Source organism: Ricinus communis, chromosome 5, assembly GCF_019578655.1.
Source record: "Ricinus communis isolate WT05 ecotype wild-type chromosome 5, ASM1957865v1, whole genome shotgun sequence".
NCBI classification, from domain to species: Eukaryota; Viridiplantae; Streptophyta; class Magnoliopsida; order Malpighiales; family Euphorbiaceae; genus Ricinus; species Ricinus communis.
The window spans coordinates 6,925,922-7,070,100 of NC_063260.1; the positions used below are offsets into that span (position 1 = coordinate 6,925,922).

Consider the following 144,179-nt stretch of genomic DNA (forward strand, 5'->3'; position numbering starts at 1 on the left):
TTAATACAATGTATAATAAATGTGGAATTCATCTAAAAACTTGGTTTGGTTGAAAATATTGAAATAATCTTTTCATTTACTTATGAATTCTTATTTCTATGCGTCAAATAATAATATGGAATTCACTTCAAATATAATACATATTATGCTCACAATAAATTACAATGGAAAAAATGCATGTAAGAAATTTGAGGGAAAAAAATTTAAAATGAGTAATTTAGTATTATAAATATATTATCTAACTAATACAGAATTCATTTACGAATTTTTTTTATTATGTTAAGATTTAGTTTAAGTATGATTAATTCAATAAATTTAACTAAGTAGGATTTTATGTATAATATTCTATTTCAAATAAATATATAAATTCTATATTTATAAATAAATTTTATATATGTCACGACCCCACCCGTGGGCCCGTGACCGGCACTAGGGAATGGGTAGGCTTAAGGCCACCGAAACCCGTAGTAAGCCTGACACTCACTGATTTAAACAAATCTCATCTCAAATTAATATTAATAAAGCCACAAATTATCTTAAATGCTACATTTTACATAAATACTTTGGTCTGCCAGAAAAACTAGGCGAGACCCGAAGCTCAGAAATTTTACAACTGATACATTTACTATTACTACTGCGGAGAATCTAAGATTTACCATTTTACATACTAAATCAAATACTTCACCCGATGATGAAGGAGTTCTTGAATAAGAGTCGCGAGAGAACTAACGATCACGAATCCGAAAACAATAAATGGAGACCGCTCGGTCTCGAGAGTGAGTTAAAATCATACATCTAAAACAGTTTCAAATATCTCAATGTCACATTCATTTAATTTTAAAATAATTAATAAATCACGCGAACCATACGTGTCATATTAAAACATATGTGTCATGCCATGCTTAAACAAAATTTATTCCACATGCAACGAGACAGAGTACTTCAGTAGAACTCTAATCCCAACTCTAAAATCTCGATTATTTCAACACTTATGTCTCAACTAACCTCAACTCTATCATCTCAAACCTCTCATTCCAACAGATCGGCGCCCGAGAGCAAAGCTCGACCAGGGACCTTACCTCCGGTCACTTAACTCTCAGCCTTAGCCTTTTGGCTCTCTTATCCAATAAGACTGGCGCCCCGAGAACAAAGCTCGACCAGGGACCTTACCTCCAGTCTGGTCACTTAAATATCCAAATAAGATATCTAGTAGCCATTCGGCTCTCTTAATCCAATAAGACTAGCGCCCCGAGAGCAATGCTCGACCAGGGACCTTACCTCCACCGGTCACTTAAATATCCAAATAAGCCGGCCCCCAGAGCAATGCTCGACCAGGGACCTTTACTCCCAAGCAACCACACTCTACTAAGCCCGAGAGCGATGCTCGACTGCAGGTAGTCCTAATCTTTCTTTCTCAAAATTTTTACCTCTTTACCCTTTTCCTATCTCTCTCATATTATATTGGACACTCATCCAACTCCTATGTTCTACTGCCGTCCCATCCTGAGTCATCATGCAATATTAAAATTGGTAATAAAGGAAAAACATATTTAAATAGTAATTAAAAGCATCATTCAAACGATAATAATAATAATTGAATGAAAATTGAAATTGCAAATAAATATTCACGATGTGAAATCAAATTTTATGCATGACACGTGCGTAAACGATATATGACTTTAACTCACAGGTTTGGCGACCTCCTAGCTCAGCTTAGGTGCCTCGGTAGGAGCGAGTCGAACAGACAGATCATCTAATCACGGAAAACAATTTATCAAAATGATGAAACAATTACAATAGATCCTAGGTCTAGATTCTGGGGACTGTCTAAGAATCTCGACTCGGGAGAATTCTCTGAAAATCCCGTGAACCTCCCTACAACACGAACATTACCCCCCATAAAGACGTGTCCGGGACTGCCGGAAAAACACTCCAAATACTTACAATTAAAACAACGGAGTCGGGTCCCCAAACTTCACTATTTCCCGACTCCGCCACACAGCACAAAACACAAGGCAGGCAACTGACAGACAATTATTTATGACTCACAAAATCATCAAATACTCAATATAACCCAATAGACACAATTAAACTAAGAATTTCTAAAATTAACAGGCCAAAGAAAATTAGCCGATCGCTCGGCCGACCGCTCCACGGGTCCGATCGACGATCCGAACACACCATCGGACTCTGACGGCCGTGACGATCCCGCTCCGATTTTCCGATCTGACACTCGATCGTCCGGAGAGATTTGCGGACGATCTTGACCGCCGATTCGCAAACGAAGTCCGATCGCCACGAAACTAGTGCCATCGCGAAGCTTAAGATGAGGAGAGTCGGGATATATCCTCCGATCATCCCTCCTCACGGGATCTCGCCGGAAAAGCCAAAAACGCCCGACACCATTTTCTCTCTCCACCGTGAATCTCCGATTCGGCCACCTGTCGACACCGCCGGCCAAAACAAAGCCGAGGCCGGAGGAGTCGATCGGCACTAAAATCGGCGACCACCGACGCAAAACGCCCACGGCAGAAGCTTGCCATCTTCCTCCTCGCCAGAGTCGTGCATTGCCTTGGCCATGGCCACCCACCAAGACACTTCCGGCCCCACGACGCACGCATCGCAACTCCTCCTTCTACTTCTCTCTCTCCTCTTCCTTCCCCGACTTCCATTCCTTTCAATATCGACATTAGGCCCCCGAACTTTTCTTTATTACAATTTGGTCCCTCAACTTTCTTAATTACTTACAATTCCATCCTGCAGAATTCCAATTTGACCCCCAAACTTCTTTTTAGCCTTTCAATTAAGCCCTTAACTATTTAATTTGGGCCAAATTAGAATTACTGAAAATACACAATTACAAAAATACCCCTGACCGACATATTTATTTACGAAAATACCAAACTCACAAATTTTCATTAAAACCCCATAAAAATAACATTATACTTTCAATCCTTATTCCAAAATAAATTTCCAATTAAATCCTACACACAATTAAATTAAATAATCAATTTTTCCAAAATTCTTTTATAAACACATCCTTTACAATTCTACCATAATTTTCCAATATATAATTTTACTTATATAAATATGCATTTGGGAAAATTTTGAATAACCAAAATATAATCATTTCAAATTAAATCCAATAATAATGAGGCTAAAATTAACTTAAATAAAAACTCATTATTAAATATATAAAAATAAAAAATTCCGGGTGTTACAATATATTTATTTCAAGCAAATATAAGAATAGAGTTGAGAAAATAATAAAAAGAAATAAATAAGAGAAATGAATAAAAGAAGCTAGAAATAAATGAAGAGGAAATATATATGTCATGGTAAGATAAATAATTTTACTAGTTCATATTTCATTTAATATTTTGTTTAGTTCAAATGTATAAAATATATAAATTTCATTTGCAAATCAAAAGAATATAGATTATGAATGAAATAAAAATTAATTTAAAATTAATTATAATTAAATTAAATTTCAACAGAAAAAGTAAAATAGGTTATGAAGCAATTGGCCCGAGAAGGCCGGTCACCCTGAAGGAGGAGAAAGGGTGGGCTTTATTATGCTGCCTTTGAAGGGGACCGTAAGGTTATCAGTGATATGGTACATGGCTCGAAAATCATTGTTCAGAAAGTTGCAGCCGTTGTGGAGGACATCATATGATAGATGATTTGAGCAAGCTTTTCACTTTTTGTTGTTTTAATTTCATTCCTAGATGTAGCCGACAAAAGATCCCCTAATTGTTTGGTACTTTCAAACCTCTCAGCTAGCCAGGGAGCGTTGGCTGCAAGAGAATTGGCTCTTGTATTATTTGGCTTTATTGAATACCACTGTCTCATAGCTAGTTTACAACTGTAACACCAATTCTAAAGCTAATTGAAGTAAAATCTTATCTGAGTGCTTCTATCCTCGATAAATTGTTTCTTAAAAATCCGAATTCAAGATTTTGAGTTGCTTAGTGTAAGTCATTTTGTGGTGACTAATGACCTAATTGAATCCAATCAGTTCAGTCAGTGTTTCTTTTTTTTCGAGAAATAATTGTATACATAAAAGAACATGGGAATGTTATGCATGTCCGTCCCAAACTAATCCTTGAACCCTCCAAAACGACAGGTAAATATTTCACATAGAAACGACATCTAAACTTTTCCTTAATTCGCTAAACAACAGAGACTTATTTTCCCTATATAAAATATCGAAATCACAATCGCGGCTACGCCGTCGTTCACCGTTACACAATCCCTCACCGCCAAAACAGCCACCACTTCACTTGCATGAATTCTCTAATCTCCAAAACCCTAAAACAACACCTCGCTCGACTCAGTCTTCTGTCACAAAACTCACTCTCCTCCACACTAACCCGAACCATGAGCACCGAGTCAATACGAAAACAAATGTTCCAACTCAAACTCGACCCGCTCACTGGTAAGTCAGAATGGATTATCATTACAGAAAACGAAGAAGAAGAAACCTTTGGAAATCCGAACAGAAATCTCTTAGCTACGACGTCGTATTTAGACATGCTCAATGACTCTGCAAGAAACAGAGCATTTCGTGAGGCAATCGACAAAGTTATAACAAAACCTTGTCACGTGCTGGATATCGGGTATCAATTGACTAATATTGTAATGCAATTATTAACGAATTAACGATATTTTTTATATATAAGTTAAAATGAAATTGCAGTGCTGGAACTGGATTGCTATCGATGATGGCTGCACGTGCAATGCGGTCCGGTGAAGAGTCAAGGGGAACAGTAACAGCATGCGAATCGTACCTTCCAATGGTAAAAATGATGCGAAAAGTGTTGCACGTAAATGGAATGGGAAGGACCATAAATGTGTTCAATAAGCGATCTGACGAGCTTAAAGTCGGTGTGGATATTCCTTCTCGTGCTGATGTTCTGGTGAGTTCGAGCAGTGTTCTATTTGTTTTTTTTTTTCTTTTCTGTTTTGGTTAATTCAAAAGAACTGTTCTAATTGCAGGTTAGTGAGATATTAGACTCAGAGTTATTGGGTGAAGGATTAATACCATCTCTGCAACATGCACATGACATGCTACTTGTGGATAATCCATTAACTGTACCATATCGTGCAACAACTTACGGCCAGGTGTGTATTATACATTTGAAACCTCAACCAGAACTGTCAACTTTTACCAAAATGAGGATTTGTATCAAAAAAATTTCTTTTATCTAATTTGAACATTCAGTGAATTTGTGCTTATGCTATATCTCTCTCTGTGTCTATGTGTATATATATTCTGCATTTGAAACTTGGTTGATGTTAACTATTTATGAGTGAAAGTCAGTGTTTAGCATTTGTGAGTATGAGAAGTTGATTGTGTGCTACCACATAAGGAATTAATAAATTATTCTGGAGCTTTAGTGGAAACTTGAGATCTGGTCAAGTGAAATATAATTGGTAGATACTCTATAAAGAAGGATGTAAAAATTTTAGTCGAACAACTTGAAGTTAATAAGCCTGCATTCCTCCAATTGCTGCTGAGGAGGTTTAGAAAAATCAGCATGCTTCCGATTGGAAATAGACTTCTGAAATTAGATATGCTTCTATTATTCTGGTATAATCTGTCTTTCTAGGTTGGTCACCTACATTTATCTTTCTTGTTGTGGCTTAAAGAAATTTTCTGTTTGCTTTGTTTATCTTTTATTAATCCCTGGAATTATTGTTCAATTGAGTATTCTCTTGGTTGAAAGGGGATTTCTAGTCATTGAAAAGCTCACTGTATTTGCATTATTTTTAATTTTGCAAAATTCTCCTTTTCCCTAGCTGGTTGAAAGTACATTCCTCTGGAAGCTGCATGATTTATATGATAATGAAGCAAAAGCATCGGACAACATTCGTCTTGTTCCCACCGGCTTGGATACTATTTTACGTGTCAAATTGCAGCAGAACCCGATGAATTGTGATGCAATCTCAAAAGAAATAAAACTGGTAATGACAATAATGATTTTTCTATGGAGTTCTTGGAGAATACAAGTGATTTAGTTTCCACTCAATTTAGGATTCATCCAGCTGTCAGAACCCTTCAAAATTTTTGAATTTGACTTCTGGAAACGCCCAGATAGCCATGGGGAAACTGAGGTGCTCATAAAGGCCACAAATGATGGTACAGTTCATGCTGTAATCTCATGGTAAATTTCTTTGAGCTGTTCATATGAGTTTTTTTTTTTGAGTGATGGTGATAATATATTTTGTTCATTCGTGTCCAGGTGGATGCTTCAGCTTGATTGTGAAGGGACAATATTTTATTCCACCGCTCCTAAATGGATAGGTTCACCAACAAACATAGGTGAGTAAAATATGCCATTCATTTTGTCAACATTTCCTCTTTTTCTTTTTCACCCTAATTTCAGTCTCTTGCAACAATGAAGAAGGATTTGAAGGACTGAAAGAAATTGGGTTATCGTGACAAGTTGATGTAGGACAGATTTAGATTTAGATAATCTGTTCTACATTGATATTTGCAGAAGATAAAGGTTCTAAGATTGAATTCCAGGTCTGATTTGTCAGAAATTCAGATCTGAAACAGAGGAATAGGAAAGAAAAGATAAGAAAACTTTTAAGAGTCAACACTCGGAAGGTTTAGGAGTCACACCTAAAGTAAATTGAAAAACACAATTTTAGTGTAGCAATTTGCAGGAAGTCTTTGTTTATTGAATCTGAAAACTGAATAATATTTGCTATAATCCTAGATATTTATAGAAGTAACTAATCTTAAACCTAAAGACTTTTAGAATTCCAATCCTTGAAAGTATTTTCTAAATAAACACTTCATCAAAAATCCAATAAGGAGTTAGAGCAAGACTCAACAATAATTAATAAAATTAAAGACTTCTAAAGACGTTGAGATAACTTATTCCTAACTTATTAAGAAACCGGGACCTCTGCAGCAACCAGAAATCAGATTTCTTAAACCTAATAAAGTTCCTGATCAGTCTTCCATCACCCCCCATGTTTGAGAATTTGAACCATGTTTAGCACATTGTATGTAAACATGTTGCCAGCGTGTCCTGTCACAAGTGCTTTCGTGCACTGTTCCTTTATGTTGCATTCAGATAGGCCTTCAAGAATGTGCCGAAATAATTTTATAATTTAACGAACAGGATAAGTGTTCCACTTAATAAGTACCATATATTGAGTTTCCGTACAATTAACATTGTCAGGACATAATTAAGTAAATATATAGCTTATAACACTTGCATTAGAAGTTGAATATTTATGGTACGGTTAACTTTTTTTTTGCTTTCAATACATGCATATCAGGATCCTACCAAAGAAATTTAATGGAATTGGTGCATGTTAAATAGCAACCATTTTATCGAGTTTCTTTCTGAATTCCTGATTCATTTTTATGCAACTAATGAAGTTGTTATGCTTAACTAGGTACTTCTAATTGGTGTGACCATTGGAAACAGTGCACGTGGTTCCTTCCAGGGAAGGGCATACAAGTAGGCAAGGGTGAGCAGTTGCTTTTGCATGCCACACATACTGATACTAATGTCTTCTATAATATTGAAATCCAAGATACTGAGGTGAGGCAGCATAATTTTACTGCCGGGGATTTTCATCTTATATTACCTCCTGAAAGACTTGCAATTTATGGAGACAGTGAATGGAGGTCATCCATGTTAACAGCGCTAAGAAATGCTGTAAGATCTCTCTTTCTCTCTGTATGTTCACTTTCTGCATCCTTATTTTTAATGAGTTGCATTTTGCAGTTGCAGGAAAAAGTACAGCCACTATGCATTGTTGCAGATGATAGTCTCTTTGCAACACTAGCTCTTGCACATCTTTCAAAAACAGCACATGTTATATCATTGTTCCCTGGGTTGCGGGAGAAGGGTTCCCAATATCTGCAGACAGTCGCTGATGCAAATGATTTCAAAACAGATCGTGTAAACGTATTTCTAAATAACAAATGCTTGACTCTGCAAGATACTAATCAAAAGAAGGTACAGCTTGCATACTAAAAAGACACGCTTTAGAAAGGTTGTAACAGCTCGTAATCTATTCCATGCCTGGGGGGAAGGCAAGTTAAAGCGATAAACATGCTATTATTTTAATTGTTTAAATTGTAATAAAATTTATTCTTTATCGAGCTTCAAAATCAGGTAGCCTTCTTGCCTCTTGAAATCTCTCAAGTGAACTCATAGCTGATTTGTCCTTGTGGAAGTCCGCGACCTTATTCTTGCAGTATTGCAAATATCTTCTTAGTACTTTTTATTATTTTAATTGTTTAAATTGTAATAAAATTTAAACTTTATCGAGCTTCAAAATCAGGTAGCCTTCTTGCCTCTTGAAATCTCTCAAGTGAACTCATAGCTGATTTGTCCTTGTGGGAGTCCGCGACCTTATTCTTGCAGTATTACAAATATCTTTTTAGTACTTCTAAAAGTAAAATACATTACTTCCATCTGTATCGGACAAACAAAATTGATTTAGGGAAGTGTGCTTGCAGGTTGATCTATTGATTGGAGAACCATACTATTACGGGAATGATGGAATGCTTCCTTGGCAGTACCTGCGGTTTTGGTATAAACTAGTGTGCATTGCTCATGGATAGGCTCGATACATGTATTATCTATACATATTGGTTCATTCAGGCATGACAATTCATAAATGTTTTTCTGTTCATGGTTGATTTTTAGGAAGACAAGGACTATGCTGGACTCTATCCTCTCCAATGACATCTTAATAATGCCCTGTAAAGCAAGACTGAAGGCCTGTGCCATGTCTCTACCGGTTAGGGAAAATTGCTTGTTATTTTATTAGTTTGTAGTTATACAGTACTTTGACCAGTACTGGAATTTGTATTTGAAACCCTGTAGGATTTATGGAATAGCCGCTGCTCCTTGAGCAAGATCGAAGGCTTTGATCATTCAGTTGTAAATACCACGATAGGGGCATGTGGTGATGTGTCTCCACCACATGAGGGTCCACTTGTACCTGTTTTTCTCTGGCAAAGTGGGGAGGTTAAAGTAATTAATTGCCTAATAGTTGCTTTTTATTAAAAGATGATATTATGAATGCCACTTATATTCTGTTACTGATACAAATACTTTGGACTTTTAGGAACTTAGTGAGAGGTTCACTGTCATGGAATTCGAATTCTCAAAACTAATAAGTCCGTGTTATGGAAAAATTCAGGTATTAAATTTATACCTTTTTCTGCAGTAATATTGATCTTGAATTAAACTTAATCTAGCAATCAAATGCTTGAGAAATATTCCTGGGTTTTAAATTGATGCTTGGTTTAATGTTACAAATGAAATTGTGTTCTGTACAGAAATCATTCACTTTTATAGTTCTTGTTGTAATGTGGGCTTCAAGTATTTGATGAGAAGCAATGAAGTATGGATGAAGTACCTTTGTCATGCTGTTTTCTTCTTTTTTCTCTTTTCTGTAAAATTTGTTATTATAAATCTTTCTCTGTGAGATTCAAATAGCTGTTGATTGGTATTATCAAACAAAATAGAGTCTAATCTATGCTAGAAAAAGGACGCAGGGGATGCCTATGGTTCAATTATGTTCTTATCATGCTCAATTTATACTAAAAAGAGTTTTCTTATAGGTCAAATTTACTGAACCTGGGATGTGCCATGGATTTGCTCTATGGATTGACTGGGTGATGGATGCAAAACATTCTGTTGTGTTATCTGCTGGGCCAGGTAAGATCTTTTATTCTTTGCAGTAATCAGTCCTGCTGAAGCCTGGTGCATCTCTCATTGCTGCTTTACCTCATTTGCGCACCTTCAATTTTCTGCAACCGTGCTTTGCGGTCCCGACACATTTGTTTGGGGAATGCAACCTTTTGTGAAGAATTCAAACAAAATTTAACTACTCATGGGTATTCTCTAATAACTTCCCCTCTTGTTTTTTTCTCATCAATCATCATGCTGGACTGTCTTCAGATCACAGATACTGGAAGCAAGGAGTGAAACTTCTGGCACATCCAGTGCTGGTTGCAGGCCCCGAATCAACTGGAGGTGACTGTTGTTCCGCAGTAATAGAAGCTTCTTTTGATGCTTCAAATGGCGAGCTGACAATTAACCACGCGTTCTCATAAGAATTGTTACTTCAAAAGGTCCTTAGAGATCAAGGAGCTAGTTTTTGTATTCGCAGAATGTGTGCAATCTCACTTGAATGTCTTGCGTGTCTTTGTTACCAACATGCAGTGCTTGTGCTTTGGAGGCATATAACGGCCTTCCTTTTCTGCCGTTTAATCCTTTTCTACAATTTTATCTCATTCCGGTAGTTGACGAAATTTTCCCACAACCAGTTTTCAGAGTGCAACTTTATGATCCTTAAGATCAAAATGGAAATTAGAATTACTAAAAGTAGATTACTATATTTACCCGAGTTTTATATGGCAATGAGGAAATGATGCCTTATCATTGTTCAATCCCATGCATACTTATCATTGTTCAATCCCATGCATGCTAATGGACGTTCACTTTTACATATTATTCTTTATTAGGTCGCCTGCGGATAGAATCATGATTAGCATGAATAGTCAGTGGAATTTCCCGTCTAAAAGTATATAAAAAAAAATGATTGAATTTCTGGATTTTTATCCAATTGCCCAGTAGAAAGACAGCGACCAACAAAAATTGAAATCAGCAGTGGGAGCAGTAAATCATAAGAAAAAGATTTAATAACTCTCAAATGGAAAAAGTAAAGAAATATAAAATTTTATTAGAAAATGTTACACGAGAAAAATCATATTGGTGCCCTTATTTAGACATGCAAAAGAAGATCATGTAACCAGAATGATGGGAAAAGGAAGTCATTTGCGTTGCAAGTTACCTCAGAAGGTAAAACAAAATTGCAAGAGGTAACCAGCGTCTAAATTATAGCAAGTAGCTGTTTAAAAGAGAAATAAAAATAAAAAATAATTTCAGACTCTATGTGCTTCTTGGGGTATTGACAGCTCTGCATAGTCATCCACTGTGACCTGTCCCAAATTAGCCAAGGAAAACAATTATTTATTAAGAAGGGTTTTAAAGAAGAAGAAGAAGAAGAAGAAGAAGAATTCTAGTACCTCGAATGCTCGGCCACCACAAGTGTACTCAACATATAACTGCTTAGTTTCTCCAGGACAAGGATCACAAAAGCCCATAATGCCCGATTTCTTTACACCCTCGTGAAGCTGCATGCCACATTTTGAAAACCAAACTTAAAAACAATTAACTGTGGACGAATCCTGAGACCATATATTGCAAGGAACCAGAGACATAATATATACAATAGTTCTAGCTAATTCATCGGCCTTATATTGAACAAAGTGAATTAACATAAATTTCTGGAAGAGGCAGGGAAGTTCAAACGCAACCCTGACTGCCAAACAAATTATCTTTCAGGTACTCAATAACTATAAGAACTAGCAATTTTTTGAACATGACAGATACATAAACGCTGTGCCTGCAGGCTTCATGCATTAGATGAGTTCTCAAGCATTTCATACAGCATCAACTGCATGTCTGCATCAATACCCACATTAGTTGCTCAGATGACGCATTAAAAGAGTAAAACCAGCCTTTCACTAGTGTGCCTGCCTTTGCCTTCTAGTAATCAATAACATTAATTAGTCAAATAAGCAATTTCTGTTCTTAAGGTTGAAGCATTACTTGCCACAGTTGCAAAAAAGGATCCATCAGCACCATACATTTCTATAAATACAGCATGAAACCAAGTAGAATTAAGAAAAAGAAAAGTATCTGTTTAGCTGATTCCAACTAAATTCCAATTAAGGTTTAGTTGAGTTGCTGAGCTTTTTCTAGTTCGTTTTTATTTATTTATTTATTCATTTATGAATCGTTCAAACAAGATAAATTGAATACGTATTTGACTGCCACATGCTCAAGGAGGATAAAAAGAAAATATGAATTATTAGAAACATACCTTCAATCGTCCAGAATCATTAACCAGGAAATTAAGAGGTATGGTAACATCAATTACTTCTGAAACTAATTCACCATTTACTTCTGTTGATTCTGCTCTTCTCTTTAGAGCTTTAAGACTTCCATATAATGCTTTCGTAATAATCAGTCCATTTGTCTCTACTTGCTTATTTCTTTTCCTATTGGCAACATTTTGTAACAATTGCTGAGCTTTTTCTGCCCCTGTCCTCGCCTCTTGGACCTATAGGAATTCAGATACATTTTTCACAAGTACTGAACAAGGCTGAGTATAAAAGCATATCAAGGCGCTTCTCAAAATCAGTACAAAGTACATATGACTTAGAGATTCAAATACATTTTTCACTAGTACCGAACAAGACTAAGTAGAAAAGCAAATCAAGGCACTTCTCCAGGCCACCAAAATTAATGGGATACTTGACATGCTCAGACTTTCAGAAGTTTTACTAAATTGGAATCATGCCCAACCAACCATATTAACCAGAACTTTTCTGAAAATACTATTGAGTCCACATTTCCAGCATTACAAGATCTGATTGTAAGATTCTGCTCCTACCATTGGTTCAACATAAATCACTTTCTCATGCATGGCTAATCCATGAAACGTTTGTTCTCAATATGCATGGACATAAAAATAGGGTGGCATACAAGAAAAAACCCATCAATGGAATATCTGATTATTTTGGTAATCAGCACCAAAAGTAGGTCTTGCAACAAAGCAAGCATAAACCAAAACATCTGTGTGCATATGTAATTGATACCTGGGCGGAAGTTTTCACATTATTCTCCAAAGCCTTTTGCTTTTCCCTTCGAAGATAGTAAGGTTTGAAGATCAATTTCTGCAGGCATACACAATGAAAAGGATATAAATCAAAAACTGCAAAAACAGCAATGTATAGTCAAACAATTACAGCAACTTGAAAGACTACTTTAACAAACACTTCCAAATTTAAAGTTTGATTTGTTTGTCGTGCAATGAATAAGAACTGCACCAAAATTAACAGGAGCAAAAAGACCATTGGTGATATGTAAATTTATATCTGACTTTGGCATCCAAGGTTGATATCCCAAATCAGAAGAGAAGTAGGAGAACTTATGGCAGGCTGCAGAGGACCCTATTGTGCAAAGCAAAGCCTATTGGGGATCCAAAAGGAAAGGAAAAAGAGAAGCCCAAGGGTCAACAGGGGATACATCAAAACAATTTCTTTTTAAAAAAAAAGGGGTTCTATCTCAGTTGACATCCTTTCAATAATCCCGGCTTATTCGAAATGGAATTGAAGTTAAACAAGAGTCATATAACCAAGTTGTCTAGTACACAAGGGAACAACATGAGTGAAGCATCTGTATAACCTTGAGTATAAAGTAGAGTGATGTTGGAACTAAGAACGCTCCGGTTGCAAATGCCAGATTTAAATTCCTCGACAGCAATACCTGCAGATGATAATACATCAGCAACAGGGAGAGAGAAAAGGCGTAATACTTAGTAGGAACTAGCCCTATTTTATCTTCTTCCAAATAGCAAAACACCAAAAAAGGTACAAATATAAATATTTAATAACTGTTTTTTTTTTGTGTGGCTTTCCACTACCAGGGGGAGCAGAAACAACCATCAAACTTTCTAATCAACTAATAAAGCATCCCAGTTGCTTCACTTTTTTTGCATTAAGCATATGATTATCAAATTTCCAATTCAGTTACCATTACATTTCTATGTCTAACAGCATAAGCACTTAATAGGTAAAACTTCTACCAGCAAGAACTCCTACCATTCCAATTACACACCATGGACAAAAATGTCAACCAAATATGCCATGTCAAGTTAAAGTAAATGAAATTTACTCACAGGAATAATTAACTTTTGTCCACCACGATGTAATTCAAATTTCCAAAATATACCCTGCAACCAAATGAAGAATATAAAAGTTTACATATATGCAAAAGCAGGATCAACATGGTTGACAAGCCAACAAATCTATGCTGAGTAACTATCAGCTTTTACTCAGAATATCCTTAAGCTGGCCCTTCATTTATTGGAATGCTAGACAGGATTCAACAACAAAAGACTAGGTTTAGGATTTTCAAAAATGCTACAAATTATTTTGTTTTCCTCTTCCTCTTCCTCTTCCGCTTTAAAAGGCTGAATAACTATGCTAAGTGGCCCAAGATATCCTAAGTAGAAGAAAGTGAAAAAAATTGCCTTGCATTGAGGTGTGTCACGGATTTTAAGACCTATTTTTTCATACAATTGATTTTCTCTAATAGACATTGTTAAACCTAAAACTTAAAAGGTAGGGCAATTTTTCCAAAAGTCAACTCTAGCATCTTTTGTGCAAATGGCATTATCAAATTTTGTGCTATAACACCTTCTCACAAAGTATTAATCAGCATAAATATGTTGTTTACTGCCACCTTCTAGTAATATGAGAAAGCATTAATAAGGAAAAGATAAGTGATAACAACCGATACGAGACAGCACATATAAACCTGGATATTAGTTGATATGTCCAGACCTTAATTCAGGTTCCCTAAAGTGGAATAGCAGTTCTTACAGTTTCTCGTAAGAGAACTATCATAAAGGAGAAAAAGCATAGATTACAACTTAAAGAATAAGTTTTCCTCATAAACTAAGCAACACAAAGTAACAAATGATCAATTAAACGTCCTCCTTTTACCATAGTAAATAGTATTTGAAAACACCTCTAAAATACCCAAAAGCGGAAGCACCAAAGTAGCCAAGAAACCCACCTTGTGCCATTGAACACCAAATACCATAACATAATATCAGATTTCATTTCTTTGTTTTCTGATACCTGAATTCCAACTGTATACAGTATTCTGACAGTGCTAAAATCAGATAATTTTCTTCCACCACCAACTTCCATCTCCAGAGCAGTGCTGTATAGAACAATAAATAGATTTACAATAGAGAATTCTAGCATAACTATATCAATTTAATGCAACTGATTTCCCTACAACTGCTTTGAGTAAAATCATCAGCACTCCCAAACTTCTGTAGATTGTTGAATGTAACTATTTATAACAGTTATAGTATATATGATAATCAAGATTCCAAATTGAGAAAAGCATTCGTCAGTTTTTTACATCAATACTTGATGACTGATGCACATGTATTATGCTCAACAAGCTTTATCAACAAAATATTATATTTTACAGCACATGTTATTTGATTTATAACATTTTAAAGTTATCTATTTCCAAGTCATAACCTAAACCATGACAGATAGAACGTCAGAAAGAAAAGAGAGCACAGACACATAATTAATTCAAATACAATAGTATTAATTACCATCACCCTAACATTATCCCTATAGTTTTTTAGCATATACCTGCCAAATCTGCCTGCAATACGACCATGGGACTTTGATGAAAAGCGATGAGTGTAATGAGCTGATGCTCCAAAAGAACTTGTACCGATCTGTGGTCATCAAACAAAAATTAACAGGGGTAGAAGAAAGGGAGAAGGAAACTTAAACCAGTCTCAAATAAAGGTTTAGTCATGAAGAAGCTCAATTATTGGTAATTTGTTTCACTATACCAGCAACCGGGAGGTATACTCAATATAGTAACATTCACAAAAGCAAATTAAGGATTTAGTAAACAAAAACAATTTTGCACTAAGAAACCAGTTAACATGTAAACTTTTAGGGAAATTCCTGCTTTACTTGTCCATTTGTTAATTTAATTTTCTTTGACCAAAATCTCTCCTAAGATTCTGTAGAATATTTAGGAATAAACTCTTTTCTAGCTTAACAGAAAAAATAGATGTACCTTCAACTCTCCAGCAGCAGACATCTTTTCATCCTTCTTTTGCCATCCAACTGATATAGATGATTCTGGACCTAGCAAAAGCTGTATCTGGTGAAATGAAGGAGAAGAACAAACAGCAAAGATATTAAAAGTTAAAGTATTGCTAAATGTTTTTCAAGCCTATATAAAACTTTATATCTTCATAAAATTTATGTTTATCAGATGTCTTTGATATTTAAAGATTTTCCTCTAGAAAAAATTCAATATTGCATTCAATAATAAGGGTGCCATTTTCTTCATCAAACACTACAACTTATGTGCAAGCTAAAAGAAACAGGAGAAAAATATCAACGGGCCAATTAAAATAAAAATAGCAACATACATTTCCATCTGCTGTTTCTGAGAGTTGCCGGGTCCATGTATTTGAAAGATTGATGGAACCATCTTTCAAAGACTTTGCAATGGTAATTGTTGCTGTCGAGTGTAAAGATAGATTACTGGAAAAGAGAGAGAGAACAAATAAATAAACTGATTGGGTGATAGCAAATATGCCAGATAATCAAATGGACTTTGGAAGTCAAATGCCACACCGCGTAGTTTGTACTCCAATTAGTGCTCGTAGACCAGCTGAGGCCATAAATTCTATAGAAGAAACAGAAGAAAGCTGATGCCTAAGCACAGCACTAGCAGCTGCACCACCAGCAGTTTCTTGAACTTCCAAGTTTCCACCAATAGCAATGGTATTACGTTTCGATAATTGTGAATGAACTTCACTAGACATAGCCATTCTGAAAGAGGAATATCAAAAAAAAAAAAAAAAAAGAGAGAGAGTTCCTAAGAAAATGATAACTTCTGCAGACAATGAAACATTAACATGCCAATGCTAAGTTGGATGAAGTAAAATAAATATCATTTGTTAATCCAAGAAATTCAAGATTAAATTGCTGTACCCTCTCATTATGCCATGACCATCAAGAAACTGAGGCAAAGATATGTTGGCCAAAATTGTTCCAGAAGGTCGAAAATGAGCAGCCATCTTTTCTTGCTCTTTCCTCTTTTTTAATCTTTCAAGTTCTTCCTTTAACTCTTCAGGTTTATTAAGCTTTGGACCAAGTTCCAGACCAGACTTTAATCCTTCCATACCATATATATCATATATTTGCCTTTTAACTTCGTCGGATAATATTTCATATGCCTCACATATCCTTTGAAAATTCTGAGTAGCTATTTCCTTCAACTGAATACCAGCATCAGATAAAAGTAGTAAGAAAGAAATACTAATGATGGAGAGTAGAACCAAAATCGAGAATGTGTTTGGCCAGCCTAAAAGGACAAGAATTCAACTTAGTCAATTCTCGTATCCAAAAAGTGCATTGCTGCTAGAATTTAACTCATTCAACATTAAAAAAAAAAAAAAAAGCGTTCTGAGAGAACTATATTCAACTGAACTTTTATACATGATTTCTTCCAAACAAGGTGGCCTAAATAGTGTGTTTGGGAAATCTAAAAATGCAAAAATTCAACTGAATCCAAATCCATTAGTCAGTACATCAGTTGCTAAATACAATTCTATCAACTAAAAAAAACAGATAACCATCGCAAAAACAAACATGATTTTGCAAGAAATTCAATGCAATTGAACGCTGATATGTGATTAATCCCAAACAAGGCATTAAAAATAAAAAAATGCACTTGGAAAGTCTAGAAAAGAAAGAATTCATTTCAATCCCGTGTTTGGAAAGCACAGGTCAAATCTTTCAACTTTTGAAACAATAAATAAAGCGTTTCGAAAGAAAACAAAAAGAGAGAGAATATTTTTGCGAGAGTTCAATTCAATTAAACTGCAGAAAGAGTCTTTATCCCAAGCAATGCCCAAAAAGAAACTTTAAAGGAAAAAAAATCGGAACTACAATCAATTACTTAAAATCACTGAACTTCGAATTAACATGAAATTTGATCATACATGGAAGTCCTGATACTTGTCAGGATGGTAAACTTGAGCCCAATGCCGGTAAGCTTTTCTAATTTCTTCATCAGTAGCCTCCGGTGAGACTTGAAGCACTGCGTAGAGTTCTCTGTTTGGTGCTCCAGTTTCTTCTTCTTCTTTATTCATCTCTTTATTTTGCTTTGTTTCTGCTACACTTATTTTTTTTTTTTTTTGGGTGACTTTGCAAAGTTCGGTTGAGGTTTTAGGGGTTTTTGGTTGGGAAGGAGTTTTGTGCTTTGTGGTGATGCGGTCCGTTAAGTTTTGCTGCCGGTTCTTGAGTGAGGGCAAGCTAAGCGAAGCTAATTTCTTTCACCTGTTAATGATTTGGATTCTCCAGTAATACGAGGACATGTTATTTTGTTGTCCGGAGGTCTGTAAAATTGGGCTTCGTGTTAATCATCTTTAAATTGGGCCCTTAAGGCTAAAACTCCCAAAGCCCATGAAAATTCACTAGGCCTTTTATTGGACCAAAACACTTAATTAAAGGACCATAGTTCAACTACATAGTTTAATATATATACGATTCAAAATTTTGATTTTATTTGGGGAAAATTACAAGTTTGGTGATTTTAACTTTTCTATTTTTTCTATTTTAATGTCTAAATTATTTTTTTATTTAATTAAATATTTAAATCCTCTAAAAATGTTCAATATTATATCTTTAGTTGACTTTACTGGTTAAAATATTAAATTGACTTAAATATCTTTTTTTAAAAATAATATCATATTTATTTTATTTTTTTTATTCTTATCCATTTTCAGTACTCTTTTTTTTTAATTTTATTCATTTCTCAAAAGATTAAAATAAAAAAATAAATTATTTTATTTTTCTTATTCATTCAAACAAAAACTGAAAAAAGAAATATCATTTATTTATTTTTCTATAAAAGAATATATATTCTTATACCTTAAAACAATAAGAAGAGAAACAAGAAGGTATTAATTGTGCTAAAAAATAATTTTAGAAATAAAAAGATGAGTAAATTTAAGAAAAAAAATTAAAATAATTTAATTTGATATTTTTAGTGCTAAAAAAAGATTTGATAGAAAATAGAAAAAATTAAAAATTAAGAAAAAGAAGTAATAAAAAATTAAATAAAATTAAATAAGGATGAATAATGATATTTAAGTCATTTCATGTATAAAATGAGTTACATTATTACTTTAATATGTAAAACTTGTAAGAGACACCACAATATATATAAATTAGCACATTCAGACACTTAATTAAAAAAAAATACTTCAAACACTAAAATAAAAAAATATTGAAAAATTAAGACACTAAATTTATAATTCTCCCTTTTGTTTATATAGTTACGGAGTTGAAAGACTTTATATATACAATTTCTCTTAAAACTATATTATTACATTCTTTTTAGTATTATTTTTCTTGATAAAGTTATGATGATATAATTTTCATCTCTCATCTCTATCTATCTTTTATTATCGTAACATTTAAATGACTATTATAAACATAAAACTGCTATTTTTTTGTCACGCTTGCATTACTTCATCTAGTTTTAATTTTTAAATTTATCTTTATGCATTTTTAGTTGCATTTTGGTATATTGTTAATATAAATTTGATATTCTTTTGAGTAAATAATATCATTTTGATATTGCTTCTTCATTGACAAACATATGATAATATCATTTTTATTTTTCATCCTAATTCAATGCTTAATTATCATCAGAATGTTGGTTGATATAAATACATGCGATGTCATTCTATTATAGAAACCAAATATAAAGAAAAAAAAATAAAATAATAAACCTTAAAATAACAAATTCATCTCGCTTGACTAGTTTGATAATAATATATTATTTAAAAATTAAATGATATTCTTTCAGCATCTTTTTATATACTTTTAGTGTCATTTCATGATGAAGTTTTAAAAAATAAAAAACTGTATAAATAAAAGAAATTATAAACAATTTTAAAAAATTGTATAAACAAAATTTTAAGAAAAAAGGTACAAATAAAATTTTGTAAAAGAAATGATGGACCTTGAATTTTTCTTAGAATATCTTTATAAAAAAAGTTAGTTAATAGCTAAGTTTTTGTATTTCATTAATTGCTTAAGATTATTGTCAAAAATTAGAAAAAAATAAAAAATATATATTAGCACGCATTATTATTATCCTGATATGATAGATGTATTTGTTTTATATTTTTATTTAAATTAGGCTAATTTAATTAAAATAGGAAATGTATAATTGTGTGGATTATAATATTATAATTGGTCATCTAAGTTTTTGAATTCTTATGAAATATTTTTTTAAATCTATTTAATAATAATAATATTTCATCCGTTCTGCTCCAAAAGTGGTTTTCGATAGACTTTTCTTTCTATATGTTAAGAGGAGCAGTTGATTTCAACTTTTTATTCCAATAGCTCACAGGCTCTAATATGAATGCAATAGATAGAAGATCATAATAGGTGAATTACAATACAAATGCTATGATTATACTAACTACTGCTCTGACCTGGCCATTGAAGTCAGTTTTAAGGGTGTCCAAATAAAGCTTTAGAATTTGCTCCAGGTTTTATCTTCCTGCTTTTGCAAATCTAAAGCTGCATTTTAAATAATGAAGAATGCGTAAATTAAGTAATAATAGTCTCTTTTAGCTTAGTTAAAGTTTTGAATTCGAATTTTAAATATGAATATAGTATTTTACTATCCGTAAAAATCTTACTTGACACGCTCTAAATTAACTCTAGATATAATAAAAAATTACACCTAAATTTTGGTGTTACTTGCTTATTTAGAGTTATCTTTAAAGCTTAATATTATTTGTATTTCAAAAGGGTGTATACCAAAATAGGCTCCCTGAGGGGTTATTCCAACCCTAGTGTAGAATTATGAATCTTCCCCCTCCTTTGCAGGATTGAACCCATTTATAGTCTATTTTTACTTTCTATGCAATTTGATTCAGTTAAATTATCCATTCTAAAGCCATAATTTATATTCTATGATTTTTCTATTGATATCTATTTGATTAAATTAAATTACGCTACCAGTGTCTTTTAGCCTTGTTGGGACCTTCATTGATGACATTCCGACAACAGAAGAAACAATATTGGACTCAAATTATTATGTAAATTTGTATAATACCTACCAAGACACATACTTAATCAATACACACTTCGTTTTGTGTTCTTTTAGTTATAAATAAAGTAAAAATTCAAATTGAGTTGCTAATTTATTGGAGAGATTCTTAGTTAAATTTGGTGTATACATCACAACTGATAGAACATCATTTGATATCTAAACATGAATTTTCCTTTAAGATATGTTCAGGCCTAGCACTGGATAATTAAATCATCATATTCCTTTTTCCCTTAAAAGAAAAGCATATGCTTACAAAGTTCTTGTTGCCCTTCAATATGCTTTATATTTCAATGAGCAGAGAATTTCAATAATAATGAGGAGAAAAACCAGCTTATACTTTTTAATACAAGATGATGAAAAAATCCCTTGCTAAAAGACTAAGCAACAAAAGTTATTGCACAAATCACAAACCTCTAGCAAAGAAAACAAAAAAATAAATTGAAGACGATAGCAAAAGAAGAACATGGACATGAAGCAGAAAACTGTTACCAGAAAAATGAGCAGCAGATGAATAATGAGCACAAGAACAAAAGCAGCAGCAACTCAGCACTCAACAGCGGAAGAACACGACAGCAAGCAAGCAGCAAACGACACAGAAAAACCAATTATTTGTATGCAACCATATAAAGACTTTATTTTAAATGAACATTATTGTCATGTCCTCAAATGATGCATAATTCAGTAGAGCAGAGCAGTGCAGGCATAGAATTATTATTGTTCAATCAAAAAGCCAAATTGGGTCAATGTTAATATTAAAATTTGAGTAGCAGATGCAGGATTGTCCTTTTATTTGTCTGCTAATACTAATACTACTGCTGCTTCTCTTTTTTCAACTAGTCATTAAGAGATTTCTCATTTCCCCCCCATGCAATAGCTCTTATATTTTTACTTGTTCCTATTTATGAAAATCAGTCACCACATTTTTATTTTTATTTTACGAAATGGCAACATAGATGTTTCTTTTATGGTCCTCCAATGGCAATGATGATTATAGGGATTTGTATAACCTATGCTACGTTTGCAAATGTAATTGTGTGATGCTTGGAGACAAAAACCACCCACATATGTACGTACCTTGGAAATTTCCTTGCAACTTCCTGCTAGGCCCTACCATATCATTCTTTCTGCTTCTTCTATCAATTTGTCAATTGATCGGTTAAACAAAGATAACAACAATTTGATTCTTTTTTTATTGTTCTTACAAATTCTGTTTCATGTTGTTTACTGGTTTCTTTTTCTCTTTTGGATGACTAATATACCCATTCTACTGACTTTTTTTTTTCCTTTTTTCTCTATAATATATGCAATGTAGAAAATAAAAGAAGCAATTTATAAATAAGAATGGTCTTTTTTTTATGTGATTAAATAGTTTTCCATGATTAGCACTTGGTAATAGAGTTGAGAATGACAACGAAAGGACAGGTTATAACCAAATCGATGTTGTGTTTTGGGCACATATGTCTATGGTTTTAGAAACCATATTGCTTAATCTTGTGATAAATTGTATTGGCATATATATGTTTTTTAAGTGGATTGGTACATTCAGGTACCGTCCAACAGTACTATAACTAAAACCAAATATATTATTTTAGGCTACATAATTAAGAAGAAAAAATTAAAAAATGAAACATTACTTTTTGATTTGATGGTCAGGTATTTAGTATTGAAAGTTGAAGTTTGGAATTTAAGTTTTCTCCTCTTCAATTGTGGTGTGTTAATTTAGTCTACGACACATTAACATACTAATATGCTAATCATATTTATTTTAAAAAAATTAAAATGTATAAAGTATAATATCTTATTGTATACATTATTTTCTAATCTATATATAATGTAAATGTATATGTAATAAAAAATATATAAAACACATACATTTACTTTTAAAAAATTAAAAAGTTCAAACTATAATATATGTGAATATCTGTGAATTGTGAATTATTATATGTTATTTTACAAAATTGTTATATGTTATTTAATAATTTATAATATATATGTATATAATAAAAAGTATTTAACGGTATCAATTAATATGAGGTGGTAGATAATCTACTAAAAAATTTGTCTATGTTTTATCTATTTATAATCCATTCCCGCCAATCTAATTAGGCAATTCTCAATTGCCTAGCAAATTATAAATTTTAGAAGGAGGGCAGAACTGTAATTCAAGCTAACACTACAGGGATAAATCATGAAATCAAAATTCTTAAAAACAAGAATAATTTACAAATAGACAACTTAAAACTGTTGCATTTGAAAAAGAAAAACATTGTGGATCCTCCTCCTCCTCCTCCTTCTTCTTCTTGATCCTCTCAAATCTCAAGTACCTCCACGTCTGTTCCTTTAGCTACCAAACAACTATAACCCCAAAAGCGAATCTTCTCCTCCACTTTCCTTTTACACACTCATGGGGTTACCTGTGGTGGCGCTATGTGCCAAATTCAAATTCTTATCGTTATCTTCTCACAATGTTGTTGTGTCGCCATTACTTGCTTCTTTTCTTTGCCCTTTTTTGGTAAAACTAGCCTGCAGTCTGAGGCTAGTTCGTCGTGCTAGCTCTGATGTGATCTATGCATCACGGCTATTCACTTTTCAACTGGGTCGAATCGCGTTTGATGTTAGTGGCGGTACTGGTAACAATCAACAAGAAGCTGTTCTTGGTCTTGGCAATAGATGGGGAAGAGCTGTAAGGCTGATTTGCCAAAGAATAACTCTTGCAATAAGGTCACCTGCTACTACTCATGATGATGATAGCTTTCATGCTCTCTCTATGTTTTCTCTTTAAGGCCAGAAAGTGAGATTTGCAATGCTAATTATTGCCTCCCCCTTTTTTTGTTTCTCTTAATTTACTGTTGATTTTTTAAAAGTATTTCCATTGGTTGCACTTAAACAGTGCATATGGATCCGTCTGAAAATATCTAAACAGAAAAAAGGAAAAAAAGGGATTAATCGTGTCCTATGATCCTACCATATGGGTGTTTTGAATTTTCTTGTTTTACATGTTTGCACATTCGTACAGTTGAATATTAATTGCTATATATGAAATAGCTTTCGCTGCCATGCTTGGTAATGATCTTCCAAAAGCATTTTTTTATGGGGAGGCTAATTGCATTGAGGTTTATATTTCAACAACTCGTAATGCTATCATTTAATGCTGGGGAAACCAATCAAGAAAAAAAAAACAAAAAAACAGTTTCAAAACATGTATTTCTCTTGATTATTTTTTCTTTCTTTTTTGCCAATTTAACAATTGTAATGTGAATTTTAGTAATGATACTACCTCTTGCACCTTTGTTAAATCAAAACTGACTTTAATTTGTCATTCTACAATATATATGCATATTTGCTTAGTTTATTGAACTCGTGTTAAGAAAGTAGATGCTTTTGAGGGTTTTCTTTTCTCTTTATCCTTTTGGTAAATTATAATATCTTATCCCTGCTTCCCATGTTTGAGATAACAACTTGATTAATATGAATGTTGTTCTACTGGTACTTGGATGGCCTCTAAAGCTGTGAAATTAGGGTTTCAAAAAAAAAAAAGTTAACCATTAATTCTGTTGTAATCACAAATCTAAAGTTTTTGCTTTGATATATTGTTAATTCGTGTTTGATATAGGATGTTAACAAATTTTGCAAAAGAAATTACGAGTGATCTGAAATGCTCAAGCTGGTAAGCTAGCTAGAATTATTCCAGCCAAATTCCCATAAGAAATAACTCCCAATTGTTAAGAATCCAACTTTGTTCAATAATACAAAATATACTTAAAACCTTACAACTCCACCCAATTCTTGTAGGCATTTATTCTCTTATATTCTATGTGGTGTCCTTTTCTATTTAAATCATTGCTTCTTTCTTGTGGGTGTGTGTATATATATACTTCTGATCTTTCAAGGAGTAAACTAATGAAGAAAATGGAGTGGTAGATCCCCACATGGTTATTAATTTGTCAATAATTAGAGCTCAGGTTCATGCAATTCTGAAATGTCTGCCCATTTGCTATTTGCTGTGTATAACTTGTGATGAGCTGAGTGATTGGAAGAATTGAGTCTGGGTTGTGGAAGGAGAGGGAAGTAGGTTTTGTATACGTATTACTGCTGGGTGGTTGGTTTAATTATTTCTTAAAGAACTCTCCACTGATGAATAAAAATATTAAAATTGTATGTCTAAATATATGATAAGTTCCACGAGAACGAGAAAAAAGAAAAAGAAAGTGGCTACCTGTTTCTTCCATTAGCTTTATGTTGGTACGAGATGCCTCCAAGCATATGACTCATTTGAGTATAAATAAAAGATAATGACTACTCACACATCAGTTACAAGAAGTGGAGAATGCTAAAGATATACATAAAGCAAAGTAATCACATTGAAATATTACATTCTTAACACCAGTGGAATTCAAATTCATAAAAGCAACAACAAAATAAGTGAATATAATTATGTACCATCTTGTATTAGTATTTAAAAAAAGATTTATAAAGAATCATGCGTTAAAATTCTTAAATATATAACTGTGATTTTCTTTTTAATATAATATTTTAGCAGCTGTAAAGTCATTTTCGGCACGGTTTAGATTATCCTTACATTTAGATTACCTCTACATGTGTCCCAAAAAAAGATTTACGAAGTTGATGAACTGCAATGAGTTATAGGCTGTGTGGGCCAAGTTTGGAGGAAGTCAATTGAATTACATGGGTTTTCTCATCCCTTTTTGCCCATTGAGAGTCGGGCTCAATTTACGTGCATGTGTTCTAAATTATCTGAGCAATGGCCCTGTTCATTACATGAACTAAGTTTGGACGTAATGAGGCTTGCCCATGCCAGGTTAGGCTCAGTCCCACTATAAATAAATTTGAAAATTTTTACAAGAATGCCTAAAAAATAGAGTTTCCAAACTTTTATATCACAGAATATGAAAATTTATAAAAATACGTTGATGGCCAAAAAAAAATCACTTCTGTACAACATAAACAAAAACATGCATGCACAGCTGAAAAACAATAAATCAAAATATCCAAAAAATCGCAGCAGCTCAATCTAACAAGATTACAATATAAAATCTCTAGAAATTTCGACAATAATTTGCAATAAACAATAGAACGAGAGAATAGAAAGTTTCTTCAACAAATATTCATTAAATTCAATCTAAAAATAGATAATCTAATCTCATCTATCTATCTTTTTTATTTTTTATGATTTTAAAAAAATGCATTAGGATCTTTTAAAACATGTATATTATTTACTTAACTACTTACATGTAGAATAAAATGATTAAAGAATTTAAGTTCTCAGATCTAAAGATAAATAAGTAACTAAAAATTGTCTGCAGAGAACACAAAAAAATTATATATAATGAGTATACGGAGGTATACTATAAGTATATTTTTTGAAATTTTACAAAAATAGATTCAAATTCATGTGTTATCGATATATATCATATAAAGTACTTGTATTGACTATTATATTGATATAAATAAAAAAATAAAGAATAAATCTATAATATATTATAAAAAGTAGTTTAAAATAAAATATAAAATAAGTTTTAAAAGTTATAGTAAAAAGTATATAATGAGTATACAATAAATATATATTAGGAGAAAAAAGTATACAGTAAAAAATATACCATGAGTATATAGAGGCAGATATAAGTATCTATTATGAAATTGTAAAAAAATTAATATTTAAATAATTTTTTATTCATATATATATTGTACAAAATTCATATATTGAGAACTAATGAGTATATACAGGTATACAAAATGTATATAATTACAATAAGCATATAAAACAGATTTAAAAGTAAACAGTAAAAGGTATATAATGAGTATATAACTAGCATATTTCAAGTATATTATACTGTGACTGTTACCGACTATGAAATAATTTTCATATTTTTTCTCATGTACAAACATTGCAACAGTGCTTATTTCTTTTTACCACAATGGATATTGGAAAGAAAATATCACATACATAAATTTTGATGTAAAGGGTATTCTATTACCCAAAGACAATTTTAAAAGTATACAGTAAATAGTATATACTAAGTATATAACGACTTTCTTTCAGCTATATGATATTTTGATCCTCATTGAGTTTTCTCTATTCAGATTTTGGTTTTATTAAGTATATATTGAATTTCTTTTTAGATATTGATGAGCTTTCTTTTTTATTTGATCCCATCAATATTATCTTGTCATATTCTTGATTATGTGAGAATGGAAGAAATGAGACATAAAATAAGAGACAATAATATTATTAGTTATTATTTCTTGAGTGAACTTTGCTATAAAGATGGAAATTAATTAGCTCAAGCATTTTATATATCATTTCTATTCAAGAAAAGTATTAAACGAATTAGAAAATTAAAAATAAATAAATATTTATATTTTTTTATTCATGAGTCATACGCTACCTCTTATAGTGTAATATCGATTTGAAACTTTAAGATATACAGTAAATAATATACATTAAGTATACGAGTATATTTCAGATATATGATAGTGGATTCTTATTGAATTTTTCTCATTATATCTCATGAACTCAGAATTATGAAAATGTAACTATTTTGTTGAATCGAATATTGCAATTTAAATGTTTGACAAAATGCATGTGCAAAAATAACTAAATAATTTTTTTGCTACTGTTATTATTGACCTAAATGAATACAGTAAACATTATATAGTAAGTATATAACAAGTTTATTTCAAATATGTAATACGCTAATTCTTACTGAATTCTCCATTCAAATTTAAATATGGCCATGATTCCTACTAAGTATATTCTAATTATCTTTTATGTACAATATATCAACTAAAAAATCATATGACAATTACATCAAGTTTCTCCTCCAATTCTTCTTTGCCATATCCACCTCCTTAAGCTTACTACATAATTCAAACTCAAAATCATAAATCTTTATTTTTCTTAAATTTTACATAAGAGAATAACATGATCGTAAACCTCTTCCGATGTTCGTAAACTTGTTGTTTAAAAACTATAGTTACATATGATCTTTTCCATTAAAAAAAATCATATATGTATAAAACTAGAAAATACAAAAAAAAACTACAAGTTTAAATTTTTTAAAAATCTAATAAAAACAATCTAACAAGATTTATATTTTACTTCTTTAAAATCTAAAACTTTAATTGTCCTATGCATAGATTAACATGATTTAGCAAGATCATATCACACGAATAGAAAAGAAAACTGGACTTTTTGTCCCAAATTTTAACCAATAATTATAATTGACTAAACAATAGTTTTCAAGCAAACATGAGATAAATTTAAATTATAACAAAAAAATACAATTAGTATATAGTATACTCCGAGTATATTATGAGTAGATAATGAGTATCTACTGCCGTTATCATTATAATAAATAAAATCAAAACAACAACAATAAAACAAAAAAAAATACAGAGCATAATATAAAGTTCATGTCTTAGCATTCATAAGAAATTACCAAAAAATTTCTCTTAGTCTTATTCTCTCATTTTTCTATTTTGTATTCTCTTTACCTTTCAAGATTATAAACTCTCAAAATATACATACACTCTTTTTTTATTGCAATTGTTTTACATTTCATTAAACACTTAGAGTGCATTCATAGATAACACAAATGAAAGCTTTACCACCGGCATCAATATTTTCTTTTCATATTTTTGAAGATTTAATATCAATATTCTTTTTTAAATGAGAATCATCAACAACTTTCTTCTTTTTAATTAGAGAATCTCCATCATGCTTAGTAAGAGCTTTTAAACTTTTTTTTTCTTCAAAATCTTAGCTCTAAATTCTTACTAGTAGTAGAAGAAATTGTGAATTACCCATAACTCCAAAGTCTTTGCCAGTAGTAGAAGAAAAAAAACCTAAATTTCTAAGAATTTGTGAATTAGATTAAAAATAAAAGTTACGCAATCCAAATATGAAAAAAAATATTTGCATGAAAGAAAATGAATAAGTTAATTATCGATTTTCAAGCAAGAATGTTTCAAAGAAAAAAAAATCAAAAAAATCAGAAAGTACTGTAAGAAGAAATCGTAGAATAAGAGAGTATTAAGTTTGAAAAAGCGTTAAAAGGCAAAAAAAAGAAATTAATAACACCATATTAACATTAAAAAAAAATGCATAAAAGTAAAAAAAAAAAAAACTAAATCTGATCGTATAAAAATAAAAGAAGAAAAAAATAATATTAAATTCCATGTAATTTCCTCGATGAATCTTATGAGGGTGGACTCCATAATACAGTAGCTTATTCTTTTATAATCTCTTTATAAAATGATAGATTGTATCAATATTAATGAATAACAGATTGAAAAGAAAATAAATTGGAGATCTTTTCAATTCTAACAGGTTTTAATACAAACAAGACATTCTTGTTGATTGCTATAAACAAATTCACTTCATATATTTAGAACTGAGATATAATTTTAAAAATTAATGCATTTGGTTTTTTATTTACTGATGAAAACATGAGATTTGCAAAGTAGTACAATCTAATTCAAGCCCAATTGAATATCTTTTCACAGTAGCCTAATTGAACAATAGATCCAATGTGGGAAGGAAAAGATAAATAGCAACAGCAACAAAAGATAGACACAAGGCCTATAACTTTTCTCGAGAAAGGGACAAGACGAATTCATGTTGCTATCACAGGAGCAACATAAATTAGATTCTGGAATAAGAGTGGGCCTTCCATGGTAAGCATGATGACTTAAGTTGTTATTAGTAAGTGTAATATTTAAAGATATTATTTTTTATAATTAGAATCATTATCTAATAAAAAAATATTAGTTAATATAACATTAAAATATAATTAATATATTATTTTAGAATAATTATAATTTAATTAAAAATTAATGATTATCTAATTAGAAAATTAATTTATTATTAATATATTATTTCTTAATATTAGAATGAGTATTTAGTTAGAAGTGTAACTTATTAATCAATAAATTAATAGAAAAAATTAAAAAAATTATATATAAGCTTGTATTTCATATGTCAAAAGTAAGTACACACGTCGAGATAACAATTATATGTATAAAAAATTAAGTACACATATCAAAAAAAATTTAGATCTCAAAAATTAATATTTATATAGATTAGTTTAAGCGCTAAATAAAAAATATTTTTGTTAATTAGTTCCTCTAACGCCAACTAATATAAGAAAATTAAAAGAGAAACGAACATAAAATATAAAATCGATAATCAAATAGAAGGGATGCACTTGTAATAATGACTAATTCTTATAGACTTGGTAGTAATTTATTCTTTAAAATAAATGACATTTTAGGAAATAAATACACTTTCAATATGATGCATATTTATTATATATAGGATTATTATACTAGTAGGTGTAAATTTCAATTTAACCGAAATTTTAAATTTAAATCTTCATTCTCTCATTTGTAATTTTTTATTTTTTTAATTTCCACTACTCAACGTCACTATGCATATAACTCTTTGATGGAATAAATTTAAATGTTTTAAATAATTTAATCATTTATAAATTGTTATATTTCTATAATCCATGCTATTTATTTTCGAGCAACAACTTGACTTATGTCGAAAGGGAGATGGAATGAAAAGAATAGTAATTGATGGATCCATTATGGTAAATTATATTCTGGACCCGGGTATCTTATGCATTATGTACCCGGTATCCAAAATACAGTCGTTTCATTTAAATAAGAGAGTTGAATTTTAAAACACAAGTGTGAAAAGAGTTTCAGTTCAAATATAACGTCTATCTATTATTGTCGATTTAAAATAAAATCACAAGCTTTCTTTTAACAATTTGATTTGATTTTAACTTTTCAATTCTTGATTCTTCGTCATTTAAAGTTTCAAGTTAGATTCTATAAGCTGTTATTTTTTGTTCTTTTCTTCTTATTTTTTGCTCTATGTTGCATAGTATTATTGTTTTATATTTTTTCTTTCTTTTTTATTCTCATACATAGATTATGCATATTTTCATATTTTGAAAACTTATTTTGAGAAGCCGAATTTTTTTTTCTTCTCAATTATTCAGACCTTCAAATCAAATTCTATAAGTGTTTAATCCTTTCTTTAAAAATATGATAATGGTTTCATTGCTGAAAAATAATAGATTTATTATGCAGGACATTTAGGTTCATTATATATAAATTATATGTTTATTATGTTATTTACAATTTTAAAAAAAAGTTTGAAATGAAATAGGTTCATTTTGTGGTACAATGAAACTTATATTACTAACATATGAATATAAAAGTTTTACGTGATGAATATGTCATATGTGCTTAAAATAAATCAGTATTTATAGGTTATAACGAACGAATTCATTATCTACAAACAACAAGTTCATTTAAGTATTACTTGAAGTTTATTATATATGAACTACAGGTTCATCATGTTGTTCATAATTTTGAAAATAATTTTATTTTTGAAATGGAACAGGTTCATTTTGTAGTACAATGAACCTTATATCATTAACAAATGAATATAAAAATAAATCAGTATTTATGAGTTATAATAAACGGATTCATTACCTACAAACAATAAGTTCATTAAAGTATCACTTGAGGTTCATTATATATGAACTACAAGTTTATTATAATATTACTTGAAGTTCATTATATATAAACTGCAGATTCATTATGTTGTTTATAATTTTGAGAACAAATTTATTTTTAAAATAAAATAGGTTCATTTTGTAGTACAACAAACCTTATATCATTAACAGATGAACATAAAAGTTTTATATAATAAACATGTCATATATACATAAAGATAAATCAGTATTCATGGGTTATTAATGAATAGATTTATTATCTACAAACAACAAATTCATTAAAGTATCACTTGAGGTTCATCAAATATACAACACAATTTTATAGTATAGATTTATTATTAGTAAGTTATAATCAACGTGTTCATCATCTATTAACAACAAATTTATTAAACGTATCACTTGAGGTTTATCAAATACATAACAGAAATCCATTAAGTATAGGTTATAATGAAGAAGTTCATCATACATGCATATGATGTTTTAAATGAATAGTTTTTACATAAAAAATAAATTATATATTCATCAACAAAAAAAATATACATAACACGTTGATTTTTTCAGGTATAAACTTTAGTTTTATAAGATTTAAATTATAGGTTCTTTAATATTTTTATTGTTGTTTTTATAAGCAATTTTTGTGATTATATTCAAATTCCATTTGAAATGAATATGGATATGTTTACAAAACAACGAGGTCTGGATAAATTTTAAACCTTAAAATATTAAAATCAAAAGTCAACAAAATTATAAAGATTGTAATTTTAAGAACAGGGGAGTGTATATAAAATAAAAATGGAGAAAAAATAAAAAAAAAAGTAAATTTTTAATATTAGAGAAAACTATTATGTGCTTTAGTTGAAGTAAGAAATTGTGTATTAAACTGTTAATTTTTTATTTTGATTGTGAATAAAAATTACCAATTAAATTTAATATTTAAAAAAAATAGATGGACCACACATATTAATAGTCTTAAACACATAATAGTAGATGTACATGAGCTCAGCTCATCCATTATCGGTGGGTGACTGTTGTTTTGAATTGGGAGTACATAAGAATTGATGGCGGCCTATTTAACTGTGGAAGGCTCAACGTCGATGATAAATACTTGATGGTCTTTATCATTTGGAATTTGTAATTGGACCATATTGAAAATAACTGGCTTCTTTTTTTCTTTTTTCAAAGAACTTTTCTTAGTATTGAAAGCGAAAAGTATGTCAGCTATGGCACACCTAATTAATTGAATAAACAGCTAGCCATATCCATAATCCATATAACATCTTAAAAAGATTACTTATTTTGGAACTGAAACCTTTTCTTCGTTGTTTTATCTGTATTTGTAATCTGAACATTTGAAGTATCCATCAAACACTTGTTATGACTTAACTGCCGGCAAAATGGGTCAGAATTTGAGCTCATCACATGAAAATGTATATTTTATTTTAAGGAAAGGAAAGTTAAACGCTGAAGAAATCAAGGGCATTTAAATAATAATAATAATAATAATAAATATAACAGAGCATCACCGTACGCAGACACTCATATGTATAATGGCAGGAAGGAAGGGTTGGTTTAGTTAATTAAATTTAGGTGTACGTTGGTGCAAATAGCATTTATTTATGCTAAAAGAATTCAGAATGCAAGTTGCTCCAATTGTTTGCCAGGTCCTCTCTCTACTTATAATTACGCCAGTTATTACCGCTGTTCATTCATTCAATTTTTGACTAATGCTACATTTCATTTTTCATTTACCTGTACTCGCTCTTGCTTATTTATGTAGTATTTAATATATTTATAAAAATATTTTCTAATTTTTAAAATATTAAAATTAATATAGAGCTTCATATAAATAAGATTAAAATAATTAAATTTTTTTATTAGCTGTAAAGTGGGTTTTCTTTAAATAGACCTGGCTGTCAATACATCCGAGTCTCGACTACTTCGTCTCGTTTGGGCAGTTGGTTGGTGGTCTTGTATTCTGAGATTCTATTTCTACGTGTAATGACCGTGTCCAAATGCCTGCTTCTCGTACACTTAGTTTGACTGCTCTTTCCCTCTCGTAATATGTTTCTTCTTTTGTTTTCTTAAACATAGAAGAACTCCACTTGCAATATCCGACCACTATGACAAGTTCCGAGAACACTACCTCAGTAATCGCACGATCGGATCAAGTTCATGCAGGATTCAATAAGCTGGAATATAATCTCTTTATAGGATTACCAAGCCTCTTTGTACTGTGCATTTTCTCGTCTAGTTTTCATAAAAACAAATCTACGCATGCTATATTCATATATATAATGCTTATTTACAATGTGCAGGACTTTTTTTTTTTTTTTTTTTCTGAGATATCTATCCTATCCATTTGATGAGACAATGGCTCATTCTTCCTTACTTTTAAAATAGGAGTCAACTTATGAAGAATTTTCTAAGAACCCCCCAAAAAAAAAACACGGTTAAGGTAATGCAAGAACCTAAGAGCCACGCAATATATATACATATTGGAAAAGGTCAATAAAAACTGTCTTAGAGCAGCGATTAGTTATTAATTATATTTTATAAAAATATTGATTTCATAACGTCTAATAGAATAAAACTAAAGGTCATAATCCATATATTGACCCAAGAATCTTAGGTCAATTCCTTATCAACTTGATTTGATTTGATCAATCCAGTGAAGGTTCCCATTCTTTCGTTGTTAGTATTTTGGTAAGGTAATCTTTTCTACGCCTAACTTTTTCAAGAAATGGTCTCTAATTAACACGGGAGTAACTATAATTTTTTGTAGGATTAGAAATTGTTCTTTTTTTTCTTTTTCATATTAATATCATAATGATATTGTGTATACCATTTGATGCTGTATTTAACCAAAAGAAGAAAAAGAAAAAAGAAAGAAAATTCATCTGTGGGTGGAGATTTTTGCACTCACCGTCTTTGATGTTTTCAAAATACTCCATTTCAATCAATGGAAAATGCTAAATGATGTTACATGTCCTGCATCACTGTCCATTATTGTTTTGTACTTTAAACACAATGCAGAACAATATCAATTATAAACTTTGTCCTTAATTTAACCATTTGTATTTCTCAGTCATTTTTATACTTTGAACAATATCAATTATAAATTTCAATTAATTTTTTACAGGGTTTAAGGAAATCATATATTTAAAGATATTTGTAGAGAATCGGATTGTTCTTATGTCATTGTTAGTGAACCATCCTCCTATCGTACGAATTGATAATAGAGAAACAAAAAGAATTTCTTCCCACAGTTTATGTAGGTAAGTACTTGACTGAAACAAAAACTAGGGTTCTAAGTTTATAAAAAAACAATAAACATTTTAAATAAAGGCATTTGTGTTATTTACCTTAAAAAAAATGCTTACAAATATTAATGGTGGACTGCGAGAATCTCGAGATTTTTTTTGTATGTGATGGATCTTACTTTATGTTACTTGTCAATTGACCTCACACATGTCTGATAATGAAATTGAAAAATATTTGTTAAAATATATATTTATTGGCAATTTAATTAGTTCTATTTACCCCCAAAAAACACCATTCCACATATTGCAGTTCAGTTTTGACCCCCATTGGTTAACCCTTGATAATAATAATAAAAAAAAGAAAGACATTGGTTAATCTTAATCAATTCCATCACAAACTCAACCTCGCATGGGGTTTGCATAAACTGGTGAAGGCTACTATTACTGGTGAGAATAATATTATTTATAATTGAACTAGAGAGGAAATATACAATAATATCTTGTATCTACATTTCGACTCTTCAAGTAATAATCTTAGACCGCTCTGCAGGCCAGTTTCGCTTCTGGACAACGACTAATGCTCACCCTGACATGATCATGGAGATTATTAATGCTGCATTCTTGTTTTTTTAATTCAGAGCTAATCCAGTTTGGTGTTGATAATTAAATAAATTATTTAAAGAGTTAGAAGGGAAGTATAGTGTGTGCCAGTACGAGCATATACTTGACCTATAATATATGTCAAAAGTAATTGTTGGCATTTTCTCATCGGAATATAACAGCAATTTAAAAGATCAATTGTCCTTGTAATACAAATATATATATATATATATATATATATTTTATATGGGTTGATAAAATAACGAAATATTGGATGCTGTAGTCACACATGGACGAAAGCTAAGTAAAGGCAGTGTCTGTGCATTCAATTCATGTAATGCCATTTGTTGACAGTGACATTGACGAGTTGGTATTTTCGTAAGCCTTATCTTTTCTTCAACAAGAATCTCTTCCCCCTTTTCCCCAATAATAATATGGTTAAAGCTGACCGTGAACTGTACTCAGTAAAAATAAAATATTCTGTCAATTTGTTCTTTTCTTCTTAAACTTTCGGTATTTAAGTGGATCAATATTAAATAAATAGAGAAATCGACTAGTCTAGAATAATATAATCATTGAATTTACATACAAATACAGTAAACTAACCATTCAAGCTCGAACATTATAGAGATTGTAGAATTTGTCTCAGCAAAAAGCTCTTTAGGATAGATTATAATGAGCAACTCACCAATGGGATTCCAGATGTTTTTAAAGTCTATGCTAGTTTTAAGGCAAATACAGAGAGGTGAAAGAAGGAAAGCTATTGAATTCCCATAATAGTAGTACCTATTTTAAGATCATAGTACGGATGAAGGATCACTTTACCAAGAGGTAAAGCCAAAGAAATACCCAATTGGGGATTGATAATCACCAAAACTCATAGAACCCACTAAGAATTCTCTTATATATGTTTGTCACTTTTTATTTACGACGTGTTTTGTTAAAATTCATAAAAATTTTAAATAATTTTCATAATAATTTATCGATATATTCTATATAATACTAAAATATCTATTTCAACATTATTAGTTTTATTACTTTTTCTGTTATATTTTCTCAAATGAAATAAAATATTTTAATAGATTTTAACCGGCTAATAAAATACCATTTAAACATTAATACTTTAGTATTAGTGAGTGATGAAGGAACAAACTTTTTTAAACTCAAACCTATGCGATTCGGATCTTTTTATCTCATTTAATGTCCTACCAACAAAAAGCTATGCTTTATTAATTATAAAATGTATTTTTTTTCTTTCTTTCTTTTCCCCAAGCTTTTCTTTCCCACTTGTAGTGAATCAATTTTGATGACTGTAGGAGGACAGATTCTTTTTTATTTGACTTTCTTTCCTTGGTTATTTTCAAACTTTCATCTACACTTGGAAGAAGAAACACGTTTTCCTTTTTATTTTCTTTTTCTTTTTGCTACATGCAATCAAGCCACTTGCAAAGTTTTCATTAAAATCTTGCATTTTTATTTTATTCTAATCCTATGCTTAGAATGTCAATCAAAACGCCATGCATCGATAAAACTCTATTATAATATTTTTAGAGATTAAATTATATCATTTTTCTAAATTTGACAGTAAATTTGTGATTATACAACTTGATGGTTTCGACTAAATCTAACTTGGATGGCTTTTTAGAGATAAATATTTTTTACTAATTATTTGTTTTTTCATTTATAGTGCTTCAATTCGAATAAGAACACTATGTATAAAAACAAAAAAAACATAAATTGTATTGGTAATGATATAGAAAAAAATGAAAGACGCAGCAGAAAGACTAAATCTTGGTAATGATATAGAAAAGGATGCATAAAATGTTTCGCAATTGGCGGACTGTAGGTCGTCGAGTTTAAAGGATTTGCGATGTGTGTTGGTCAATTCAACTTTTCCGATAGCCATAGGCCAAGTGGAACTTTCTAATATATATATATATATATTTTTTTTTCTTTGAATATTTGTTGTACCAAAGAATTTAGCTAACAAACAGCTACTCATAAATATCTCCCCGCTTTCCTTTTTCCTTCGTTTATTTTCGCAACTAGTCAAATCCCAGTCAAACCTACACCACACCTTTTTCTTTCTTTTCGCTCCTGCCTTCCTAATTTCAGACTTGATTTTTAACTTATGCATGAGTTAACAAATTTAAATCTTTTATTAATATTATCATTTTTTATATAATATTTTATTTAATACTGTTATTATTTTAAAATAAAAAATATAAATTAATTATATATGCTACAATTTTTTTAATAATTAATAAAGAAAAACATATTACATTTTAAAATAGATAAGAAATAGAAAAATAATATCAATTTAAAATGGAGAAGGTTTTTCTTTTCTTTCTAGATTAATTATAATTTTCTTTTAGTCTAAGATTTATCTCGTGGCGTATTAGTGCATTCCAACAGTGTTTTTTATTTTGAAAAATATAACTTTTATAATAAAAGAAATTTTAATATAAAGAGAAATATTTTATTTAAATTCAATGGATGCTTTATATATTATATTTTATTTTACATTTGTTTTTATAGATTTTTTTTTGTTTTTATCATAAAAAGTATAAATATTAACTAATTAAGTATGTAAAAATCTATAATGCATTTATTAAATATAAAGTAAAGAGTAAAGTTTGACTCTCTATACATAGAGAGTTAAATCAACTTTCTACTTTTTATGTAAAAAATGCATTGGAGTGTTATTATATGATATTACTTTTTAAAATAAAGAGTTTGACATATATATAAAAAGTGCATTAGAAATATTTTGAATTAGTTAGTTTAGCTTATTTTTTTTTTGGTGATAAGATATTTTATATTCTAATTATTAATATAATCTAATTGAAGTATTTAAAGTTAAATTATGCACTATTTTTAGATTGTTAAATTTAGTGGCTACATTTTTTTTTATTTTGAATGTTGTTTTTCTACATTTGAAATTTTATATTTTTATTTAGATTGTTAAATTTAGTGGCTACATTTTTTTTATTTTGAATGTTGTTTTTCTACATTTGAAATTTTATATTTTTTCTCATTTATGATGATAATAGAAAAATAAAAATATAAGACGTTATCTTAAGAGCTTTAACACAACTATACATTTAAAATTCAGACTTGAAAACTAGTTATATTAAAAGAAACTCTTACCTACTCATCCGTACACTCTTAAAGCATTAATTAATTCAAATTTCAATATTAGAAAGTCAAATTTAATATGCTTTAAAATAAATAATAAAAAAATAAGCCAATCGGAATGATTAAAAGTTGTTCAAGCCTCCAAGCATACCATTATAAAACATTAAAAATAAGACATTTAATTGAAAAAAGAAGATAAAATTCTTATAAAATTAGAGTGCATAATTAATAATAGGTCTAATTATTTAAAAATTCCAACGTCGTATCTTTTAATAATTATAATTTATTTTTCATAATTTATAAAATTAATTTAAGTTTTTTTTTTAAAATCACTCTCCAATGTCAATTTTAGATTAGAATACTGATATTACATCCAAAATTAATAAAATATTAAATAAAATTAAGGATTTAATGATCCATTATTTTCTCAAAATATGTTTTGAACAAAAAAAAGTATATTTTCTTCTTCAATTCTTCTTCTTTGTTACTATTAGCTAGAAAAGTAGGTTCAAAATACTCATTGAAAGAGAAATAAGTCTCATTATAGAGAAGAAAGGAATTTTGTTACTGCAGTGAGGTAACAGAAAAGAATTTTTTGTTTGAAGAATATTTTAAAAAAATAATTAAATTTATAATTCACTGTTAATCTAAAAAGAATTTTATTGCTAAAATAGTAAACTCCGGAGTCCCGACAATCGTTTGTCCTAGACCAACGGCTGAGATCTTTATGTCGTCCACCTCCTCATTTTTACCGAAGCAATTTTATTTATTTATAAATAAGAAAATAAATAGTCTGTTCATAGAAAAGAGGACCCATCTACAATCTCCTTTATAACTTGGAAGTGCTTTCCTTCTCTGCTTCCTTTTCGTCTCCAAGCTCACCCCTTTATTTTTATTTGTTCTTTCTTTGTTTCTCTCTGTCTCTCTTTTCTCTTATCATTATAAATAGTATATGCACACACCCAGACACTGCCATTACATTCCATTATCCATACACCCATTTCCGTAAAAGCAAAACCTCTCTTACAAATCTATAACATTAACAATTTGTTGGTCATCGTTACCGAGAGAGACGCCTCATTAATTTTTGCAGACTTGTTTTCTTGTTTGTGTTTAAAACCAGAAGACGGGTACACCAATGGGTTGGATAGATAACACTTGGGTGTTAAAGTTGCTGTTTCTACTATTTACTTTCTTTGTTTATGAAACGGCAGCGTACGGAGAGCCTCAGCTACTACAACAACAACAAAAACAGCAGCATGAGTACCGGCCGCGGCACAGAAACGCTTATGCTACGATGATGTACATGGGAACCCCAAGAGACTATGAGTTCTATGTGGCTACACGTGTCTTGATCAGATCCCTTTCTAAGTTACACGTGGACGCTGATCTTGTCGTCATTGCCTCCATCGACGTTCCTCTCCGTTGGATTCATGCTCTGTAAGTCTCCAAATCTCTTTCTTTCTTTTTTTATAAAATATTTTTGCTAATGTGTACCGGGGACCCTGGCGTAGAATAGTGGTTAATTTCTTGGGTCTAGCGCATAGAGTTATTGGGGGTTTACAATCAGGTGATATGCACTGCATTGTATTCGAATAAAAAAGATAAACAGTGCACCGGCCAAGTCTTTTATATTTTTTGGTCCAATGCCATGGACATATATGTCTCTTGGCTCTTTATTACTTTTATATTAGTTTAATGTTTAATCTCTATGTTTGGTTATATCAATTTTATCTTGTGAGGGTGAGTCTTGGTACAGCTACACAAGCTTAACCGTTGAAATTGTCTCCTATGAGTATCAAAATCTTGATTAGTTTTTAGTCTATCTTCAACATTTACTATTGTGAATGTTCTTATTATATTTATCTTTCACTTCAATAGACTATATGCACTAGGAATTTATTTAATTATTTAATTATCTAATGTTATGGTCTTAAGACATGATTATGAAAGGAGACTTAGAATTGAGAGAATTGGTGTCGTGTGGTTAGAAGTGGCTTAGATGTATTTCAATTGATTAGAGCTTTGAGTGTTAGTAAATTTAGGCAATTATGGGTTTGGTCTCTTATGGATGGGAATTTGCAATTAGAGTATTTAGTGGTTTTTCTTTCACTTTCTTTCTTGCTTATAATTGGGTTTTTGGAGCTTTGGTTTTAAAAGATGTCACATTTTCACACGATAAGATGGAAGTGGAATTCTTATTCGGAACCCAACTTAACTCTCAAATGGCATATACCATTTCATTAGTGGGGTTTATAAATATATCCTATCATCCTGTTCATTTTTAAAGCAACAAAGAAATTTTAATCCACATCTCTTGATGACAATATATATAGTCAGCTAAGCTTTGCTGCTATATGACTCCACTTTTATTGCAACTTGTAACGAAGCTATTCCTGTAATTTTAAAGCTCCTAAGTTTCAAAATGATGTACGGGTTTTTATCTTTCTTCTCTCTGTTATCTTAAACGTCATGCAAGTAAACATGATGGCTTTTCTTCTTTTAGGAAATCTTAATACACACTTTCCCCAGAAGTATAGAAGGCATAAAGAAAAAAACTTACAATCAATGAAAATGACCAATTACTAGATCAACAAGAATATATGAAGGAAAATAAGCCTGAAGCTGAAAAGTAGTGTTGCGTCAAGCACAGTTCTGATGGTCACACCTACCAAATCCACCAGCCACAACGTGGGGGTGATTTTTCAGAACTTGCAAGGGCTACAATTAAGATGATATTTGGTTAGTGTTGACTATTTGTTGTTGTAGAGCATGTGAGGATAGCATTTAGTATATGGTCTGTTACCAGTCCTTTATGACTAACTACCATGTCAGCCAATTTTTTGGAAAATGTCAATTTTCTATCTTATTTTTAGCAAGTGTCTAAGTCTATCCCATGTGCAAGCCTAGAATAGAGAACTAGTAGGAGTCTAAACTAATAAGCCGAAATAGTTATTATTTTTGAGCAATAATGTTAATTTGCATGTTCATTAGGCATAGAAAAAAAAAGAAGCAAAAGTGGATTAACTGGTTCCACTTTATCCTTAATTTAGAGCTTTGAGTTCTTTTAAATACCCCTAGAGTGGCTGGATCGTCACTTTCAGTTTTTTAATGAATAAATATTACAATTATTATACTTCTAATGTTAAATATTTATTAACACATAAATTCCAGGCTATAGGTAGTCAATAACCACAAAAGGTTAGAGTTTTAAAAGGATTTTCAAGATCAATTGGATTTTATTTATGTGGCTGTGCCAGTTTGTCCAATTGCTTATTACGCACACATGAAATAACAAGATATAAATTCAGGGATGTATTTTTTCATCTTGGAAAGAAGTGATAACTGACAAGTTCTGCTTTTTGTGTTCTTAGCGAACAAGAAGATGGAGCAAGGGTGGTGAGAGTAGAAAATGTGAATAATCCATACAAAAACCAACCCCATTTTGACAGGAGGTTCAAGTTAACATTGAACAAACTCTATGCATGGAGCCTTGTTGACTATGACAGAGTGGTTATGCTTGATGCTGATAACCTCTTCCTCCGAAAAACTGATGAGTTGTTCCAATGTGGACAATTCTGTGCAGTCTTCATCAACCCTTGCATCTTCCATACTGGCCTCTTCGTGTTACAGGTAATTTTCATCTCTTGACTTGATGTCATTTTATGACATATACACTTATCAATTTTCTATATACTAAACAAGAGGCACTTTTTTTTTGAGATTCTGACGTTGGGAGATTGTTGTTGCAGCCATCAAAGCTGGTGTTTAAAGACATGCTTCATCAGTTGGAAATCGGAAAAGACAACCCTGATGGTGCAGACCAGGGTTTTATTGGTGGTTATTTTCCTGACCTGCTTGACAAGCCAATGTTCTATCCCCCTGCTAATGGCACTGCACTTGAAGGATCCTACAGACTTCCTTTAGGCTACCAAATGGATGCTACTTATTATTGTAAGTAAACCAAGAAAGTATCAAACTTTTATATGCTTTCAGTTACTCTATCTGTTCTCAGTAATTCTTGTGAATCCTATACAATTTCTATCTGTACATACAAGGGCTAGATTTTATCTAACTTGTGTTCGTCCTTTCCTTGCTATAGATCTCAGACTCAGGTGGAACGTGCCCTGTGGGCCTAATAGTGTTATTACCTTCCCAGGTGCACCATGGTTAAAACCATGGTACTGGTGGTCATGGCCTGTTCTGCCACTAGGCCTTCAATGGCATGAACAGCGTCTTCAAAGTCTCGGGTAAAAATAAATTTTAGTTTTGTGTAATGCTTGAGTAAAAAGTTTCCTTGCAGCTATTAAGTTGCAGAAACATTGCTAAAACAAATTTCTTCTGCAGATATGCAGCAGAGCTGCCCATGGTATTTATTCAATCCATAATATACATAGGAATAATTGCAGTGACACGTCTAGCTAGACCAAATATCTCCAAGCTTTGTTACCGGCGAACAGACAAGAATATCTCCTTAATACAAGCCGGTCTCAAATTGATAGCAATATGGTCAATCCTGGCAGCATATGTACTTCCCTTCTTTATTATTCCTTGTACAATTCATCCACTACTTGGCTGGGCACTGTACTTGCTGGGTTCATTCGCGCTGTGCTCTATAGCTATCAATGCGTTTATGCTGCCAATGGTGCACGTCTTGACTCCTTGGTTAGGGATATTTGGGGTACTTCTGGTCATGGCTTTCCCTTGGTATCCAGATGGGGTTGTAAGAGCTTTATCCATATTCGGCTATGCTTTCTGTTGCGCACCTTTTGCCTGGGTATCATTAGTCAAGGTCATGGCATGTCTTCAAGTATCACTTGAAAGGGAAGTTTTCTTTCCCAGATTGGGTGAATCTTCACCGCCTTCTGGATTCAATAAGTTGTACTAATGACGAAATATATTGACTTCAGTAATGTAATCTCAGGGACTTGAGAGGATCATCTTCTTGATCCTTGACAGATTGATTGTCTTTGGGGAAGGAATGATAATAGGGGAAGTTGATTTTACATAAAGCTTCCTTGGCATTTGTACCATCAAATTGTAACATTTAAGCAAGAGGAGGGCTCGGATCCACCCTCCTCCCGTAGAAGAATGCCTGTGATATTGGCATATGATTGTTTCATTGAATTCATACCATAGTCAAGGAGGTTCTTGCCTCCTGGCTTTTTGATTACTTGTGTATTACGTTACTATAGTCAAGGAGGGCTCAGATCTTTTGTACACATGTAGCAGTCTCTACTTCTGTACTTCAGTACCATTCTTCTTCCTTCTTCATCTTTTGTTTTATATTGTACGAAGGGCTCGAGTGATCTCGCAAGTATCCTGCCGAAGCCCACTTTATGTACATGCACATGAAGAAGGACTAATCTATTTAAGCAACAGCACTGAAACTTTGCTACAGCACATTAGGATGATCTTATCCACAGAGCTAGCGGCTGGGTCAATGTCTAAATCCATTAGTAGTTTGATCTCTTCCATATTGAGCTGGATGTGTCCCATTATCTTTCACACTTGGGCTGGTTTTATCCTATCATGCTATCAACAACTATGCCTAGGTGGGTTGTTAATGGACCATAATTAATAATCTAAATTTTCTTAGATCTAACTCTAAAAAGAGTTAATTCTTTTTTCCTCTGAATCTGTAATTAATATAACCATTTGATTTTAATTCGATACTAAATAAATGTATTTAGAAGATATATGCCTCTATTTACATGAAGACTAGAGGTGAACCAAAATGTTTTCATATTTTGGGTGCCACTTGCACCTCAAAAAAAAGAGAAGAAAAAATAAAATTTGGATTAGCACTTTAGCGATAGTTAACCATGTTTTGTATCCAGACTTGGTGTATACACCAAAACTAATAAGAGAGTAATATGTATATATGAGTGATTTACACATTTAGTATTAGATGATTGACATAGACTTCATTATTTATTACTAATAAATATATGTCAATTATTTATCGATTTGATATATACAACAAATCTAGATAAAAAAATCTCTTTATACAATTGCCCCACTTAACCGTTTTCCAATTTCTCAAATCAAGCACAAAAGGCAATAAAAAAGGAAGTCTGTTATATAATTTTTCATCCTATAAATGACCTAATTCTTAATTGAACCAGAACCACCTTAAGGTATTGCATATTTAATAAAACAATTGCTTATGTAACATTGTTAAGTTGATATATAGATGTTTATCTGGCAAATCCCTCTGATATGTAACAAGGTAATCGATTTCAAGTGCATAAAACTTAACCAAGAGCTCAAGATTATAATTACATCCACTCTTGATTCTACCCAAACTATATCTGGACCACACACAAACCTGCAATCTCTCTGCCATTGTGCTCACATTTCCACTTAGAATTAAATAAAATATATACAAGGGATTGAAGAAGGAAAGTTTTTTTCATTTTAGTCTTTGGTGGGTGCAAACCTATAATCAATCCAATCATCATGAGTGACTTTTTTGTTAATTTAGGGGCATTTTTGTCACAAAAGGCAATCTGTGTTAAAGTTAGAGTAAAATTTGTCCCATGCCCTAATTCAGGAAAAAGGTGTTTGTCTAGTCCCAACGTTCAAAAAATCTGTATTTTCAAAAACAACTGGGACCTACTTCAATTTGGACCAGAAAAAAATTTAGATAGAAGAATTTAAGTAGACTATTGCTACAATACAAAATACTATTTAAGCCATGCCTGGACCATGATGTTAGGCTTTACAAGCCTCCGCCAGCTACCCTGCACCCACCGCCAGCACCGTTTCTTGGCAAAGGGGGACACCTTTTTGAGTTTTGGATTAAGAATTAAGGAATGATAAGTGGGTGCCCTAATGGTAATTGTTAGGATAACATTTAATACACAAGATTAGTTCTTGCAGCTATTAAATCCAAAATTAATGGAGATCTGTGACAAACTGAAAGAATCATCTTAAACAAACAAAAGGCACTCTCCTTTGTGCTTAAGGTTGACAAGGGTTTGGCAGGAACTGTTTTCTGTTAAATCTCCACAGTTGCATCATCTTCCTTTTAGGCTTTTCTGTCAAAACTAGATGGATAAATCAATCCAAATAAGAGAACATATTAAGAAAAATATATCCATGATATAAATGATACATACATGTTGTTGATTTGTGCTTGAATTAATCTTTAGGCTCTTATTTTGATTGCACGCAATCCAATTACTGTGTTAAAGACATGATAGCAACATAATTCAAGTATCACAGATGTTTAGCACTTAGAAATATGTACATAGAAGGAGGTTTCTAGCTGTAGAAAAGCTATACGAGGTGGAAAGTCTCAAAACATGACAAAAGAATAGAGTTAAATAGATACCAATACCCATGAGAGTATCACACAAATGCAAAGCTTTAAGAAATATTTGCCCCACATGTATAGACTTATATGCATGTATAACTATATAATACCCTAAAGCCTAGAGCCGTAATTAGCTACATGTCCCCTCCAAGCTAGAGAGAAAAATAAAATTAAATGACCGTTAGAACAAACTCTAAAATAAAATAAATAACATAAAAAAATAATACGGCAAAGTATATATCTTTACCTTATATATAATTGAGAATTAGGTTATAAATGCTTCTTACTTTAAACTTTATTGACATTCTTTTAAACATATATATCTATATATATATATATATATATATATATATACAAAATTCTTTGGAGCTCTATCTCTTCAATCATCAGGCTCCCATACTCGAAGACATTCTGCTTATCTTCTACTTTCTCTTTCTCTCTATCTTTTTATTATTTGACTATTTTTTGCTATTTTAATGGCCTCTTTCAATTATTATTTCTTCTTGTTTTATTGCTACTCTATTTTGATTTTGTTTTTATTGCATGCACCATGCTTAGTTACAAGCTCTATTTTCAGGTACAAGCTCAATTCCTTCAATGCCACTGCCTCTAACAACTCCACCAAGCACCACCACAAGTGGGTCGGTCCCATCGGTCACCGTGTTATCACCGTCGATGTTGCTGGCTCTGGCGAGTTCCGGTCTGTCCAAGCTGCTGTTGATTCTGTCCCCGAGAACAACAGAGAGAATGTGCTCATACTAATTAGTGCAGGATATTACATGTAATATTTCTTAAATAATCATTCTTATCTATACATACATTCTCGACCTTTTGCATTATGAGACAAACGACTTAACTAGTGAGCTAACGTTAATTAGCATCTGATTATTAGAGACTTTCTTTGCTTGAATGTTTAATGTGCTGAGGTTTTAGCTGTGGGTCGGGGAAGAGCCAGCTTGTCTAAGGAACTTTCGAAAGTAACAAAAACCATGGATTTAGTGTCACGGGACAACAGTACTTGACTAATTTTGTTTTAATAATGAACAGTTCAAAAAAAAAGTTTTGCAAATTAAGCACGTAAATTAGCATTGTTTCTTAGATAATTAACTATTTGGTGGTGGTGGTTGCAGAGAGAAGGTGGTGGTGCCAGTGACAAAACCCTACATAACGTTTCAAGGTGCAGGGAGGGACGTGACCTTCATCGAATGGCATGATAGAGCAAGCGACCGCGGTGCCAATGGACAGCAGCTACGCACTTACAGAACAGCTTCTGTCACTGTTTTTGCCAGTTATTTCTCTGCTAGAAACATCAGCTTCAAGGTACTTATACAGTTATGTTAATGCTTTAATGCTCATGTCCTAAGGTACTGTGCTATGATTAGCATATATAAATGAAGCTAAGCACATTATATCCTTGTGATGACGGTCCATTACTTGCTGGGAATAAAAGAAATATATAAAAAAAACTTTATTAGAGTCTTTTATTTTTTCTTGTATATGTCAAAAAGGTTTTCTAAAACTATTAATATAATGTTTTTTTTTCCTCTTAATAAAATGATAAACGTAATGTTTTAGGATACAAGCATAAACACAGTTTGAAGTTCTGTATTAACTAATAATAGTAAACGTATACATGTAGAACACAGCGCCAGCACCGATGCCAGGAATGCAAGGGTGGCAGGCGGCAGCATTTCGGATATCAGGCGATAAAGCCTACTTCGCAGGGTGTGGATTCTATGGTGCACAAGATACTTTATGCGATGATGCAGGGAGGCATTACTTCAAAGAGTGTTACATCGAAGGCTCTATTGACTTCATTTTTGGAAATGGCCGTTCCATGTATAAAGTAAGCAACAATAACCAACATCCTTATCTCAGTCATTCTTTACATTACATGTTGTGAGTTTACAACTTCAAACCTCCAAACCCAATTACCAATAATAATAATAATAATAATAAGTAATAAGTAAGTTTCAATGCATACATATAGAGACGACTGTAGAGTAGTACCATAAGAGTTGCTCCTCGTGACTCTGATGGGGACATATACTTTGGAGCGGGTAAGGACAACCTGGCCCATTTAACAAGAGAAAAAAATGTTGCATTTTCTGCTGTACATTCATTGGTTCTGAGCAATTGGAAAGAAATGGCAAAGCAAGCTTTCTTTCTGTTGATACCAACTTTGGGTGTCAGTGGCAGTGTAGCAATGACCAAAGCCAAAAAGAAAACGAAAGAATTAAAGATAAGGAAAGGACATCAAAGGCAGTGCCATTGCCTTGACCTAAGCACCCATAGGTACATGCAGTATCATCATCAACCACTAATCCATGATTAAACTAAGCTTAATTATTCTCTTCTTTTTTTTGAAATAACATTCAGCTTAGATCTAGCTCTTTTGGCACACTAATCCATTTCACCAATATACACACATGTGGAGTGATGTTGGAGGATTAAAGAATTAAAAAAAAAAAAACTCAGCTTTTTCTTTGCCCTTTCTTTCTTTTCTTTTTGGGTAAGGTCATAGCTAGATTCTCATTCTGGTGAAACATTTCATTGTTTATAATTATGGGTAAATACTCATTATGTTCTCTAAAGTGGTGTACAGAGTTTATGGTGTTCGTCAAATTAAAATATTTATTTATAAATTCTTATCTGAATTTAGTATACACATCATAATTAATAAAAAAGTAAGTATATATATATATACATAAACATTTATATTTTTGTATTAAATAATTAATGTATGTTTTATCATTTAAAATTAATAAATATATATTATTTATCTATTTGATGTATGATTTTAATATTCATAATAACCTATCTATCTAAATTAAAGATCCTTTTGGTTTATTCTCTTAAAACTAAAAAGAAAAGGAAAAAGAAAAACCATGAAAAGGAACATAAATAATGATATCTTTTCTACAGCATGAGAGAGATAGTGTGGTGAAAAGGAGTTGAATTTTGGTTGATTTGATGCAGGACTGCGAGCTGCATTCAATAGCAACAAGATTTGGATCGATTGCGGCCCAAGATAGAAAGTCTCCAGATGAGAAAACAGGTTTTGCTTTTCTTCGTTGTAAGGTAACGGGAACTGGCCCATTGTATGTGGGCCGGGCTATGGGCCAATACTCGAGAATAGTCTACGCCTACACTTACTTTGATGACTTGGTTGCACACGGTGGCTGGGACGATTGGGACCACGTCAGCAACAAAAACAAGTAATAAATATCTCTCTACTTGCACATAAAAACTCTTTACTTCTTCCGGAATACTTGGATTGAATAATTAGGATTCCTCAACTAATAATGGGAAAATGGATAATTTAGTTGACAATTGCTTTGCTTTAAAAAATTCAGGACGGCATTCTTTGGAGTGTACAAATGCTGGGGCCCAGGAGCTGCAAAAGTGAGAGGTGTTTCATGGGCAAGGGAGCTTGATTTTGAATCAGCCCACAAGTTCTTAGCCAAGAGTTTTGTTAATGGCAGACACTGGATCGCACCATCTGATGCTTAAACTTACCACCACCACCAATTTTTGCCCATTCTCTCTCCCTCTTGCCCTTTTTCACAATTTATTCAGTCGTTCATATGCTTTCATATTTCTTTTCTTACCTGTAAAAATTGTAATCAACCTATTCTTAAATTCTACTCGTATCTTCAAACAGTTTGATAGTTTTAACTGATCTTACATTGGCATATATATACCAAATATTACAATTATTTGAAGCATTATTCAATTCTACAGAGCAATTTTATTTAGCCTTTCTCTTTTTTCTTCCCTTTATATACAAATGAAACATAATGTAAATGCAGAGGTACAATGTAAGCTTCAACTACACCAATTCCGCCGCTGTCCCTTTTCTATTCCTGAGTCTCTATGGGCTGAAATAACAAAGCAATTGAATCAATAAAATTGGTAGCTATCATTTCTTGGGAGCTTTGGAAATGCAGGAACAAGAAAGTCTTTGAAAACGAGGACATTGCCCCAATCTGCTGTTATTAAAAATGCTTTAGCAATGAAGGTAACAGCTAGTTCATGGACAGCATATGAGTTCGCTGAGAAACCTGCCCCATATCCTTGCGCAAATTATAAGATGCATCTCAATCCATATAGCTTTATGGACGCATGGCTCCATCTAGTACTATTTTATTTGAAAAATATTTCTATTAGCGTCTGACATGTACGATAGACACTGATGCCCGTCAGACGATGATGCGCGCGTCATACGCTAACGTAATATTTTTTTTAAAATAATTTACATTCATTGATTTTATAGTAAATGTTCATTAACTTATGTTTATTAAACATGTATTGAATGTTGATTGTTTAAACGTAAAATGTTCATTGTTTGCTGTAATACCCAGAATTTTCCTTTAATAATTGATAATATTAATAATAGTTAATAAATAAATTTTTATTTAAATAAATTTTACTTTATTTTTATTTGTTTTAAATTGGAATAATTTAAATGGAAATTTTAATGCTAGACAAATAAGGGAGTTATTTTCTATATCCAAATAGTTTGATTTTTAAGAAATTAATTAAGTAAATTATTTGAGAAATAAATTATATTTTTGGTTATTCGAAATTTTCCCCCAAATGTATATATATAAATTAAATTCTATATTTGAGAATTATGGAAGAATTTGTAAAGGATGTTTTTATAAATAAATTTTTGGAGAAAAAAAGGACATTTTAATTAGCTATTGGAATTAAATTTTAAATTGGAAAATATTTAGCAAATTGATTAATTAAATTAATTGTGTATTAGGACTAAATTGAAAATTTATTTTGGGATAAGGATTAAAAATATAATTTTATTAATATGGGGTTTTAATGAAAATTTGAATATTTGGTATTTTTGTAATTAAATATATCGACAATTGCTTTTTGGTGATTTTATATTTAAAAGTAAGGGTAAATATGTAATTTTATATTTTCAATAATTCTAATTTGGCCCAAATTAAATAGTTAGGGGCTTAATTGAAAAGCTAAAGAAAAGTATAAGGGTTAATTGGAAATTTTACAGAATGAAATTGTTATAATTAAAAAAAGTTGAGGGACCAAATGGTAAGGAAGAAAATTTTGGGGACCAATTGTCGATATAGAAGAAAAGAAAGAAGGAAGAAGAAGAAGGAGAAGGGGAAGGCGTAGGGCTTCGGGGGCTGGCGGCTAGAGGCATCCGTTCGAGGCTCGAGCAGGCCGAAGGAGCTATTGGCGTCAGTGAGGAAGCTAGCGGCGGCGGCGGCAATGAACGGCGTCGGTAGGTGGCGCAACGGAAAGAAAGTGGCAGCATTTTTGGACGTCGATCGTGGCGTTGCCGGCGTCGGTAGCCACTAATTCTGGTGGCGATCGACTCCCTTCGACGTGAACTTTCTTTTGGCGGCAGGGGCGACACAAATGGTGGCCGAAGATGGAAGTTTGTGGTGGAGAGAGAAAGTGGGTGGCAGCCGCGTTTTTGGGCTTTTTCGGCGAGCTTTGGATGATCAAAGGACATATTCGAACTCCCCTCAGCTCAAGCTTCGCAATGGCACCGGTTTCGTGGCGATCGGACTCCGTTTGTAAATCGACGGCCGAGATCGTCCATAAATCTCTCCGGATGATAAGAGGTCGGATCAGAAAATCGGAAGATGGGATCGTCATCAACGCGTCGTTTTGAGTTTGTTAGTGTGCTCGGATCGTCGATCGGACTCTGGTGGCTGGAGGCGAGTCGACCGAGCGATCAAGCATCTCGGTAATTTTCTCTGACCCGTTGATTTTAGAATTCTTTGGTAAATTATATATTTTTTGAATTGTATTGAATATTAGAAAATATTATGTGTTAAAATATTTGTTTGTCAAACTGCCTGCCTTATGTTGTGTTTTGTGATGTGTGGCGGAGTCGGGAAATTAGTGAAGTCTTGGGGACCCAACTCCCGTTAAAATGAATTGTTGAATATTTGAAGTGTTTTCTGGCAGGTCATGTACCCGTTTTACGGGGAGTAAATGTCCGTATTGTATGGGAGATTCTGTCGAATTTCTGATAGAATTTACCCGAGTCGAGATTTTTTTTACAGTCAGTCCTGTGAATCTAGACCTAGGGTTAATTGTCAATTGTTTCAGCGTTATTGATTAATTATTTTCTGTGATTAGATAATCTGTCAGTTCGGCTCGCTCCACCCGAGGCATCGGAGCATAGCTAGGAGGTCGTCTAAGCTGTGAGTTAAAGTCATATATCAACTTACGTGTGTCATGCTAATATTTTATGCGATATCTCTGATTAAATGATTAATATTTTGATTATTTAGTTATGTATATATATGTTTCATTTTTCCGCATTATGATTTTATCGATTTTGTGTTGACTCGGGACGGGACGGCAGTAGAATATAGTATTTTGATGAGTGCACACGGTATAAATCCGAGAGTGATGGAAAAAGAGTAAAATGGTAAATTTAAAAAGAAAAGTTTAGGGCTTGCCCTGGTCGAGCATCGCTCTTTGGGCTTAGTAAAGTGTGTTGTCGGAATAAAGGTCCCTAGTCGAGCATTGCTCTCTAGGCGCCGGCTTATTTGGAACCTAAGTGACCAGACTGGTGTTAAGGACCCTGGTCGAGCTTCGCTCTCTGGGCGCCAGTTCTGTTAGAATGAGAGAGAGTCGAGATGTTTAGTGTTGAGATTAGGGTTCTGCTTAGATACTTTGTCCGTAGTGTGTGGAAATTATTTTATATAAGCATGACATGACATGTTTATTTCTGCATGACTTATTATTTATTTCAAATTAAATAAAAGTGTTATGGAAGTGTTGTAAATGTTTTTGGGATATATGATTTTAACTCACTCTTGAGACTGATAGTCTCAATTTTACTGTTTTTCATATCCGTAATTGTTAGACTTCCCGCGGCTCTTATTTAGTAACCCGATTCCTTCATCATCGGGTGATGTAATTGATTTGGTATGTTAAATTGTAAAATTCTTAGATTCTCCGCAGTAGAAATAATAGACTTGTCAGTTGTAAATTATCGTAGTTTCGGGCTTTGCCTAATTCTTCAGGCAGACCTAATTAAATATGTAGAATTTAATGGTTAAGACATATTGTGATATCAGTAATATCATATGAGATCTAATTAAGTTAATGAGTGTCAGGCTTACTACGGGATTCGGTGGCCCTACACCTACCCATTCTCTAGTGTCGGTCATGGGCGCACAGATCGGGTCGTGAAATTTGCTAATTTAATTTTGTTGAAAAAATATATACTTACAATATAATGCATCACAAAAATAATAAAAGCGTTCATAAATAATTAATTTTTTTATTTAAAAATATTGATAAACATTATATATACAGACAATTAACATTGATGAATAATATATCAAATAAAATGAACATAAATATCAATCATAATGAATATTAAGTTCATTGATAATGAATATTTCAATATAAAGAAAATTAATTATTATAGAACATTATATCTAATAGACATTATACATATAAAAATGAATATTTTAGTACATGTAAATAAATAAAAAATATTAATATGTATATGGTCTAATAAAAATTTTTTGACATATGTTACTATATTTTGATACATAAAATTTTTAATTTTAACACGGGTACTTATTATTAACACGTAAAATTTTTAAATTTGTGTATAATTTTTAAGATAATATTAATTTTTATTAAATTTATTTTATTACAAGTTAAAGAATTTAAAAAGTAATGAAGAAGCGGGAATAAAAATTCTTGCATTAAACATTTTAGAAGTAGAATGCACCATAAATCTTAGGAAGAAAATGCACAACACGTGTGTTATGGATTCCGGTCCATATATATTCATGGACTGGGGTCCGTGTTATAACAATTGGAATTTGTATGCTAATTATAAGATAGACCTATGTTCATGTAGTATTATGAATCTAGGCATCCATCCGGCATCGTTTTACTTGTACAAAAATTTGTGTTTTAAGTTTTACACGTGCGTCAGAAGTTAACGCAATTTTTTTTGAAAAATAATTTATATTCGTTATTTATTAATTTAATTTTATTGAAAATATTAAATGTTCATTATTTGTTAACTTAATTTTGTTGAAAAGATATGTATATCACAATATAAATATTTGTAGTATAACTTTAGTATGATATTTTTTGTTTGTTTAACGACATTTGAATGAATTAGTGAGTATAATTTTCGTCAATGATGAATATCTATTGATAAATGTATATTATGCCTATAAATAATGAATGTTCATATTAATCATAAAATATTTTTAATATGCATCACAAAAACAATAAAGATTTTCATAATTAGTCAATATTTTTATTTGACAGTATTGATGAACATTAATATTAACACTCATGAATAATACATTAAACAAAATGAACTTGAATACTAACCGAAATAAATATTAAATACAAAAAAAATTAATTATTATAGAATATTATATATAATGAATATTATACATATAGAAAAATAAACATTTCAGTACATGTTAATGAACAAAAAATATATTAATATGTATCTAGTCTAAACAAAATATTTTGACTTGTGTTACTATATTTTAATACATATAATTTTAAATTTTGACAAGTGTATTTATTATTAACACGTAGAATTTAAGTTTATGTATAATTTTGTAGTTTTTCTATTAATTTATTTATAAATTTTATATTTTTATATTGATAAAATCTTAAAATCTAAAAAAACTAACAAAGACGTTAAAAATATTTAATTTATTATTAATATTATTAAATATTTTGATTAATTATAAAATACTAATAAATCTATTTAATTTTAAATATAAATATAATTTATATTATTATTTATAATCAAAATAATTACGAATACATCATGCGAGTAAATGATTAACTTTCATAAATATATAAAAGATATATTTAAAATATAATATTAATTTTAAAATTTATTTTATTTAATTTAAAAAATAAAAATCTCATGTCAAAAATAAATACACATGTCAAAACAAAAATCTTTCAAATAGTGACAGCAAAATAATTATAACAATTATATAACATATAAATAAACGACTAGTTCTTATAAATATATGAGAAATTTATTTAATATATCATTTCTAATATAATATTAATTTCTAAAGTTTTATTTTATTATAATTTAAAAAAAATTAAAACAATATAATTGAAAAAAAAAAAATGTGAAGAAGCGGAGACACAAATTCCTGCGTTGTACAATTTAAAAAGAAATGAAGAGCAATTATGTTCTCTCATTTTTTACACACACGTATTACTTATAGACCCTGGTCCATGTAGAATCATGGACCGAGGTCCATATAATACCCTTGATGTACCAAACTAACAAGTGGAGTGGTCCCTGGATGTATTGTGGCCTAGCCTGCATTACAGTTTTGAGGTGTGTTTTTTTAAAATAATTTATTTTTATTAAATTTTTACTAAATAAATTGTACAACTTTAGCTTGGCCTTTTTCTTTTACAATTGTAATGATGATTTACATTCTACCTATGTTATATATATCTATTTGAATAAATTAATAAATATTCATTAACAAACTAATGAATCTTATGTCTATAAATAATGAATGCTTATGCATCACAAAAATAATAAATTTAATTTTCGTTTATTTTTATTTTTATCTGAAAATAATATTTTATAGTAATTTAAAAATATTTAAAGTTATAACTACTTAATTAATAATAATAAAATTAATGAGCATGTATATTATAAATAACTAACATCCTTCACTAAAACAATCAACATCTAAACACTCATGAAATACAAAATGAATATTATTACACTAAATGTGAATATTGTACATATAAATGATGAGTATTGATGAATAAAATTATTAAAAAATAAAAAGTTCAGAATTTAATTTGTAATTAAACTTATAAATAATTATAAAATATTAAAAATCTTATTTAATTTTATCTATAAACTCAAATTGCATTATTATTTATAATAAAAAATAATTACGAGAGTCGGTACAATGGACAGATAAAAAATTAGTTTTTATAAATATATAAAAGATTTTAATAATATTAATTTTTATAATCCATTTTATCATAATTGTTTTATAAAAGAAAAAAGAAACAAAAGAAGCGATGATAATAGTCCCAAGCAAAGGAGTCTGGAGTGCAGGACATAATTTGCCTAGAGCCCACTGCATCAAGTTAAACTTCGATACGACTGTTAAGGGCGAAGAGAAGCGAGGGGGTATTGGGGTTACAGGCAGGTTTCTTTGTGGTGCAGCTAAAAGGTTCCATCACATCTCATCCCCTAGTCTGAGGAATGGAGTGCAGGATCCCATATTCGAAGGGGATGCAGAAGCCAATAGTGGATGAGTCTTTCGGCTCAAGTAAAGATGCCCAAAGTATGGCTAAAATCGTTCTAACAGATCCTTTCATTAATGATGTTTCAAATTATCTTTATATATATAAAACCAGTGACTACAACACACACTGTATTAAAAGTAATCTTAATTCTGTATTTCGTCCAAATCTCTTTTACTCCATGTCAATTTAATTTTATTTACAAATTTCAATAAATTTTAAGGTTAAACTTAAATTTGGAAATAAATCCCATAAATATTTTTGAGAAGTACATGCTAAATTTGAATTTAAAAATAAATCCACAAAAACTTGTGAAATTCATTTATAACAAATCCAATATAAATGAAACTTGCCTTCCATGAATCATCAGCCCTTCTCCAACAAACCCTAAATCATGTACAAGTTTAACATGAAGCAAGGCCCTTGATTTCAGCATTTCCTTCTATTATTAAAAGGTGGGAAAAGAAAATAACCATAATTTCTGCACCCTGCTTTATCTCTCAAGAATACATTTCAGAAATTACCTACCAGGCAAAGTGAAACTACAAATACCGAGTACAGGAAATCAGAGGAAGATAGTAGTCTCACATTATGCAACAATTTGTCTGGGCCTCGAGCATCTCCGGAGTTCTGCAATAGAAAGATATCAATCAGCCATCTGATGCAAATAGCTAGAAAATAATGTCCAACGACTGCTGCTTAACACAAAAGTTGCAGAACAATTTTCTTAAAAGAAAAATATTAGACTAGAAATTATCATAGCATTATCTATCTTAACAGCTTCTGAACATTAAACTTAGATACTTGCTAAGGACATGTCTAAACCACCCTTTGTAACCTAAGACAAGGCCTAAGATAATTGGCACTAAAAAAGAAAGTCTCCTGTTGCCAAAACCATTGCAAGTCTTAACTGATTTCTGAACCTGAATATTGCACAAAAGTTTCCCCTAAACTGCTTTTTGATTATATCCTCATCCCACCAACTTGCCTAATGAGAATTTAACCCTTGCAGAGAACACATTTTAGATTACTAGGACAATAATATATGGCCTATAACATGTGTGGAAGTAATCATCTGTGCCTGCTAAAATCTGTATGAGGTCACTTACATTTGGCCAAGATTAGCAAAATCAATCTCAGGAGCTAGCTCTTGCACAATATCATTTGGCGGTTGGCCACATTCTTGCATTTTCAGCATGAGATCAGTAATCTTGGTAAAGTTATTAGGTTCATTCTCATAAACTTCATTAAGATTCTTAATGAGTTCATATTGTTGAGTGTAGCGCCCATAATCTTCGTTTGTCAATCTGGCTTTGTTCTCCTCCAACCATATTGGATATCTCTCTCCAATTTCCTTCATGGGTTCATGAAGAATTTCTTTAGACAAAAGTTGTTGCATCATTGTCTCTACAATAGAATTCATGTCCTGTTCAGAAATAAAATAACTTCTTTAGAATATTCAAAATATCATGTATTCCCAAATGAATGCAAGATTTAGACAAAAAGGAAAGCCAGAACAGAGTTATGGAACTTAGTACAATGAATAGAACACCTGAGGAAGTAGATTAGCATTTTATGGTGATCATGAATGAGACTGTAATACAAAACAGTAGGTGTTTTCTAGTGCATACGACAGGCGCAATTTGTTTTTCTTCCACTAATGCAAGTATATACTGGAAGAAAGGAAAGTCTTGATAACAGTAGCAAAGCAAATTCTACAACAAACTGTAATAGAATATTGTCGGAATACCATAACCTCGATTAAAGTTGAACATCAACACTGAGACTATTCCGTAGTTATGGTCATATCATGGTGGGATCCTAGAATGGAGATTTTGTATAAGTTTCTACAGTAAGCAGTTTTGAAAAAAGTGGCCACTTCCAATAGTTGAACTAGCACCTTTGTGTTCACTAGTCAAAACTCTAACTAGTAGCCCTTGATTGCAGATTGGAGCTAGCATGCATTTCTAGCCCAGATATACGATGTTTATAATAACAAGATTGAGTAATTTAATTCAGTGATTTTCACAAAGGAGGCAAAATGATGAGCATTGTCAACTGCAACAAGCAATAAAACTTAAAAAAGAAAAAGACAATGATGCCAGTCAATCTGATCACCGAGTACACAAAAAGAATCTCTACAATTATATGACAAACTTTTATTTCTACCAAGTTTATGCTTCCTCAATGCATACCCCTTTTTCAAAAAGGTCAGTGAACGCCAAAATATGTAGCAACTATGTATTACGTACACAACTAAAATAACTACAAATGATTTACTGGAGACTTTGGACACAAGCATATCCTTCAAAAGAAAAACTTGAAATGTAAATGACAGCTTATCAATTATTCCTACCTACATCAAACCATCAACCCAAATCCCAGAACCTAATTTAAATTGGAGAAAGTGGGGAAGAAGGAACAATCAATTCAATTGCTAAATTTAACAACAAAAGCAATGCACTTAAATGCTATTTCAACTAATCATAGGCACCTTAATTTCCAAGAAATGTTTTACAGTGAATGAGGGTCCAAAACAATCATCAAACACTTGCTCTCATTCTAAACCTTACGAAAAGAATCCACAACAGGACACAAAATCAAGCACTTATCTATCTTGATTGCAACACAAAACTAAAACCAGGAATTCCAAGTCTGAAAAATAAAAACAATGAGACTATAGATAAGCCTGCCTCAGTTTGAATTCTATGCCCAAAAAAGCAATCAATACCCTGACAAAGCAATATCATAATCTCGATAAAATTCCTAGACCTTAAAATAATTAGAAAGCCAAGAAAACCCACCATTTCGAACAACCCGAAATCATTCAACTAAACCAAAAAAAAAAAAGTAACAAAAAGCAATTTTACCCGTGTGTCGGCAAGTTCCTCAAACTGCTTAACCCAGTCATCCATTAAATCATTGCTAAAATCAACTGGTTTTGGACCAGAGACAGATTCCAATCCCTTAACAGCCTCCCTAGCCTGTTCTCTAAGTTGATCAAGTGCCTCCACAACATGGGATTCCTTTGCAGCCTTTTGCTTTCCCTTCTTCTTGCTGACCAAGTCAGGTAGTCCCCCACCACCCAAACCTTGAACCCCCTTTGGCAGTGAAGGAGCTGATTCTTGCTGCTTACTCTCATTATTACCATCTCCTCCATTCCTATAGTTAAAATTCACACAAATTACAACCTAGAAAAGTAGATAAATAAAGCCCCACAGTCAAGATTTCCAGATAATGCTGAATACATGGGTTTGTTTCAAATTCCACTTTAAAATTCCAAACTGTAGCTAATTCAATAGAACAACAAAAACTCAGAGCAGAGAAGTATGCCAAAAGCATAAAAATTAAAGCTTTAGATTGATAAAAGCATAAAATTCAATCCAATATGTATATAAAAAAAGAGCAGAATAGACGCTAAAGCTATAAAAATTAAAACTTTAGATTAAAAGGAGAGACCTCTGAGAGGCAGGAGTGAGATTGAGACCCTGGAAATCATCAAGAGCACCTGAAAATATTGATACGGTAAATTAAGAGAGTCATAAAATTTAAAATTAGAAAGAGATTTGAATTAAAAGGGTTTAAAAAGAAAGAGTGAAGCTTTACTGTCAAGAAGTTCGTCCAAGTCATCCTGATGGTTATGGTCAGCCATAACTGGACCAATCTTTCTTAATCAACTTTGAATAAGAATACGTTATCTAAATATAAACTGCCCTTTAGCTTCGATTGAGGTTTTCTTTTTCAGATTGGCAAAAACAGACGAATTAAGAAAAGGGAGAGAGAAAGAGAAAGATAATGCAAAAAGCTGGAAATTTGGGTATGTAACTAATTGGGCGGTGCAGTGTAATCCATTGGATACAATGATTCTTGAATTCCGACTTTACGAAACAGCCTTTGGACTCTTTTGTTAGGAGACCCTGCTTTCTGCTTCCCCAAAACGTTTACTCCTTTCTGTTCAAGTTGCTCTCCACAACGTGAGGATTAAATTTTCTTATTCCTTTTTCTTAAAAAAAAATTACTCTTATTTTCTATCGTAGATTTTCAAATTATGATAATTATAAACTCATATATTATTAGTTGGTATGTAGATAATATTGATTTTCATATTACTAATGCTAGAAGCTCTATTTTTACTAAATTCGAAATTTGAGCATATGAAAGAAAATATAAATAATATTCTGAAAATATGAACAATATATGGAACCATATTAAATTTTTAGATAATTAATAATTAGTACTATTTGTTAATTTAAAAATAGTCAGTTTATTATTATTTTTTAAAATTGATATTCTATCTATTAATTTAAGATTAAAATAAGAATAATTTAATTGAAAAAAGTGCAACTTAATAACCACTCTTTAAATTAATGAATTAAATTAAACTTAGTAGAGATGGACAGGTGTATTATTCCATCCTTCGAAAGATTCACTTACCAACGCAATCAACCAAGACAACTTTTCCCATGCTTTTGGAAAAGTTCTAGTTTCCTGGTACATGCATCTACCCCGTGGCTCGTACCAAACAAATGCATACACCAAATGACACTGTTGATATTTTTGATATTATCTGTCAGCCATTTAAATTTCTATCTTTTTCGTTAGAAATACATTTCTGAAGTGAAGAAACTTTTTCTAGAAAAAGATTTTGAAAAGAAAATATTTATGGCCGACTTGGCCTGGTATCTACCAGATCAGCCACCTGCTTCCCCATTCGAATAAATGTGGATACTAGAATCGACTCTTTCAGGCACCGAAGTCAAATCACTTTCTCTTCCGGGAGGCTGATCAGAGAGTTCGTTCCTCTAAGCCAGGGTGGAGGTCCCTTACGTAATAGGCGTAGAAAAAGGTTTCTTGTTCCGTGATGGCATTTTATAAAATATGGGTTGCAAATAAGATCATACAAACAAATTGATTTTGCTAGAATATGATGATGTTATACTATGTAACCATCAGACAAGCTTTGCTACAAGCAGCTAGAATTGATTACTGTAGTTAATAATATCAATGTATCCTCCAACCTGATTTCCACTAAAAGCAAAAGAGCTTTAATCAAAATTATCTTTAACATTGCTGAGATATCTATCAGCCATGTAACCAAGCTCATCGCTTAATACATTACAACGTCACTAGAGTACCCAAAAGAAGGAAAATGGCAGCCAACCTGTTGGTCAGAGGATATAAACCCACTCGTTTTCAGCTATGCTGCTCTAATCAGAGGAGGATCTCACTTGTCATTACAGCCTCAAGACAGGTGGTTCAGGATTCGCAGTTGAAGGCGCTTTTGATTGTTGCGGCATGGAGCTTTGTGAGAATTGAGGATCCAAACCTACACCTGCTGTAGATTGATGAGCTTGTGAAGGAAACCGGGGGAGAAATGAACCCTGGGGAGCGTAGAAAGGTTGAGGACCTTGAGAGACGAGATGAGTTTGTGCAACTGGATTGGGGGGGTAGAGGGCTTGAAGTCCAGTTGGCCCATAAATAGCCTGATGACCTTCAAATCGTTTAAGTTTAGCAATGTGCTTTTTACCAGAAAGATGGCGGTCAAGAACCTCCCGTGTATCACATTTGACATTGCATAAATCACAGATTAGGGGAACTACCACTTTTGGTTTGGGTGGTTCAACTGGTCGTCTATGAGTTTCGGAAGTCTTCATGCGTTTCCCACCCCGACCACCCTTTATTTTGCGTTTCATTCCACGTCTCCTATTATCAAACAAATTCATCTTAGGCTTCATTCCTTGCTGATCAGACAACTCCTCCACTGGAACTTCAGATTTTTCGCCTGTATTATCTTGCAGATCTCTCACCATTATATGTTCATCATTGGTAGCTTCAACAGTCAAGTTTTCTGCTGTCTTCTGCTCTTCACCATCCTGTGCAACCTGAGGCTCCTGATAGTCTTCTGGCTTGGTATTAATTATAGTTTCCTGATCATTCTTTATTTCTTCCCCGAACTTGACAGCTTTTTTTAGCTCTTCAATCCTGAGCAAATTCTTTTTATGCCTCTTGCCATTCTTGTGCTGCTCAAGCACTTCCACACTGGTGCAATCTACCCTACAAAGTTCGCACCATGCAATCTGTGCAGGTTGATGCTTAGGTGCTAACTTTTCTGGTGCTGGAGCAGATTGAGCTGCCTCAACAGCTACAGCAGCTGGATCTTCGTTGGCTGCAGAAGGTTCTGGATAGGAAGATGTTGATGCCGCACCATGTGGCTTGTAGCGTCTAGAATGGGCCTTACCTTTGCCATGTCCTCTTCCACGAAGAGGAGGGGCAGAGCCATGGGGGGGGCCAATATTTCCCCGGCCACCTCCTCGAATTGGCCCCCCATCTCTTCTACCATCCCCCCTGCGTGGATGTTGACTATCCTGCAAAATTTACTCAAAAATGATTTCAAGAATGTAAGAAAATTAAAGGAGAAGAAAAATAAAAATAGAAACAGCCCATAGTTCTTTATGTGCCAAGTAGAAAGACATTCTGAACTCGCATAAAACTGCACTTTATTATACAGCATAAACACGATGAAGAGCAAATAAAAAGGAATACGTTCCTTGATAAGATCAAAATATTTAGGTTGAATTAAAACAAGTAAAACAAGACGAGTAATTACTTTCTAACGAACTAGAATTTATCCTAAACATGTTGTGAAACAAAAAATTCCATTTCAAACTGCAGGACTCCATACATGCATCTCAAATTTAATTTAACAGAAGAAATGATTTTATCTTAAACTTGCACTTCCACCAACAGCCCCATACAACCTGAACCTGTCAGAACCTCTGTTGCTCTAACTCTTCACTATACCCTAAGGACCCTCTGTCGTACGCTTAGAATGGACATGGGTACTTGGGTATAATTCTCCAAGTATAGGGAAGTATACAAAAGAAACTTGAATGTACATGTGTCAGACAAGGGTATGCATCCAACACTTGTACAGAAGTCTGAGCAACATAGGTAGAAGTACACTTCTGACAGGAGCATAGTTGTTTCAGCCAGATTTAGTACTGAACCAGTCAAACTTCCACCACCAGTGTCCTTACCATGAGCAATTAGAAGAATCATACCTATTCTTTCTGGAATTGAATCCAAGATAATGAAAATGGCTCCAGATTCAACATCTCCTAGTTGGCAAATGACACATTTCAGCAACTCCCTTGGCCTATAGTTTCCAACATCAATAGAGTTTTAAAGGCAAGATTAGTCAGCAATAATAGAATACTTTATGACGACGGCTCTAAGATAGCCAAACCTCATTGAATTTAGCTTGAGGTTATAATTGCTGGGATAAGATTGACCAAAGTTCAAGCTCATCCTACAATCAATTGCTTGCAAATTCAATGAATTGAAGCTTGGCTAGACTCAGTCCAATTTCTTTTAGTCTAAATCTTATGGTGATTAATAAGCATATAAACTGCATAAAAGACAAGATAGTTATAAATCTAAGCAAACACAGAATATTTCAGGCTCAGTTGCCAAACTATAATTTTAGTTCTATTTCAGAAGCAAGCAACGCACATACTCCTCAGATACCTGGCCCACGTTATGGTTGAAGAACGCACCACCGCCGTAAGCAATTACATTTTATGAACTAATCTATCCAGAGTACGTATTATCAGATTAGACACTCCAATTTAAATTAGGAGACTTTGTGAAACTCAATACATGTCAACCAACTTCCTACAAAAAGCAAGCTGCTATTGACTGGGTCAGAAGTGCAGAAGCTCAAGATTGTTTGATAAAAAAAGCTGATCAGACAGTCATTATCTAACAGGCATATAAGCTTAAGATTCACAAAGCTGACGTTCAGCAAGACACTAGCACACAGTATTTGACCTGGTTATTCAGGTAGGGTATAAAACTTAAAACAAGCAAGAACTGTAGCCTTCCTCTTTTCACACGTATTTCTTGCAAGCACATGAGAAACTTAAGAGTGGGATCTATATTATAGTTAAATGAGGCAATGAAGCAAGCACAGTAAAGATACAGAAAGCTGCTTCAACCATAACGGAAGTATATGCTCGAAGTAATTGAGGCCAAAACATTTTCTTGTGGATGAATAACTAAGGCCAGATATATGCAACCTGCTCTTACTTTTACCTTGGCGTCATGGAATAGCCCTGATCTTACAAATGAGTATGCTCTAACATACAAAAGATACATTGCTAGAATACTTTCCTAAGCTAAATTTCCAATTCAGACATAAGGCACAATTCCATACTGCAGAATTCACTACTTTTAAAACAGCACAACTGACTTAACTAAAGCATTATCACGTTTCACTCAAATGTGGTCATATGACCAACTTGGTTTTCACTTGTTACTCATGGAATAATTGCGCGCATAGACAAGCACCCTTTGGTATCAATTCAAAATTTTCATACGATGCAGTAAATCTCTCTAATGTTAATTGATAAAATATTCAGCAACAACAATATGAGATTCATTATCACATAGGGTAGGCCATTGAATATTTATATTCTTAGTAGCAAGCTGGGGTAGCGTGAAACAACAAAAGCTATAGGCTAACACCAATTAACATGACATGTTACAATGTAAAAGCGTGAACTGGGATGCCAGGAGATCTAAGTTTGAAATGAAATATCAAGCAAGCAGAGTAGCATGTGTCCTTCAATGAACGGTCACCAGAATAACACAGGTACATGTATGCATGAATAGGCATGTTAATATTTAACACGTGCACACACATGTGGAGAGAGTTAGAGAAATTGGATTATCAAAATTTCCAACGAATATTTGTCATCAGTGTTAAGTTTCACATGCAAATAGTTAATAGTTGCATAGAATATGAATAGAAAGCATAAGTAAGCTACTCACTCATTTCCTAATACTCCATTTCCAACTGATTTTGTGCAAAAATTGACCCAGAAGAAAATTTTCTTTCCTTCAAATATAATTTACGATTAAACCAACAATGTGAAATGAAATGCATTATTTTTCACCAAAGAACACCTTACCGAAGGGCGCATCGACACAAGTTCAAATCCTGGAGTGTTCACCGGCGGCAACCCACCCATTGCCCTCTCCGCCGCGTCCATAGTCCCAGCGAACTGCGTCAACTGCTCAAGGGCCGCAATCGCTGCAGCAGCCGCTGGATTCATCCCATTCCCAGGCGGCACGACGGCAGCATTTACCGAAGCCTGCGGCGGATTATAAGAGCTCTGTGGCTGTAGCTGTTGCCGCAGCTGGTGGTGGTGGGTCCCACCAGAATCGGCAATTTGTGGGACTGAAACCCCAGGAGGAGCAGAGTCATGTTGATAACATACGGGTTGCAGATATGCAGTAGCAGAGTAATCAGGTTGTTGTTGATGATAATAAACGTAATTTGGGGGTTGTTGTTGATGATGATCCTGTTGCCATTGATTTTGATAAGGGTACTGTTGATAATATGAGTAATAATAAGAAGACTGGTCATAGGTTTGATAGTAATGATAATCTTGATATTGCTGTTGTGGGTATTGTAGAGGGGCTTGTTGTTGTTGCTGCTGCTGTTGTTGTTGTTGTTGTTGTTGTGTTGATTGTTCTTGATACTGCTGTGGTGGGTTTAGCTGCTGCTCTGATTTTGGGACAGACGTAGCTTCCATTGTTCATATGGGGAAAAAAGAAAAAAGAAAATCGAGTTTTTGTTGACAAGTTTTGAGGATTGATTGTTAGGTTGCAAAGGGATGACAGGTAAAGAAGGTATCCGAACCCTTTCTTTTTCGTTCTTTTTGTGCCCTCTCTCAGTTTATGGCCCTAACCGTGGATGCGGAATTTGGTTGGTAGTGGTATTGACCCTAAAATTTAAGCATATCTCGCATTAATGTCCCTAAAACTTAATGTCCTTGAATTATTCAGCCAATTACCTTAGTTTTATTTTGTCGAAGAATGATCTTTTCATTAAATATATTTTTTATAAATAGAAAAAAGGCTTATAAAAACGTTTAAAGGACCAGCATTCAATCCAAACAAAGGAGAGACTGCCCGTCAAAATAGTTGAATGAAAAGAACATGCGTGATTTTTATACTATGAATAAATATTATAGAATAAAAGTATAACTTGATTAATAATCACTACAAAAGAAATACAAAATATATTTTACATAAAATATTAAAAAAAATTATTTATATCTTTCAATCGTATTAATAAAACTCTTTTAATTTGTATCTCAGCAATTTGTATGTTCTATTTGTGGTACTTTTAAACCATAAATTGATTTTTTGACTTTTAAATGAGTTTGATTGTGAAAATATTATAAAAGAAAATTTACTATTAACATTACAACTTTATGTAATTCCATAAATCCATAAAAAGTATAATCAATTTTTTTAAAAATAAAATAAAAAAACTCCATAAGAGGTGAAATTAAGAAATTATAATAATAATAAAGAAAAAATAAATATATCTAAAAAATCTATATTTATGTATTAAAAGAAAATTATATAAATAAGAAAAAAAATGATCTACCATCGATCTAAAAGATGATTAATGTTGGCTGAAAAAAATATTTAGAACGGTGTACTTTTAATTTTTAAAGACTTTTAAAAACCTTTTTTAAATAAATTACTTTGAAAGAGTTCATGAATGTTTAATAATTTTCATGTACTTTATATAAAAATACTGTTATATATGTTAATATACTTTTATTGATTTTTATAAATTATTATTTAATCATTTTACTTTTATTTTTTCTCATTTTTTTACATTTACTATAAACATTATTCCACATAATGTTATATCCAACTTCATACAAGTAATAGATTTCATTTTATTATTGTACCAAATATATACAATTTTTAAATTTCGTATCTCATAATATGAACATTATTTCTTTCGTCAAGATAATAATTCTTCTCATAAAGAAATTATTATATTACAATTTGCCTGTAATTAAACCACAAAATTTTTGTCATACTGGTTATATTTTTTTATTATTTATTTGATAAATATTTAAACCGACAATTATGCTTATCAGCAGAAAAAGTTATCAAAATAATTTTTATAATAAAACCTAAAAGTCTATGTATGGTGGGTTGTTTGCAAAACAATTCATTAAATGTTGCATTTAAAATTCATATTTTTCTACGATTTATTTAAAATTACATTAAAAACTTTAATTTTTTTTTTGTATGCATGAATATAAGAAAATATTATTGGTATATAACTTTTAATTTCTAAAATTTCATATAATTTCTTATATCTTTTAAAATAGAGAATATAGTAAAGAGAAATAATGCAAGAGAATTTAAAAAAAATAAAGATCACTTTAAAAAAAAAACTGATGAAATATTTTTCATATTTTAGAAAAATCAATAATCTTTGGAATACTAGCTTATTTTTAAAAAATTTGTAAAAGTTATAATTGAATATTTCATAATTTTATAGATTCTTTTAGAGTCTTTAAAAGTTTATATTGACTACCATATGATTTATACAAAATTTTCCAAAGTTATTATTAAATACATTATGATTTTTAAATTCTATTAAATCTTTTAAAAATTTTAATTAAATACACCCTCACGTATGAATAACAATAAAAGATAAATATTGCCAAACTGGAGAACTTAAATCTAATAACTATTACATCTTTCTTTTTTAAATAAAGAAGGTACAATCTAATTATATTTAATAATATTTACAATAAAATAATAGAAATTCTTTTAAAAATATCCTAAAATTTTAAAAATATATTATTATGTATTTTTTCAAAAAGTATTATTTTTTACTTTTTTAAATCTATAGTGTGATTATTTTTTTAATTATCTTTTCAGTTTTTTTTTCAATTATTATCAGTAGTTTTTGATTATTTTTTAATTATTTTATCCAAAAATAATTAAAGAAATCAATAAAAATTGTAAATTTGAAAAAAAAATTAAAGAACTGTATTTTCATTTTTTAACAAATAAAATGAAAAAGAATTAAAAAAATTAGTATTTCTAATATTTTTAAAAATATATAGTCCATAAATAATTCAAAGATCTAAGCAATACTTAGTAAACGTAAGAGAGGATGTTAGTGAAATCTAATTTATTTCTGTTAAAAGAGAATTCAAAGATCATTAACAAGCATAAGATCTTAAAGATCATGGGGTCAAATTACTAATGCTTAAATGATATTTGCAGCAATCACTTCTTCCTTTTTTGCTCTCCCTAAATTATTAGTTTATATATGATGTTAAAGTTATTATAACAAAGTCTACCCAAGAAGTTTGAAGCATATAATGGAAACTATAATTTACTTTTGTGTCTCTATTGTTTGAGAAAAGAGTTTAATCTATATATATTAAGGCTTATAATGCTGTACTGTATACTTATTAGTAGTTAGTATTTTTATATTGTAATTGTATTTTGAATATTTATTCAATTAAAAAGAAATTGTAACAATTATAACTCTTTAGGACCATTCAATGAGTCCAATAATGTAGAACATTTTTTTTTTTTTGAATACACAACTAAAATAAAATGTGCAGAAATTTTTAAATAGTTTTTATTAAAAATAAAAAATATTAAATTACTTAAATAATTGATTTAAAATATAATTATTGGATGGTATAGATGAGCAACTGAGAATTTCTCACCTATCAGTTTCAGTCTCTCCCTCTCAGTAAGTTCCTAGAAAAGCCAAACCCAAACTCAGTGGACATAAAACCTCCGTCAAACTAAACCCATACATACAAAATCCAATCCTAAAAAATCCCACTAAACAAACTCAAAAGAAAATGGCACTTGCTGCCTTAACACCAGCCACTCCTCTCCGGCTGAGCCCCTACTCCTCCACTCTCCGCTTCCTCTCCTTTTACTCCAAATCAAATTCTGCAACTCTTCCCTCTAAAACCCTCCTAAAACCCTATTCTTTCCCGCCAAAGTTCTTCCACTTATCATGCCAGCCCCGCCGAAGGGCCTTCTGCTCCGTGATCTCCGGAGCTCTACAATCCGGCGAGAGGACCAAACCGGAATCATTGGGCGAAATGGGTAATAAAGTTGGGGCATTTAGGAAGAAGTTGAAGATTGCAGATATAAAAGGTGGCCCTGATGAAGGACTGGGTCGGGTCGGGCATACCATTGTTGTGATGGGGTGGGTCCGGACACTTAGGGTCCAGAGTAGCGTCACGTTTATTGAGGTGAATGATCTTTCTATTAATTGATTTTTTTTAAAAAAAGCTGATTGAGTGATTACTTAATACGTGAATTCAGGTTAATGATGGTTCATGTCTGTCAAACATGCAATGTGTTATGGATTCAGAGGCTGAAGGTTATGATCAGGTATCACTCATTATAAAGTAATGAACTCGTTTTGATTATTAGTTTAGCTCAATTTGTTGCCAATCACGTAATTTTACTCGTTAATATATGCTTCTAAGTTTAAGTTGAATATTAATTACATATTACAGATTGGCTTGCCATGCATTTACTAGAATATATAGGTTTATCGTGTGTGTGTCACTAACTTTATGTTTCTTTGTTACTTGCGTGGTTTATATTGTTGTTACTTTCTTTTATTTAGCCTGGAGCTTGTTAATAGGTAGAATCTGACTTGGTGACAACTGGTGCATCAATATGGGTACAACGGATTTGTTACTTGCGTGGTTTATATTGTTGTTACTTTCTTTTATTTAGCCTGGAGCTTGTTAATAGGTAGAATCTGACTTGGTGACAACTGGTGCATCAATATGGGTACAAGGGACAGTGGTCAAGAGCCAAGGGTCAAAGCAAAAGGTCGAACTGAAGGTCAACAAAATTGTGGCGGTATGTTGTCGCTTGGCATTCTTGTTATATATGGAATTTTGATTATCGTGTTATGCAATTTGATTGGATAGTATCCTGCGTCCCTGCAAGCTCTGCATTAGATATTTTCAGTTACCAGTGATTTTCAGTTCTTGGTTGGAATGTGGCCTCAGCACAATATTGTCACTTGGCTTCTATAATGATTATTCGAGTACTATGGATTGCTAAAACTGAATGATATTTTGATCTAAGAATGAATAATTTCAGATGTATTTGGTTTGAAAATAAGAACATATGTAGCAAGACTTAAAAAAAATGTAATAATTTAGTATATTGTGTTAGTTAATGCAACTTCATCTGGATTTTGAGGTTTTTCTTACCATATCTTCGAAGAGTGTTATTTTATGAGCAAATTTAATGCTATTATTGAACTGGCTTCTGTTTCTTATTCTGCAATCACATTTCATTTGATTACGCTTCCTTTTGATTCCTTCTTCACCTTTCATAATTAAAAAAAATGAAAATTGTAAAGGAAAAAAAAAAAGAAAAGCCCTTGGATTGGGCCTCTAGCCTAATTTGACCATGTAGCATTTTGACATTCTGGTACTCACGCCAAGGGACAGGAACAGGAAATGACACTCAGTTTGCATTAAATCACGCACAGGACCAAAAGAAGAGAAAATCCACCCATATAAATGAGGTTAAATAGTGCTGCATATTGACATTTGAGTGCCAACCTACATATTATGCAACCGTGTTTTAGTTGCTAGTTTCCTCTTAAATAATTATTCTTCTTGTAGGTTGGCAAAAGCGATCCATCCTATCCCATCCAAAAGAAAAGAGTCAGCAGGGAATTTTTGAGAACTAAAGCTCATCTTCGTCCTAGAACAAATACATTTGGTGCGGTATGGTTCTGCTACTTGTTTCTGTTCTGATTTTTTGGTTGTTATTTTTTTAAATGATGCAATTTAGTTCTAGGTTGCAAGGTTGAGGAATGCTCTGGCCTATGCTACACACAAATTTTTTCAAGAACATGGGTTTGTCTGGGTATCAAGTCCTATTATTACAGCTTCCGATTGTGAAGGGGCAGGTGAACAGTTTTGTGTCACTACTTTGGTATGTATTTTTAAGTTATAAATAGCTCTTAATAGTGAACACATCTCAGTTAGCCATTTCTTAAGATTGCAACAATTCTTTGTGACTAGATAAGCACTAGCAGATTTTCTTCGTCTTATTCTTTTCTTTTTGATAGTTGAGTTGTCTTATTTTGCCTTTATTTTTTTGTAATTTCATTTTCGTGTAGAGAGATTATTATTATAGTGAAAAGCACAGGAGTGCATGTGCTTCCAAAACAGCTTCAGATATAAAAGTTTCTATTCAATTGAATCAATCAATTTGGCAAAAAGAGAAAATACTTCAGGCTATTGTTATATTTATATCATTTTAATCAATTCCATTTATTTTATTTATTTTTTAGGATGCGTAATACATGTATACAACAAGCTTGTTTTTGCATTTGTTCAAAGAGCCCATTCCTTATGGCAGACTGAATCATTTACTTGCTTTTTTTATGTGCTCCTTGCTCTCCAGTTTGCACCATATTTTGTAGGCATATATGGTTTCCAAAATAAGGTGATCCGGGGTTAGAATATTCTATGCATGATTTTTTAGTGACTAATTCTGCTGTTTCATTACAATTTTGTTCTTTCACAGATTCCAAATTCTCAAGAAGCAGCTGATTCTCTTGTAGATGGCATTCCAAAAACAGAGAATGGGTTAATTGATTGGTCACAAGTGAGTTATTCAATATTTTTTCTTTCATGACATCGCATCTATTATTTACCTTTTGTTTGGAAAAAGGTGTGGTGAGGATTGAAAATGAGAGGAGAGAATTTAAAAAGTAGATAAATTATTTACCTTTTTCTACCCTTTCTATAAAGGGTTATGCTCCAACCCTGGGAGTACTTCTGTAAATTTGTTATAGCTGGTTTCAGTCAAGGTTCCAATGATAGTCTTATTTTGTTTTGTAACTAGAGTGGGTGATGCTGTGAAAATTTACTTATGGCCTTTGTTCATGAGAAAAGGAAGTATATTATTCAGAGTATAAGAACTCTATGTATATAAAAGTAGCATGAGTTTTGAATGATAGCATTACTTCCTTGGCAATTCATTAGTCCTCAATTTGATTATCCCGATTCCAAGATTTTCCCTTATCATGAGAACTTGATTTGTTTCCATTCATTTTTGGCTGGTAATTTCAAGTGAGAGCTCTTGTTGGTGATAATTGCTTCTGAATGATCATGTAGATGGTACAGGACAAAAGGGAGATTAATAAAATATTCATCTCTGAATTTTGGAAGAAACTTTGAAGATAAGTCAATTGTTGAAGAACATAAATGTATCTTTAACACTTCTAGATGATTAGGAGCTTTGTTTAACAAGGTTATGGCAGAAATAAATTGCAATCCAATAGGCAGACAAATTTACCTTTTTGTGCTGAAATTTGACATCAGTTTCTGCTCTACGTGTAATAATAGGGTCTAGCGTAGCATCAATTTGGAAATTATTAAAAAAATCTTCTGGTGATGTTTTTGCTTCCATTATTCATTTCTCAGGATTTTTTTGGCAAACCAGCATTTTTGACAGTCTCTGGCCAGCTCAATGCTGAAACATATGCTACTGCCCTTTCGGATGTATAAATTCTCTACTCATGCTTGTCCTCATTTCATGTCAGATTGTAAATGTAAGCTACTTGAAACCTTTTCATGACACAATTTTGCATTTTCAGGTGTACACATTTGGTCCCACATTTAGAGCAGAAAATTCTAACACTTCTAGACACTTAGCTGAATTTTGGGTAAGCCTTATATGCTAATGTATAGCTTGTACCTATCTGCTACTGGAGTCTCTTACTAACTTTTCCTGTTCCACAATTTGAGATGATTGAACCAGAACTTGCATTTGCTGATCTGGATGACGACATGGCTTGTGCAACTGCCTATCTCCAGTATGTAGTAGGTTACCTTTCACATAATCTTTGTTGTTAATTTAATTTTTAATGGAGTGGAAGCAAGTATATGTTCACTCCAAAGCGCCTGTACACATCAGATGTTTGATATATATATCATTTATGTATTGAAGGTGAGGCATATCCTTGAAAATTGCAAGGAAGATATGGACTTCTTCAATACTTGGATTGAGAAGGGAATCATTGATCGATTGAGTGTATGAGCTCTCAAGTGTAACTTATCCTTCTTCAACCTGCCTGTTATATGTGTAATCTTTTGCCATTGTTTGTTTTGCGACTAGGTTCTCAATGTATTGCACTGACACTGATATTCGATACTGATATGTACTATCTGCATAATTTGACATTTTGGACATCTCACTGTTTGATCTACAGGATGTTGCTGAGAAAGACTTTGTGCAGTTGACTTACACTGATGCAATTGAACTTCTTCTTAAAGCAAATAAGAAGTTTGAATTTCCGGTACTGCATATATATCCTTGTATCCTCTCTTAGTCTTAGGTTGCAGATTGGGTTGAATGTTTATTATGTCCGAGCTAGCTGTTTATACTACCTTCCTAATTGCTGTTCATTTTGAACTTGGTCAGAGCCCCTCCTCCCTCCTCTAATCCTCTTTCTAGTAACTTCTTTTTGTCATTGCTCTGGCAGAAGGCTAGAAATAGTTATGTCTTGCATTGACAGTTACATTGCGTTGATTGGGCCTTCAATGTTTATCTTTTCTTTGATTGTAATGGGAGTAACTGTACTGACTTTTTATTTTTCCATTTTTCCCTTTTTCTTATGCTGAAATGTGTGTTATTGTTCTGTTACTGCATTGACATGCTTGTTCTAAATATTCATACCATAACTTTCTAGCTTTTATTTTGGAAGATTGGATACCTTTTTAACCATACAATAGCACGGGACTTTAATGGGCATCTCGTCTTGGTATGTGCATCTAAATGATGGTGGTATCGGTTTTTGTGGAATTAAATAACTGCTGTAATTTAATTGTCCTCATTTGGTAATACTTGCTTGTTAAGGATGTTAATAGGCTATAGTTAGTCACAGGTTTTCTGGCGATTAAAACATGAACTAGCTTTCTAGGTCAATAGCTGCAATTTCTTTTGGCAAAGAATCAAAATTGCTATCTAATGATTCTTCATCTACTGCTATTATTTCTTTTGTATTTGGCTTCTTCAACGACTTATTCTTTTCTGTTTTTTAATTTATTGAATTCCTTTCTTTCACCTTTTGGATAAGTTCACATTGTTTTCTTATCTTGTGATAATTTGCATTGAACAATGTTCTTGCATTTTTCTAGGTAAAATGGGGATGTGATTTGCAAAGTGAGCATGAGCGTTATATAACTGAAGAGGCGTTCGGTGCATGCCCTGTCATAATAAGAGATTATCCAAAGGCATGTGTGCCTTTTTCATCTTCTCTTTTCCTAAGCTTTTACAGAAGATAAAAAGAGAACATATTTTGGGATTTGTATTATTCCTGTTCTTAATCTCTCAATGAAAAACTCCCAGGAGATCAAGGCATTTTATATGAGGCAAAATGATGACGGGAAGACTGTTGCAGCCATGGATATGCTGGTTCCTCGGGTAAAAGTTATTTCATCTTTTGCATTGTCGACAAGTTCAATTTAGTCACAATAATTATGATTCATAATGAAGGCCTGAGCCTATAGTAACTTCCATTCCTTTTTGCTTAAAATTCTTTTTGATAATTATTAAATATTTGATTGTAACTTCCTTTCTCATTTTATTTTTAGAAAGGGGACAACTAATCATTTGATGCTAATGGGAAAATTTGGGCAATGAGACAAATAGTTTTAACCAGGTCTTGATGCGATAGTCTGGTGTAAGATTGGTTAATCGTTATTTTTGTCTGTCAGATTGGGGAGCTTATTGGTGGAAGTCAAAGAGAAGAACGACTTGAATATCTGGAAGAGCGTTTAGATGACTTAAAGCTAAACAAGGATAGCTACTGGTGGTATCTTGATCTGCGCCGTTATGGATCAGGTCAGTTATTTCTCACTGAAGCTAAATTTTTTCTCAAATTGGTGACATTGACATCTGTTTATTTCATTTGCACAAGATAAGAATACACATGCCATCAATTTTGCTCTTGAGATTTAAGTGGAGAGCTCATGCACAAATGATCCCAATACTTACAAATTGATGGAGATAAGTTTAGGATTTGATTGGTGGAAGTAGAAATTAGCAAAATGAACATGAAAGAATGAGAAGCATCAAAAGTAAAAGTTCACCAGGTTGGGTGGGAAAGCCGTAGTGCTATACAAAATATTATAATATTCATAATATCATCTCATTAAGCTACGACTGCCCCCAGGTCATATCCATACAATTCAACTACATAATGGGCTTTTAGATTCCTGTTCAAGAAGCTGGCCTGAGCTATATCAGTTCAAGAGGCTGGCAATATATCCTGCTTGCTCATGATCTAGTTATAGCACATGGATCAATACACTTTAGGTGCTATTAATATAAGTTTACTTGTATAGTACAAAGGGTTGCTGGGGCCTGGGGAACTTTTGTAGTATCCATTTTAACTGCTTATATCCACTGAGTAGCTGAAATCCTTAATTCAAATTTCTGTTCCACATATCTTGTTTCATCCATTGTCAGTTCCTCATGCGGGTTTTGGACTGGGTTTCGAAAGGCTGGTGCAATTTGCGACTGGAATAGATAATATAAGAGATGCAATACCTTTCCCTAGGGCACCTGGTTCAGCTGAATTTTGATGGCAGAAACGGTCAGATATGATTTTGTCCTCTCTACTTTTTCTATTTTTTTCTCTTCTAATTTTTCTTTTACCCTTGTTGATACTATTATTTTGTTAAAACTGTATTTTTTAGGCAAAATATTGTCCATCTGGCATGATTGCTAATATTTTATGTAAAATGTCCCAAACCAATTTTGGTTATGTACTTATGATGTCTCTTGATGAACTTATGCAGGTGTCTTTTACTATCTTGAACCTTTGTTTGCCATATTAACATGTAATTTTCTCACTGTTAGAAGTGGTTACTTAGCACCAAATCCACATAGAGGCGGACTTAATGGAATGTAAGTTTTTATCAACGCCTCAATGAGAAAAATTTGAAAACATCAGGGGTTTTTAATAGATTAGTTACATACCATAAAACCTCTCTATAGTGATACTCTATATAGGAATAATCTATACATAGTCATAAAAAATCGCATGTTCAGTAAGATCAGCTATTGAAGCTGTAGATATGCTATGTAGAACTCCATACAACTAGAATTTTATCTTTGGACACCCTTACAATGCAAACATTTTAAATCCACGCTTAAGTTTAAAAAGGAAAGCAAAGGAAAGGGAAGAAAAATAAAATTAGAAAAGTATCACCAAATCAAGAAGAAAGTTGCTCGACATTGCTTTCAATTTACTACCCTCTCCTTCGGAAAAAGAGACTCGCATTTGTTGCAGAGAATTTAGGTTGCATCACAGCTGCTGAAGCCTGAGTTGTTTAGGTCCTTTTCATTTGTGACCCAATTGGAAAGACCACAAGATGCTGGCTTCCATTTCATTGTTGAGGTCTCGTCAAGACACTGTTTCATGTAGCTTCTTGCTGTGGCAGATTTTACGAACAAGTTGCAGTCCTTGTTCTCTTCCTTCTTTTTCACTCGTGTTATTTGTTAGTTCATGGATTCCTTGGGTGATCTCTGCCATTTCTTGCTGTTGGTTTGCAAGTGTATCTTCTGCAAGTTTTTTGGCCTGCAGAAAAAAATAATAAGCACGAGTGACTCGCTGCAGATGATTCCATTGAAGCCACCAAATTCTACCAGTTTCTCAGGAGCGTCATCCATTTTCCAAGTCCATCTTGGGTGAGATTGGCAATTGCAGTCATGTTCGTGGACAATAGTTTTACGTTTGGACTTAACATGGACCCGGCAGAGATGTCTCCGTACTTTGGGAACAAGACTTCAAAATGAGGATTAAGAAGCGAGGGAAATTGAATAAATATCCGTCTATATAATATGGTAGTCTCAAAAAATAAGCCATATTCTCTCTATCTAAACCCGAAACTCTTGGAGAGTATTGGTTACTATAATATTGAGCAACCTGGCACAAACCACCGAGTCAAGTCTTAATAGAATAAGGATATAAAAGTGGTCAAATCCGACTCTCTTTAATCAATTCAAAGTAAGAATCTTATGATCTTTGATTTGTATAAAGACTTGCCTCATTTTTACATTGCCGCGCTCTCCTCCTAGTGATGCTATAACCTCACAATGGCACGTGCATGATGAAATAAGATTGAATAAGAAGAAAGAAATTTATTAAACGAAGTTGATTCCTCAAAAATTGGCACTTGATGCAACCATAGATTGGAGTGGACCTGAGAAGAGCCCCTCGCGAACCTGACAATGAGATTGAACTTTATAATATGTCTTTCGAGATTTTTTAAAGGATGCCGGTGACAGAAATGTTGAATTTGCTTAGTTCCACAGAAGTAGACGAAGCCTGAGCTTGCGAGAGAATAATCACAATCAACATGTAACTTAAAAATAAATCCAGTTTCTACCTTTCTGCGTAATAATTAAACTTCGTTTAATAAGAATACAATTGTGCAAACAAGAACGTTTTATTTTTATCAAATGGGTACAGTATCTTTGTCTCTCGAGAAGGTCTTTGAGGGGCTTGCTTCATATCCTGCTCAGGAGACATCTCCTGCTTTCAACAAATGAACAAATTAACTAACTGTACAAAAGTGTGCCCATTCAGGCTTTCTCTTTCTTTTCTTTTTCTTTTTCTTTTTGTAGTTAAAAAAGAAAAACAAAAAACAAAAAAAAAAACAAAAAGCAGAAACGAAAACCAGCTCCTCAAGCATCATATGGCGGCAACTCCTGTGACATTCAAATAAAAGCCTAGTAGGCTTGAAATTAAAGTAAAATATACGTGCCAACCACATCAACTTCTTCATTTAAGAGGAGAGGGACCTTGACTCAGGAAATCTTTGTGAAAAACATATTTGCTTGCTTTTCTGAATCCCCGATGCTGGTGCAAATATTTTGCCTCTTTTGAGATGTGCATGATGACGCCCACCCCAAGTATTGTACTAATCACAAGGAACAAAACTTGGTATATACATCTTCATTACTCCTAAAGTTCCACTTCATGTAGGTCATCTCCAATACCCCCACCGTTAATCGGCATATGCGTCATAGAAGGATCAACAGGCATGAAAGATGATGGAGGCCTGCCCAGTGCCTCTCCTAGAGTTTTGGTTTCCATCATAGGAGGAGGGCTAAATGAATCATTGAAGCTCCCACTCCATGAGGCTGTTCGTCGAGAGTGAGATGGTGCAGGGGCATTGCCATTTATCATCCTCTCCTTTCTAGTAATATTATCCATGCTTGGGAACCTCTGCATGTTCATTTTCGAAAAGGATGGGGGAGATTGGAAAGAGTTATCAGCAGGCGTTGAACTATTTTCAGCATGCCCTGTGCTTTCTTGCACCGTTTCAGTCAAATTTTCACTCGGTGGTGGCGCGGGAACAAAAAATTTTGCATTTGCAGAAACAGCAGGTTTGATAGATGGAACAGAAGGTGAATGGAACAAATTTGCTGAGCTTCCACCCCCCTGGTTGAAGGTATCAACGTACCTACAGGTCACCAATAATATAATTATTCAAGATTAGTAAAAACCACTTATTTCAGTCGCAGAAGGACGCCAACAAAAGCAAAAGCAAACGAATGCTTAACCTTGAAACTACCTAGCCTTGAAAAGACCAATTATTAATTAGCATCATTCTTTCTACTGGATGATGAAATAAGCTAAGAAAAATTTGTTGGATATTCAAATTGTATTCAGAAGTATCAAATTTGCCAAGTGAATTTGTAAGTAAACCAATTCAAGCCAGGTCTTCTATAGAGGCTAATTTCACCTCCTACAGGCAACAAAGCTAGTAGTTCCTAATTTTTTCAGATCAACAAAATGCCCCACTCATGACGTAAGGAGCCAGCAAAGTGACCAGGTCCAAAACCAGGTAAATGTGATAAGAAGAAGAAAATTATGGAACTCCAATCAAGACTAGAAACCTCGCGTAATTGTTTAATATTGTGCAAAAGTAACAGGAAGACTGAACCCTAATCAATTGCTGAGCACTTCAGAATTCGTACTTCTGAGCATTCAAAGATAGTGAAGTAATTGCTTACCCAGTAAGTCTCTTATCCTCCACACCCCAGCCAACGTGAATTAAATCAAAAGGAAATGTTTACAGATAACTTGATATTGTTTTATCTTTTTTACACAAGTATCGCACTTTCATATGATCTAATGTAGTTTAAAGAGAAAGGCATCAAATTACCTTGCTCGTACACCCATCCGTCCACGAGCTGAGAACTGATTTGAAGTTGTTGGAATAGGTGGAATCCCTGAAGAATGCTCCATGGAAGTAGGAGTTCGGAATGTTGGGCTCCCATTAGGGAGAGATCCATCACTCTTCAGCGCGGATTTCAAATTGTAGTCGGACATACCATTCTGAAGGGATGAAGTTGTTGGAGGAGGGGGCAGGGCTGCTTCTTCAGCTGGGGGTTCAGCACCTTCCTCTACCCATCTCTTAAGCTTTTCATCATAATAGAATTTGTTCTTTTCGCCCAATTTAGCCTTCAATAAGTAAACAATAATCATCCACAGGCTTGTTAAGACATCGTACACAAATTCTCCATCCAAAAAACCAATAAAAAAACAAATATAAAAAAAGCCACCTGTTTATCGGAGCGGGGCCTTAAGACTAAACCCATTGTCTTTTGCAAAAGCTGCGAACCAAAACCAAAACGGCCAAAACGAGATGCTGCACCTGCACCCGCTGTTTTGCCTTGTGCACTAGACGAGGTTCCTTCCTTCGGTGACTCCACCTGATCACACCACAAACAAGATCCCATAAATTTAGTGCAGTACAATAACTTGAACATCAAGAAAATTTAAGTTATAAGTGTTTCTCAACTAGGGAATAATTACCTACCTGTCTTGGAGTTCTACCAAAATCTGGCTCAGAAACACTTCTGTTATGCATTGTCATTCTATTGCCATCGGCTGCCCATTCACTTATTGGCTCCATTGAAGCAGAAGGCATTAATGATGACATTGCCATTGTTGATTGACTAGCTGACACCCTATGCCCCATTAGCTGGTGATGATGCTCATTACCTTGTATGCCTCCTGGTGACGTTGATGGTGCAGGTGGTGGTAGACCCACAACACGATGTGCAGTACTATCAAAAAAATTGAGCAATTTACCTACCAACTTTGCTGGAGCCAAATTTGTTGTGTATCCACCCTGAAAACAGAATATTGTTTAACCAATGTTGGTAAAATAACAAGTGAGAAAGATAAGAACTAAGAAACACCTGTTGATGGGTTCTGATCCTCTCCTCAAGAGATAATACTAATTGCTTCCAAGTTTCTACTTCGGGAGCTCGCCCAGTTTTTAGAGATTTTAATATAGCCTGACAATACCTGATTCAAACACCAGGTTCAGAAAACTGAAGAACAAATTACACAAACCATCAAACTTGATAAACACTCCCCACTTACTTTAATGAATCAGAAACTTTACCGACTTCAGCCAGCATGTATGCATATATCAGCTTGTATGGCTGAAACGGTAGCAGCATAAACTGGGAGTTGCCAAGCACCTTCGAGTATTCATACAGCTCAGTTCTCTGTCCAAGCAACCATTAAACGAACTTGGTAAAATTTCTCACAAATACCAATTATGAATAGTTATAATCGAAATTTTTGTTAGCTTAAATTTGGATAAATCTGTTAGTCCGAGGCTGGTTAATTATAGTGAAATCTCATCAAAACTTCATACCACAAGGGAAAACAAAAACTCCAGAGAAACTATATACTAATTGACAAACTACTAATCCAGAAGCACAATTACAATTTTATATGAAGCCATTAAGACATAATTAGAAAAGAATGCACAGATCCACAAAATGTACAAAAAACAAACATAAAGTACACCTGAATAGCTTCTGGACTAGCATAAGTTCGAGGCTGCTTCCAGTGATCTGCTCCAATAAGACAGAGTCTTGCACTGTCCGAATATGATTCGAAGTTTGCTTCGGCCACTAAATAGCATATGTGTGCAGCAGTGATCTGAGGAACTAACTTTAGTAAGATTGGGGACAAAACTTTGGAAAAAAGCGACTTATTAAGTGACATAAAAAGATAAGGTACCTCACTTCTATCCTTCCATAGGCAATCGCCAAGATGTATAATCACAAGCTCATCGTCTTTTGTTCTATTTGCAGTTATCACAGCCAAATTCTCTTCCCAATCATCAAGCATGCCATTTGCCCCAAACTGCAGTTCATGGCCAAACATTGATAATTCCTCCTTTATAAAGATACATATATCCACAGTACACATCCTTTTTCCAGAGAAGCATTTGCAGGGGAAAACTTATAAAATTAAGACACCAGTGATATGTCAGTCGTGTCAAGCCTATGTGTTCTTAGAATCTTAGCAGAGCATTGAGAAGTAGGTTTTATTGTCATAGCATGAAAGATAACTATATGAATGTTGCAAAGCAACTAGAAAACTATCACCCTATATGTTAGCCAATTGCTAAAATTATTAAAAAATAATATCCATCTTTCTTTTACTCTGCTCATATGGACACACTTCTTTACTGCATCCCTCCCTATTGTTTGATGCTAATAGAAGTGATTTGTAATCAAGTGAACCCAAAGCATAGTACAGAGCAGGCATAATATATCACCTGGTTAGGTCTTTGTATCACAGCACCAGGAATACTACTATCAGCTCTGGTGTCAGCGGAAAATACATCTGCTGGTTGCCCTGCAATTAGTAGGCACAATGTGCGCAAAGGTGATCCAGCTACTAGCTGGCGAAGTGCCATTTGCTTGACAGTATCAACATAGAACTGCATTATCCCATCAGCCCAGCCACCAAAAGCGTGCAAACACACAGCAGTAAATATAGTCTTCCTTAAAACATGAAATTAACTAAATAAAGAGAAGACCAGAGAGTAAAATAGACAAGAAACCTGATCACCAAGTTGTGATGCAAGCACAAGTGCAGGTCCCCATAACTGGCCTTCTTGTGCACATTGTAAAGCCTCTTTTTTTCTACCAGAAACCAGAAGATTTTGTACCTCAGAAGCAGTTGCCTAAAACATCACCAAAACCGTTTACAAAATGATAAAATTCTTACAGAATAGTATAAGACTGCAAAGTGATTCATGAGATACCCGAATTTGTCCTTCAGATGGCAAACTCTGCAAGCAGTGGCTTAAAGCACCATAATCACTGAATTGTGTGCCATTCCTCTTCACTGATGCAAAGAGTTTTGCAACTGCTGATTCTGGAGAATCACTCTCCTAAGAAAAATAAGACCAAATTACAGATGGTTAGTTTCTAATTTATTGCAGTTAAAAATAATGGACTTCAGGATGACAAGTTATCAAGGACTAAGGAACTTAAACTCAAAAATATGTATTTGGAACTCCTACTATTTCTACTTTAAAGCTTGTACCCCTTATAATATGAACTTTAACTCATTATCCACCCAAACATTTTTCTAATTCTAGCCATAAATGTGCATACTTTTTTATTCATTCAAAGGTCATTTCATCCTCAATATACTTAAAAGACTCTTCCAGAGTGATGCATTCCAAATTCTTTTATGCTGCGTTTGCATACATAAGAATTGGTTTTGGACCAAAATACCTCGATTGCAACATTACAGAGCTTCTGCTAACACAAAATTGTAAGGGAAACATGCATAACAATTTATTTTAGACAAGATGCAAAAGCAAAACCGAACAATGCAAGTCTTCTCCCAATTAAATAATGCGTTGAGTAGTGGAAACTATTTGGGTAAGACACATTAATATTCAGGGCGTCGACGGAGATTTAAGTTACAAAGAAAAAGATGTGAATACCTTCAAAGAAGCATCAGTACCGAAAGGAGATCGAAGTTTTCCATAATGTTGGCAAGCTATTTTGAGCAAAGAGAGCAGCAACTTTAGCATTTCACCTTTTCTAAAGTCCCTGTCAGATAATTCACAGCTAGCAATTCTCTCATCAATCCACTTATTCAACTCTTTATTTCCAACATTCCCTCCCACCAGGGGACCTGGAAAGGACTGTTGGCTGAGAGCACGAAAATAACTACAAGAGCTCCCTCCAACACTTGGAGTATTGTTGCCAGAGACAACCTCCATCAAATTCATAACAGATATTGAGCCCCCTACGGTTTCCTTCATAAAACAACCAATTCTAATCAGCCTCCAGAATGATAATGAAAATTAACCAAATTAACTTTTTCTTATTTAAGATAATCAGAACATATTTGGAGAACTTGTATTTCGGTAAATAGATATGAAATTGGAGGTGCTCTCACCTGACTTCCAAAGGATGAGTTCACAAGAGAGCTTGAACTATTATCTTTCATTACAATGAGCTTTCCACCAAATCCAAATGTAACTAAAGCATGCGGAGGACGGCCAGCGGATGATCTCCCTGTGTTGGGAGCATAAGAAAACTGCTGGCTGCTTTGAAATGATTGTTGGGCAACATTTACTGATTTCTGACTACCATAGTAATCATTTGGAATGCTCATTTGCTCACTCTGCTTCATATGTCCCTGATTATACTGCTGACCAAAGTTCCCACTAGATATAAAACTTTGTGACCCAACAAACCCATTAGCCTCCACATGAGCCTGCCTCACATTTTCATATGATGGAACTCTCCCTAAAGAGTTAAAAGATTTCTGCTGATCTGGAAGATTGTTCATGGATACATTTGACTCATATGCATTCTGCAACTGTTGGTTTCCATCAAAATTTGAAACATTATCCATCGTAGCATCAGTGCTAGGTTGCCACATATTCAAACCTCGCTGGTTGTAATTACCATAAGACTCGCTCCAGTTGCCATGCTGACCTTGGATAGTATAGCCTTGCGACCCATGCTTATCAGCTTGCTCATATCCACCATAACTACTGTTATTGTTTTGCAAATATGAATCACTATTCTGCTGATCATGGTTTTCGACAGTCGTCGATTGAACAGAAGATGTGTAGCTTTCCAGGGAGTGCCAATCTTGTGTAATTGTGTCAAAATACCAACCAGGATACTGTGGATCAAAAACCATATTTTCTGGGTAGCCATTATTAGTCAACTGTGAGCCCTGATTCCAAGTAGATACATTCTCGGACGTGCTAGTCTCAGCAACAGTTGCCACCACAGATTGTGAAGTCTGCTGCAAATAATTCAGCTCTGTTTTCCCATCAGAAACTGCCACCCATTCATTCCCTGCAGTATTAGCAATTAAACTCCCTTGCGCACTTGCTGTTGTTGTATCAGAACTATCCACTTGGTACCACTGCCCAGTGTTAGCATCATATTTCCACCCAGGATACATGCTCTCCCAATACTGACTGTTATTCAAATCCTGACCATTTACATTCTCTTTGTTAGATTCTCCATAACTTTGTGTGTCTTCATGATACCCCTGATAACTATCTGAATTATGCAACCTGCTGCCACCATCTTCATTCTCTAAATTAGCACTTTCAGCAACTTTTCCAGGAAAATCTTCTGAACTACCACCCAATTCGTTAAAAAAATCTGAATACGAACCAAATCCATGATTCCCATTCGGTAAAGAATCTGCATAAAATGAACTCCATCCAACCTCTTTAACCCCCGATTTCGTCGATTCAATAGTTTTACTTGCTACTGGATCAGATAAAACCTCGGATCCAAAATTGATCCCATCATCATTCAACTCAGTATTAGACCCCAATGAGTTCAATGAATCCAATGTATTATTACTCTCTTCTACATGTAGACCACCAGATAATCCTAGACTACCATGAACCAAATCATTCTCACCACCTTTATCCTCAACTCCACCACCACCACCACCACCACCACCACTTGCATCCTCGATACTCAGATTAGCAAACGCTTTCGCCTCATCAGAATCACTACCGTCGGTAAACTTAGGGGCAGAATCGGGATTATTAGTTGGACCAAAATCATCATCAACTAATTTATCGAAGAAATCCTCATCCGTCTGATCCTCCATCACATGAAATGGAGGATTTGAAGCCATCTAAAATAAATTTAACCCTAAAATCCTAAGGATCTAAAGAGAATATCACCGATTTAGCCTCCAATTATCCTCAATTTACAGCTCCCCACCGCCAAATCCTCAAAATTCGAGCTGTAATAACCAAACCCTCGAGATCCAAAACTTAAAAGATCATAAGAACACGAACAAAGCAAGATCCAGAATTTGTGAGATTATAAAAACGTTAAAAGCAGAACGTTGGTTTGGGTTCAATGCATGAGATTTTGAGGATCAAAACATGGATTAAGCTTAAGTACAATAAAAGAAAAACATAGAAAAAATAATAATTAATTAACTTACAGATCTTAATGGTAAAGGCCAAACAAAAAAAAAAAGATTATCGAGAAAGATGTGCAAGCGAAGAAGAATGAGAAAGCGTTCGATTTCGCACCACCCACCAAATCAGGGGAACTTTGATTTTTGTTTTTATTCTCTGGTTTTTATTTATGGATATTTATGTTATAGCCCTGTGGTTTGACTTAATTGACATTTGGTATCCTTGTTCTTCTTTCAAATGACACTTCATTCCCCTTTGATTGGGGATTTTTCTAAAAATATCATAAGATTGTTAAAAGCAATATCATAATAATTTCATTAATAAGACAATAACAATAATATTATAACAAATTAGAAAATAATTATTATTGCATTACACTCTATATATCTTGTTTGATATAAAAAGAAAATTATTGCAGCTTATTAATATATTCATGTAAAGATTATTTGTTGATCGCCCATTCTTATGTTCACTCTTAATCTCATCATATTTAATTGATAGATTAAAGTCCACTAACTAACACATTAAATAAACATATGAATTTAATATTTAAATAGCCTAAATTTGTGGCAAATTTAGGCTAAAGCATAAAGGCTATTTTTGTTGGTTTTACTTTTGATAAGGGTTTTGTTATTCACTTAAATTTTATATTTTTTAATAATTTTATTCAGTTTTAAAAAAAATTCAAGACACGCAACATGCTTTTAATTGTTTTTAAAATATTTTCTGATAAAATTTTATAAATTTAGATTGAGAAAAATGACTTGATGAGTCTATTGTGATATAAAAAAAAAATGCTTTGATTTAAATTTAAATAGTCATATATATATGTGTATACATTTTACATTAAAATATCATAAAGTCTTTTATTAATTTATTATTTTTATTAAGTATAATCTATTTGCCATGTTAATTTTTTACTGAAATTTTTTTACTAATTATTATCAAAAAAAGTAATATCCCAAAACACTATTGAAAGTAAATAGAAAATTCGTTTTAAATTTTAATACCATTCAATAAAATTGATAGAAAATATAATTAATAATTAGGCCATTTAGGGGGGATATCTCGCGGTTAGTTTGGTCTCTCTAAACAAATGTTGCTTAAAACTAATGTATTTTATTTTATTTTTTATTTTATTTTAGAGTTAATTTTATTATTTATTATTTTATTTTTAGCAATAGATAGGTCGTCTCATTTCAAAACACAAACAGATGTAAATATTAAACTGCCTTGCAGCAAATGTCCAGTGAGCTGAGGAAATAAAATAATCAAATTAGAGAGAGTTTTTTTAGGTAAAATATAGCTACTCAAATACATTCTCATCCATAATTCTATATATAATTAATTTAATTTTCTAATTCAAATATAATTAATTAGTGATTAATCTTTTAGTCCTAATAGAATTAATATAATTCAATCTTAATCCTATAATAAATCCATTTACATTTCTAATTCTGTAGAAAATTGATAAATTACTATACACAATACTATATATTACTTAAATAGAGTTGAAATAATTAATACAAACTTTTACATGAATTGAAAATAAGAATTCATAGAAAAATATGTGATATGTTTAATTTTATTTTATTGACATATTAATTCATGTGTTGTCATTGTTATAATACTTCATCAATATGATTATTTACTATTTAGTATTATATTACATATTAATTAATTAATAATATATATAAAAGTATGAAGGGAAGAACCGACTAAAATACCTTTACAATTAATTAATAATTACTAATTTCATTTTAGTTTAACAATGTATGTACTTAATTTAATTTTCTAATTTTCACAAATATTGAAAACAATAAGTAAAAAGAAAAAAGTATAATACTTTTAATTTTATTTTATTTATTTATTTATTCACGTTTATATTATTTTAATCTTATAATATTTATATATATTCTTAATTCTATAAAAAATTGATAAATTACTCTATATCCCTATATATATATATATATATATATATATATATATATGATGCAGTTCAAATAATTTAATATAAATTTTTATATATAAAAAAGATATGATATTTTTAGTTTTTATTTTATTAATATATTAATTTACATATTCATTATATTATAATAATACTTTCAATTTTTACATATATAACCAGCGTGTGATGAGCAATACTAATTAATATATATATATATAACTCAAGAATCCCAAAACCTTTAAGTAAAAAAAAAATTGTTAATTCAATAAGCCAAATTAAAGAATTATTGAGAGACATAGAATATTTGCAGGGAGGATAATTTCTCCATAATGCATTCATGCGCTATGACCAGAGACAAGTTGGTAACAACTTGTAAGTATTTTATTACAACATCCTTTATTGTATTTTACTATTATAAAATAAGTCAACTTAAATTAGCATTTTCAAAAAATATTAAAAAAGAATAATAATTACAGAAACTACAGTTTTTACATGCTTTTTATAATTTAATTATATCTTTTAAATTTTGGCAATATTATCAAAATTTACGGTTCACTACTTCTTCTTCTTCTTCTTCTTCTTCACTTTGTTATCTCCATAACCATCTCATACTATCAAAAGAATCTAATTGTGCAGCCAGAGGATCAAGTCACTCCCTTTAAAATCTTAATCGCAAGATTTTATGCAATGTAAAACCAATCTTAATTAGTTCAACAATAACCAAAATGTCTATGAGAAAAAGACAAAAATTTCAGCATTAAAGCGTGAGCCTTTTACTATCTAAAGCCAAGGCTGCGAGCGACAGCATCAACAAGCCTGATACCATTTGGTTCACTTGAATATACTAGTTTTGGAGGACTTTTTTTTAACAATCAGATGAAAATTCAATTCACAAAGCATAAAAATCAATTGAGTACAACGTTTCACTAATAGCCAATAAGATTTCAATGAATATAAAATCACTAATACAAAACTTCAGAAGAAAACTAAATTAAAAGCAATCAAGATTCCATAATACCAATATAATTTTAAAGTGAATTAAGGTGTCAGGAAATCAATATAATTTTAAAATTAAGCTTGGAGAAAGCGAATTTGTAACCTGATTGATAGACTGAGGCAGTACTCTAAAATTTGATAACTAGTGGTTCGGTAAACACCACTTAATGATAACTAACTCTCTTATAGAAAAAAAAAAAAAAATTAATCGAAAAGTGAAAGCAAACGTCACACAATAAAAATTATCGATTATATATATAACTCTAAAATATTAATCAATATACACCTATAAAGGGCATTAACCAAACTAAAGATACTTAACATACAAATACAACCACAAATAATCAAAATTATAATAAACATTATTAATAGTAACAACAACATACTTTTAATTATCAATAATAGTGAGAACTCAATCGGGGAGGAATGCTAGTGATCAATCCAAATTATATATAGATATTTAAGGATATTTTAGAGTTTTAATGATATATTTTTATATATAATATACTGAAAATATGTGTTTTTACCTCACTTTAGTTTTCTTATCTAAATTCAGGAAATAATCGCTAAATAGTAGAATTTGAACTAAAAATGCACTAATGGCCTTTAATTGAACTGCGGCTATATAAGGCTCGAGAATCAGACACGTGGGCTATCAATAGCTTGGGTCTAACTTAATTCATTAAGGCCCAAGAAAGGAGATTTAAGAAATTATGATGTAATTAGTGGAAAATTGTATTTTAAGTTATTTACTTTGTTTAGGACAGTAAAGGATAACTATAGTAATTATGTGCTGAGAAAAGAACTCTAACAATGGGATATGTACAAGGAGTAGAGGTTAATTAAAACATGGAGTTCTTCGACTATTATGATTCTCCCAGAGAAAAGGTTTATACTATTCTCTGCAGAAATTTCTATAGTTCATCATTTTCTACATCTAACTAGCTTGAGTTGCATCATTTTTTGAAGAATCAGAGAAGTTTTTTTGAAGACATGGAAAAAGATGACCAATCTTCTTCATTCCTTGAAGAGCCTTTGAACTTTGAGGGAGTTTTAATTTTTTATTTTATGTATCTTAGGTCTTTCTATTTGATTAAAATGATCGTTGGATTAAGTATGTTAGGCTAAGTTCCATAAGTGTTTAGTTTGGCTTTTTACTTATGTACGAACCTTATATATATTGAGTTTAATGAATGATTTCTTTACCTTCATATGTTCATTAATTTCATCTATTATTATTGGTTGACCATCATATCAATTTAGTAGTAATATTTGTTACGAAAATCTTTAGATTAAAAGTATTAGAAACATCATTTTTACTTTAATCTATGTTGGTATAAAAAATATAAGTTGCATCATTAGCTTGAGTGACTAAAGAAAAAAGGCACATCACCATCTCATTTGTTAGATTTGGACTTAAGGGAATTAAGGGGATTACAAAGCAAAAGTTAGACTAAATGTTATTTTATCATATAGTTCATATTAATCATTCTAGTTGCATATTTATTTTTTAGTTATATAATTTCTTTTATTAAACTTAAGATCATTCTCAAAACATTGGCTTAGAGTGTTTATATTTATTTTCAGTAGTTTGTGTGATAATTGATTTTTATAATATATAATATACATGTCACGACCCCACCCGTGGGCCCGTGACCGGCACTAGGGAATGGGTAGGCTTAAGGCCACTGAAACCCGTAGTAAGCCTGACACTCACTGATTTAAATAAACCTCATCTCAAATTAATATTATTAAAACCACAAATTATCTTAATAGCTACATTCTACATAAATACTTCGGTCTGCCAGAAAAACTAGGCGAGACCGAAAATTACAGAAAATTTACAACCGATACATCTACTATTACTACTGCGGAGAATCTAAGATTTACCAATTTACATACCAAATCAAATACGTCACCCGATGATGAAGGAGTCGGGTTACTGAATAAGAGTCGCGAGAGGACTAACAGTCACGAATCTGAAAAACAGTAAAAATGAGACTGTCAGTCTCGAGAGTGAGTTAAAATCATATATCTAAAACAGTTTCAAACATTTCAATATCACATTCATTTAATTTTAAAAATAATTAATAAATCACACGAACCATACGTGTCATGTTAAGACATATGTGTCATGCCATGCTTAAACAAAATTTATTCCACATGCAACGGGACGGAGTACTTCAGTATAACCCTAATCCCAAATCTAACATCTCGATTTATTTCAACACTTATATCTCAACTAACTTCAACTCTAACATCTCAAACCTCTCATTCCAACAGGACTGGCGCCCAGAGAGCAAAGCTCGACCAGGGACCTTACCTCCAGTCCGGTCACTTAACTCTCAGCCTTAGCCTTTCGGCTCTCTTATCCAATAAGACTGGCGACCAGAGAGCATAGCTCGACCAGGGACCTTACCTCCAGTCTGGTCACTTAAATTTCCAAATAAGCCGGTGCCCAGAGAGCGATGCTCGACCAGGGACCTTTACTCCGGCAACCACACTCTACTAAGCCCAGAGAGCGATGCTCGACCAGGGCAGGTCCTAATCTTTCTTTCTTAAAATTTTTACCTCTTTACCCTTTTCCTATCTCTCTCATATTATATTGGAACACTCATCCAACTCCTATGTTCTACTGCCGTCCCATCCTGAGTCATCATGCAATATTAAAATTGGTGATAAAGGAAAAATATATTTAAATAATAATTAAAAGCATCAAGAAAATAATGATAATAATTAAATGAAAAATTAAAATTGCAAATGAATAATCACAGTAGCAAATCAAATTTTATGCATGACACGTGCATAAGCGATATATGACTTTAACTCACAGGTTTGGCGACCTCCTAGCTCTGCTCCGGTGCCTCGGTTGGAGCGAGCCGAACGAACTAACAATCTAGTCACGGAAAACAATTTATCAAAACGATGAAACAATTACAATAGATCCTAGGTCTAGATTCCTAGGACTGACTGTCTAAGAATCTCGACTCAGGAACTACCGAAAATTCGGCAGAACCTCCCCTACAACACGAACATTACCCCCCGTAAAAAGGGGTCCAGGACCTGCCAGAAAAACACTCCAAATATCCAACAATTTAAACAACGGGAGTCGGGTCCCCAAACTTCACTATTTCCCGACTCCGCCACACAGCACAAAATACGGGGCAAGCAAACTGACAGACAAATATTTTTGACTCACAATATCATCAAATACACAATATAATCCAATAGACACAATTAAACTAAGAATTTCTAAAATTAACGGGCCAAAGATAATTACCGAGACGCTCGATCGCTCGGTCGACTCGCCTCCAGCCGCCGGAGTCCGATCGACGATCCGAACACACCATCGGACTCACAACGACGCGCTGATGACGATCCCCGCTTCCGATTTTCCGATCTGACACCCGATCATTCGGAGAGATTTGCGGACGATCTCGACCGTCGATTCGCAAACGAAGCCCGATCGCTACGAAACCAGTGCCATCGCGAAGCTTGAGCTGAGGAGAGTCGGGATACATCCTCCGATCGCCCATCCTCCGCCGGATCTCGCCGGAAAAACCCAAAAACGCCGGCTGCCACCATTTTCTCTCTCCACCGGATCTTCCGTCTCCGGCCACCACAGGTGTCGCCGCTGCTGCCAAAAGAAAGCTCGCCGTAGAGAGCCGATCGCCACCCAACTCGGGCCAACAACGGAAGCCTGGCCCGCCCACGCCCGACGGCCGCCACCGACAACGACGCCGCCTTCCTCCCCTTCTTCTTCGGCCCTCGCCCTCTCTCTCTCTCTCCCGATCTACTTTCTCTCTCCCCGATTCTTTCCCTTCAATATCGACATTTGACCCCTGAACTTTTCCTTATTACAATTTGGTCCCTCAACTTTCTTAATTACTTACAATTTCATCCTGCATAATTCCAATTTGACCCCCAAACTTCTTTTTAGCCTTTCAATTAAGCCCCTAACTATTTAATTTGGGCCAAAACCGAATTATTGAAAATACACAATTACAAAAATACCCCTGGCCGACATATTTATTTACGAAAATACCAAACTCACAAATTTCCATTAAAACCCCATAAAAATAAAATTATACTTTTAATCCTTATTCCAAAATAATCCTCCAATTAAATCCTACACACAATTAAATTAAATAATCAATTTCCAACTTAAAATTTAATACTACTAATCAATTATAATACCAATTTTCCCAAAATTCTTTTATAAACATCCTTTACAATTCTACCATAATTTTTCAATATATAATTTTACTTATATAAATATGCATTTGGAAAAAAATTTGAATAACCAAAATATAATCATTTCTCAAATAATTTACTTGAATAATTTCTTAAAATTTCAAACTAATTGGGTATAGAAAATAACTCATTTATTTGATTAATATTAAATTTTTTTCATTAAATCATTTCAAATTAAACCCAATAATAATGAAGCTAAAATTAACTTAAATAAAAACTCATTATTAAATATATAAAAAAATTCCGGGTGTTACAATACAATTCCTTGTGAGATTGATCTCGTGGTGAGCTTGCCCAAAGTATCATTCGGTTCGTATACTTGCGAGTACTAATTTAGACACAACAATTATATAAATAAACATTATTAATAGTAACAACAATATACTCTTAATTATCAATAATAGTGAGAACTCAATTAGGGAGGAATGCTTGTCATCATTGATGGTATGACCAATGAAATGTTATTGAGACTAAGAAAACAAAACTGCATTGGATGTTGTTGAGAGCAATTTGATAATCTAGCTTTGTCAAAGCAAGATTAGGGAAGACAAAAGATCTTGTTATTTCTCAATTGTTCTCACTAGGGTTGAATCAGTTTAACATCCACTTGTTGCCACTATCTTAGATACATTATCAAACGTTACCTTTCCTATATCCAAGTAACCTTTTGCCATTACCACTAAAGCACAATAAGAGGATCCGAGATCAGTAAAGCCCCAGTAACCTTTTGCCATTACTACTGCATATGATGTTATTTCACTAGCAAACCAACTTTTGGAGTAGTGGAGAAGAGCTCAATCTGTAAATAAGGAAATTATTATGGGTCTAGCCCATCTTGCAACATTTTTATTACTTTTGGACACATGTATTATGAGCTTTTATGATAGACTTGTTATGTCTTATTTTTTGGGTCCATTTTGGCATGGGTTTTGTGGCTTCCAAGAGAAGCTTGTAGAGGCGATTGTGTAGACACTTAGTGTGTGAAGGGAGCAGCAATTTTCAGATTGAAAACACACACAAAAGAGAGAGGAAACTAGAGAGTTCCAAAGGGTGTTGTCCTGCTCGTTTTTTTCAGCACCAGTCCTAGTGCTTTGGTCGCCGGAGAAGATCCCACCGTTGGATTTTGCTGAGATTTTGTCAGCTTGTTGAGGACACACGGGGCTACATTCTGACCATTCGAATCGTCAATTGGAGCTCCGGTTTATCGGGAATTGTCTCTAGACAGAGCTGCTGTTTTTGGGTGAATTCTACATTTTTGTTCTCTATTTCAATTCTCTTATTGTTGGTGTTTGTTGGTGGGCTGTGAATCCTCTGTAGACTGATTTGGGGTTCTTTTTCCCTCAATTTATAAATAAGGGTGGACTTCTCAAAAGGTCCCGTGGTTTTTACTCTTCACATCAAAGGGGTTTTCCACGTATAAATCGTGTGTGTTGTTTGCTATTATTTTCTTTTGTTATAGCTGATTATTTACTGCATTTAGTTGCTGGTTTCCTTTGTTAATTTGGCTCTTCCAATCCCTACAGAAATTGCACCACCTCTTGGTCATAATATTGATGTTATAAGGAAATGGACTAAGCTTGAACTGGGATGGTTAAAAATAAATACAGATGCAGCACTGTTTCTCGAGCAAGGGAGAATTGGTCTTGGCTGTGTGGTGAGAGACTGTAATGGGAAGATGATTATGGCTCGGCCCGAAAGTCCTGTTGGCAGGTTTACAGCCCGTGAAGCGAAAGCCCTTAGCATGAAGGAGGCCCTCTCATGGATGAAAGATTATCAGATGGACAAATGCATTTTTTAATCAGATGCTCAACAAGTTGTTAATGGCATTCAAGGGCCACCAAGACACTCAAGTTTTCACCTACTTATTAATGATTGTAAGGAGTTAATTAAGCACTTTAGACAAGTGCGATTTCAGTTCGTTTACAGATCTGTGAATAATGCAGCTCATGTTACTGCAAAGGCTGCTTATTCTTTGACAGGTCTGAAGGAATGGTTTGCTACTCCTCTTAGTTTTCTGGCTAATGTAATTGAGACAGATATTTCTTATTAATGCAAGTACATTTGATTTCAAAAAAAAGAAGAAGAAAAAAGATGGCACTGTTGAAGGTTTGGAAGTTTGATGAAACACAAAGCTACTCCTTTATCTATTAACTAATACACTTTAATCCCTCTCAAAAAATTGCCTAATATAATTTAGCATTAGCAACAAGTGTTTCTGGAATCAAATATGAACAAAACACACAATAAACCCATGATCTGGATCTAGTATGGTGCTATGTCACGTCTATGTGTATGAATAAAGTAATTTTAGTTGCTCCGTCACTAAAATTTAAGTCGAAAAATCAATAAGTGTATTAAATTATAAAAAGTTTATGGTATATGAAATTCTTAAAATTAAAAAAATATGTCTAAATTGTAAAAAGGCTAAAGGTTCTATATTTTTGCAATTACCCTAGAAAAAGAAACAACAAAAAGATGCAAGCAAAGACTTGATTTTTATATTAAACAACACAAAACATATGCAATTGTTGTACACAAAAAAAAATAAAGAGTTGCTTTCATCTAATTTTAAGAGTCAAAAATATAATAATTTAATTGAGAAATAAGTTGAAAAAACACCTTAACAATATATATTAATTAATGACAAGGGACATTTTCTTTTTTCCTCGAGTCATGGATTTATAAATGACTTCCATTGTTTTTTGTTTCCTTTTGTATATAATGTCCTTATCAAGCTTTTTATTAGCTTCTAATTTAGTAGTTGAGGGATTTAGAACGTACATTTACATTTACATTTTTGCCTACTGCAACTAATCCATAAAACTATCAAGTTTTATTGATCTTTTGATAATTAGGCCTTTTCTTTTTATTATTGACAGAGGAGGTACAAGTTTTTTCTTAAAAGTAAATTAATAATAAAGTACCAATTAAGAAGTTGGCTTATTATTATTCCAATTTTATACAACTTTCCAGCTTTATTTTTTTCATCCATTGTTCATTAGTGAAAATTTATTATTTTTATAATGAAAGAAATAATGTAAGAAACGACTTTATAGTTTATATTATTTATTTTGCAGCCTATTTAGCCACATAGATTTTATATATTATTTTAATAATACTATAAAATATGCTATAACTATAAAAAGAATAAAGACTCTTGGACAGTGGCTCATTATTTCGATAAATTTTTATTCAAGAAAGAAATTTTATTAACTAAATTAATTTAAAAATAGGAGATCCTCATTTTAATCAACCAGCCGTGGAAGCTTTTACTCGGAAGGTGCGTCTAACCTAGTGAATATCATAAATAATAATTGATTTTTATTTATTTTTTTAATAAAAACACGTGAAAAAAATTAAAAAAAGATAAAACCAAAAAATGAGGGAAGAAAATTTGTATCTCCTTCCAAATTCGACTTGGGGATGAACTAAGGCTCTATTTTCATTCTGTGACCAACAAAAAAGATTGACTATTTAAGTCAAAATCCAAAAATTAGGTTAAAGTCATGAAAACAAATCATGGCGGCGCTTGACCCAAATTAGTGGTAGGAGAAGCTTCGTCCTTTATGCTGGTTTGGGTTCAAACGATTAGACTCGGGAGTCGCAGAAGATAATCGCAAAGAATGAAATTGCAATATTAACAATAATAAAAGAACTGCGTAAATTTTGATATTAACTTTAATGAATATTCTTAAGGTAGACATTTGATTTTTATTTTTTAAGAAATATACAAATTCAGATTAAATAATGTATTATAGTGTTAGAAAGAAAGAGGTTTATATCAATAGGCAAAACTAGATTTTGAGTGTGTGAGTTCACATAAATTTACTTGAATGTGATTAGTGTTTAATTTTTGAACAATAATTAATTTATTAATATTTATTTTATTGTTAACAATAATCGAGTAGCCTCCTTTGTTGCAATTGTTTATTATCACTCCTATAACAAATAGATTAGTTTTTTTTTTTCTTTTGATTCGTAGGAGAACCAATAGGTGGTAGGTCACACAACATGGGGTAGCCATTTTCTTACACTTACCATAAATGCGAAATTTCATTTAGTGTAGAGGTGGAGACTTGAACTCAAGACCTTCACCTTTAAAGAGTAATAGCTCTTTCCACTTGAATCTCAAGTGCGTAAATAGTAATTATTTATATTATTTTTGAGCACATGATAAATAAAGAAAGAAAATAATAATAAAAATTCGGTTGTGTTTAAATGCAAAAGATTTAATCCATAAATTTGGATTTGGGCCAAATCACTTGTTTGGATCTCGATTTATATTTGAATTTACATTTGAAGCAAATCTATAATAATTTTAATAGTCTAAAAATTATAGATTTCAAATTCTATCTAAACATAGTTATTTTAAATCCAAATCTCTTATTATCTTTCAACTTATATTTTTCCTTCTTCTTTTCTCTTTTACCATTTGGCACCGAACACATTTTCTTTTTATGTTGTTTGTATTTCTCTTGTGCATTTTTTTATTACTGCTCTTGGATAAAGGCTCTGTCCTTTCTTCTTTCTTTATGTCTTAGCAGAGGAGTTTGCTTCTTCTTCTTCTTCTTCTTTTTTCACCTTTACCACTTTTGCTTTATTTTTTTTGAAAATTATCAAATTATATTTTATTCTAGCCTTCTTTCTTATGGGATCAATTAAATATTTTATGATTATATCTTTTTTCATCAAAATGGTTACAATATTATGAGTAAATTTAGTTACAAAAATTAATTTTCTTGACAATTCATTATCTATTATTTATGTAATTCAAGTCTAATATAAATCTGAAGGTTAAATAATAATTTAAAATTACTATATATATGCATATGCATAATAAATCATATTAAATTAAAATTCATGACTTCAAACTCACATTAAAAATCATTACATGAATGAAAAATTGTGTCACATCATACTTTTCTATTTCTGATTATGAGTCTTAAGTACATAGTTTAAATTTAATGATTATTTAAAAAATTTAAATTTGAATTTATTAATTAAAGAGTGATCCAAACAATAAATTTGGAATATGAGCTTTTAAATTCTTTATTCTATCCAAAGAAGAGATTTTTAAAAAGAAAAGAAAGAACATTTCTAGCATCTAAACAATCTGAGTTGGGCCAAAATGGGTTTGGGCTTCTTAAGAGTAAGCAGTAAATAAACTGTTCTCATTTGATGGATTTCTTTCAAAGTCCATACTCACTCTAGCAATTTAGCCCAAAATCTATCCTTCGTAGAAGAAAATCATGTGTTGAATGAGTGGTATGAATTAGAAAATCACCATAGATTTGACTTCTTGTCTGTCTTTTAATTTCTGTCCTTCAGTTTACAGCATAGAATAGCCTACCATTCCCAGACCAGTTCATTCTCAAGTCAATAATAATTTGATCATTTCAGCTTCAATGCAATCAGGGTATCAACCTTTCTTTTTCTCTTCATAGCTCTATGTGAAACTGGCCAAAAATAAGAAAAAATATGTATTATCAAATTTTTTGATCCTTAGATTTAATAAAATTGGGCACTTTAAGTAGTTGGAAATTGCAAAAATCTCCTTTCTTACCTTTCAAGTGAGACATATGACTTCAGAATGTTGTATGATTGCAATACTCCCTTTACTTTTATAGCAAACTACAAAAAGGAGTTTAATTATCAAGTGCTAATTTTAGTTGGTAATAAAGTTAAATTATCTACTTATTCCAAATAATTAAAAATTACAATTTAGTGAAATTTTGCATGAGAAGGAAATAAAAGATGACCCCAGTATTTTACAAGTCCAATCATCAAAAGCACACTAAAAAAGAAGAAGCTACCAGATATTGGTAGTCAATAAAAATAATTATTTGTGGAGCTTTTAGAGTATCTTTGGCATCTCAGGTTTTTCAACTCATCCATGATAGGCAGATGACTACTGTGTGTGGCATTGGTAGACATGAATCATGAAATCATGATCATTGTTGATGCCTACTAATATATAAAAGACACCATCCACACTCTAATGATCAGGTATTTTTGATTACTTGTTTAATAGTCAAATCATGCAACAGCAATAAATGTTGAATAATCTTCTGTGCTAAACACAAAATGGAACAATAATTATTATTGTTTGCCATGCTCATGAGAATAAAAATATATATACACACACACACATAAGCCTCTGTCACTCCTACCATGTTCTTGCTTTGTTATTCACAAATACAAAGACAATCAGCAACCGGGTGCCCTTTTAAAAGGGTAAATTAAGCTTGGTTTGAAAAAGAATTTATGCCAATGGTTTATATAATTCGTTTATGTAAAAGCTTAAATGTAATAATATAAACTGCTGTGACACTCAGTATTACAACTATCAAAGATATCCAAAATGACAAGAAATTACAGTCTAAAAAATCTTTTGGAAGGAAAAACTCAGAGAAGTATTTTACTAGAATCCTACAAGGGCTTTCCAAGATTTTCTTTGTTCATATGTTGCCTCCTGCAACTGATATATATATATGTCATCATCAATCATTTTGCTGCTGCTGTTGATGCATTTGATCATGCATGCTATAGTTTCTGATCACAAATGTTGATCATCAATCAAGTAGTTTTTAGTCTCGTGATGCAAGTTGAGTTAGATATAATCTGTGCTGCCAGCCTAGGCGGCTCTGCAAAATGAATTTGTTATCTTTTCTCTTTTATAGAAAGCTACAAAGCTGTATTTTGGGAACAGTTTTTACCCTAATGAAAATACTCACATTCTTTCTCTGTACTTATAATTATCAAAAATGGCATCATCAGTTAATGGACATCTTGAAAATGCATTCGAAATTGAATTAAATAAAATTTTCTCTTGGAAAGGAAAGCACGAGTATGTAAATTTAGTTTTGTCAAAACAATGACATAAAGCTGAAGATGTTGAATTTTTTTTTTTTTTTCTCTTAACCCTAAGTAGAGGGTTGCTTGGTGGCTAAAACTTGTCATGTGGACAAAGAATCCCACGGGCAATTAGAAGAAAAGCATGTATACTTCAAACTGTAGCAAATCTCTAGAGAAAATCACAAAAAGTGAGACTATAAAATATGAATGTATTCCTAAAGCACATTGTTGCTTCATTGATGCACAGAGAAAACAATTCTTTTGGTGGAAACCTTAATAATGCTCCACTTACTTATAGATGCATGCTTTCTCTATCCGCCACATACACCTTTCTTTTTGTTTATTAACAATCGACTCTTTTTTTTTTGAAAACTTATTGGATCTATTGACTTGTATGAAAAATTCAATAAATATCAATGCACGGATAAGCGATAGCTATCAATTAAAATTTAAAAAAAATATATTATAATATATTGCACATTTGTTTTGGGGGGTATGGCAGGTTGCTTTAGGGAGAGTCATTTTCTTCACATGCAAACCTGTTTGTTCCAGTGTTTTTAGTAAGGATTTGATTTTGTTTTAATGAATGAAAATCATATTTGTGCAGTTTAAACACCAAAACTGGACTTGTCATATATAGTGCTTATGCTGCGACATATAACCAACTGCTGCACTATTTTCCTTCTAATTTTACATCTGAAATAATAGTAAAACTAACTCTATAAATTAATTTTATACTCAATTTTCATCTCTGCTAATGATAAATCTCAATATTACTTCAAATTTAAAGACACTTTTACACGGTAATAGTTTCATGTTGTTATGCACTTACATTTATTGTATTAGTTTATATTATGGAGTAATCGTTGATAAATTTATATTTGTAGAAGACAGTATGAATTTACCAGAATTTTATTATTTAAAAAAAAACCCACTGAACATGGAACATGCTATATACAAAGAAAAGTAGTTATGCAAAGGCCAGAATGGGTCCGGGAAAGAAGATTCTTCTTTCTTTTGTTTTTCCAGATGTGAAAGGATCTGATTTTCCAATGTGCTTTCTCTGTTTTCTTTATATATATATATATATATATAGGCTCAATATGTAACACATTTCTTTAGATAATCTTATAAATTAAATATTAATAATTTCTCTAATTATCATAAATAAAAATTACTGAGAAATCCATTCATGATTAGTAAGAAGAATCTATGTTTTGTTTATTTGATCTAAAAATATTTATTGCCAGAGATGTTCAAAAGGATAAAAGATTATTAAAATGAAGTGTCCCTAACAATTTACAGTGGAGTCGATGGTTAGATGAAAGACTGACACAGGGTGCAAGCGAAGTGGCTGCTGCTGCGAATAATTATTATAAAAAGATAAAGGAAAACTAAACTAAAAAGGGTATGTTAGAGAAGAGGGGGGAGGGGGCCACTGGCATTTATTCGAGAGAGGGATGGAGAGTTGACCAAAAAGGTCGAGAGTTGCTTCCCAGTTTTCATAAAAGCATGCCACGACAACACAACTCACGCCGACTAAATCCCCTCCTTTCCTCACTAATTTACTATCTTACCTTTCTTCTATGCTTTTCTACTTCCGGAAAAACTCCCTCCATCCCTATTAACTCTTTTTTTTTTCTAAATACAATTTATTTATAAAAATCAATAATTAAGTTAATTTTTACAAATATTGTTATATCCGTACCCAGGAATAAAATAAAATAAAAATTAATGTTATATATTAACTATATGAAAATAATAAAAAAAATTAAAAAAATATTATATTTTTAAATAATATATAAATAAATAAAAAAACTAAAGATGCACATACTATGTCATAAATTATTATAAATTTTTTTATTTATAAAGAGTTTAATGGCTATAAATTATATAAAAATAATAATAATTTTTTATATTTATTATAAAAATAAAATTTATTAGCAAAAATTAATACTCGTCAATAGTAGCATTATTTGTTACTAGAACATTATAAAAAAATGGCTTGAATTTGTGCTTTTTTTTCTTTCTCTACGTCCCTAGCTTATGTCACGTGTTGCAAGATGCTCCAATTGTAATTAAGGAATCTCGAAGTTTGAAACTTAATTGAAGGAATAATGGTAATTATTATGTGAACAGTTGAAGAACATCGTATGTAAGAGAAATTAACTTGGATCGCTAAGCATACAATTAGTTAAACGGCTGAGAAAGTTTCTTAATTTATCCGCTTCACTTCATCATCAAATGGCCACAATGGCTTTCATACATTGACGATCCGTTGTTTCCTTTTTCTTTTTTTCCTTTCCCTATATATCTTCCCCCATACTGCAAGCTAAGATCATTCATGATTTTGTCATATACCAACCAAATATTTCATCTGCGGCGATGCATATTTTGAGAGGAAAACAAGGCAAATTGCTGGCCTGGAATCCCCAAAAGTATAGATTTTTAATCATTGGAGAGGATGCAAGTGGGTGCCTTCATTTAGGGTTTTAAAATATTAAGAATCAACCAAAACCTTTCATTTATTGACGAGTAAACTTTCATGCCAATAACTATGAAAAAGTAACGCAAGTTTTAAGTTTCAATATTCTCATCCAAAAGAATTATAACAAATGCTTTATGGAGGTTTTCAAACTGTCAAGCTATACACAAGCCGTGAAATTCTCGAATTTTATAAATGCTATATCATTATATGACTACTCTCTATTTTCTTCTATCATTTTGTTTTAATTCATTCAGTATTAAATGTCTTTACATATACATAAAAAGAGTATATATTTCTTAACACTCGTTATAAAGATAGCTCTTATTATATAGGGACCCTTAATAAAATACTCCCAACTCAAAATATTCTTTAATCGCCACTATTTTTTACATTAATAATTCAGATACAGCAATTTAAAAATATTCAATATTGAAAGTCGATTTTACTTTATTTTTCTTCTCCCACACTGGCTTTTTAGTTCATTACAAGCAACACATAATTTTCTTGAAAAGTAACTGTAGTAAAATTTTTATATAGTGATACTCTATATATAAATAATTTTTATTTAGTGATAAAAGAATTATAATTCTAACTTTAACAACTTATTAATAGAAATAAATTCTCTATTATAATATTTATGTATAGTATTCTAAAAAAAGAATATTACGCTATATTTTATCTTACAGCAGTATTGTTGTCTCATTAATTTTATTTATATAATATGATAAGATATTTATATGTTTTATATTTTACTAATAAAATTAAGTATTAAACTCAAAAAATAAATATTTAAATTTTTATTAAATTATAATTTTATTTTATTTTGCGATTTTACTAAATTGACAAATAGGACTCGCCCTTAGCCCATGTGAAGTGGGTTCGAAAATATAGGAGAGTTAGCTCACGTCCTTCGTGTTCGAGAACATAGGAGGACACTTCTCCTATAGCAAGGAGCAGGATCTCGACCATTTCTACTTACTTGGGCACTTATTGAACGAAGCATTAGAGTGGTCTTCTAACGAAAACTCTGATTCATTTCTAAGTTTTTTTATTGTTTTACAGGTAGTTAATGCCTACCGATAAGCATGACAAAAAGATGATGCAACTGCACAAGGACATTGCCAAAGACAAAATTTCTAAATTGAAACAAACGTAATTGAGGTCAACAAGCTCGAAAGTGGAAAGAAAGCTCCTAAGAATGGATGAATGGGCAAGAACCAGATGTGATAAAGATGACAGAGCTGGTTGAAGAAAATGAAAATTAGCCGATTGTTCTTTTTGGCTAACAGTAACAATAAGAAAAAATAATAATAAAAAGAGAATGAAAGGAAGTAGAAAGTAGAAGTTACCTCGAGAAACGTGCAATGATTTTTGGCTTTTACAACAGAAAAAGAAAAGAAAACCGCATTAGACTTATTCGGAAAATGTGTGATATGATCATTTACTCTAATTAAGGAATTAGATAGTACTAAACAATATATATTACAAAATAATAATAAAATTGGCAAAGGGGACAGACTATTTTTTTCTGTTTACTTTGATTTTGTCCTTTGATCCTTTGGTCAAAGCAACTATGCAAAGGTCACAATAATGCCGTCCAAGCAGGACACCAAAAAGATCACAACCAAATAATGCTGCCTTCACTATGCCTTGCCTTCTATTTGCAAAAAGATGAAATCTTAAATTAAATAGTTTTATATATAAAAGAGGCTTTTTTTTTTGGTTTAAATAGAAGGAAGTTCAACTCCGTTAAGCATATTAACTACCGGCGTTATTCTTTTTTCATTTTCTAAAAGAAAAAAAAAAAAGCATTTAATTTTATGTGTATTGTTTCTCTTGGCGGTCTGCAATTTAAGCAGAATTCGTCTGAAAGAAGAAGAAATCACATGCATGAGAGAAAGAAGCAAATAAATAATTCATGGACAAATATGTCCCTGTAGTCAATACTAATTTTCTGGAATTAAATAATATAATAAAAATCTGACCGATTCTTCGATAAGATTATATAGAATAGCAAGGGTGCCTCCTTTTGCCCGGATATTTCGTTCATTTCAAGGCAGATAAAATCTTTTTACTTGCATCTTTTTTTTCTATTGAGATTTCGATCTTTTCTCAGTTTCTCCCTCTCTCTCTCTCTCTCTCTCTCTCTCTAGTAACATTCAAAGATATCCTACAACCAGTCCTAGCAGCCCAAGAAAAGTAAAAGTGCAACTGCATAAATATATATCTATATATATAATTCTTCAAGGTTGTTTTTGTCCTTTCAGGTTTCCCCCTTCTTTCTTCTTTTTTTTTTCTATTTTATCTCATTTTCAAACCCTTGACTTAAAATTTTATTTGAAGCTTTGATTAATCTATGAATTCATATCTGCAATGAATTTATGAGGATTAAATTTGAGGGGAGTCAAAATGAATTAAATATGAGCAGCGTCAAACTTTAAGTTTTGAAACGCTATTTCTATATGAAATTCAGTAAACTTTTTATCAATTACCAACCACAAAAATTCAAACTCAAATAATAAATTAAAAAAATATAAACTATTACAGATTAAGTGAATTGATTATTTTATATTTGAATTTGAATAATTAATAAGTATTCAGTAATTGAATACCAGTAAATATACCCTCGCTAATCTCATTACTACGGAGTTCTTGAATGCTTAACAAAAATCAAACTGTGATGTCATTATAGAAGGAGATTGCAGGAAGGCAGTTGATGCTTGCTATAGTTCAGGTTTCCAGATCGGTGGGCGTTATTAAGGAGATGTTTGGCTTAGGCGGATCAATTAACACTTGCAATTTTGTTTTTGTTAGAAAACGATACAGTCGGGATGGTTAAGAGTAAGACAGCCATGGGTTTCAGCTTGTTGCGGTAGCTTTTATTCCCAGCTTTGCTGGATCAAGGAAAACCCAAAATTATATACTGTTTTGATGCATATGAATATGATATCTTTCTGACAGAAAAGAGAAAAAGGGTAAAAAGATAATGTGCAAAAGAAAAGGAATAGTAGACAGTTAACAAGAACAGCTGGAAACTAGAACAGGACATATTAACAGAATTGTAACGTTTTTGGTACTTAGTAGAAAGAAAGAGCAAGTTCTAGTTAGTTTAGGTCCACAACCCATAACCCAAAAAAACAAAAAGAAAATAAAAGAAATATGCACTTAATAAGCTATGTGAATGAAATGAAGTAAAATTGCAACAGGAATGGTCCTTAACCAGAAGTAATATTTGCTATAGCTTTCACTCCAGTTGTTAGAATAAGCAACCACTGCACTTAAATTTGCTGTTACAAAACACGTGAAGTGGTGAAAGAATCATGCGCACCAAACCAAACAAACAACAAATGAAAAAGAAGATGGGGCAAACTATGTCAATGAAATTTTGTGCATTAAATGAGTTGGTAAGTTCAATAAAAGAAATGAATTTCAGATTTTGCTACAGGAACAGTATCATCTGAGAAACTAAGCAATGACAGGACAAAAACAAGTTGCGGAAAATTCAAGGAAAGAAAATGAATTTGTGGTAGTCAGTCATGAATGGGAGTTGCCAAAATCTAGAAGAAGCATGCAAAAATGAAGATAATAGGCAAATATTTCTATAACTACAAATACCCACTTAATCAAATTGCAGAAAGAAAAAAAAAAAATAATAATTCGACTTAAATGAACTTGATAGTGTCTATGGATTAGGCATCAGAGACCACGCTATAGTCATCGTCGTCTATTGGAGCAGGTAAGTTAAGATCTATCAGATTGTTTTCGTGTTTAGAAGAATTTTCAGCAGCGGCAGCAGAAGCAACCGTGGAAGAACCCATAAGATGCGATCTTTTATGCCCGCCGAGTGCTTGTCCAGACCCAAAAACTTTGAAGCAATAAGGGCACTCAAAAATTCGCTCATTGCTGTCATTCTTTCTTAGCTCTGTTCCATTTAAACAGCAAATCTTCTTATGCGTAACCAATGCTTGAGAAGATCGAAATAGTTTCATACATTTCTCACATCTGAACTTCCCGCGAATCTTTCTGACTTTGATGATCTCCTCTTTTCTCGTATTCCCCAACAACACCATATGATCGATTGATCCTTCTCCGCCTAATTTATTGTAACTGCCTTGTTCTTGATCTTGTTCTGCGTCACTGTTTCTCATCCAAACATCTCTCGAAAGCATCATAAGACACATAGCAACATCTTCTTCAGGGGAAGTATCTGAGACTGAACTTACCGGTTCTGGCTCCACCGGTGGCGGTGGCGGAGACTCAGACTCAGCAGCCGACGAACTGGGATTCTTGAACTTAAGTTTCTTAACGTCGAGATTATGCTTCTGATTATCAAGAAAACCCGATTTTCGAGTTCTTTTAGATCGTCTGCGAGTTGGGTTTCTCGACTCGGTCTCACTTTCTCTATCTTGAACAACAACAGAACCAGCATCAACAGCAAAAGAAAACTCAGGATCTGCAAACCTGAAACTTCTCTTGGGATTCTCTCTTAACCCATAAACCAAAGCCTTCTCTTCAACTTCAAAGCTGTTCATTTCCTGTTCGTGTTCGTGTTCGTGTTCTTCACCAGAAGAAGAATAGGAAGATGAAGCTGACTCAGCACCGAGTTGCTGCTGCTGTTGATGAATCGCTGTGGTTCTTGGAGGGAGAGGTAAGGTGGCTAAGTGGGCCTTCATGTGACCACCTAAAGCTCTCCCATTGGCAAAAGTTCTAGTGCAGAGCTTGCATTTGTGCCTCTCCATTGAAGAAGCAGATAGAGCAAGTAAAGATCAAAGCTTTACTTATTTCTCTTTCTATAGAGGAGGAGCTAGAAGAAGCATATAAGAGAGATTGGACAACTTAAAAAGGAGTAGGTGACAAGCATTCCTCCACCAAAAGACACACACAACCCAAAAATTATGATTTGTAGATATAATATAAAACAAATGAAAAACAGTTGTAAATTTGTCCCAAAAATTTATATTAGTTTTATGTGGATTTTGCATAAACAGCAAAAGAAATTAATTTATGAAAGGAGAAAGAGGGACAAGTAACATGCAAATCTTGCTCATTTGGGTAAATTATCTTTTTTTTCTTTTACCACTTTTTGGAAGTCCATATATAATGCCAGGTGAGCATATAAATACTATCTTCTTTTTAATCTAAGTTTATTTATTGAGTGTATATGCATGGTGATAATTGCTACTCCCATCATTTGTATTCTTTGTATTTTCTACATTTTTCCAATTTGAATACATGAAGCCCATTTTATTAGGCCCCGTTGCCAAGCTCTTTTATGCCGATTTCCGTGACTAGATTTATGAACCATGCGTTTTATACTGCACGATTTATTTCTTAAATTTTTTCCCCCAGACTTTTCTTTTTCATCTTTGCGTCCACTTTTACAAAACTACCAGCTAAGGTTTTTACTTTTCATTTTATTTAAATGCTACATTGGAAATCCATTCAAAAATTCTTAACTGTTTTGAAATTTGATAGTATGCACGACTACTTTTAGACCATCAACCCATTGCAAAATTCAATATCTCTGATACTAATATTCTTTTTGGGCCATAATTTAGTCACTATAAATCTAGAAAACTATTCTTTATCTTAAAATTTTAATTCAAAAGTAAATATATTAATATAAAATTCTTGATATATAAAATTAGTGAAAAAATATTATCACGCGATCAAAGACTTTTCAACTTCTAATTAAAAAAGAAAAGAAAATAAATGTTTTGTATAATGTAACCAAAGACTTTTGAACTCCGGTAAACAATACTTCATCCATTCTAAAACAAGCAGTTGATTTTCATTTACACGCAAATTAAATTATATAAAATATTTTTTTAATATACTCAGCAGTCAAACTACTGCTCTGGTCAATTCTCCATTGTCTGATAATTTTTTTGGAAAAAAATAATACAATTAACTAGATTTATTGAAACGTTAAGGATTCATAATTTATCAGGTAATTGGACCTACATTTTTTCACTATATCCTTAAAATACTTTTATTGAACTTTTTATAAAAGTTATATAATTTTAAAATGTAAAGGGTGAAAAATTAGTTACATATAATAATAACTTTGTTAAAATGAATGATGAATATTATTTGAGAGTTAATTACTAAATTAGTAATTAAAAAAACAAAAAAAAAAAAACTAAATTAGTAAGCGTGGTCTTCCTGGCCAGACTAAAGTTTCCTCACATTGAATACGTGGCTTTCTTGGACGAGTCAATAAAATTGGTTAGTTTGTTATAGCTACGTACCAGTTGGCAATTGATTGTAAACCCACGTGCCATGTGAATACCAAAGCTAAATAGTAAATCTCTTTCTATTTTTATAATTATAAATACTTTTAATTTTATCAATTAAAGTTGTACTTCTCTATTTAAAAGAGTTTATATGAATATAATTTGATTTTATATATAATAAAAAATTTATATAGTATTATAAAAAATTTATAAATATCAAAAAATTATAATTTAATAAAATTTAAGTGTTATAAAAATCAAATAAGAAACATTAATATATTATCAAAATAAAATTGATAAAATAAAATAATACTACAATAAGGTAAAATATAACATAATATATTTTCTAAAATTATATTTTAAATATATTATATATAAAAATATTTCTTAAAATTATGTTTTAAATATATTATATATAGAAATATTTTTTAATATAATATTTTAACAAACTGATAACTCATTATAATATAAATTTTATTTTTATTTATAATTGAAATCGTAATTTTATCTGGAAATTATATTTATATAGAATATTGTTGTAAAGAGATTTTACTGTTAAAATATATATATATATATATATATATATATATATATATATATATATGAAAGAGAGACCAATTTTAATTTTTTTAAGTAAAAATAGATTACCAATACTTTCAAGAATTTATCCCTCTTACACTAGCAATAGTTAATCGGGAACTCAAATTGATATTATTTCCTAATATTTTTTTTAAAGACAAACTTTTGAATTGGGACCTTTAAGAATAGAAGTTTAAATTCTAAAGTTACCAAATAATGCCATATTATATAATTTTGTAAATTTTAGTAGGAAAGATACAAAAGTTATTTCATATTTAGGCGCTTTATTCACTTAAATATCTATAATATTTTGTCAATTTAGATAGATGGTCTTAATTTTTTTTTCATTTTAATACTATTTCAACTAATGTCTTTCTTCATGTTCTTATATTAATATAATATAGATTCTAATAATAAAACTATTTATTAAGTATTTTATTTTATAACTAACTACAATAAATTTATGATAATAATAATAATATTTATTTTTAATCTTAATTTCACAAAAATAAGATAGAAAAGTTTTTAAATTAAATTTATAATATTTTATAGTTAATTTAATATTAAATCATTTGAGAAATTATTCTATTATTGAAAATCAATGTTTATAGTTATATTATTAAAAAATTAATAATACTAAAATAAAAAGAAAAAAAAAACACAAATTCTAAAATGACAAGTAAAAAAGTTAGGCATCCTTGGATCAAAAAGCATAGAGCCAGATATGGGCTAGTTCAAAATCAAAATTACTCCAGAATTGGGTCAGTCAAATTCGAAATTAAAACCGATTCAAACCAAAATCAAAACTTGAAAGGTCGATTTAAGATCAGTTCAATATTTATTAGAACAAATACTATAATTATAGTATAATATAATTTATAATTTTAATTAAGAATAAGATTAGCTTCTTTAAATATTAATAATAATAGTATATATATATAATAATAACTATTATTATTATTGTTATAAAAACATAAATAATATTAAAATTATTTAATAAATAAAAAATGAAGTGATATAATTGTTAACTAAGAGAGTGTTTGGTTTAGAGGTTTTATGAAGCTGATAGTTGTTTATCATTGAACGTGTGATATGATTGTATCACGATGCCTCAGGACACGATCTAATATACCGTTGTATCGACTAGTTGGACCATAATCTCTTACCAAAAAAAATAGCTCCGCAGGAAATCCACCAATCCACATTTAATATATGAACAATGACAATTGTGTACCACCGAAATAAAATCTCATATTGACATCTTGATACACTGATTTACTATTTATATTAAAGTATTTAGTAGAAATCAAGAATTGAGAGATAATTTAGTTCCAATCAGTTATTGATTGTATCATCTATATTTAATATTCTTTTTTATCAGTTAATACCATCAATGATCATTTAATATACTAACAATAATAACTAATAAAATTTTATTAAACTAATTTATCGTCCTTCAGCTACCGGTTGCACTCATCAGCTGAAGTAAACATGTCATAAATCAAATGTGAAAAATATTAGTCAACACAAAAGACGGAATTGAACTTATAAATTTGGGTAGGCTCGACTTTATTTTTAAAGTAAAATTTAGAATAATTATTTTATAGTTCAATATTTTTTTATTTAAGGGACACATACTTTTTAAAGTAAGAACATTTCATATACTTTTACAATCATTTTTAATGTACGTTATATTTTGTTAATTTTTATATAATTTTATAATATTTAACATCAATTATCACTAAAATATAATTTTTGAGTGATATAGCATCCAACATTGCATTATAAAGGTCATTTTATATTAAATTATCATTGAAAACAATTACTTTCTAAGTTTAAATAAAAAATAAAGATATATTGTCTTAATAATTTTTATAATCAAAAATATTTATTTAAAAAGTATTTAATCTATAAAAGTTTTATTATATTATATTATAAAAGATAAAAAATGATTTATACTTAAAAAAATACTAACAGAATGAAAAAATTATATTTTCTTGGTACAAAGAATATTTATGTCTGGCAAAACCACAAGGAAATATTTTAAATTTCAATAGTATTGTTATATGATCTGCTTAATTTATTATATAATTTTCAGTATTATAAATATATGAAAACTTAAAATTATCTTTTTTAATAGGCTTGATTATTAATTAAATCCTAAAATTTATACTTGTTAACAATATTATCCAATTGTTTTAAAATTTTAAAATAAATACGCATGTTTTGAATTATTTTTAAAATATTTTTCAATGATAATTTTTTAAATTTCACAATGAGAAAGATGACTTGGAAAGTCAACTATGCTTACTAAAAAAACTAAATATTATGAATTAACAAAAATAATTTGTTATAGACTTAATAATATGATTATTAAAAGGCTCATATATATACATCTAAACGTAATAATATTTTTACTGATTTACTAATTTTTATTTTAATAAATTTAATTGTTTGCCATGCAATTTTTTATTGTGAAATTTTAAAAATTATTATGAAAAAATATATGTAAAAATAAATTGAAAGTATTTGTAATTATTTTACAATTATGAAATAATTGAATAAAAATTGTTAGTAAATATAAAATTTAAGAGTTAAGGTAATTAGAGAATGGAGAAATAAATTAGTTTCTTTTGAGTTGTTATGCATTAAATGCTAACTTAACTGGACAAGTCATTCAAAGTTATTATGCCGATTTATGCGGCCAGCGCCAGCGGCATCAGGAAGAGCGGCTGTACGCTGTTTATTGCTGGCAGGACAGGAGCTTTCTGAAGGGATGCGTGCTTGCTTGTATGGGCACCCAATAGAACATTTATTTACTTTCTCTATTTATAGCTATTACAAATTCAGCAAATTTGAGAACAAAACATAATTAAGGAAAATGATACTTTACATTAAGCCCAGCACATCTATAAAAGTTTTTATTCTCTTTGAAAAGATGGCATAACTTAATATGCTAAAATTAAAATTAATTTAAAATTCTCTTAAGCCACTTCCAGTGCTTTCGTCTCGTGGCCAATTTGCTATCGACGTCGCAGCTCTTTTTCTCTTCTCCTTTCTCTCATTCTTTTTCTCTCTATAATTTATAAAAAAATATCTCAATTCTAATAATATTACTATGATTAATTTTCTTTTTTCAATTTTATGAAAATTAAGTTATTCATATATATATATTGAACATAGTGAAAATGAACTTGTAAGACATTCAATTAATTCTACCTCTCGTTCATATAAAGTGTAAATCTTCTATAATTTTAAATTTTTTTATCTGTATTCACAATATAAATTTTTAAATAAATACAATTCATTATATAGTAAATAAAGTTAATAATATTAATAATATGAGATATTATATATTAATTATTACATATACATCATTAATTTTCTATCAAAAATAGTTATTAGTCATAAATAAATAAATAAATAACATAAATATCAATCTTTGATAAATAATATTTTTAAAAATATTTATAATTTATTTCATAAATAATATGATAAATTAAATCCATCTAAAAAATTTATGTGGAAGTTATGTTAAATTTGCTGATAAATTGGATTTAAGTATGAAAATAGATGCATTCAAAAATGGACTCAAATGCAGTCTTATTTTTACCACAAAATTGAGTGCATTTGACTGGTCCATGTGTCATATAGTTGAAAATTTTCAAACATCCGACTTTACGATGAAAGGAAAAAAGAAAAAACAGAAAAGAAAAAGCGATAAAAGTCTCAGCATGTCCACTCAATGGCGTATATTAGGATAACCATTTTTCCTTTCTATCTCTCCTTTAATTAAGCTGAGTAGTAGGCCTCATGCATTTGTGTGGGATTAATATTCCCATACTTGTCTTGGTTGGAACTAATAGGGAGCGGCCACCGGTGTCCTTTTAATTTTTGCTTTTCCAAATCTATTATTAGATGAATAATACTTTATTTAAATTCATATTTCCTTTTATACATGAGAAGGAAAAGATTTTTGCATTTTTTTCCTCTTTAACATATATATTCTTTTAATTTATAAAATTAAAAATCTTACAATTTCATATGATTTTTATATACTTTATAATTGAGATATTCAAATCTCATTATCTTACATTAATTTTATATTTTCTTATAATGATAAATTAATCGTACGAGTATTAATTATTTTTTAATTATAAAACAAAAGTAAATTTTTTAATTTTAAAATAAAAAGTTTAGCTATTAAATAAAAATAGTTTTTCCTCTCGTGCTTTTAATTCAAATATCTCTTTAGATGAATTTAAATTTAGTATTTTCATCCGTCGTAAAAATCATAGTCTACTTTTCTAAATTGCTGATTTAGTAAGTAATTATCAAATGTCTTATTCATTAACTAACGCAAATATTATTAATGTAATTATAGAAAGTTTAGTACATTTATTTTAGAAAAATAATAATATTAATTAAAAAAGATCTACATTTTTTTTAATTTGTATAATAACAATGGAGAACAATGGATTTAAGGAAATAGAGGAATAAAATAGACTTGAGGGATCCGCTTCCAATTTAATAATCACACATTCTTCTTCTAAAGGTCCCGACTAAAACTAAGTTCAATCAAATAAAAAAAACTGGTAAATTACATGGCAGGTGTATCTGAACTATGTAAGATAAATCAAATTGGGTACTAAAATTCAATCTATACCTTTCAATATTCAGATTTTTTAATTAATGTTATATAAAGATGCACCCTTAATATGTTTATGATCAAATTTTGCTAAAGTGGAACTTGTAAGGTCACATTAATGACTTTTATATGTGTCATGTCACCTTAGAATCCTTGTTACCTAAATTATAGGGATTATCGGTTCTAGTCACATGTGAGTGATTGTAAATGGCAAAAATAATATTCTTTTAAGTTTAAAATATTGAATGGAGTTTAAGATGGCATTTAATATGACTATGGCTTTGTACGAGACTTATCAAATCGAAATATATTACCATTAAGTTCAGCGATTTAAAAGCGATTTGATTAAGCTACGAGAAATTAAATTCAAATTTTAGAAATTGAGTTTTTAGATATTTATATATTTTTTTTAAAAATATTTAAATAGAAAAGAGTCAATATAATTATGATAAAAATAAACATAAGAATATGAATTTGATAATAAAGTGCATAGGTTGATAGATAGCATGAGGCAATTGAGTAAAAAACTTTGGAAGAATATCAAGTTTTCCTATTTTACATCTTTAGATGGCTGGAAGGCTTTCGTGCCGTTAATTACGCAGACCAAATCATCGAAGAAAGTAAACCAAATAAATTCCATAAATAAATAAATAATAATCATAATCATAATAAAGCCAAATGTCAAACCCTGCCACGCACAGCTTTTCATCGTAAGTGTACACCTGACTCTCTTCATGATTTGGCATTTCACACGCACCTCGATGCGTCTGGGCTTTTTTTCAGTTAGACTACACATCAAAGATACCTCCTCGTTGCTTCAGTTTTATTAACTCTGCAAAACCCGACTCATGAACTTCTGCTCTTACACATTGTCATACATATATGATATTTATTTACCACCAAGCAACAAAATCTTCACACGTCGCTTAGTTGCATGGTTTCTCCAACCTGCTCCCACCAAATTTCTTCTCCACGCTCAGTTTGTTCAGTTTTGGGGTCACTAGTCATTGTCGTGTGCACAGTGGGATAAAAAAAAAAGAAAAGGAAAGGAAGAAAGGGTTTATGGCTTCTGTTTTGAGTCTCTATCATTTCCTGAAGCTGAGATCTGAATGAAGAGAATAAGAGTGGCCCAGATGGCGTAATGTAAATGCGCAACCAAGAAAGGTAGGACTCGAGTGGGCTCTTTTGTTTTGTTTCTTGATCAAATTAGGTACTCACTGCTGAATTATGTTAACTTTAAGATGATTATTATTTATCAAGCTATTGCTCCATTTTATTACAGTTGTTGAGCACAGAAACCATATCAAATCTCAAATCTCTTTACAGTTAGAAAATCTATATAGAAGTTCTAAAGATTCATTTTCATTTAATTCTTTTAAATATAAAATAAAAAGTTAGTTTTGATTTTTCTATATCTGAAAAAAAAAATTATTTTTAATTCTAATATAAAATTTTAATATATATTTCTATTTATATACCAAATCAATAAATAATTGATCATTAGTTCTAAATAATACAGTATGTGTTTATCATCATATTTAAAATGTAAAAGAATTCATATGTTTATATTACTTTCCTACTATTTATAATATACACACTAAATTCAGGTAAATAATTATTTTATTTTTATTTGATAACTATATAGTAAATTTTTATATGTTTATTAATTAATATTTTTAATGAAATAGTAAAATATAAAAAGCATATTTAATTTAAATATTTTTATATTTAATATTTTCAATTTTTTGTTTTATTTTAGATAATATTCTTTAAAATCTTTTAAAAAAAGAAAACCATTATGAGAAAAGAATTTGAATATATCGTAAGACCGTAAAGATTAGCCTTCGAATTGATGGATGAGAGAATCCAAAATAAATGACGGGGTAGGATTGGTGGAGTGACCAATCTTTGATGCCACGCAGCGAGATCCAATGATTTTTCTGCCTATCAGACGCGTGTCTTGTTCCCCATGTCTGATTGGAAGTCCTTTCTTTGGTCCTACACAATGGAGAGACCGTTTGTTTGGACACTCTCAACCGCAGCCACTTCTTCATTCCCCTTTTTTATGCTTAGATCTATTATTTATTATCAAATATTATATATATATATATAATTGATAAAGAAAAAAGTAAATTCAATACAACTTAATGAATAAAACCGTCTAATGTACAACTTATGGATAAGTAGCATACGACTTTTTCATATAAATGATTGTGGATTTTTTGGTTTAAAAATACTTTGCTATTTTGTTTTTATATATTAGGAAAAACATTCTGAAAAAACACAAGTTTCCACAATATTAGTTCTTAGTCCTTTTTACTTATGATTTAAAATTAGATAATGGACTTTCCTAAAAAAAAAAAAAAAAAAAACTACGTAATGCACTTAAATATGCGTCCATTAATTATTGGTTGAAAGGCTATTAATTCTCATGTCTCTATCCTTGAGTATTTATGGTTCGATTTGATTGATTTATAAAAAATTTAATCAAAAAATTAGTCAATTTTATTTAAATGATATGATAAAATTATCCAATTATTTAATTTCGATTTGCATACTTTGCCTACTTGGTTTGCATTACTTGGTATGATGTTAATTTCTGTTTTGAACGTATTAAGATAGTATATAATCGTATGTATATAAATAGTTTATGTCTCATAAAAGTTAAACTATTTACGATTACATGTGAAAAATGTGTAATTTTGAATTTATGAAACTAATTATTATCTTTTATTTTATAAAAGAAATATGTCATGAACAACTATTTTTTAATATAAAATAAAATAAAACTATCATGTGCAGTAGAAGTATGACTTATTTTATATAATGAATTTCAAGCTTGATAATATCTTATCAAAATAGCAATTTCTCTAGTCATTTAGAAACTAAAATAATAATACTAAATTATTTTTATTCAATCTTAAGTACGGTTTAGTTTTTATATTTTTTATATTCTTAAATTATAATCAAACTAATTTTTTTTTGATTTAAAAATCGATACATAATAATACATTAAATTTTTAATTTTTGATTAGGATTGAAGCATGCCGATTTAATTTATTCTGTTTGATTTAATTGCTAAAAAGTTTTTTTTTGATTACAAATTCCCAAAATTTGAAATGGGTCCCAAGATAAGATCACTGCAACTTCCCATTAGAAAGAAACTAATTATCTAATGCAGCTCATATATGCAATTCAACTAAGCCATCAATCCATCATAACACAACACATGAATAATATTACACTTACAAGCTATAAAATTCCAGGTCTCTGTTAAGTGTTTTTGTTGATAAGTTCTTCTTAAAGCATTTTGATTCTATGGCCCTTTTTTGTGTCATGATTTTGACCTAAAATGGTCCCTTTTAATTTTTATAATATGCTATTTTCTTAGTGCAAAGTCCACTAGAAGTGCATTGCTTCTGCCAAAATTACATCAAATAAATATGAATGGTACACAAGTTTCAGTGGAAAACTGAACATATGGCAATTCTCTTCAGTATTCCATTTCTATATTTTGAAAGGTTAATTCACACTATGCTCTTTGAGGCTGCAAGTTTGATTTGACCTAATATTGTTCAAGTTAGGGGTGGCCTTGGCCCTACCAGTTTAATTTTGTACAAACTTTTTGTTTTTGTTTTTTCAAATTATTAATTATTAATTTTCCTGATGCCTAGTTATTTCAAATGTCTTATAATTGATTTCAATGGTAAGAAATATGTGAGGGCCGGCTTGCCATTTCAGCCCAGCCCACTCTAGTCATAGTCACCCCGAAGCAATGAGAACATTTTTGAAAAAAGAAAAAAGAAAATTGGAGATGTGATGTCACTAGCATAGAGTGGAACTTGCTTGCCAAAGCTTTGACCACCTAATCCTCCTTATTCAACTCACAAAATTGGTGGGTCCGATCTACCTCTGGCTCGACTACAACAAGTAACAAGCTAATGAGATCAGCATTACATGAAAAAGTTCTTAAATAAATTTACTCTATTTGTAAATAAAATTTAAATGTATTATTACTTATTAATTATTCATGATTAAAAATAATAATTAATGTAAATAATAAATTTACTAAATAATATCATAATTTATAGATGAGGTGATAATTTATTTAATAATTTTTTTGCATTAGTTGTATTTATTCGATGATTACTGTGTTGTTTTGGAAGAAAAAAGAGTTACCAGTATTCTTAGATAAACCTCACAGCTCACAGCACCTAAAGTTGGACTGATTTATTGACCATTTAAACCCCTAACTTTGCTATAATTAAATAAATAAATACGTAAGTATATATCAACTTCATTGTCTTCCTCTTGACAGTCAAATGAATCCATGAAGACGTGTAGTTAGACACGGTTAAGATGCAGTCTACACCACACACATGATACAAATTCTATGATTCTAATATATTAACATCTTTTTCATTTGTCTTCTGTGTTGTATGTATTACACTGTTTACAGTGTTCATTTATTTATTTCTGTATAAGAATTTCTGAAATTCGTCCTGGTACTGTTAGGTTTTGGCTGGCTGGTATTTATCCCCATAGGCTGTAGAGTCAATAATTGGGTAAACTGTATTAGAAATTTGGTTTTCACATGGCTAAGATTGCTGAAATTGTAATCGGAGAGTAGGAAAATAGAAGGAATACTAAAATGCATTTATTCCTGAAAGTGGGTGATAGAGGCACATATGAGTTAAGATAAAAATTTAAAATTCTTAATAAGTTGTTCCATATGTAAAATTGCTATTTGGCAACTTATCGTCCTCAGCTTCAAGTAAAGTAAGTGATATCTTTGTTCTAAGACTTGTAGGGTGTCACACGCCTGCATGCCTATGGCCGTAAGCCACATTGTTTTGTTAATGGAAGCCAGCAGCTTACACATTTGATTTTGCCGCATGTGACATTGAATATTATTATATATACATATATGGATAATTGGACATTGGACATGGGAAGACATAGAAAATGGGACCCATCCATTCATGAAGATCCATTACATTACATGATCGCCACTGGACATAATGATCAATGGATCATGAGGTTTGTTTAGAGTGGTTCCATATATATATATATAAATATACTTGTTTTCTTTTTCTTTTAAAAATATCGTGCATATAATATTCTTTTGACAGGGAAAAGGATTGCACTTCTTTGTATATGGTACTCCTACCTTCAAAGTGAAAACTCCTTCCGCAGAGCATAGGGTCCGAGTGTGTTTGCAAAAATAATAGTAGTACGCCCACCACTGCAGTACCAATCTCGGGATTAAGTGAAATAGACTCGTATCAATAAAAAGATATAACTAAAGCGTAATTTAAATAATTTTATAAAAAATATAAATGTAGCAATAGTTTCTCTATAATTTAAATTGAGATCGTTATAATTTGGTAAAAGCACTTTAGGTGGTGATATATCACATTAGGATGGGTGCATTCAATCATTTTAGTTTTATTTTACTTTTCCATTTCATCTGTATCATGAAAATTTAATATTAAAAGTAAAGTCACCATAAAAAATATTTGTTACTATAATATTTCATGAAAGAAATAGTTTAATTAAATTTAAAATATTTTTAGATAAATTTAATTTGCTATACTATCTACAAATAGAACCAATTAAACATTGATTAATATAAATACTACAGTTAATAACTAGAAAGGTGAGAAATGAGATGTGATTATAAAATTGTTGGATTAAAGAGTTAAATATTCATTTCATTTCGAGAAAAAATATACTTTTAAACTGGAATAGAGAATGTAACATTTTATAAAAGCCACAATTTTAAAATACAGATCATGAAATTAATTGCATGCGGTAATATCTATATTACTAATAAAATATATTTTTCATAGTTGCTAATACTCTTTCCATTTTGTACTAATTTTCACCTTTTTACAATTCATTTAGATTAAAAAATATTTAATAGGGTTAATTATAGGAAAAAACTAGTTAAATTAGCTAAATTTAATCTTCTACAGATATTATAAGATTTCTTATTCCAACACAAGGATAAAATAGAAAAGAAGAAATTAATGTTGCATTAGATATATAGAAGTGATAAATAATTAAATTTTTTTATTTAAAAAAGAAACTGTTAGCATAGAACGAAAATAGTAATAAAGATAAAGTAAACTATTATTTATGGCGGACTAAAAAAGAAAAAAAAAAAGGACTGTATCAATCTCGGACGAAGGGCGTAGAATTCTTGAGTAGTAAAAGATTGGAGGAGCAAGGACAATTTAGCCCTAGAATCAATAGCAGAAATAAAGAGTAAGAAAGAGGGGCGTAGATAGAATATGAAAACCATGTGAAAAAGAGGCAATGAAAAGAGTTCCTCCAATCCAAGCTCTGAGGTTCGGTCCAAAAGCACAGTTGTTAACGAAAACTATATGCTTAAAGAGAAAGGAACATAATATATATATATATGCATATAAAAAAGGACAGCATTGCAGAAATAAGAAATGAAACCAAAAATTTTATGAAGCAGACAGAAGCAAGCAAAGAATCCTGAGTAATAAAATGATGCTTGGCCTTTTTAATCACGTGCCCCAAATTAAGCCTACTAAATTGCTTAGGTAGGTTCTCTGCTCTCTTTACTTGCCAAGTTAAATTCCTAATCCTTCCCTCTTTCCTGTTCATTTCTATATTGTTTTTGTTGCTTTTGTTTTCAAAGTTATGTTTTTGTGTAGCTAGAAAAAGAAAACAAGAAGGTCACCCTGAAGAATAATGAGAGGATTATTAGTGGGTAATAATGAAATGGACAGGAAGGTTGATTATCTATTAGTTGTGTTATTTTTTGGTTTATAAAAAGGACCCAAAACCTATGATTATTAACAAAAAAATAAAGTCCAATAAATATAAATAAAAATAATAAAAGAATTTAAATTTTTTTAAGAATAGAGTGCCCTGTAATAATGCCAACCTCATCCTAAGTTGTGTTTGTATAAAAACACAACCAACCATAATGTTCATCTATATTTTTTAACTTATATAAATATTTAAAAATCATACATACATTTTCCGACAATTTAAATTAGTAAAATGATATATAAAACTAATAAATTGATTAAAAACAAATAATGATTAATGATTAATTATTTATTATTAAAAAATATATTTTATGATGATAGAATATCATAACAGTAGTCTAGCCACACCATATTACATAATACCGACTATATACTAATAAGTATAAAACATATTTGATGTATCATTGTCAGTTTGGTCCATATTTATTGCTCGTCTTTAACTATCTATAGCGTAGGGGAAAGCAATTAAAGGTTTTTATGGTTAGGTGACACTTTTCATTCTTCTTCGCGGTGCTGCCAAGCAAAAATATAATATAAATTAAGACAAACGAAACGCAGACAAATGGTCCTCTCCGACTAGGGATAGCTATGGGATGAATTTTCCGTTTTCCATGGAGATTCGCTCCGGACAGAATAAGAAATTTCCAAATCTTCTCATATGAAAACGGGTTTTCTATGAGCAGGAATAGAAATATATTCTATCCCTTATAATTAATATATTTAGTAAATTTAATTTATTAAATTCAATTATTTATGAAAAATTAAATTAACTTTTTGAAAATTTATTAATTAGATTTTGATTTATTAAATATTTAACTATAAGAGGATTGATAATATATTGGTGCTTTTATATGTTCTAGTAATACATTATTAGTTTTATTATAAATTTAATCTATTTATATCTTAAAAAGTATATGTTATGAATAAAGATTTTAAAATATCAAAACAAAACTTGTTGAGACATGAATGGAAATATTATTTTCATATAAAATTTATGAAGATAAAATTCAGAAATTAAAATTCTCTAATAATCAAATTGAATATGATTATCAGTCCAAAATTAATTATTAAAATTTATGATAAAATCTCAATACGCCAGTCGCGATCCCTTGATTGAACAAATGATTGTGAGGCACTGACTTGATATTTAAATATTATTAAAATATTTCTAATACATTCTTTATATATATATATATATATATATTAAACTCTTTATTTTAAAAAATTATATAATAAAATAATATTCAAATATATTTTTTATTTTTAAATATAAAATAAAGAATTGATTTGACATTCTACATATAGAGTAAAGCTTCACTGTCTATTTTATATTTAATCAATGTATCATAAATTTTTATATATTTATTTAATTAATTAATATTTATAAAAATTTATTTTTCTTTGATAAAAATTAAAAAAATAAAATTATTAATGTTTATAGGGATAAAAGCAAAATAAAATATAAAATATAAAGAATATATTGTATTTAAATAAAATATTTTATTTTTTATATTTATATATTTTTTAAATATTTTTATATAAATTATATTCTTTAAGATAAAAAATACTGTTAGTACAGTGATGACGTAAGCGTTTTCTAATATAAAGTATTTGTATGTGAGTGAGCATAATATTACGCTGGTAATTTTACGACATGATATCTATCTCGTTAAGCTATATTGTGATCGTTACTTTTGTATTATAATATAAAATGTCAAGATTTAAATTCAACAATCAAATGCGGCATATTTGGGTACCTTTAAATTAACATGGGAAATAGACGAACATGCCTAACACATCCGTCAGATAAACAATTAAAATTTGGGCCACATTATGAGGTCCATGGACTAATATGATGAACTCCATGCATGTTTTACCCCCTAGACAGCCTTCTTACCACTTCAATATGAGTTGGGACATGATTTTAAGTCAGCCTACCAAGTCTAGGCACATTGGATTAGAAGAAAATGAAGAAGATGATGACGGTGGTTGATTAATAGAGAGAGAGCTCCACTTACAATTCTGAACTGGATAAAACATGGGGAAGAAAGAAGACATCTAGCAAATATTTTGGATTCTTACTCCACCATACAATGTCAAATTTGAAATTTTTTTACAAAAAGATGTTATATATCTTTTTACAATCAAATAGCCAAGTCATCCTCTCGAATTCTGACATATTCTCCTTTGTTATACCCTGAATTTAAGAGAAAAAAGAACGAAAGAAAAGAAATGTGGAGATTTCGATTTACTAGTTATTAGACAAAAAAGGTAAAGAAAATATGCTTTGATGCTTATGACAAAATCACATTATTCAGTCTAGAAAACCACATTGATCTCTAATGCTCAATCATCATATGCAAACTTGTCTTTGTCAAAACTGATGGCATAGTTTGTAAAGGTTCCTTAGCTCTAATATCCCCCAATAAATTCATGCTACAAAATATTGAATTCACAAAGTGTACTTGCAGAAATAATTTCATCCCTTCAGCACCCAATTCCTTTTTCTAAGAACTAAAAAAGAAAAGGAAAAGAAAGAAGAAGAAAAATTACTACAAAAACTAATACTTCCATCCATGTACACAAGCTAACAAATCCCGACAAGTTCATTAGATCATTGTTTTGCTTCAGGATTTATCCCAAAACTTGATTCTCAAAGCATACTTAACTTCAACCTTAGCCCTTTTTCCCAAACAAGACCTCTACTTTACGTATGTACAGAGTTAACACTATGCTACAATCAAGCAAACACAGCCTGATCATGCTTTTCCATTAACAACAGTAGAATTATATATACAGCATTCCCAACAGAGCCATATATATATTCATAATAAAACTAGTCGATACTTCTTGTAAACTCGATAACTGAAAAGCATTTTTCCTTTTGTCCACCAGTTCTTTTATTTTTTCTTGCCTTTTTTTCTACCTTCTATGGCTAGAGGAGGCCTAATTATGCAACAAAGTACAATCTATCAGAATATTGACATTTTGTTAACTTAACAGAGGCTTCTTCGGATCGAACTCACTTTCCATGGCAACTGCGTCAAGGTAACCTTCTTTTCCTTTAGCCCATAGCACAAAGTATAGACCAGTAAACATCAAGAGCATACCAGCGAGGCTGCAGCATAAACAGGAACTCCAGCATTTAGACACTAATAAAGAAGGGGTAAGACCTACTATATGCCATAATGAATATATGAGTATTCCGTGGCCCGTGTTTTTTATAATTGGGTATTGAATAATAAATTGATAAGCAACTCAATTATCTAAAACTAATTAATGAATATGTTAATGACTCATCTACTATGCAATGTAAACTATGAGATAAACTCATATGTATAAATGTAGCTTTTGTTTTTTTGGTAACATACATTTAGAGTTAATCTAGAGCGTAGCGAATAGATCTTTACGGATAGCAAAACATTATTTCAAAAGTTTTAAAGTAGATGCATACTCAAAATTCAAATTCGTCACTTTAATTAAGCTATAAGAAACCTTTACTATCTCATATATACACTCTTAGATCTCAACATGGCTTTTTCTATTATATAGCCAGAAGAAGAAAAATATAATTATGATAATCGGTTATATATTTAAGATTTTACCTTCCTATTCTAATTGTCTCGCCTAAGGTAACGATAGAGAGAACAACGGAGATGACTGTTCCAATGGGGCTAAACATGGAGACTAAAACGGGACCTCTTTTCCTCATTGCCCATCCATTGAAGCTTACACATGCTCCCCCAACGGCACCTGCCTGAGCATATCCAAGGAGAATGGGATTTGTATAATCAATCACTGTAATTCACAATATTAATAAGCAATAAATTCATGTATAAGAAGACTAATTAGCACTAATTACCACTAAAGAGTAGCCAATGAGGTTCCCAAGACTTATAAGAGGCCAAGTAATTCCAAAATTGGAATCTTGAAACCATTCAACCATTGCTGTTATAACTACACCAATCAAGGATGTTATAGCACATAGTGACATCGGTGCAGGAAAATCACCCAAAGTCGAAGCCTGTAAGAGTTCAGGCAATTCATTTAGTTACCAATTTATGTTTAATTAGGCCTTGACTAGGATTGAAACTCATAATCTTGAAAATGACACTCGTACGTGTACGAGATAATTCTTTTGAGTTACCTGCAATACAACATTGCTTGATAGAACAAAAACAGCTGCCATGAGATATAAGCAGCCTATCATCTTCTGCTTATCAAAGATTGCATCGACTGGGGGAATTAATGGGTCTGCATTTTTTGCTGGTTTGGCGCTGTGCATTAGGCTCATTGTCAGGGCACCTAATACACACAACAATGTGCCTACAATCTTGATTTTGCTGTACGTGCAGCTTAGACTAACTTTCTCTAACCTGCATTATTAGCGTCCAGATAAGGTATTATTTATTGGCTAATGGACCGAGTATCTACTTAGCATTAGATTAGTTGATTCAGATGTCAAATACCTTACTGTCCAAGCAATAAGGAATATCAATCCAGGAGCAAGGTTTGGCATCGCCGTTGCCAGCGCTGGCGACGTTAGCTTAATCCCCTTTAAGAATAAGGATTGAAACAGCGTTACCCTGTCAAAATTGGGGTACAAAAAAATACAGTGAGAAAATTACATGGTGCACCCTCTCCAATCCCAATAAAAAGAACATTTAAACAGTTTTTTGCTATTCCTTGGAGGCAGATATCTTGAGTTTGAGATCCGCGTTAATTTTCTATAAAATAAAAAATTAAAAACAAGTGCGAAATCTATAATAATTCATCTAAAGATAAAAAAAAAAAATGAGAGTTTAGAATTATGAGCATTTACATTTGAAATTCTAGTGGCTAAAAGAAACTCAACGATAAAAAAACATATTTATTTATATTTAAATATAAAAAATAAAATATTTTATTTAATTTTACCAACTTCTTTATATTTTATTTAATAAGTAATTATTTTATTTTTCTTTCTTTTTCTTTAAGAATAAAAGAAAAATTACTTTAAAGAAATAAAACTAAAAATAGTAAGTATCAAATAATAAAATGTACAAAAATTTAAAATATTTTAATTATAATAAATAATAAAAAAATCTTTATATTGAAATTTTAGTTAATTGAATGACTCTTTATAATAAAAATTTTAATTTATACAAATAGTCTTTTAGAGATACTTTAAGAGCATTTATAATGCATTCTTTATATATGTCAAATTCTTTATTTTAAAGAATTATACCATAAAATAAACTCTAATATACTCTTTATTATTTAAATATAAAGTAAAGAGCGAGAGATAAAACTAAAAAAAATGAAAGATAAATTAAAACTATTAATACTTATGGAAATAAAAGTAAAATAAAAATAAAATATAAAAAAATCTAGTGGACTTAAATAAGATGTTTTACTCTTTATATTTGAATATACTCTTTGTTATAGAAATTATGTTCTTAATTTTAAAAAATATAATTTTTATAATAAAAAACACAATTTTTATTTTTATCCTTTATTTTATTATTATTTCCATAAACATTAATAGTTTTAATTTTTTATTTTTTTTAATTTTGATCAATAGAAAAGTAAGACTTACAAATATCAACTAATTAAATGCATAGAAATTTCTAATACATTTATTAAATATTAACATAAATAAAGACTCAAATTAACTATCTACTTTATATTTTAAAGAACAAACAGTGCATTGTAGTATTATTTTCTGATATGACTTTTTAAAATAAAAAATTTAATATATATAAAGAGTATATTAGCGATATTCTAAAATTTTATTTTACTTTTAATTTTTTTTTTTTTAGATTTTAGCTTATAAAACGATATACTAAAAAAGAAAATTACACATACTCTTTTAACAACTAATCAGTTTATTTCTGAATTTTAGTTTTCATATATATATATATATATATATATATATATATATATATATATATATATATATATATATTTTGATATAAGTCACTATTGAAATATAGAATTTTGAACAAATGCATATTTATGGCCTTAAACTTTGCTCATTTAGCTAGTTTAATATTTCAATTTTCGATCTAATCCAACAAACACTTAAACTAATTTTTTATGATATTTTAATATTTTTTGACATGTGTTTTTATTTAATACGTCTACATATATTGCACAAAGATGTTTAAATATTACCAAAATATAAAATTCAGGTGCATATTAAGTAAAATTAAAAGTTAAGGTGTTTAAGTATCAAAATTCAAATGTCTGTTAGACTAAATTGGAAATTAAAGTGTTAAACTGATTAATTGATATTAATTTAAAGGCATAAATATATATTTAGCCAAAAAATTTTATTTTAAAATTTATATATCTTTTTACATATATGATTCTAGTTTATATATAATTTTTATTATTATTTTATATTAATCTATTTATAATCTACTTAGACAATAATTTTCATTTAAATATAATTTTTATTTAAAAAATAACTTTTAATCCTAAAATAGAATACAATGATATTGTAATATTAATTTTATGTATAATTAATAAATTAATTAAAATAATAACTTTTATATTATTGCATTAATAAAATTATTAATATTAAAAGTTTTGTCCAGAAAAACATTTGAAAATACTATAAATTATAATAAAATATTAAAAGTTTTATTAAATTTTTTATAAATTTATTTGTTTTAATTTATAATCAGACTATAACATCAATCGGTAAAATAATTAATTAGATAACAAATTTGTTCTTATCAGCATAAAGTGAGATCAAATTTTGAAAGTTCATGCGAAGTTCAAACCTAACTGAACTCAAAAATAAGTTTTAAAGAAAAAGAAAATCCCTTTCTAATTTTAGATAAGCGTAGCTTAAGAACATTTTCCTCTCCCTTAATCCTAAAAATATGTTCTAAGAAAATTTCATCAACATCTCCAGAATTTAGAATTAAAAAAGAAAATTCATGCAAAGAAAATAAAATTAAGAAAAATAATGGCCAAGAATAGAATCTGTAATTACCTTGAAAGAAAATGCAAATCAAAATTTTATTGAAAATCTGAGAGAATTTATTTTTCTTGTCAAAAATTCAAGAAATATATATATATATATATACATGGAAACATAAAAGAGACTTTACCCAGCAAAAGAGATCAAGAGGAGTTGAATCATCAACTTGCAAGTGAGTTCTTTGGGCCATTTCCTTCTGCAAATTAAAGAAACATATGCATTTCTCAATATAATCATCAGCAATTCCCATATTTCTTTACGGAGAGAGATGAATATACAGAAATACCTTTCAAAATAAACAGCAGCAGGAGAGGTGATGAGAAAGGTGGCAAAGGTAGTGAAGATAACAATGGTGAAAGGGGTGAAACCAAGAGACATTAAATAACTCAAGAAAACTGAATTCCCTGCATATACAAATTGCACCGCTATTAAGCCTCCTATTATTCCTAAATCTTCAGCCATCTCTGTCTTTATCATATACCCAACCATTCTCAATATATAATTCTAAGTGGACCTCCTTCAACCCAATTGAGAATTGGAGATTGCCAATATCTTTCTTTCTGTTTATCTCCTCAGTTTCCTGCAAACACAACAAGCTCTTCTCTGCCCTCTGGTTATATAAAGGTTATAACAAAACCATCTGTTTCTTTTCCTACCTATGCAACTACCTCATCTGAAATGTGTTTCACTTATATAATCATTAATGATCATAGACCCACATACTCTTAATCCTATGCCAAGGAAAAACAGACAAGACCAAAATTAAAATGACAAAAAACAAAAAAAGAAAAAGGAAACACCAAGCAGCTTGCTGTCTTTCAGTTTTCTGTCTTTCAAATCTTTTCTGGGTTAATTTTGTAAAATGGAAATTTCTCATCAAAACCATTATTGTTTTGTTTTTGTTGCATTTTGTCTGTCTGTTTGTTTTTCTTTTGTGTGCGTTTCTTATTTTTGGTACAGAACTAGCTACCTTTCATAAGGCTTCTCTACCAGTCTTCTTTCCAGTTTCTTCGCAAGAAACAGAGGCCTTCTTTTTAGCTTTATTTATTTATTTCGAAATTCTGGTTTGTTGTATTCTTTTTCTCTACCTAACTTTAACGCCTTTTTCTATCTTATTAGATCTCTTAACACCCTATATTAATGTTTCTCTCTTTTTTAAATTTTTATTTTTCTCATATTTCTATTTCCCCTTGACATTTTAATTTTTGAGATAGTTCAATCTGCATTCTGATGTGTGCTTCAGAGACAACTTATTTATACACAATTTGATATAAAATAAAAAGCAGTAAAATAATTAATACTTTTAAGGCCTAATTACAAATAACCCTTGAATTTTAATTTTTTTATATTTAATTTTTTTGAGATTTTAAAATAAATACTCATATTTTTAAAATACTTATTGATGACAATTTTTAAAATTTATAACAAGTAAGATGATATGGAAAATCGATTATAATTACTAAAAAAATAATTATTATTAACCACCAAAATAATTTATTTTAAACTTAACAATATAGTCATTAAAAGTCTCTTATATATATATATATATATATACATATGCATCATTTCATATTTTATACATTAATGCAATAAATCTTATATGGACATATTAGTTTTTAGTTTAACAAGTAGAATTAATTTATCACGTTATTTTTGTCATTATAAATTTTAAAAATTATTGTTGAATAGTCTTTTTAGAAATAAATTGAAAATGAGATTTTTTATTTAAAAATTCTAGAATAATTAGATAATTTTTTTAAAAAAATATAAAATTTAAGATTTAGACTTACTTTTAACTCAATGACTATTGTGGGCAAAACCAAAGAAAAAACTATTAATTTCTTTTAAAGATTTGTCTGATTAAAAGTTATAACAACGAAATAGTTGATAGTTGATTGTTACTGAATATTTTATAAATTATTAATAATTATTATTACCAATTTATTAAATTTATTAATATAAATACCAATTAAGAGTTTATTTTTAATAATATCTAATATAATATTATAAGTTTAATGAGTTATTTATATATATTAAATAATATAGAATATAAAGTAAAATCTTATATTTATTAATGAAATATTACATATAAGATATAAGATTGTATATCATATGTTAATTTGTAGAAAATAATAAAAGAGGAGTATTTTATTTTATTATATTATATTTACTTATAATTTTTGAACTAATATCTTAAAAATATATAAAAATAATTTTGTATTATTATTTTCATATTCAGAAAAACTTAAATCAACTAGTATTGATTAAGACTAAAAAAACTAAGAATAGGAATTAATTAATAATAAAAAAAGTTAATTTAGTTGGTTCATTTATATAAATAGAATTATTAGTAAGAGGATCCAGGGCTCTAACTACGTGCCTATTGAAGAATGAGCCGCAAATCATTGGTAGGAGTTGGCTAAGAGAGTTCGCCATGTGTTATGGCGCAAGCGAGTTTTCATAAAGTAATTGTTACTGCTTATAAATTCAAACCGGTGATATTATTTATGACTGGAATAAAATTTTAAGTAAATTTATACTGATATTGAAGAATTAGCGAAGAAATTATGATGAAGGATGAAAAGCTATTCGAAGACAGAACTTTGCTTCTCTTTTAAATGTGTTAAGGAATTATGATTAAGGGTAATATTTCAATTTCAATAGAGGCTGCAAGATTGGTTTCAAATCAAAGATTTAAAAATCCTGAATACTAGATGTAATTCCAAAATAGTAGGAACTAAAAAAACACAGAAAATAAATTAAAATGGTAAAAAAATTTACTGGCTAAATAACTGAAAATAAACTAAATTTAGAATTTCAGGTAGTTAATAATTTGAATTTTTAATATTTATTATACTTTAATATTATATTAACTAATAAATAGTTTCTTAATAAAATAATAATACTAATTATATTCTAGATTTTTTTAATATATATTAATTATAAATTAATTTTTTAATTTTAAAAATTAATATTTCAATTATATTTTTAATATAATTTAGTTTTTTAATTATAACAATAAGAGTTTAATTTTAAAAATAGTAATATCAATTATAATATTAAAATTATTTAATAAATATTTAATAATTTTATATTTATTATATTAATAAAAATTAAATTTTTTAAAAATAAAATATATAAAAATATATTTTTATTAAAATATATCTATTAATTTAATTTTATAATTAAGATAATAATAACAATTATAAAATCTGAATTTTTCTTAAAAACAGCAAATGCCATGCATTGCGACACACAAGAGTAAAATTACTTTGGTAGAACAATTGCCACATTCTGCTCAATTTGATTACTTCTTCCAATAACGTGTCCTCGTAGAATGACCACGTTCTGCTCTAGGTTTCCATCTTTCATTGTATCTTCTAATTAGTCTCAATTTTTAATTGGATGAAATATGCTTGTTAAGGACATCTTTATTCGAGGGAGTATTGAAAATTAAAAAGTGATTTAATTTATATAGAAAATGAAATAAAATAGATCTACTTTAATATCATTTTGAAGTTAAATCGGTTCATATTCCAACAACAGCAAAACTCGCAATTCCTGTCTCTGAATCCTCAATGGAAGCACCTCTGGAAGATGCATGTTCCAGGCAAGATCAGGATTTTTGTGTGGAAAGTCCTCCTCAATGCACTTCCGGTAGGATCTTTGCTGGCTCAACGACTAGCTGTGGATGGTACTTGCCAAAGATGTGGTGTTTGGAAAACTCGTATGCACTTATTTTTTCTTTATCCCTTTGCACTGCATGTCTGGAAAGTCTCTTCTTTAGGCATTATTTCATTGGTTATTCATGTCACCTCTACTACGCTGGTTTGGGATCACCTCTGTGCTACTCTTTCGTCCTTTCAAACTTTGACTAATTTTAACTCGTTACACACATATAATATTTAAAATATAATTATGAAATCTATTACGTACATTAATTCTATTAATAAAATATTATAATAAGAGATTATATGAACATATAACTGATATTATCAATAAAATAAAATTGAACATATTTTATCTTTTTCTTGTCTTTGAGTTTTATGAACATTTGTAACTCTTTGAATTCCTTTATATATGTTATACATATAAAATTATAATGAAATTAAATTAATTATTGATTAGTATTAATAATTTAAAATATATTAAATTAAAATCATTATATGTAAAAATTATTTTAGAATTAGATTAGACTTAAATATATTTTAGCTGGTTCAAAAATTTTACCATTATAATATACTTTCCTTAAATTATACCTTTTTCTTATTATAAAAGGGAAGACATTATTTTTATATATTAAATTTATATTTAGTCCGAAGAAAAATAGACCATTTATAATAGGACTAAAACATTTCCAAAAAGAATTTCCATACAATGTAATACTAATAAATTATGATAGCATAAAGAAGAGGATCCTCACTAACTAAGTGACTAAAAATAACAGAAACTGCAACCAGTGGATGATAATTATTAAAACATGTTTCAAGACATCTCAGATGAAACGTTTCATTTTCCAGAGCTATAAAATTCTTCTTGACTGTCAGTTATTGCTTGGCGTTGCCAACCATGATGACAAGTCGCTGTAACTAAAATATTTCTGAAAAGAAAAGGACCCATGAAATTTTGAGAATCAAATTCTAGAAAAGAAAGGAGGTTAAGTTGCTAGCTATTCCTCTTGATTAGGTTGAAAATTGGTTGCGGATTAAGAACTAAATAACAATAAAGGGGAAGATTGCTAACTGGGCTTGATATTGCCTGATTGCTGTCTATTCCTGGAAGCCCCCTGTACTGCCCTAATAGTGAACTGGGCTTCATTACTTGTGCTAATACATGCTTTGAGCCTAGGGGTGCAAACATGGTTGCTCATGCTTTAGCTAAGTAGTCTCTAATAAATACTAGTGATGCTCACACATGGCGGGGGATGTCCCACCAGAATATCAATTCCTTGTAATGGCCGATTTGGCCTCTTCATCTACAGAAGAAATTAGTTTTGGCCCATGTATAAATGGATTTCACAATCAAGTTGTTTAAAATTTTGCAGAGCAGATACTGCACTGGCATATAACACAGAACTATGCAAAGATCCCTCCTGAAGGGACTCCAAAAATTCCTGCAGAAACAAAACCATCCATGTAATCTACTCTTTAGGAAAATTAGTGCCAATATTTGTACACATAACAATCACAATGTCAACCAAATCCCTCAAAACATTGGATCTTGGTACACTCTTGCACAAGGTGGCTCTAGTAAAGAGCTGGCACTGTACACCGCCTCTAAATTGCTCAGTTTTTATGACATTAAACCTGACGCCTATTCTCTGGTTCACTTGGTTCGGACTTCTACGGACCTGGGCCTTCACTCTTATTGCCAACAGCTTCAGTGCTACATTTTAAGATCTGGGTTTGGCGCCAGTGTCTTTGTCTCCACTGCTTTATTAAGGTTTTATAAAATGAAAGAGTCCATAAATGATGCCTATAAGTTGTTTGTTGAAATTCCTCATCCAAATGTAGTTTCTTGGAATACTTTGATTTCTGCGTATGTGCAGACTGGACATTTTAGGAAAGCATTGGGCTTATTTCTTCAACTTAATAGGTCCGATGTTTGTCCAGATGCCTACTCTTTCACAGTGGCTTTATCAGCTTGTGGCCAGTTAAGTATGTTGCAGTTTGGCAGGTCAATTCACTGCAAGATTGTGAAATGTAGCTCGGATTGTGGTGTTGTTGTTGGGAATTGCTTGATTGATATGTATGGGAAATGTGCTTCTGTTAAGGAGGCAACTTGGGTTTTTGATAAATTGATTGATAAGGACATAATTTCTTGGAATTCAGTTATTGCAGCATGTGCTAGAAATGGAAGGCTTGAATTGGCATACAATTTTTTCTGTCAGATGCCTGAGTTGGATACGATTTCATATAATGAAGTGATTAATGGCATTGCTCAGTTTGGCAATATAGAGGATGCTATTGCAATTTTATTGAATATGCCGCATTCAAATTCATCTTCTTGGAATTCAGTCATAACAGCTTATGTTAACAGAAATCAAGCACGAGAAGCATTAGAATTTTTCACTAAAATGCATTCAAGTGATATTAAAAAGGATGAGTATACTTATTCCGTCATTTTGAGTGGTGTTGCTGGTGCTGCGGCTTGGAAATGGGGAATGCTGATCCACTGTTGCGCAATAAAGGGAGGTTGGGACACATCTGTAGTTGTTGGGAGTGCTCTCATTGACATGTACTCCAAATGTGGGCAAGTAAAAAGTGCTGAATCAATGTTTCAATCCTTGCCTGTAAGGAATTTGATAACATGGAACGCGATGATCTCAGGCTATGCTCACAATGGCAATTCGTATGAGATGATCCAGCATTTTGAGGAAATGAAAATGGTTGAAGATTTGAAGCCTGATTCTGTTACCTTTCTTAATGTAATATCTGCATGCTCTAACACTGAGGTGCCATTACAGAAGGCAGTTCATTACTTTGAATCAATGATCAATGATTACATGATTGAACCAACTATTGAGCATTGTTGTTCGATGATTAGGCTTATGGGACAAAGAGGGGAGGTGTGGCAGGCAAAGAGGATGATCTATGAACTAGCCTTTGGATCATGTGGGGTAGTTTGGAGGGCTTTGCTTAGTGCTTGTGGAGCTTGTAGGAATTTGAAGGTCGCAAAAATTGCTGCAGCAAAGGTAATTGAATTGGAGGGTGATGATGATTATGTTTATGTTACGATGTCGAACATATTTGCATCCTATGGCCAATGGGAAGATGTAAGCAAAGTCAGAAAGATCATGAGGCAGAGAGAGGTGAAAAAAGAAGTGGGCCGTAGTTGGATTGAGGTGGAAATGGTTGCTCCATAATCATTTCATGTGGGCAGGTGATGATGAAGCTGTTTAGTAACATACTCTGAAGAACGATATGAGTGATGGACTTGAAACGTCATAGCTACCATGACTAAGTTATACACTCACGCAAACTGTATTATAAAGTTAACATCCTAGAGAGAGGTTCCTCTATGTTTACTCAAACTTCTGCAGATGTAAATCCCCATGTGTAAAACCGATTAGTGCATTCCTGCACTAGTCCGCCAGAAAAAATTACATAATAGATTCGGTATAAAAATAGAAGATCAGTGGATAAAATTATCAAGGCCTCAATTCCTTTCTAGTCGCAGTGATTCATGCATATCCCAATGATATCATATTTTAATACTGGTCTAGCACCCTAGAAAACAAGTGATGGATGATGGGTGATCAGGCACCTAATGTTCTAAACGGAGGTTGGTTCCTTTAGGAATCTGATATCAATTGCATTACCCGAACCTTAGGGTAACCTAGATATCAAGATGACCAAATGCATTGCGATCGAGGAAAACTTTATCCCTGAAAAACTATGCAGGATTGAGGTCTCTCTGACGATTTCAATTAACTGCCGTACCTCGAGGCAGCGATTTTGTGTAATTTATAGTTTATTGAAAATGGTTTAAAAATAAATATGAAATTGGAGGCAGTTCATCATCCTAGGGAAGCATTAGACCCGAGACTCGAGTTAAGTAAATGCAATAGAATTTAACATTCTTTTTGGCTGAGAAGCAACACTCAAATTCTCCCACAACCCTACAATTTTCTTCCAGTTCCCTGAGGGATATCTTTCAAATATTTCATAGCAACAAAAGTATCATACCACGCATCGCACAACCCTACTGGGACTTGCTGTTATTGACTTTCTACCTGCTGCTTAATCTAATCATACCCCGATAGCTGCAGTTGGCAGGGGAAGAAAAGGTGCACAGCTGGAATGCAGGGGAAACAGATGAGAAAGGATACTATATTTTATAGCAAACAGTTTAACCAATTGAGCTTATGAAACAATAGCATCCACAATTGTTACATGTAGGAAGAAATCATTTCCTTAGTTATGAAGAACCAAAATCAGCGGCACTGCTTTAAAGGTTCAGCAGCATTTATAAATCAACAAAAATCTTCACAAAAGGAAAAGCTACTAGGCCTTGCTTCTCCAATCATGTAAAAACATATCCTGTCCCAGTATTTTTCTCCTAACAGGTCACCTTGGAACTGACAGACCAAGCTCTGAAGAAATAACAATGGATATAATGGGATCAGAAAACAGCAAATGCAAACCGTGTACAAGTAGAATAAGACATAGATAATAGCATTCCAGAAAAAATTAACAAAACAACTCCATTATTCTGCCATTTCAACAGTTGCTGTAATCCTAAATATACTGTTATCGATATATGATTCACTGGACAAAAGTTTCCCCAACAATCATAAAACTTGGTTACAAAAGATTGTATGAGCATTCGAAAGGGAACAAGTCATGCTACAAATATCATCTATCATGTTTTTCCACAAGTTCCAACTTTCATCAGACTGTAAAGTTGATGACAGGACCCACCTCCAAAAACAGCACACAAGTTTCACGTACCATCAATTCCATCTGGGAAAAGGAGCAGCCAGGTTATCATACCGTCTGAATTTCTAATAAATATATTAGGTGATCTAAATTTCAAGCCAAAATCATTTTTTCTCCTTTTCTTCTAAGATTATTCATAGCATAGGTGGGCTACATTATTTTCATCTTGCAGAAAAGCTCGCCAGATATTGACAAATTAACAACCTGACAAAATAACCCGCCAAATACAAGTTTTATCTTACAAGTTTCAGCAGCTGAAAAATAAAACTTTAATTGAACTAAATTTCCGACAGGTACCTTTTGCAAAGACAATTATTTTCTGAAAATCATAAGTGGCACAAGGGAAGGGAAGCAATCATGAGACTTTACACACACTTGTAACACAAATTCCCAAACCATAATAAGATACATGCAGAGAAGAGAATCAATTTCACATTGGACACATTTCGGTATCCATAAAAACCACATAGGTTATACTTATGACACAAGACATGAAGTCACATAAACGTGCTGTAGTAGCATGATACATATCATTCCATTTCCCGGAAAGCTAACGAAACCCTCTCATGTTAAGTTTTAAATGACGCCTTTATTTTTTTCAAAACACATTACAAATCAGCAGTGAAATTTATATGTGTACATATATATATAGCATGAAAGAGAACTCTCGATTCTGAGATAACAAAACATTTTCAAGATCTCTAAGAAAGCATTTATAGTTTCATACTTGATAAAGATGCAGTGGGCCATAATTGACAGGTCCCGAGTTTATTTTGAAATTTATGTGCCTGCAGGAACCAAATGTTCTAGTCAGATCCTGTTAAACCCAATTAAAGAACTCTTCTCCCACTTAAGCAGCCCAATTTGTCTTAACCATGGAGAGTGTGAGCTCGCTCATCTATTATAAGTGAGCCAAACACGACCTAATCAAAGATAAACACTTAATAAAGAAGCTCAAATAACCAAGCGCAGAACTAATCAAGTTTTTGAATATTGACCTAAAACTTCTAATTCTCACTATAACATTAGATTCAAATATGGCCTTGTCTGAAATAAGTCACTTGCAATGGAATTCTTGCAAAATCATGTCAAAGTTTGGCGTGATTTCAGTTCTTTCAAAATGCATTTGAAATGCTCGTTCCTTTTTTAAGTTAAAAGATTTGAAATATAATTTCTGACAACTATAACTTTTTCTAGAATGTAATTTCATTTGCATGAACATTGTATAATTTTGAAAATCCCACCCTCTGAGTTTCTAACCATAATCAGCTAAAAGTCCCTGAAATCCTTCTGGTCATAATCAGCTAAAACCTAAACATTTTCTAATAAAACTAAATGAATAAATTCAAACACTTAAATATCAGTAAAATATCGGAGGCAAACCAAAATAAACAGCAGATCAAAGACGTATATTAACACTTAAAGAAGAGGCAAATTAAGTAAATAAACAAAAAAAAATAAGTTACTCACAGTAAAATAAAAAGAGTAATAAATGGCCGAATTAGAGGCCAGGAGAGGTGCAGCAGAGTGTACCCTGAGATAGCGCACGGCAACTCCTCGATGTCGTACTCAAACATGACGTCATCCTCGCAACCGCGACTGCGCTGTGTAACGGCAGTAGCGACTGCACGCATCCCAATTCACACGGAGCTCTTCCATATTTAAATAAACAAATAAATAAATACAATTCAAATGTGCGCGTAATAAGAATACGTAAATGTGTTATGCGTATACCTGGAAGAGAAGGAGAAGCGGCGAGGAAGGGAAGCAGAAGGGAGTGAAGAGGGAGAAGAGGGGGAGGGAGAGGGAGATTTTGGAGCGTTGGATCTGATAGCTGATTTAATGGATGATAGAGATGATTTGGAGATAAATCTACGGCAAGATGAGGCCATTATTATTGTTATTGCGAGTGAACAGAGAAAGGAAGAAAGAGAGAGAGAGAGAGAGAGAAAAAAAGAAAAAAGAAAAAAAAAAGAGATCTGGGAAATTGTTTAATTTAGTATAAAGGGTTTCTTAGGGGTTTAGGGTTTAAGTTTGGGGCAAATTTCGCCATATCGAACTTGAAGGCGAAGAGAAGAAGAATGGTGGGGTTTCGTTGTGTTGGGCCTTTTCACGGGTTTGGATTCAATCGGGATGGATCCAACGTTTTAATAGTTTCTTTTTTCTAGAAAAAAAAAAAAAAAAAAGGGTTTTAATAGTAGTACAACATGTTGATGACCCCGTCAATCCATAAACAATTTATAACTCCCTTATTTATTTTCTTTTTATAAATTAAGGGAGTATAATTAACGGAAAATTAGATAACAGGAATAGGTAATATATCTAAAATTAATAAAAATTATAAAATTTAAATTCTATTTAAAAATTAAAATATTGTTATTATTTGAATTAGACCTGTTTATTTACATATTTATATTACTATTTAGATTTTTTAAAATAGAAAAATATTATTTTCAATTTTTTAAATTATAAAAATATTTATAATCAATAAATTCCAGACAACCCGGATCAATTACTAAGTAGCTAATAAATGTACACGTGTGAATTAAATTCATTCGTTTTCCAAGTTCAAGTACACGTTTCATTTGCTTTCCAACTTGAAGTACATATGTAATATATAGACCCATAGTCATGGTAGCCTTTTATCTCTCATGTCCATGGTCAACTTTTGTCTCACCTCTTTCTAAGCTATTCCTTCACTAGCATTTAGCAAGGAGCCTTTGATGGCTTAATCCACCATCACAAGTTAATTTCCATAACTCTGTATACTAACCTTCTTTGTTACTCTCTTTTTCCTCTGTTACTACTACAAAAGAAAATGAAAGAGAAAAGGGATTGATAAAAACCCTTAACTTCCTATATCCTAATGAACACAGGTTACGTTATTTATTAAATTGCTTGGAATTGTTTTGTGGGTACTACTCAATTCAGTTTAGGCATATATACTTTGGGAAGATGATGCTTATTGGCCCTTTTGGGCAATTTGCAACATCACACAGGGTATTCTTATTTCTGTACTTAAGTCAGGCAAGAAACGAAAAGGACAAAACTTAAACCAAGGGAGAAATATAAAAGAAGAAAGAACGACTTTTTTCCTACTGTTATTTTTCCTTTTCCTTTTACAGGTTACCTCCTTTTCTTGAATCTCTTCTCAACAGCTAAACCTTTTCTTGAACGATGATATATACAAAACAAGAAAAGAACTGATATAGAACATAGTATTTTATGACAAAAATCTTTAATATCAAAGAATATTTCCTCTATCTTCTTCCTTTTCGTATAAAGTGTGAACAATTTGCTATACTATGTATGTATCCGACTGAAAAATCATACATGTAACAAAGTTAAAAACAAAAGTGTCATCATGAAAACAGAAACAGTAACAAAGCACCCACCAACAAAGAAATGCTCCATATCGATATTCTACATTTGATGCCGATCCCTTTGTCAATAGAATTTTCAGACTCCATCAAAGAACTAAACTTGAAATTAGGGTTTGACCCATAAAGAGCTTGAACACCTTCCACATCATCAATCTTTAAGTCCACTTTCTTTGTCCTTGGACTTAAACTTGGATACATCACAGCTTCTTTGACCGAAGAATGAGCCAAACCAAGTATATGTCCGATTTCATGAGTTGCTACTGATTCCAAATCAACGGCTACCCTTGACTTAACCTTGTCAAAATCAACAGCCCATGTCTCAGCTTCATCAAGATGAAACCTTCCGTTCTCTGGAGAAAAAGCATGTGCTAATACTCCTAAAACCCCATCAAACGGCTCTCCATCGCCGTGATCATGGTGATACCACCCGATTTTAATATCGGCCGATTTGTATTCTTCAACTTCCATGAAATTAACCGGAATAACTGATGCCCATCTCGAAAAAGCCCGCCTAAATACAATCTTTATATCGTCTAAACTTATGTAATCAATCATATTTTCAGGCGAAAAAGAATAGGTTAATGCTATTGGCGATCCCTTTGTCCACCTTGGCTTGCCATAGAAATATGCATAATGTTTTGTCACATGTAAAGAATCGGTTGTCTTATCGCTGACACCGCATCTAGGTGACATGATTGTAGAGATGGTATCGGCATCTAATTTACCTGTCACAGGTAAGCCCAAATTGTTTTGATAAGCTAAAATTGCTGACTCGAACTCCAAATCAAATATATCGGTGAAATTAACGTTCCCCGGGAGGTAACCGAAACGGTTCAAGTATTTCTTCAGCTCAGACATGCCAGTGACTTCACTGCCCTGCCCCGCGTCGAGGAAGCGAGTAAAATCATGCCACGTGGCGTTGCTGGTGTTATGGGTACCGGTGGTTATGACAGTCATGGAGTCTGGTATAAGTCTGGCAGGAAATGAAGGGCGGGAACGGAGAAGGAAATAGACGTAGAGGTAACAGAAATAACTGAAAAAACGAAACATAGCTCTGTTTCTTTTTTTCTTTTTTTTTGTTCTTTTGGCCAATTACAGGAGGGGCTGAGAATTTAATTGTAATGGGTTTATATAATGAAATTAGAATTTGAAGGAAAAAAAAAAAAAAACAAAGAAAAAGAAGGGATAGGATGAAGGAAGAAGAAATTTAGAAGAAAGTTAAGAAGATTCTGCCGTGCGTACCTTGCCTTTTCAATAGAGATTCTGACTTTGATAGGTGTTATTATGGTGGGTAAACCACTGCCTTTTGTTGCTAATTATTACTATTTTAATCTAATGTAATTTGTAAAAGTCCGAAACTTAGGTTTTGGAGTTTGAACTTCCTAAGTTAATTATTATCGGAGTTGTTTGATATTAGCTTTGTTTGTTGACCATATTAGATAATAATAATAATGTTTTTTTCTAAATCACTTTCTAGTGAGGAAAGTTTCTGTGCCTAACTTAACTTGTAGTGCCTGATTAACTCCTTAATCCCAATAACAGAATATGGCATGAACCATGTTTGCTAATTTCAATTTAGTCAAGCTTCGAAATCATCACAAAATTCTTTTTTTTTTTTCTCTCTCTTTATTTTACTGCTTTTATCATTCAATTTGCAGTTTTTTGAGCTTTAAATTTAGTTATTGTGAACAACATTTAAATAGGTAATTTTTGAATGTATAAATTATTTCAAATGTAATTTTTGAGATGAACATTCAAAAAATTAAAAATTAAAAATTTAACTCATCATTTGGAATCCAATTGTTGTGATCAACAGTTAAAATATGATATAATAACTTAGATTTAATTCTCATGATGGTCACTCAAATAGTATTTCTTCAATGCACGAGTCGCATGTAAAGATCTGCCATAAAATTCATGCAGAAAGGTATGTTAGTTGAAATGAGTTAAAAGTATGTGTGCACCATCTTATATTACTGTTTTAACGTAATTAGCATTTTAATGTGCTAATTGATTTTATAAGCACCCTGCTAATATTTTCTATTAACTTAAGATTAGGTTTACATATTTGGAAATGATCCAGTATTTCCAACTCAAGTTCTTCTTAACATTCTTAATCATGTTTTTCTAAAATATAAATAAAGGACTCTTTTATTTGGTGGGATTCTTATATATAGCAGAATATAAAGAATATGCATATACTCCCTCGGTCTTAAAAAATATATATAATTCACTTGTAGTTTATATGTGAATTGAGAAATATAAATATTTTTAATTAATATCATTAATTGTTATCATTATTTCTTCTAAATACCTTATGAAAACTGTTACAATTTCAAAGTATAAATTATATAAATATTTATGTTAATTGGTTTTTATAATCACTAACTAAATTAATAATTAAAATTTAAGACAGACTAAAAAAATTGGACTATAATTATCCTTAAATAAAGTGAAAGAGTGTGGTGCTAATCAATAACCTCATGCTTTATCTGTAGCAGTATTTTTATATCCATATTATAAATTTTAAATAGAATTTTCAACTTTTGGAGATATACGTATGATGACCAATTTGCATCACTAGGATGCTAATTAATAATTGATTGTACATTTTTATTGATGAAAATTAGAAATGGTGGCTTGTTATAATGAGCACATCATATAATTAAAAATATTAAGGTCCAAGTCTCCTTTGGTTTCGCTTTCAAGGAGCAAAGAAGTTATCTAAATGACGCCAACCACAATGAACCCATTATGGAATTTAATTACTTCTTTCTTTTTCATTACAAATATCAAATTGAGAAAGGCTACTTTCGATGATTCCATCCCATTGGACAAACTTTATCTAAACACCAAGCGGCATATGCACTCAATTATTTGCCGCCTTAACCCCAGATTTTGGTCCTTTTAAATGCTTGTGTTTATGCTACTGCCTATATATCCATTTTTCCGGATTAAGCAATAACATTGTCATAATGATTATGAAATATCTCACAATCTCCGCCACTTATTTATTTTACTTTGTTTGATTCCTTTAATTAAATATACATATATACAACATTGGGTTTCTTTTTTAACAATTAAAATTTTGTTAACATGAAGTGTAAAAGAGTACAATCAACAAAAAAATTTATAAGTATTAAAATATAATTTTAGAGTCATTGGAGCCGGTGGCTCCAAATAGAATTGCTACTGCGTATATTGTATAACAATATTTAAATATTATTAAAAAATAAAAATATTTAGATATTAAAAAAAATAAAATCAATAGATATTAAGTTAAATAAACAAATTAAAATGTTAGAATTGAATAATTAATAAAAATTTAGAAATATAAATATGTATTTAGCTTCTTTGCTTTTTCAATTTCCAGCTACGTTAAACAATGCATCATTTATACAGTGAATGAATATTAATAAAAAATACCACGAGTTAAATTATATTTAGAGCATGATAAATCTTTACTTTAAAATTTATTATCTACATTAAAAGTAGTGTCAAAATTACAAATTCTTAATAAACTTTTACCAAATTTTGATAAGATTACAAATGAGTAAAGTGAAAATAGATCCAATTAAATTTAATCGTAACTAACATATTTTTTAATCAGAGCATATTTGATAGATTAAAAATTATATAAATCTAAAGATAGTTGATTCTATATATGTAGCCATAAGAAACAATAATGATAGAAAAATTAATAAAGTTAATGCAGGAAAAAGAAGAAAAATTGGAAAAAGAAAAACTATGAAAAAGCTTTTTTCTTTTAAAAAAATAAAGAAAAAGCACGGTCAAATACATATTTGAATACTGAACTTGAACTATTTAATTATTTAATATCTTAATTTTTAATTTAAGATGATAGACACGTTAAGTTATATTTTTTATAATATTTATACATTTTTTGATATGTGATTTCATTCTACACATCAACGTGTAATATATAGATATTTTAAATTTATTATAAAATAAAATTTAGGTACCTGTTAGATTAAAATAAAAATTAAAAGTAACCGATAGATTATAAAAATAGAGTTTAATTACTTATTAAGTTAAATTAAAAACTAAAATGTTAAAATGATTAAGTATAAATTGTGCCTGGATAACAGGGGAACACTAAGAAAGACATAAATGAAAAGGGAAGTACTAAATATTCAGCACGGCATACATTATTAAATTCAAACAAATATTAATATAATTTATCAGATTAGTGTGAACATATACATGGAACTCACCAATCTAACCATTAATTGATGTTGAATCCGTAACAAGTATGTCGTATAGCCTAACAAAAACAACAAATTGTCAAGTTAAAAATAAAATGAATATGCTAGTATATTAAGATTTTAAAATGCCACGTGGCAATATGTAAATTTTTAATTATTTTTTTATTTTTATTTATATATTAATTAATTATTTATTTATTTATCCGTGTGTTGCATGGCTGTTATTATTGTTTTAATTATAAAATTAAGTTGATAAAAACTATTTGTTAATTAATGTTTATATTATATAAATTAATATATTAATATAATTTATGACTTTTTATGAAATTAAAAATTTATTATATAATTAAAAATATATTTTATTATTGAATATAATATTAAAATATAATTTAAGATGTTATTTTTAAAATTATTATCTAATAAGATTAATTTAATAGTTAATATATAATTAATATATAATTTTTAAGATAAAATTAGTATCATTATTTGATTATAAAATTATTTTATTAGTTAATGTAATATTAAAATATAATCAATATGTTATTTTTTAGATTAGAGTCAGCGTTTAATTATAAATGTAACTTATAAATCAATAAATTAATATAAAAAATTATAAAATTATATGTAAGCTTAAATCTCAAGTGACAAAGATAAATACACATGTCAAAATAAAAAAATTTATATGTAAAAGAATTTTAAGCTTCAGAAATTAATATCAAAATATAACCAGTATACTATTTCTTAATATTAGAATCAGTGTTTAATAAGAAATATAACTTCTGAATCGATAAATTAATAGGAAAAACTATAAAATTACATATAAATTTAAATTTTATGTGTCAAAATTAAATATACATATCAAAATAAAAATCTTATATATCAAAAATTAAATATATATATCAAAAAATAATTTTAATATATAAATATTTAATTTTGAGAATAATTGATGTTATGGAACTTTAGGCAGCAACAGTTGAACCATCAGGAACTACTTAGTTCAATTTCTCAAGAAAGGAAGACGAACTACTTTACCTGGAAAAACTAACATCAGCATCGGCACTCAGTAGTTGAAACTTGAAACAATGAGGATCATATCACTGAATAAAACCTAAACCTTACCCTAACAAATTGGTGAACCAATATACGTTGGGTAAGTTTGTAATGATCTGGAAA

The 144,179-nt window shown here is 31.1% G+C and overlaps 14 protein-coding genes across 30 annotated transcripts; 6 read left to right on the forward strand and 8 right to left on the reverse strand.

Moving 5' to 3' along the window:
• Positions 1-4,102: 4,102 nt before the first annotated feature.
• Positions 4,103-10,386, forward strand: LOC8265552 (protein arginine N-methyltransferase 1.6). Of its 4 annotated transcripts, none has more exons than XR_001535950.3 (14): positions 4,103-4,619; positions 4,700-4,919; positions 4,999-5,124; positions 5,803-5,967; positions 6,049-6,167; positions 6,246-6,325; positions 7,420-7,685; positions 7,755-7,988; positions 8,495-8,568; positions 8,685-8,778; positions 8,865-9,014; positions 9,109-9,183; positions 9,608-9,883; positions 9,955-10,193. XR_001535950.3 is itself a non-coding variant. In XM_025159079.2 (14 exons), the coding sequence occupies exons 1-14, from the start codon at positions 4,288-4,290 to the stop codon at positions 10,100-10,102; spliced, it is 2,181 nt and encodes a 726-aa protein (XP_025014847.1). In that variant the 5' UTR covers positions 4,104-4,287; the 3' UTR covers positions 10,103-10,386. The 4 variants fall into 4 exon arrangements, 3 of the variants coding, with proteins under 3 accessions (XP_025014847.1, XP_048229851.1, XP_002528925.2); XM_025159079.2 differs by having other exon boundaries at positions 4,104-4,619; positions 8,865-9,008; positions 9,608-9,704; positions 9,948-10,386; XM_002528879.4 differs by having other exon boundaries at positions 4,105-4,619; positions 9,608-9,704; positions 9,948-10,386.
• A 316-nt stretch (positions 10,387-10,702) lies between these two features.
• Positions 10,703-18,119, reverse strand: LOC8265551 (chaperone protein dnaJ 13). Its single transcript, XM_002528878.4, has 13 exons — positions 17,686-18,119; positions 16,673-16,959; positions 16,313-16,510; positions 16,105-16,219; positions 15,744-15,830; positions 15,302-15,390; positions 14,765-14,849; positions 13,798-13,851; positions 13,305-13,385; positions 12,716-12,793; positions 11,938-12,177; positions 11,078-11,185; positions 10,703-10,990 (listed from the first exon to the last, which is right to left on the reverse strand). Exons 1-13 carry the CDS (start codon positions 17,833-17,835, stop codon positions 10,934-10,936), a joined length of 1,629 nt encoding a protein of 542 aa, XP_002528924.1. The 5' UTR covers positions 17,836-18,119; the 3' UTR covers positions 10,703-10,933.
• A 4,925-nt stretch (positions 18,120-23,044) lies between these two features.
• Positions 23,045-23,889, forward strand: LOC8265550. The gene has a single exon (XM_002528877.4). It carries the CDS (start codon positions 23,227-23,229, stop codon positions 23,602-23,604), a length of 378 nt encoding a protein of 125 aa, XP_002528923.1. The 5' UTR covers positions 23,045-23,226; the 3' UTR covers positions 23,605-23,889.
• Positions 23,890-39,200: 15,311 nt separating this feature from the next.
• LOC8265549 (putative glucuronosyltransferase PGSIP8) lies at positions 39,201-43,546 on the forward strand. Its single transcript, XM_002528876.4, has 5 exons — positions 39,201-39,813; positions 41,748-42,006; positions 42,126-42,327; positions 42,476-42,623; positions 42,721-43,546. The coding sequence occupies exons 1-5, from the start codon at positions 39,512-39,514 to the stop codon at positions 43,259-43,261; spliced, it is 1,452 nt and encodes a 483-aa protein (XP_002528922.1). The 5' UTR covers positions 39,201-39,511; the 3' UTR covers positions 43,262-43,546.
• Positions 43,547-45,998: 2,452 nt separating this feature from the next.
• On the forward strand, positions 45,999-49,422 carry LOC8265548 (probable pectinesterase 68). Its single transcript, XM_015725211.2, has 5 exons — positions 45,999-46,475; positions 46,825-47,014; positions 47,334-47,540; positions 48,674-48,912; positions 49,051-49,422. The coding sequence occupies exons 1-5, from the start codon at positions 46,171-46,173 to the stop codon at positions 49,205-49,207; spliced, it is 1,098 nt and encodes a 365-aa protein (XP_015580697.2). The 5' UTR covers positions 45,999-46,170; the 3' UTR covers positions 49,208-49,422.
• Positions 49,423-56,284: 6,862 nt separating this feature from the next.
• LOC8265546 (peroxisome biogenesis protein 19-2) lies at positions 56,285-59,976 on the reverse strand. Its single transcript, XM_002528873.4, has 5 exons — positions 59,597-59,976; positions 59,450-59,498; positions 58,861-59,152; positions 57,100-57,416; positions 56,285-56,620 (listed from the first exon to the last, which is right to left on the reverse strand). Exons 1-5 carry the CDS (start codon positions 59,640-59,642, stop codon positions 56,575-56,577), a joined length of 750 nt encoding a protein of 249 aa, XP_002528919.1. The 5' UTR covers positions 59,643-59,976; the 3' UTR covers positions 56,285-56,574.
• A 973-nt stretch (positions 59,977-60,949) lies between these two features.
• LOC8265568 (general transcriptional corepressor CYC8) lies at positions 60,950-65,796 on the reverse strand. Its single transcript, XM_015725221.3, has 2 exons — positions 64,963-65,796; positions 60,950-62,355 (listed from the first exon to the last, which is right to left on the reverse strand). The coding sequence occupies exons 1-2, from the start codon at positions 65,587-65,589 to the stop codon at positions 61,225-61,227; spliced, it is 1,758 nt and encodes a 585-aa protein (XP_015580707.2). The 5' UTR covers positions 65,590-65,796; the 3' UTR covers positions 60,950-61,224.
• Positions 65,797-68,548: 2,752 nt separating this feature from the next.
• On the forward strand, positions 68,549-75,854 carry LOC8265545 (asparagine--tRNA ligase, chloroplastic/mitochondrial). Of its 2 annotated transcripts, XM_048374634.1 has the most exons (16): positions 68,549-69,105; positions 69,179-69,247; positions 69,620-69,730; positions 70,510-70,614; positions 70,688-70,825; positions 71,423-71,503; positions 72,325-72,402; positions 72,498-72,566; positions 72,649-72,723; positions 72,851-72,934; positions 73,113-73,199; positions 74,041-74,136; positions 74,252-74,326; positions 74,620-74,746; positions 75,374-75,500; positions 75,706-75,854. In XM_048374634.1, exons 1-15 carry the CDS (start codon positions 68,704-68,706, stop codon positions 75,487-75,489), a joined length of 1,713 nt encoding a protein of 570 aa, XP_048230591.1. In that variant the 5' UTR covers positions 68,549-68,703; the 3' UTR covers positions 75,490-75,500; positions 75,706-75,854. The 2 variants fall into 2 exon arrangements, with proteins under 2 accessions (XP_048230591.1, XP_048230590.1); XM_048374633.1 differs by having other exon boundaries at positions 75,374-75,718.
• A 1,421-nt stretch (positions 75,855-77,275) lies between these two features.
• On the reverse strand, positions 77,276-85,322 carry LOC8265544 (protein transport protein SEC16B homolog). Of its 2 annotated transcripts, XM_048374632.1 has the most exons (13): positions 83,154-85,318; positions 82,693-83,010; positions 82,000-82,128; positions 81,796-81,918; positions 81,508-81,672; positions 80,964-81,089; positions 80,748-80,882; positions 80,313-80,440; positions 80,126-80,234; positions 79,741-80,055; positions 79,484-79,633; positions 79,084-79,382; positions 77,276-78,378 (listed from the first exon to the last, which is right to left on the reverse strand). In XM_048374632.1, exons 1-13 carry the CDS (start codon positions 84,873-84,875, stop codon positions 77,877-77,879), a joined length of 4,221 nt encoding a protein of 1,406 aa, XP_048230589.1. In that variant the 5' UTR covers positions 84,876-85,318; the 3' UTR covers positions 77,276-77,876. The 2 variants fall into 2 exon arrangements, 1 of the variants encoding a protein (XP_048230589.1); XR_007216014.1 differs by lacking the exon at positions 77,276-78,378 and having other exon boundaries at positions 79,263-79,382; positions 79,737-80,055; positions 83,154-85,322.
• Positions 85,323-105,280: 19,958 nt separating this feature from the next.
• On the reverse strand, positions 105,281-106,597 carry LOC8288730 (zinc finger protein ZAT4). Its single transcript, XM_015725214.3, has one exon. The coding sequence runs from the start codon at positions 106,448-106,450 to the stop codon at positions 105,401-105,403; it is 1,050 nt and encodes a 349-aa protein (XP_015580700.1). The 5' UTR covers positions 106,451-106,597; the 3' UTR covers positions 105,281-105,400.
• A 15,515-nt stretch (positions 106,598-122,112) lies between these two features.
• LOC8265570 (WAT1-related protein At5g47470) lies at positions 122,113-127,977 on the reverse strand. The gene is made up of 8 exons (XM_048375213.1): positions 127,243-127,977; positions 127,087-127,152; positions 124,453-124,569; positions 124,131-124,359; positions 123,846-124,007; positions 123,589-123,740; positions 123,010-123,101; positions 122,113-122,180 (listed from the first exon to the last, which is right to left on the reverse strand). Exons 1-8 carry the CDS (start codon positions 127,443-127,445, stop codon positions 122,128-122,130), a joined length of 1,074 nt encoding a protein of 357 aa, XP_048231170.1. The 5' UTR covers positions 127,446-127,977; the 3' UTR covers positions 122,113-122,127.
• A 3,740-nt stretch (positions 127,978-131,717) lies between these two features.
• On the forward strand, positions 131,718-134,118 carry LOC8287959 (putative pentatricopeptide repeat-containing protein At5g47460). The gene has a single exon (XM_015728574.2). It carries the CDS (start codon positions 132,034-132,036, stop codon positions 133,819-133,821), a length of 1,788 nt encoding a protein of 595 aa, XP_015584060.1. The 5' UTR covers positions 131,718-132,033; the 3' UTR covers positions 133,822-134,118.
• A 656-nt stretch (positions 134,119-134,774) lies between these two features.
• On the reverse strand, positions 134,775-137,546 carry LOC8287960 (protein NONRESPONDING TO OXYLIPINS 2, mitochondrial). Of its 12 annotated transcripts, none has more exons than XM_048374625.1 (5): positions 137,132-137,546; positions 136,868-137,049; positions 136,125-136,185; positions 135,380-135,421; positions 134,775-135,051 (listed from the first exon to the last, which is right to left on the reverse strand). In XM_048374625.1, exons 2-5 carry the CDS (start codon positions 137,029-137,031, stop codon positions 134,932-134,934), a joined length of 387 nt encoding a protein of 128 aa, XP_048230582.1. In that variant the 5' UTR covers positions 137,032-137,049; positions 137,132-137,546; the 3' UTR covers positions 134,775-134,931. The 12 variants fall into 12 exon arrangements, 6 of the variants coding, with proteins under 6 accessions (XP_048230582.1, XP_025015791.2, XP_015584058.2 ...); XR_007216012.1 differs by having other exon boundaries at positions 135,021-135,051; positions 136,931-137,049; positions 137,132-137,536; XM_025160023.2 differs by lacking the exon at positions 136,125-136,185 and having other exon boundaries at positions 136,931-137,049; positions 137,132-137,537.
• Positions 137,547-138,634: 1,088 nt separating this feature from the next.
• Positions 138,635-140,060, reverse strand: LOC8287961 (metalloendoproteinase 1-MMP). Its single transcript, XM_002534569.4, has one exon. It carries the CDS (start codon positions 139,828-139,830, stop codon positions 138,760-138,762), a length of 1,071 nt encoding a protein of 356 aa, XP_002534615.2. The 5' UTR covers positions 139,831-140,060; the 3' UTR covers positions 138,635-138,759.
• Positions 140,061-144,179: the final 4,119 nt, after the last annotated feature.

Bases quoted from the DNA above. Each gene is read 5' to 3' on its own strand.
- LOC8265552 (XM_002528879.4), top strand. From the start codon at position 4,288: ATGAATTCTCTAATCTCCAAAACCCTAAAACAACACCTCGCTCGACTC. The intron at 9,015-9,108 runs GTAATTAATTGC...TTGGACTTTTAG, and splicing joins GGCAAAGTGGGGAGGTTAAA to GAACTTAGTGAGAGGTTCAC. The intron at 9,705-9,947 runs GTAAGATCTTTT...GACTGTCTTCAG, and splicing joins TGTGTTATCTGCTGGGCCAG to ATCACAGATACTGGAAGCAA.
- LOC8265551 (XM_002528878.4), bottom strand. From the start codon at position 17,835: ATGAATAAAGAAGAAGAAGAAACTGGAGCACCAAACAGAGAACTCTAC. The intron at 14,850-15,301 runs GTATATGCTAAA...TGTTCTATACAG, and splicing joins ATTGCAGGCAGATTTGGCAG to CACTGCTCTGGAGATGGAAG. The intron at 13,852-14,764 runs GTATCAGAAAAC...ATTTGGTTGCAG, and splicing joins TGTATACAGTTGGAATTCAG to GGTATATTTTGGAAATTTGA.
- LOC8265550 (XM_002528877.4), top strand. From the start codon at position 23,227: ATGGGGTTACCTGTGGTGGCGCTATGTGCCAAATTCAAATTCTTATCG.
- LOC8265549 (XM_002528876.4), top strand. From the start codon at position 39,512: ATGGGTTGGATAGATAACACTTGGGTGTTAAAGTTGCTGTTTCTACTA. The intron at 42,328-42,475 runs GTAAGTAAACCA...TCCTTGCTATAG, and splicing joins AATGGATGCTACTTATTATT to ATCTCAGACTCAGGTGGAAC. The intron at 42,624-42,720 runs GTAAAAATAAAT...TTTCTTCTGCAG, and splicing joins CAGCGTCTTCAAAGTCTCGG to ATATGCAGCAGAGCTGCCCA.
- LOC8265548 (XM_015725211.2), top strand. From the start codon at position 46,171: ATGGCCTCTTTCAATTATTATTTCTTCTTGTTTTATTGCTACTCTATT. The intron at 46,476-46,824 runs GTAATATTTCTT...TGGTGGTTGCAG, and splicing joins ATTAGTGCAGGATATTACAT to AGAGAAGGTGGTGGTGCCAG. The intron at 47,015-47,333 runs GTACTTATACAG...GTATACATGTAG, and splicing joins CTAGAAACATCAGCTTCAAG to AACACAGCGCCAGCACCGAT.
- LOC8265546 (XM_002528873.4), bottom strand. From the start codon at position 59,642: ATGGCTGACCATAACCATCAGGATGACTTGGACGAACTTCTTGACA. The intron at 57,417-58,860 runs GTAAAATTGCTT...ATTTCTGAACAG, and splicing joins AGGAACTTGCCGACACACGG to GACATGAATTCTATTGTAGA. The intron at 56,621-57,099 runs GTAAGTGACCTC...TTTCTATTGCAG, and splicing joins TTTGCTAATCTTGGCCAAAT to AACTCCGGAGATGCTCGAGG.
- LOC8265568 (XM_015725221.3), bottom strand. From the start codon at position 65,589: ATGGAAGCTACGTCTGTCCCAAAATCAGAGCAGCAGCTAAACCCACCA. The intron at 62,356-64,962 runs GTAAGGTGTTCT...TAAATTTTGCAG, and splicing joins TTGTGTCGATGCGCCCTTCG to GATAGTCAACATCCACGCAG.
- LOC8265545 (XM_048374634.1), top strand. From the start codon at position 68,704: ATGGCACTTGCTGCCTTAACACCAGCCACTCCTCTCCGGCTGAGCCCC. The intron at 71,504-72,324 runs GTGAGTTATTCA...TTCATTTCTCAG, and splicing joins GGTTAATTGATTGGTCACAA to GATTTTTTTGGCAAACCAGC. The intron at 72,403-72,497 runs GTATAAATTCTC...TTGCATTTTCAG, and splicing joins ATGCTACTGCCCTTTCGGAT to GTGTACACATTTGGTCCCAC.
- LOC8265544 (XM_048374632.1), bottom strand. From the start codon at position 84,875: ATGGCTTCAAATCCTCCATTTCATGTGATGGAGGATCAGACGGATGAG. The intron at 83,011-83,153 runs GTGAGAGCACCT...TGTTTTATGAAG, and splicing joins ACTCATCCTTTGGAAGTCAG to GAAACCGTAGGGGGCTCAAT. The intron at 80,235-80,312 runs GTAAGTGGGGAG...TGTTTGAATCAG, and splicing joins AAAGTTTCTGATTCATTAAA to GTATTGTCAGGCTATATTAA.
- LOC8288730 (XM_015725214.3), bottom strand. From the start codon at position 106,450: ATGGAGAGGCACAAATGCAAGCTCTGCACTAGAACTTTTGCCAATGGG.
- LOC8265570 (XM_048375213.1), bottom strand. From the start codon at position 127,445: ATGGTTGGGTATATGATAAAGACAGAGATGGCTGAAGATTTAGGAATA. The intron at 124,570-127,086 runs GTAAAGTCTCTT...CAATTTTGACAG, and splicing joins CTCTTGATCTCTTTTGCTGG to GGTAACGCTGTTTCAATCCT. The intron at 122,181-123,009 runs GTGAGTTCGATC...TCTTAAATTCAG, and splicing joins TGACGCAGTTGCCATGGAAA to GGTATAACAAAGGAGAATAT.
- LOC8287959 (XM_015728574.2), top strand. From the start codon at position 132,034: ATGCAAAGATCCCTCCTGAAGGGACTCCAAAAATTCCTGCAGAAACAA.
- LOC8287960 (XM_048374625.1), bottom strand. From the start codon at position 137,031: ATGCGTGCAGTCGCTACTGCCGTTACACAGCGCAGTCGCGGTTGCGAG. The intron at 135,422-136,124 runs GTATGAAACTAT...TCCTTTTCCCAG, and splicing joins GCCCACTGCATCTTTATCAA to ATGGAATTGATGGTACGTGA. The intron at 135,052-135,379 runs GTGGGTCCTGTC...TTATTTCTTCAG, and splicing joins CTTGTGTGCTGTTTTTGGAG to AGCTTGGTCTGTCAGTTCCA.
- LOC8287961 (XM_002534569.4), bottom strand. From the start codon at position 139,830: ATGTTTCGTTTTTTCAGTTATTTCTGTTACCTCTACGTCTATTTCCTT.